The sequence below is a fragment of the Canis aureus genome, chromosome 11, assembly GCF_053574225.1.
Source record: "Canis aureus isolate CA01 chromosome 11, VMU_Caureus_v.1.0, whole genome shotgun sequence".
Classification (NCBI taxonomy): Eukaryota; Metazoa; Chordata; class Mammalia; order Carnivora; family Canidae; genus Canis; species Canis aureus.
In genome coordinates this window covers 9,620,670-9,745,357 of record NC_135621.1, presented here as the reverse complement: position 1 = coordinate 9,745,357, position 124,688 = coordinate 9,620,670, and the positions used below count along the sequence as shown (strand labels likewise).

The following is a 124,688-nucleotide window of genomic DNA, read 5'->3' as shown; positions in this document are numbered from 1 at the left end:
TTTCCTTACCACTGTAGACAGGGCGCTCACTTCCTTTTATTCCCACTGTATCGTGGTAATGCCCATGTAGAGTAGACCCCAAGGAAGAGAGTAAAAGGGAAAAAGGTGACTTTAAAGGCTGAGATGATCTTCAAATTAACACTTGCTCCCTGTAAGTGAAGCTTCACACAACAGATTCTCTCAAACCTACCTTCCTAAGACTATGATGCTCGGCTCCAAGACCTTTAAGAACATCAGAAACAACCCAGGCACCCCAAGTAATGGGTCAACTGAAAATGCTGAGGAGTTTGTTGATGAAGAAGGTAATGCCCCAAACCCTGGAGGGACTAGGGCCGTGTCATAGCCAGGATGAGCTAGACCTTGGATGCTCCAACTCTTCGCAAGGTGATGACCCACATCCATGATACACGCTATTGGTCCCCATGCACGTATTTAATACCTACTACCTCCAGAGTTTAAGTTCACCTTAACCAGCTAAAGATGGAAAATGAAAAGGGATCCTTTGGTCAGACAGATACATTGATGTGCAAAGCCCCAGAAGTGAGCTGGAGAGGAGAAGTCGGCGCAGCCAATCCCAAGAAACTGAGTGGGACCCTTTTTCCCCAACACTTTGATGCCCTGCAAGCGAAATCTTCGGTCGCATACGTGTGGTTGATGTAAGAGGCAGTTATCTAAATCGGTAAGTAGGTGTCTAATAGACAGACAATTAGCTAAATAGAGGAGCTAGAGATCCTCAGGGCAGCAGTTGAGGTAAAAAGGCTCCAATAGCAGAGCAACTATGTTTTCTTCTATGTTCTCTGGGCTGAAAGCGGGGCTCTCTCCACCCCCTTCTATCCACTGAATTTAAATTACGACCATAGCTATCACTTGTTGGGTGGTAGAAACTGGATTAGGTGGTTTACCTATAGTCTCACAATTATTCCTATTTTTCTGATGAGAAAATTGAGACTCAACGAGGCTACTTCATTGGTCTCCCTCCAAAGTCTGCTGCTGCCCTCCAGGCCGTGCTTCAGTGAGCCACGAGTGGGAGCTTCTGTGTGTTCTTTCCAAGAGCAGAGGAGAGGAGAATCTCCTAGGACCCCACAGGACAGTAGGTGCATGAAGCTGAGCCTGGTGCATCTGGAGCATTTTCTGCCCCAGGGGTTGGAGGAGAGGTGAATAAGCTCGTGGAACCAAGACGCATACTACAGTCCCCCAGGACAGCCCGTCACAGCAGAAACATTGCAGTGAGCTATCCCAGATCCACAAAGCTCCAGCTCCAATCCCAATATTAGATATTTTATGCAATTGGTATCACCCCTCCCTACGACAGGCGCAGAGGGAGCATTGTCCTATCGCTTTCTCTGCAAAACTTCCTTTGGCCACTGCCATTCCCTGGTGAGTAACTGGCCCCCTGTTGATTCTGTGTTCATTACATGGAAGTCCTCTTCACAGTCTCTCCTTCATAGTGGCAGTGGGGGGTGACATCTTCGTGGCTCTGGCCATATAGACGTTCTGCTGCCCCAGTTCCTACATTGGATAGAACTTTCCACAGGGACTATAGACCCACTCCTTCTGCACACGTGCTGTGCTCTATGAGTGAGGGGTGTTGGCGTTTCAGTTGCATGTGTGTTGACAGGTGGACAGAACAAGGGATTTCACATAAATGATTCTCTAAATCCCACATTTCAGGGGCACCTGGGTGGCTCTGGTTAAGCATCCGATTCTTAATTTCGGCTCAGGTCATGATCTCAGGGTTGTGAGATGGAGCCCCGTGTCGGTTGGTCTGCTTAAGATTCTCTCTCGCCCTCTGCCCCTCCTCACACCCTAGTCACACTCACTCTCCCTCACTCTCTCTCTCTAAAAATTAATTAATTTAAAAAATTAAAAATAAAATAAAATAAATCCCACACCTCCATGTTGGCCTCCAGGCTCCAGGGTCACAGCCAGGTGGCCTGTGAACCCAAATCAGCCTTGTTCACACCTCACACCGAACTACCTGAACCTGTCTCCTGTTTCTCCCTTCATCAGGAATTCCTGTGACTCTCCCACATATGCCCTCCCATCTTCCCCACCCCTACCTGCATGGTGTGCGGTGGAGTTCAGTGTTTCTCAAACTTGGGAAACATACAGAAAAAATTGGGGGGCGGGAAGGCAGATCCATTCCCCACTTTAAGAGAAAGTGTAAAGCTGTCCCTTCCTGAGACCACTAGTTAGGAACCTAGATGCACATGTGGGCACTAAAACTAAATGACAGCGCTTGGTTCTAAGGTGATTATGACATGATCCAAAATCAGATTAAATTGGTTTTTTTTTAATATTGAGACATTAAATATATTCACCATTAAAATACTGACATTAAAACATCAACATTTAGGGGTTCCTGGTTGGCTCAGTCAGAAGAGCATGTGACTCTTGATCTCAGGGTTGTGAGTTCGAGCTCCACATGGGGTGTAGAGATTACTTAAATAAAAATTAAACTCAAGTAAATAAACACTAAAAATTTTTAAAAATACATATTTAAATTTCTCACTGAACTCATGGATCTCCTGGGAAGTCGTAGCGGGCAGCTTAAGAAATGTCTTTAGAGGGGCTCCTGGCTGGCTCAGTCAGTAGAGCATGTGCCTCTGATCACAGGATTGCAAGTTCAAGCCCCAGGTTGGGCGAAGAGGCTACTTAAAAATGAAATCTTTGAAAAAATATTTAGAGGTGAAGATCACGTTCTCTTTTTCGCAGGTGGGCACAAAGACCCCCACAGATTTTGAATTGGGAGTTGCTGCGTGAATGTTCAGGAAGAAGGAGGGGGCACCATTAACAGTTACCGAGAGCTTGCATTGACCAAGCCTGGGTAAGCCTGTTGTGTGCTTTATCTACTTATCTGGAGCAATCGAGACCCGGGTTAAGCCATTTGACCACGGTCACCCTATTAGCAAGCACAGGAGCCCTGGTCTCTACAGCTAATGCTACGAAGACTGGCTCTGTCTTGTGAGTGTGCACACACACACACACGCACACCTAATGAGACATGGCAGCAGCATCTGCTTTTGTCCTTCCCCCTTTCTGTTCTCACCTCTAGTTGCCTCCGCACTGATTCCGGACATTATACAAAAAGCCTGCTTCAGCATCACTCACAGCTCCAATGCCAGCATCGAGCGTCTGATAAGTGCTTATTAATACCATTGGCTTGTCATGGAGGGACGAAATGCCTTAAACAGTGTGTGTGTGTGTGTGTGTGTGTGTGTGTGTGTGTGCACGTGTGTGACTGTTCGTTTCAATGAAATCCTTATTGTTCTGTTCCCTGTTTTATGGTAATTGAGTACTGACTGGAGCACATCCAAGCAAATTAACTTTCTATTACTGACAGCAGAACAAGGAGACCAAAATCAGGACCATATCCCCTAAATAGGCCCTCACATGCTTTCTCCACCTCCCCCTGAGACCTGCTGCTGGTGTGCGTGAATTCTTGAGGACACAAAGCCCCCTACATGTCTGGACGGGGGTGAGCTTTTGGACAAAGATGATGAGGCCTAACGGCTGAGAGACAGCCTCTGGGGTTTGGGGCGGGTGGGCTCCGTGCCTGACTGGCTCTTTCCTCCATCCTCCTTCGCGATTTCAAACAGGCACCGAAGGACACCGGGGATCTGTCCATTGTCTCCCAGAACAATAGCCCTCGCAGCCCCCCAACCCCCCGCATCATGCAGACGCATGTGGAGAGACTTGATTGAAGAAGCATGTGTTCAGACATGATTAAACTTGCTAACTTAAAGAGGTATTAAAGGCAGGAAATAAAAAAGAGATGAGCCGTATTACTTTACCTTCGGGACCCCAGAGAGTATGTTTATACAATCACCATGAGGTAACAGCGTGGAAAGGCTCCAAAGTTTGGCATGATCGAAACCGCGAGGCTTTTTTCTTGCTTTCCGGTCTAGAATCCTCTCCTTGGGGGGCTGAGTGTTGTCTGGTGCGAAACATTTCCAGTCAGAGACCTTCTCACCTCTCTCTGGAGACAGTCCTCCTCTCTTTCATTTCAACTCACCATCTTGGCTCATGTTTTTTGGGACCAGGCTCGATACATCGTCGCTTTGGTCGTTTACACCTTTCAAATATTTGTTGTCTGTTATCATGTTCCCCGAAGTCCCCACTGGGTCCCCACTCCATGTGTTTGGCTTCTTTAATCTCTCCTCATAAATCGCTCCATTCTTCCATTCCCTTCATTCCCTTCATTGTTTTTACCACTTTTCTCTGAACTCCCCCCAATTTGTCTACATATTTCTAGTGCCAAGTGTCTACAAATAATCTGCTGGATTAAAAGCCAAATTTGGAGGGACCTCATCAATTCATCTCCTGCCCTGCATCCTTTCAAGGGGCCTTAGGTATAGTTCTAAATACCACTGACCCTTTTATCCCATTAATGCCTAATAAATATCCTCTAGAACAACATGATCATGTTGTGAGGCTGCACATCACAAGACTTCCTTAAAGGAGATGTTATTTTTCTTTGGGGTCTTTTAGTTCACAGCATCTAAACCGACATGGAGGGACCCAGTTCACACCCTGGTACACTTTCTAATGAATGATGTTAAAGAAAAACTTGAGGCAACCTGCCACTTATGGAGGAAGGCTATTTCCCACTTGGCCATTTAGGTAAGATACACTTCCCTAGAGAAATTGTGCTGTTTGCAGTTAAAGCCTGACACCAGTCCCCAAAATACACCTAATCAAGCTTTCGAATACTTCATAAACCCCAGCATGGGCAAGAGAGGTGTGAACGAGGTCACTGGTCATACACCAGTAGTGGTTGTACAAATTGGCACAACCTATCTGTTCGGCAATCTGGCAATATGTATCCACAATCTTTACAACATACATGCCCTTCAACCAATGGGTAACCAATGAGGTTACTTCGAGGAAGCTATCCTGAAAAAAATAATTGGAAAGGGGACAGAGATGTATGTACAAAGATGTTTGTTCAAGTATTATTTATAGTCATAGAAAAACATTGGAAATAAGCAAAAATTTTCTTTAAAGAGTATTTGGGTAAATATATCTGAAAAGGGGCACAAAGATGTATACACAAGGATATTTAGCTCAGCGTCATTTATAGTAGTGGGTGAAATTGGAAATAACCTAAAAATCCAATGTGGGATGGTTGGTTAAAAACTGATGGTTCAGGGGCACCTGGTTGTTTCAGCTGATTGAGTGTCTGACTCTTGGTTTTGGCTCAGGTCATGATCTTAGGGTCGTTGAGTTCAAGCCCTGTATCGGGCTCTACACTCAGTATGGAGTCTGCTTGAGATTCTTTCCCCCCACCCTCTCTCCCTCTGCCCCTTCTGTCACTTGCACACACACACTCTCTCTCTCTCAAATAAATAGATTAAAAAAAAATTTTTAAGTGATGATTCAGCTGCATATTTGTTCACACAGAAAGATCCCTATGGCACCCTCAGTCAACAGAGCATCTTACAAAGAAGTCATAGTGTGGTCCCATTTTTATTTAGAAAAAAATCTCTACCTTTATTTTCATATATATGGGAAAAGGTCTGGAGATAAATACCATGAAATAGTCATAATGGTTGTCTCTGAGTGCTGGGCTTTGGTGTGATTTCACTTTTGACATTATTGTCTGATTCCCATCCCAATGAGCCTAGTTACTTGTAAGAGACATCTCTTCAGAACCAGAATCAACTTGGTAGCTGAACAGACTCTGAAGCCTGACTGTCTTTGGACAGCTCCAATGTCTTGGTTCTGGCTGTACAATCTTGGGCAAGTTACTTAACCTCTCTCTCTGCCTTAGTTTCTTCATCTGAAAAAGATATGTGGGTAATAATAGTATTCACCTTAAGAGAATGTCATGAAAATTAAGCTACTAAATATATTGCAGTGCTTATAGAATTGTGCCTAGTACCTAAGAAGAGTCCATGCTTTATTAAACTTTAGCCCTGTGGTGCCTGGATGACTCAGTTGGTTAAGTGTCCGACTCCTGATTTTGGCTCAGGTCATGATCTCAGGGTTCTAGGACCGAGCCCCACCTCAGGCTCCATACTCACCATGAAGTCTGCTTGAGAGTTCTCTCTCTACCTTTCCCTCTACCCCCCTCAACACCTTCTAAAATTAATAAATAAATATTTAAGCTCTGGCATTATTCAATAATAGCGAACATATATCAAGGACCTATTCTATGCCCAGTACTGAGCTCCGTGCTTTACATACATTCTCTCTACCCTCAGGGGCAAGTGGTTTAAACCCTGTTTTCTCTAATAGATAAGGAAACAGACTTGGAGATGTATGTGATGTGACCAAGGCCACAGAGCTCTCCACCTCTGCAAGACAGTGGGACCTCCCCCAAGCTCACTAGAGTCCAAACCTGGTTCTTTCCTCTCTTCCCCAGATGTGAGGAAGGGAGACAACTCAAAGATGGCTCCATGCTTTCTAGTTAGGGACCTGCGTAGATGGTGATACCACAGACTATGGTGAAGAAAAATAAAAGAAGCCTTTCCAAATTTTTCAAGAAAGAAGGACTCTGTCAAATTAATCTAGTTTAACCCACATTATAATTTCAAAATGTCTAAATCCAGAACTTTATCTGTCTCCTCAAAACATGCTGCCTCCAGAGTATCAAATGTACTCTTCATTTAAAACAAATGCTTCCTTCCCAACATTTTGTTGGGCTTGAACTAAAATAAAAAAAAAGTAGTAGTACCAAGAAAAGCCATACATAAAGTTAGATCCTAATTATATAGAATAGTTAATATATGTAATTCATCTGAACATGCATAGAAAACACACTGGAAAAATATTCCAATATGAATAGGTCTTTAGTATAAATATTGTAGCAATAACTTAATATCTCTGGAACACACAGGTATTTAATGTTTGTGCTTTTATTGTCAATGAAGTGGTTAGTCTATGTATCTGACTAGAATTCAGTTGATTTCACTAACAACCTATTAAAACTAAAACAATTAGAAAACCATGACACACAGTTAAAGTCGGGTTCAATCAGACTCTCAGTAAGGAAATGTCCAACGTGGAGTTAAGCAAATAGCATGCGCCTAGCTCTGAATGAGGCACTGAAACCACCTCCTAAAATTCCCAACCCCAGCTTCTTCCTCCCTCACATCCTCACACGTGTCCAACCTTCATCATCACCCTCAGTAAGCTGCTGTGTGTTAACTGAGTGTTGATAAGTTCTTCTCAGTGAAAAGCTGAATCACAGCTGATGTTTCCACCCACTTTCCAGATTCTTGGCTCTAAGACAGAGAACAGTCCACTGAATTCCAGATGCCCAGATGAATGCATCATCCAACACAGGAATGATTTCCTGTTGAGAGATGATTCCTCTCATTCTGTAGATGACCTAGGAAACCAAGGATATTCCTGCATGTGGGCATTCCCTCACACCACACAGGGCTCTGGCTCTTCGGGAAGACTACCGAAAGTCCTTTGCATACTAAGAACTAAGGCTGTGGTTTACCTACCAAGCATTTTGCTGACCTGTCTCCAAAATAATGGTCTTCACCTTGATCAAAGCAAACATTGAAATTCTGAAGCAGCCCAAGAGGGTAAAAACGGAGAAACCACTAGAACTCAAATTGTTACACTCTTCTCCAAATTGTACATGCAAGTTTGGTTAAAACACATGCACTGAAAGGAATCAAAGAAATAATCAACATATGCTAGAAAAAGGATTCTCTTGAATTAAAGGAGAATCAATGTCTACAGTTAGAATGAGCTCAAGAAGTACCAGGAAAGCACGACAATGTGAATGTACTTAATGTCACAGAATTATATATTTTTAAATGGTTAAAATTATAAGTTTTGTTATGTATATTTAACCCAACTAAAAAAAAGGTAGTAGTACCAGGAAAAGCCATACGTAAAGTTAGATCCTGATTATATAGAATAGTTAATATATGTAATTCATCTGAACATGCATAGAAAACACATTGGAAAAATACTCCACAATATGAATAGGTCTTATCACTAGATGTTGGTATTTCTGTTAATTTTTTAATGATTTCCAAATATTTTCCAAAATTTATGACAAGTATGTATTTCTATTATAATCAGAGGGATGCTGTAAAATATATACATACTTCTTAAATATGTCCCTTCTTCATCATTGCCTGTAGCAAGACCCCTGTAATCATGTCTCATACAGACTATTTCCTTAACTCTTGACTAATGAATCAGACCCTCTCCACTTTCTCCTCCATACCACCACCAGAACGAGAAAGAGTTCTTCTGAAGTATAAAGCAGAGGACACATCCCCCATAATACCCCACCCCATTCCTGGTCCTTCACCAAAGCCTCATCCCACCCCTGAGTCCTGAGCCTTGTCCTTCAACTTCCCACATCCCTCTTCCTTCTCTTTGGTTGAGCCCCAGGATGATTGACTTGTCAGTATCCAGGGATGAGAATGAGTTTAAGGGGTGGTTGTGGTGAGGGATGTGGGGTAATGACACCTTCATAAGTGTCTTTAGGAGGAGATTCAGGTAGACATCTACCTGAAATTGCAAAAGTTGTGTTATATATTAGTGTGAGGTAACTTGAGACAGGGGGTGATGGAGATGAAGGGAGTTGGAATCAAGCAGTGTTTGCCTACCAGCATATTGTCTTTACTCTGTGTATTCACTTGGGGTGGTATGAATTAAGATGGATGGAAATCTGGGGCATTCTATTCTCATCGAGCCACCCCCTCGTTTGCCTTCACTTTTTTTTCTGGTTTACCCCCATTTTAGCTTCCTGCTAACTCCTAGGTCTCTCTCATCACTTAGATCAGGCGTCATTTTCTCAAGATCCTGCCCAGACATCCTGGTCTTGACTACATGTTCTTCTGGACTCTTATAACATTTCAGCTATGCTTTGGTATAAGCACTTCCTCCGCCCCACTCTGTCCCTTTCCTTGCCCACCCTGACGCTAGACCGCAGTTCCACCAGCACAAGGAACATCTTTCATTCTGAATCCTGAGCACCAAGCATTATGGTTAAAATACATAGTGCAAGTGACAAATGTTCAGTAATTACTTTTTAATAAATAGTGAGCAGAGAAGAATTAAGGATACGGGTAATTCATCTGAAGAACATAAGAGTTTATGGAGGGCTAAGTGGCTTACTACTTTACACCCCCACAATTCTGATGAATAAGCCAGAAGAAAGGGGCTTTTCATATATAAGTTACAGTGAACTCACATGTGAATCAGTCATTGATGAATTAATGGACTAATGAATCCATCTAAGACAAGGCTCAGGACAAACTTTTAAACAAAAATGTAGGATTATTTGATCCCCTAAAACTGAAGGCAGGTAACAGCAACAGTACCAGAGCCTCAGAATCTAAGAAAGACCAGGATAGGACTTGCCCGTCCCAGTTAGGCCATAGTTATTCTAAGAACAGATTGTGGGAGCATGGATGTTCCTCTCCATGGACCTCTAAATAGCCCCGTCTTCCTCATGTTCCCACTCCAGAACAGCAGCAAAGCCACTGTTATTTTTAGTCACTTGCCAAATATAATTCTAATTTATACAGCTTCCCAAAAGAAATAAGTCTTGAACAATGAGCATGTGTGGGCCAAGCACAGAAAAGCAGACAGGATGATTAGAAAGGTAAAGAACATGAGCACAGGTATGGAGGTGTGAAACTAAATTCTGTGTGTGTGCGCACGTGTGTGTACACGTGGTGCAGCAGATATCAAGAAGGCCAGGACACACTGCAAGGCAGAAAAAGAAAAGAAAAGCAGGATGTGCATAGGTAGGAACTAAGGCCAGGATAATGGTGTATGCTATGCAGGGAGCCTGAATTCTTGTCTTGACTACGACAGGAAGCTATGAAGTTTTCAGGCAGGGGAATGATACAGTCCTTTTAGCGTTTGGAAAGATCCTGGAAGTAGAAAAGGCAGTGAAGGGGAGCAAGCTGGAGTCAGATAAATGGCTGCTGCAATAGTCCAAACGTTCATTGCCCCAAAATTTACCTGCACATTCAAAGTGACACAAAAATAAGTCTGCCCCTAAAACTTAGAGATGAGAGGAAATCTTAGAGAACATAATTGTGAACAATTCATGTAGCCAATTCCAGTTCGTTCTTTCTTTATTCTTTCTTTCTTTCTTTCTTTCTTTCTTTCTTTCTTTCTTTCTTTCTTTCTTTCTTTCTTTCTTTTTCTTTCTTTCTTTTTCTTTCTCTCTCTCTCTTTCTTTCTTTCTTTTCTTTCTTTCTTTCTTCCTTTCTTTCCTTTTCTTTTCTTTTTAAATATTTTATTTATTTATTCATGAGAGACACAAAGAGAGAGGCAGAGACACAGGCAGAGGGAGAAGCAGGATCCCTGTGGGACTCAATCCCAGGACCCTGGGATCACACCCTGAGCCTATTTAAAAGGATATAAAGAATAGAATGTCTTAGAACAGGCTAGTTCAGCTTGGCCCTGGCCATCAGGCCTGCCTGTAACCCATAAAGCCAACACCCAAAATGACGGATTCCCTAGACCTTTGCCTCATTCTTGAGCTGTGTCCTGAATCATTACAATCGGAATCCACCTTGGTCTTGGTTCTGGGGCCCTTGCCTCATTTGCTGGTTGTGGTCCTACAGTTGGTACCCAAACCTACAGTTGGTACTCAGACTCTTACCTCTAGCTGGCCATTGCCCCATTTCTTTGCTGTCTTTACAGCAAAACCTCTCCAAAGACTTTCGAGTACTAATTGTCTCCAATACCCTGCCTTCTATTCTACCTCAAATCCACCCACCACATACACCAAATTATTTTTGTTAAGATCACCAAAGACGTGCCTGTTCCTAAATATAATGATTAATATCCAATTCTCATCTTACTTGACTAATCAGAACCATCGGACACATCTTCTTGATAAACTTGTTTCACTTGGCTTCTAAGATCCACATCTTTAGGTTCTGTCCTACTTGGCTGATTGCCCCTTTTCTGTCTCCTTTGCTGGCTCCTCCTCTTCAACTTTACTTGTTACATGCTGCTGGATAGCCCAGGCTGGGTCCTTGACCTTCTCTTCTCCATCCACACAATGGTTTCTCAACTTTGGCACTATTGACATTTGGAGCCACACAACTCATTGATATTAAGGGGCTATTCTACACATTATAGGATATACAGAAGCATCTTTGACCTCTACCCACTAAATGCTAGTAGCAACCCTTCCCCCTAGTTACGACAATCAAAAATGTTTCTAGACATTGCCAAATATCTCCTGGGTAAAATGGGGAATCATCTCTGGTTGGGAACCACTTCCAGGTCTACAGGGAATGTTCCTTTAAATATTTTAGACTTTAGTGATCTCTCCTAGGCTTTAGGTTTTAAATACTATCTATATGCCAATGGCTCCCAAATTTATATATTCAGTCTAGACCTCACTCATGAACTTTTTTTTAATTTTTATTTTTTTTTAATTTATTTATGATAGTCACAGAGAGAGAGAGAGAGAGGCAGAGACATAGGCAGAGGGAGAAGCAGGCTCCATGCACCGGGAGCCCGATGTGGGATTCGATCCCCGGTCTCCAGGATCGCGCCCTGGAACAAAGGCAGGCGCTAAACCGCTGCGCCACCCAGGGATCCCATGAACTCTTAACTAGAATAGTCCATTTCCCAGTCAAATATTTCACTTTAATATCTAACAGATGCCCCAAACTCAAAATGCATTCCTCCCCATCTCAGTTGAAGTTAATTCCATCATTCCAGTTGCTCAGAGTAACAGTCTTGGCATCATCCTTAACTTTTTCAGTCTGCCAAGAAATCTTACTAACTCTACCTTCAAAATACATCCAGAATTTAAGCACTTTGCTCCATCTCTACCACTTGATCCAAGTCACTACGATCTCACACCTGGTTATATCCTTGTGCCCCTACTACCTATTCTCAGCATTGCTGTCAGATGAGGCTTCTTTTTTAGGGGTAAGGGGAGGTGCAGAGGGAGGAGAGTGAGAATCTTAAGCAGGCTCCATACCCAGCTTGGAGCCCAACATGGTGCTCCATCTCATGACCCAGAGATCATGACCTGAGCCAAAATCAAGAGTTGCACACTCAACCGACTGAGCCACCCAGGTAGCTCTTAATAGTTATTTATTTAAGTAAACTCTACACCCAATGTATGGCTCAAACTCATGACCCTAAGATCAAGAGTCACACGTTCCACTGACTAAGCCACCCAGGCACCCCAGATGAGCCTTTTAAAATATAAATCTGATCATTTCATTCCTGAATGAAACTCCTCCAGTGTCTATGCATCTTACTCAGAGGCAAGTCAAAGTCCTTACTAGTCTAATCCCTTTTTACCTCACTGATCTTATAAAGCACGGCTTTCAGTTATCATCTGAGATGAGAAAGCTGAGGGGAGCAGGTTTGGAAGGTATGACCAGGAGCTCATGTTTGGATGTTCTTATATATCCAGTGGAGATGTTGTATTGCAGTTGACTCTGTAACAGTGAGGGAACTCAGAGGGATTTTGGACTGGAAGTATACTTTGGGAGTTGTTGGTATAATGTTGGGACCTGTTTAAATACAGAGACGGTATTGGAAGACATAAGCCTGGAGCAGGTCACCAAGGGAGTAAAGACAAAGAGGACCAGGGGCTGAGCCTCAGGGCACCCCAATGTTAAGTGAATGGAAAGAAAAGGAGGAACCAACCAGCAAAGGAGACTGAAGCGCAGCAATCAGTGAGGCAGAGGGAAACCAAGAGTGACTTATCCTACAAACTGTCTGAAAACAATCCATCAGTGAACTAAAGTCTGTGAATTGAAGGTTCCTCACTAAACCTAGATTCATCTTAGGGATTTCTCTAGCAAATGTACAATCTACTTGCACAGGGAAATGGAGAGCGTAATGTAAATATTTCTTTCATCACTGTACTTAATTATCCACTAATTCAAAATGTATAGTTCTTGAAGTTCATGGTCTCATCTCCATTTACCATGCATCTGCTTTCCTATTTATGATGCTATCACAGTTTAATTAAATAAGCCGAAAGCCGAGGTGTTACATGGATAGGGCACGTGGAGGTAGAAATACCAAATCAACACAAATGACTAACATCTTAAGTGTATTGTGACATTATCTAATTATTAATCTTATCATTTACCAAAATGAGTACCTAAAAACCAAAACCAGGGTTTCTGAACTCTAAACTTCATCGTAACAAAACCTACTAAACACAAATGCCTAATATTTAATAATCATTCTGCTATTATTCAGACAATATATTAATTGGTCAGTTAATTTCAAGGGTATAAGCCCAACACTTCCTTCACATCTGGCACCACTTCACTTGGCTATTTCTTCCAGTGATAGAGATGAGGATTTATCGGGTGTGTATGACATTCATGAGTTACCATAGCGAGCAAGGCACAAACAGAACCAAAATTGGAACTCAGATCACTGTCTTTGTAAAAAGAAAGGTGCCTAATGTATTTCTAGGTGGCTTCTTAGAAACACTTACTCCCCCATTAAGCAGAGGCTGCCCAATCTTTGCTTCTTTTTTTTTTTTTAAAGTCTTGAATGTTGCAGATATCTTTTTACACATTTTTTTTAATTTTTATTTATTTATGATAGTCACACAGAGAGAGAGAGAGGCACAGAGACACAGGCAGAGGGAGAAGCAGGCTCCATGCACCGGGAGCCCGATGTGGGATTCGATCCTGGGTCTCCAGGATCGCGCCCTGGGCCTAAGGCAGGCGCCAAACCGCTGCGCCACCCAGGGATCCCCCAATCTTTGCTTCTGATCAGCCTTCTAAATCAGAAGCTCAGAGCAAGTGTAGTTATAAAAAGAAAAAAAGGCCTTCAAGGTCATATTTCCTCCAAATAATAATTGAGTTCCAGAAACTAAATATCAATCAGCAATGCTTCACACATGTAAGAAGGCATATGCCTCCGTATGATTTTTGACATATACACTATTGTTCTGTGAGCTCCTTGAACATAATCATGTATCTCTATGCACTAAACTTTACCAAAAAAAAAAAAAAAATGCTGAATTAAGTAACCATTTCAAAAACTTTCAAAACACCAGTTTTAGAACACAATGATAAACAGGGTGCCAAACCCAAGAGAAGTTTCATTCATGTTCCTTGTGGAATCAGATTCCGTAAAAATTAGATCTTTTAAAGTTCCTATAGAACAAATAGGCACATGCAGGCCTGCTTTAGCAATTAGGATGAAGTCAGATCGGGTGTCCGTTTCGAATCTGTGAATGATGCAGCCCTGGGAGGGTCTGTTTCGCTAGATGAAAAAAAAAGGTAGAATAATTGTCGTATCTCTTACCTAAGTGGTATGCAGGACTGTGAGGTGCTCAGTATCCACTAATTGAATGAATGGATGCATAGGGATGAAAACGGGGTTTATAGTGAAAATTTATGTTAAAAAAGCCCAGATGGAAAGAACTGGCTTGACACAGATCCTGAGAAAAGAGCCCTGGGAACTGAAATTCAACTCAAATGCAGATGACCTGGCATTGTTACAATACATAAAAAGTTATATATATATAAAGGTTTTAATATATAAAAATTTTATTGCATGGAAGCTTCCGGATCAAGGGCAGTAATTGTCCCTATACTTGGCATGAATTAGACCTCACCTGGAACAATCTGTTTTGTTCCAGGAAAGACATAACAAGAAGGACCTCAGCAATCCCAATTTTCTCCAGAGGATACCAACCCCCCGCCCCCAATTGCTTAGCACAGGGCCTTGGACCTAAAGCTGTTCAATCAATAAGTGCTGAATTACCCTGAACTGATATAGAAGCGTCTGGAAATCATACGAGAAGTGATTAAAGGAAGCTGAAAGGAGGTGGATTTTAGGTGAGCCCAGAATGCACTGTCTAGCAGAGCAGCCCTGCAATGAAATGAGATGGCCAACGACGTAGGAATCAGGGGAATGCGCATCCACCATGGATGTCACCAAAGAACTGCTTATGCTAAGTGGAAATTGGAATAGATGGCCTCCAGAAACTCTTCCAGTCTGAACCACCTGGACAGGCAGGTGTCAGGGCCGACAGAGGGTCCGTCCCTAAGAACACAGTCCAGCTAGCACTGCCCCCCACCCCCAGGTGAGCCCCTGCCTGCATCCTACCCTTCCAGAGGGCGATGCTGTTGGGCTCCAGGCTGCAACCTTCCATGTGCACAGCCATGGCCAGCCGCCCCGTGGGTCACCTAGTTGTGACAGGGTGACCTCCACCGGACCCTGGGTGGTTCCTGAAGCCCTAAACCAGCCATAGCACTTGCCTTCCCTTACCATGCTTCCCACTCGAACTGTTTCGAAAGGAGGCTGTTTTTGAAGAAATTCTTCAAGAAATAGAGATCTTTGGCTGGGAACGTTGTACCTACTTGCTCCTTACCCAAGAGCCAAGTCTACATACTTTCCAAACTTGATGAGATGAGAGCACCGGGGAGGGGAGGCGCAACTTCTTGCTCCCTTTCCACACACAAGCATCCTTAACACAGTGGAGTGTAACTGCCAGCATGTTCTAGAACCCGGCGGGCTGGTGATGTTTGCACGAAGCAACAGTGGCATCTAGTGGTGACACAGTTACCTACGTGCTTCCTCCGTTCATGTGCGGAAAAACTAAGAAAAACCTAATCCTACTCCCCAACCTCCCTTTGTTCTTATCCAACCAGACCTGAGAGAAGTTGGCTGGGAAATACGAAAAGTCGGTAAAATAGGGAATCATGAAAATGATGTGTGCGGAGCTTACTAAATACTTAATATATCTAACCTTGCATTCATTCAACCAATGCTGTACAAGCCATAATTTCTTTCTAGAATGCCGACCCACTGGTTTGGTGCTAGTCTATGTAGCATAAACCAAACATCACACATCATCTACAGTAGCCAGTTTTTGTTTGTTTAAATAGGCGAGAACTTTAAGACACCTGTGAAGTAAGATTTACTTCACTGGTTTTTATAGAGTTTTGAGGATTTTTTTCTTACAGTTGTCTCTTACTGCTTTTTAGTAATCCCGGCCCTTCAGCTCCAAGCCTAATTTAAAAGGGAAAAGACACCAGTGTGGGTTTTGGTAGTTGGGGATCTCGAAGGCATCCACAGCACCCCTCTCCAGCTACCTCCCAGCTCTGCCCCTCCTTATATCAAATTTTTTACTGGGAGGAGGGAGCTGCACAAGGGCAGGTGGGAGCACAGGCTTCTAGAAGCACTGCCACTGGGTGGTTTAGGGCGTGAGAGCTGGAGCCACACTCCCTGGCTTCAATTCTACCCCTGCCACTTTGACCTCTACCAACTCTATGGTCTTGAGAAAGTTATTTATCCTATCTACGCCCAGGTTCCTGATTGGGAATGTAAGAAAGAACACTAGCCCCTACCCTGAGGGTGGTTATGAGAATTATGTGACGTAATCCATGTATGGCCCTTGGCACAGGGCCTGGTAAACAGGAACCACTCAACCAATCATTAATTACTGGTATTTGTGTTTCTCTTCTTTCGCTATCCCACAGACCTGCAGTTCTCAACCCTTTTCAACTTAGGACCCCTCCACCTAAAATCTTTAAAATTATTTAAAGGTCCCTAAGTTCTTAAATTGATATATATCTTTTTAAATTTACCATTTTTTTGAGTGGGAAATATCAGGGAGAGAGACAGAACATGAGAGACTCCTAACTCTGGGAAACAAACTAGGGGTGGTGGAAGGGGAGGTGGGAGGGGGTTGGGGGTGAATGGGTGACAGGCACTGAGGGGGGCACCTGATGGGATGAGCACTGGGTGTTATTCTGTATGTTGGCAAATTGAACACCAATAAAAAATAAATGTATAAAAAATAAATAATTTACCATATTTTAAAGATAGATTTATTTATTTATTTATTTATTTATTTATTTATTTATTTATTTGAGACAGAGAGCACAAGGAGGATGGGGGAGGGGCAGAGGGAGAAGCAGACTCCTTGCAGAGCAGAGAGCCTGACGCAGGGCTCGAGCTCAGGACCCTGGGATCATGACCTGAGCCGAAGGCAGACACTTAACCGGCTGAGCCACCCAGGTGCCCTGTGATATTTACCATTTTACACATCATTTTAATTCTTTTTAAAAAAGACAATAACAGGGGGATCCCTGGGTGGCTCAGCGGTTTAGCACCTGCCTTTAGCCCAGGGCCTGATCCTGGAGACCCGGGATCCAGTCCCACGTCGGGCTCCCTGCATGGAGCCTGCTTCTCTCTCCTCCTGTGTCTCTGCCTCTCTCTCTCTCTATGTCTATCATAAATAAATAAATAAATAAATAAATAAATAAATAAATAAATAAATAAATCTTTAAAAAAAAAGACAATAACATAAATAACATTTTACAAAAAATAACTACATTCCCTGAAACAAGAATACTTGGTAAGAGAGTGGCATTGCTTTACACTTTTGCAAATCTCTTTCGTGTCAGGTTATTAAGAAGATAGTCTGTTTCTCCCATCTGCTTCTGCATTCAGTCTGTTCTAATGTCACACATCACGTAGTCTCTGAAAAATTCCTTTTACACTCATGAGAAAAGGGGAGTGGAAGAGGCAAATAATGTCTTAGTGTTATTCTGGAAAGAGTCTTGGCCTCCTGGGCTCTACAAGAGGACCTCAGGGACACACTGCGGTGCCCAGGCCACACTTGGCAGTTTGCACCTGTGGCCCATAGATCTCCCGGAGAGCACAGTGACCCCAAGTCAGCTCACTGGCAAAACTGGGAGGATTTGCACAAAGTAGGAGGCCAATGGAACTAGACATAAAAATACACCTGCTGGTGAAAGCTCCAGGCAAACCCTTTACCCCGAGCCTACCATACGCCCTCTGGTTCAGAAACTCCAATTTGGGCCACACAGGTCAGAGTCCTGCCACTCTGCTGTGTGGATGACGCTTGTTTATGATTAATAATACCATTCCTGGAATCCATCCCTTTGTCTGATTGATGGGATATAATTGTTTTCTGTTATTGTTTTTCTTGGTTTCGTTTTTTTAAATTTGCTTTGGAAGAGAGCCAATCCAAGGAAACTAAAACATTCCCTTACAACAAAAAAAATAAAAAATAAATAAAACATTCCCTTAATGTAATTCCTTTCTCAAAAAAAAATTTCTGGTCGGGGGAGCACCTGGGTGGCTCAATTGTTTAAGCATCAGACTCTTATTCTCAGCTCATGTCGTGATCTCAGGGTCATGAGATCAAACCCCGTGTGGGTTCTGTGCCCAGCCTAAAGTCTGCTTGAGATTCTCTCCCTCTCTCTCTGCCCCTTACCCTGCTTGCTCGCTCTCACTCTCGCTCTCTTGCTGTCTCTAAAATAAACAAAATCTTTTTTAAAAACTTTTTAAATTCCAGTTAGTTAACATATGGTGCCATATGAGCTTCAGGAGCAGAATTTAGTGATTCGTCACTTACATGTAACACTCAGTGCTCCTCTCAACGTGTGCTCTCCTTTTTTTTTTTTTTTTTTTTTTTTTTTTTTTTAATTTTATTTATTTATGATAGTCACACAGAGAGAGAGAGAGAGGCAGAGACACAGGCAGAGGGAGAAGCAGGCTCCATGCACCGGGAGCCTGACGTGGGATTCGATCCTGGGTCTCCAGGATCGCGCCCTGGGCCAAAGGCAGGCGCCAAACCGCTGCGCCACCCAGGGATCCCAACGTGTGCTCTCCTTAATGCCCATCACCCAGTTAGCCCATCATCCCCCCACATCTCCCCTCCAGCACCCCTCAGTTTGTTCTCTACAATTAAGAGTCTATTACAGTTTGCATCCCTGTTTGTTTTTTTAATTCTGGAAATCCAAAAGTTGTATGTGACTGAATCGTTACTTATTTCTACATCATTATAGGTTGGATTGGTGGTGGTGTGGGTGACCTCAGGCAACAAGAAGGGAATAAATGGGGAGGGCTTTAGCCCCTCCACCCCAATCTCAACTAGAGCAGCTCTGATATTCCCCAGATTTGGTTTGAAGAGAGGGTTCTTTTTTGGATCTGAAAGTCCAGAAATAAACCCTAAAACACACAGGCATTGAGTGCAGGATAAATAAAGAGAAGATGGATTATTAAATAAATCATGTTTGGACCACTGGGAAACCATTCAGAAAATCGTTAAGATGGAGTCTTAGTGCACATCTTATGCAAAAGTAAATTCCAGATGGATTAAAGATTTAGGCATGGAAAGTGAAACCCACAAAAAGAAAAAAAGAGAATTTTCAAATAATTCCAAAGATATGGGAAAGGTCTTTCTAAATATCATATGAGACCCAAAAGCCATAAAAGGCTGATAAATTTGAATAGATGTTTTTAAATCTATATACATGTCAACAAATTAGCATAAAGTCAGAAGATAACCAGAAAAATGAGAATATTGCAATATTATAGACATTTTTCTTAATGCATAGAGAATTTGTATCAGTAAGAAAAAAGACCAAAAATGAGCAAAGGCTATGAACAAAGGACCTATAAATGATTAAACATATGTTAGCCTCATGCATGTTTTTATTTTTTTAAGATTCTATTTATTCACGAGAGAGAGAGGCAGAGACACAGGCAGAGGGAGAAGCAGGCTCCATGCAGGGAGCCCAATGTGGGACTCGATCCCTGGACTCCAGGATCACGCCCTAGGCTGAAGGCAGTGCTAAACTGCTGAGCCATCCGGGCTGCCCTCTTGCATGTTTTTAAATGGACAATAATACCTGTCCAATCAGAAAAGATTAAAAAGTTTGATAAGATATTGAATCATGCGAGGGTGGGAAGTATTTACATAATATCTGTGGAGAGAAACTTAGCAACATTTTTCAAAATCTAAAATACAGAGGTAGCTGAGTGAAGTAAGTCAGTCAGAGAAGGACAAACATTATATGTTCTCATTCATTTGGGGAATATAAATAATAGTGAAAGGGAATAGAAGGGAAGGGAGAAGAAATGTGTGGGAAATATCAGAAAGGGAGACAGAACGTAAAGACTGCTAACTCTGGGAAACGAACTAGGGGTGGTAGAAGGGGAGGAGGGCGGGGGGTGGGGGTGAATGGGTGACGGGCACTGGGGGTTATTCTGTATGTTGGTAAATTGAACACCAATAAAAAATAAATAAAAATAATAATAAAAATAAAAAAATAAAATACAGAGGTAAAATAATAAAAAAATAATAAAATAAAATAAAATAAAATAAAATAAAATAAAATAAAATAAAATAAAATAAAATAAAATAAAATAAAAAAACAAAACAATACAGAGGTACTTGGGTGGCTCAGTGAGTTAAGCATCTGCCTTCGGCTCAGGTCATGATCCCGGGATCCTGGGATCTGGTCCCTGCTTCTCTCTCTTCACTCCCTCTGCTCTTGTGTGCTCTCCCTTTCTCTTACCCTCTCTAATAAATAAAATCTTTTTTAAAAATCTAAGGTGTACATTGTCGACAAGTAATCCCATATCTAAGATACTATCCTGTAGCTAAACTTGCCCATTTGCAACATAACAACATGTGTGCAAGGACATGCTCATTCCACAGGTATGGAATCGGAAGCCAAAAACTTCTCCAATAATGGACAAGAGGAGGATTTCATTGTGTACGGACCTAGGATGGGAACGAATGCAGCAGTAAAAGAAATGAGGTCTACCCGCACTGTTACGGAAGTCTCCCTGATATATTAAGTGAAAAAAGAGTCAGAAGCTTAGCATGCTATTATTCATGAAAATGTGTGTATGTAGACGTGAATATGCAGAAGATACTTCTGGAAGGATCTGCATGACAGTGCTAACAGTGCTTTCCTGTAGGCAGGGAAATGGGATGGCTCACGGACGAGCTGCAGAGACAGATCTAGTTTTTGCTACACGCTTTTGGGGTACACTTTGAATTTTCACCCTGTGCAAACACTACCTTGTTTAGAGGAGACGTTTAATAAATTCCGTTGCTTAAAAAACATTGAAAACTACTGAGCTACATGATCTCTCCATCTGACATTCCGTGATTTCATTATTCCAATGCGCTTTTATTAAATAATTCCATGCTCTGCAATTTGTTTCCCACTTGAAGAATGCACTAGAAATTCTGGTCCATGGGTCCACACACAAAGAAAATCTTCAAGCTTTTCACCATTTGTTAGGTCTGGCTGCATATACGTTTGTGGAATTTATCATGTAGCAGTTAGATACGACCTGATTTTTCCCAGACATCAGCACCTTTCTGGTCCAAATGGGGTCCCCAGAACATCAGTGACTCAAATTCTATTCTCACAGATAAATTTTGAAACAGTGTCTATAAAGTCTTTCCTTCCCCTTAACACTGGGCAAGGCTTTCTTAACATCCTCAGGGGGTGCCTCTTATGTGTTCCCAAATAGGCATGGTCCCAGCACGTGCCCCCTTGGCTCTGCTAAACACTGTAGGTCCCCATGAGGACCATGCTCACGTCCAGCCCTGCAGCTTCCCTAGGACATGCTGGAGCCTTCTCTGTGAGAAAGCTGCACAGCCACCTGATGAAGGGGGAGGGAACGTGCCTTCTGTTTCTATTATACTCTAGGAGGGGAGTTCCACAACTATGCTGTTTGGGCTCCCACAGCGTGTGTTTTGCTTACAGTCACCCTGCTGTCCACAGGACTCAGCCATGAACGCAGATGGGGCTGGGGCTGTAGGCAAAACTAGCCAAAGATGGTTTTCTAGTCAGAATCACCTCTCCTGGGGCATCTGGGCGGCTCAGTGGTTGAGCATCTGCCTTGGCTCAGGGCATGATCCCGGGGTCCTGGGATCGAGTCCCACATCAGGCTCCCTGCAGGGAGTTTGCTTCTCCCTCTGCCTGTGTCCCTGCCTCTCTCTCTCTCTCTCTCTCTCTCTCTCTCGAATAAGAGTCACCTCTCCCTCTGTGACAAGGAGATATAAGGCCAAAGAAGACTCAAGGACTTGGGGAAAGAACCCTCTTCATAAAATAAGAATTATGCTCCCTGACCGTGTCCCCTCTTTCCACTATTATTATGCTGAAGAGGACAAAGCCAAAAATAACAGAGAGCAGCTCTGGGGAGGCTTGAAGCACTAGACGGATAAAAATATTAACAATTTTTCACTGATGATACAGCCACTGGCTTGCCTTTATAACCTGCAACCTTCATAGCATCCCCACCCCTGTGCCAAATGAGAATTGTTTCATAGGAATGATGGAAAACCTGCTCCAACTGGGCCAAAAGCAAACACTGGAATGTTTGCTGATGTGCTAAAAGGCTGTAGGGAGACAGATTTCAGGTATGACCTGATCACTTGATATGAAAAGGGTCTGGTTTCTGTTCCTCAGCTCTGCTGGCTCAGTGCTGCCTGTTCTCCTCCCGCCCTGGTGGTTACAAGACCATTCCCAGAAGCCACCATGGGCTCCTCCCTCCAGGTGCAAACCCATTAGAAATGAGTGAGTCAGCTGCCACAAGACTTCAAAGCAAGAGCCCAGGAACTGAGTTTCTTTACCCATGAGCTTGTCCGGAGGTCAGACACCATAGCCGGGGGGAAGGAGAATGCCGAGTGGCTTAGCTCAGGCCCTGTGCTCCCGGGGCAGCCACCTCACCAGAACTCAGATGCAAGTGGAAGGAAGGGCAGCTCGCCCAGCAAAATCAGGGTTTTGCTGCAAAGGAAGATAGTTAATTATGGGCAGCAAAAATAGCAGCGTCCGCAACAAATCTTGTGAGGTTGGAATTACTGTTCTCACCGTACAGATGAGAAAATCAAAGGCCCCAGCTGTTAAGTGATTTGCACAAAACTCATAGAACTGGGAAGTGGCATGGATTGGATTTAACCTCAGTTAGGTGTGGGCTAAGGATGAGTGGGTGCTTCTCGGGTAGACTGGAGCAAGGGGGGCGCTCTAGGCAGAGGTTTGGGAAGACACAGTTGCAGGGATGCTTGGAGGGCAAGCAGCTTTCTTTTTTTTTTTTTTTTTTTTTTTGAACCATCCAGGAAAATATTTTTATACAACTTAATCCTGAAGATGCATCATGTTTGGGAATTGGTCAAGAGGAAATCTGAATCTTCAAACCATTTCAGAATGGCTTTACATAGCCCCCACCCCCACCAACACTTTGGTCCCATCATTTATCTGGGAAACGGCCCAAAAGAGATCATTTCCCTTCTGGGGCAGTAGCACCTAGTAGTCAAACTTCCTCACTCCAAGCTGCTTATATTCGGGGGGGGGGTGGTGGTGAGGGAAGTGGGGTTAGGCTCGTGGTCCACTGTTGTAAACTGCAGCTGATCTGAAATGCCAACAACAGCAATGAGACCCTCCTGAGACAGAAGGGGCTTTGGAAGGGAAGGGCAAGCAGCTTTCAAGGAACTTCAAGTCGTTTGCAAAATTGTCAGATGGTGCAGCAAAGAGCTCAGTCTGGTGTCAGAGGGATCGGGACTCTTATTTACCAGCTAGGTGACGGTGGCCAAGGACATAATTGCTTACACCTCACATTCATCATCTGTAATACATGCTTCATGGGGTTCTTGGGAGGAATAAGCCAGAGAACATAATAAAGGGGTGGGGACAGCACCTAGCACACAGTATTGTGCTGATGATAGGTTGGAGAAGGTGATGAATGGGAAAGATGGTAGGAAAATAAGCTCAAAAAATAACCATGGGCCAATCATGCCAAGATACGGATTTTAGAATTTATCCTCCAGAAAATGGGGAATGATGGAAGGATTTTGACCAGAGGGATGGCCTTCTTAGTTTTTCATTTTAGAAGGATCACTCTGGTAGCAATATGTAATTACAGCAGTGGGGGTCTAGGGAAGACTATTAAAATACTTAGATTGACCGGTGGTTGCCGAATCTAGCTCAGTGTTGAAATTACTAGGATTTTTGTTTTAATGCAGATTTCTGGACTCCTCAGGGATGGGGAGACATCTGGGCTGAGGGATCAGCAAGTTTCCACTCAGCCCTGTTGGTCTCTTAAGGAAACTGATCCACCTTCCCAAGAATCAGCATTGCCTAAAGGAGAACTAGGATTACAGCAGGAATGCAAATATTAAGAATAGTCAACTCTCTAGTTTTACCTCCAAGATTCTTGAGACCCCAGGGGGCAGAGTGGGGCCATGGATAAGGAGTGGGGGTGCCGGAAGAGGTGAAAAGGACGGGATGGAGCATGACTTTTTAGGTCATGAGTCTGACCAGAGCTGAGCACCAGGAAAGATGTACTCAGGTTTAGGAGATGCCCCACTGGGAACCTCCTGGAAGCTGATCCAACCCAACATTTGCCCAGTCCCCTATTTGTTTGGCCACAGGTCGCCTTTGTGAAAGAGCTACTGCCTGGCTCTGTCTGCCTACTTTTAGCCTCCATCCAGAAGGGCTTCCCATCCACAGCTGTATCCCAGCGGCTCTATGACTCTAGACTTTGCTGACTTCAAACTGCTTTGTGTGGGCAATAGATAATAGTCATGTCAACGGGCCAAACACTCATGGGCCACTGCATTTCCATCTTATGGATGAGCCATAATTCACCCATTTCCCTTATTCTCAGATGTTTACATTCTTTCCAAATTTCTATTAATAAATTTACTGCAGTGAAAATTTGCCCACAAAACTTTTACTGCTATTACTTCCAACTCTAAAGTATCTAATACTTTTCGAAGAAACCTGGTAATGGTTATTTTTCTCAAGTTTGAGTTCAAATCTCAAACACTACTTTCTTCTAAAAGGTTGCAATTCGAGATCATCTGATAACGTTTGATACAGTTCACCATTGAGCAACTCCAGGGTTAGGGGCACAGTCAAAAATCCACGTATAACTTCTGATTCCCCCAAAACTTAACTCTAATAGCCTGTTGACCAGAAGCTTTGCTAATAGCACAACTAACACATATTTTGTATGTTATATGCATCATATACTGTATTCTTATAATAGAGAAAAGAAAATGTTGGGGGAATCGTAAGAAAAATGTATTTACAGTACTACACTGTATTCATCAAGTGAGTCCACATAAAAGTGGACCTGCAGAGTTCAAATCTCTGTTGTTCAAGGGTCAACTATACCTGTTGATGATTTTTTTAAAAACTCTTAGCGAGCAAAGAATGAAAAGTAAGGGGGATCCCTGGGTGGCTCAGCGGTTGAGCATCTGCCTTTGGCTCAGGGCATGATCTTGGAGACCCAGGGTCGAGTCCCGCATCAGGCTCCCTGCCTGGAGCCTGCCTCTCTCTCTCTCTCTCTCTCTCTGTGTGTGTGTGTCTCATGAATAAATATTTTTTAAAAAAGAATGAAAAGTAATTTCTTTAACCTGATAAATGATACCTACCAGAAACCTCAGCAAACTTAATGGTTCCCTTAAAAGTCAGGAATGAGCTATAAATGCCATCACTGCTCTAAGGGTGGCAATTTGACAACATACAGGACCGAGAAGTGTTCATCCTTTCTGACCCCGTACCACCATCTGGATGAACATACCCCAAGGAAACACGTAAGGCTCTTGGTGAAGACAGAGGTATTAAGACGCGCCCCAAGAACTGCCTGCACACAGGAACCACCTGTTTGACAACAAGGCTCTGGTTCTGTGAATTCTGGCATGAACAGGTGATGGCACCCGAGGCACTGAAAGTGATGCTGTTGTGAGAGCACTGACTAGAAAGACAGCTTAGTCTACCTCCGTGTGTGTGTACACGCGTGCACAGACAAGAGCATACTGGAAAAGCCCATACCAGAATACTGATGATTCCTTATGCTCTCTTCTGCAAATTTTCTTAAAATACATGCTACTTGGGCAGCCCTGGTGGCTCAGCGGTTTAGCCCCACCTTCAGCCCAGGGCCTGATCCTGGAGTCCCAGGATCGAGTCCCACGTCGGGCTCCCTGCATGGAGCCTGCTTCTCCCTCTGCCTGTGTCTCTGCCTCTCTCTTTCTGTGTCTTTCATGAATAAATAAATAAAATCTTTTAAAAAATACATGCTACTTTTTCAATTAGAAAAAAACACATATTTTAAATGCTGCCTCAAAGGATGGCTGTAGGCAGCAAAGAAAGTGGCTCAAAAAGGGTAAAGGGAGACTTTATGAGGGGAGCAGACTGCAGCTGTGCACATGACCCCAACTCCCTGTTAATCCAAAATCCATAAGACCAGGGAGCTAGGCTACATTCTTACTGTTCCACTTTATTAAAACAAGGGTAAATGACTAATCTAAAAGGGGGATCCCTAGGTGCTCAGCGGCTTAGCACCTGCCTTTGGCCCTGGTCATGATCCTGGGGTCCGGGGATCGAGTCCCACGTTGGGCTCCCTGCATGGAGCCTGCTTCTCCCTCTGCCTGGGTCTCTGCCTCTCTGTGTCTCTCATGAATTAAATATTTTTAAAAATCAAAAGGTGAATTTTACACACACGTTCTTCAAGAAACTCTCCGTTTATTCATACTCACGAACCTGCTATTCTGCAAAGTTCCTCAAAGGTCATGAGCCATCCAGTCATCAGGTCGGAGGAGATGGAGCTTATTGGGCTGGTTCCCTGGGTCATGTGACCAAGGTGGGGGTGGGGGGAGTCGAAGGGGAAGGGGAAGGCCAATGTCACAACAGTATCCCCTGCACGCGCTCAGAGAGAAAACGGCACACCAGCTACAACAATGAGAATCTTTATGCACAGGTCTGTAATCAGTACAATTCCTCGGAACAACAATAGAGATCCGGAAAAAAAGGAATACACGGTTTCAAACAGTGACAGCCCAGAGGTCAGCATTACCAACTAGGTGTAAATCATTTGGAGGCTTTTGTAAGAGGATGGAGGTGCAGGAGGTGCAGGAGGTGCAGAAGCGTCGAAGGAGTCCACTCCGTGCACAAGGCCCGACCAGGGACAGGGCTAAAAATAAAGAAACGGCCACTGGCAAGTGCTTCTGGTGCTTGCACCCAGTGTCCAGGGCATGGCGAGGATGATGAGTCCAGGCTGGTCTTCACACATGCTGCGTGCTAGCGGCTACTGCACACGTCCCCGTTTTCTAAAGTAGGCAAGGTTCCAAAATTAACCGATTCACGCTGCGATTACATGGTAGGATGCATGCACGTTATTGGTACATAGAGTGCTTTGATGGAAATCCGTCGGTTTTTAAAATCCTGACAAGGCCATGGTGCCCCCTCAAAGGGCTAGCATCCTTTCATTTCCTCATTCTTTCATTTGGGATCCATACTTACTCCAAAGCATGTGCCATCTCCTTTATCCCTCCTCCAGAAAGACCAACCCCAGGGAATGGGGCAGAGGGGACACGTGCTGCTGAGGCTAAGACACCCTGCAGACAGCAACAGCACCATCCTAAGGACGGTGGCAAGGGGCCTCCACCTCCCTCCCCACCTCCCTGAACCCAGATCCTTGGGGGAGCAGAGAGCTGACTCAAGAGAAGAAGGAACAATAGTCTATTCGAGGCGGACAACCCCCAAAGGGATGAATCTATTCTGACTCACGTGGACGGGGGAGGAGGAAAGAATAGAAGGTGGCATCATTGTTATCTGTAAAGTTTCAGCAGATGGAAGAAAATCATGTCATGTGCTTAACTTTGGAAACTCAGCAGAGGGTCCCACTCCCTGGGGGTGGAATGCAAAGCAAGCCCAACATTCCACCTACGCCCTTCCCAAGACAGAGGTGGTGGGCACGGCTGCTTTTTAAGCAGCGGCATGCTAACTTCAGATGGCACAGAATTCCAGACCGAAACCGCAATGACTTTTTAGTCATATTTTCCATCTTCAGTTCCTTTGGGGGTATAAATACCACAGAAGGGATTAAATGGCTTTTCTCACTGTATGTCATTCTTGTGTTTTCTGTTCAAGAGAGCCCACACAACTGCATTCTCCATTATAAAAATTAATACCTCTCGTAGTAAAAGCCCTCTCTAAAATTATAGCTTTGGTTTCAGGATTGGCAATCCAATTAGCTCAAATTCGCATCGACTGCATCAACAATATGCCTGCAAGCGTGGCCACGGTCTTTCAGAGATGAGGATAAAGACGCTGAGTCTATGCTTCCAATGATAGTAAGAGAAGGGGACTGAGGAGTGAGACTTTGTTCGAACAAATGACAGCTGCACAAAGCATCTTTAAAATGAACTACCTTTTTGGGTCGAAAGGTTAGAGCTGGTTTTGTGAAATGCCATCTCAGGCCTCTATGACATCTGGAGAAAGGTCCTCTGAGTCTGGAGGGAGCGTAGTGAATGGCTTTCCGGGCTTGGTTTTTAGAACCTATGTAGCCAATGCATCTGTGCACAAAGAGCATTCAATCCGCCTATTGCGCCGGGGGACACGTGACTTAAGTCACGCTGAACAACCAGGAGTATTTACCTTGAGTGTCTGAAGTGCTGCTTCACCTCCGTTGTGACTCAGAGCTCCCATCTGCATAGTGGAAAGAACAGGTGCTGTCTCTGACCCGCTGGGACCGGGGGAGAGGTGGGTAAGAGAGAGCTAGAAAGCACTAACGCCTTCTCCAAAGAAAGGCAGTGTTCAAGTAACAAAGTACTCCACAAAGTACTCCAATCAAAGAAGCACAAAATTCAAGTAACAGAGTGGCAGGTGCTGTGTTCTGGCTTTTGAGCAGCAGAGGCCTCACCGCATCTGCCGTGAAGAGCTGGTGGGTAAATGAGCCGCGTGGACCAGCTCCGTGGAGAGGCCACCAAGTCATCCTACCACGGAGGACCATGACTCTTCTGAAGAGGAGAGAATGAACCTTGGGAAAAGCTTAGTGGAATCAGCAAGCTGCTCAGGGCGATTGTTTAATGCATATCCAGTGTGTGTTCTCTGCATAAGATCTTCAAGTTGGTGGGCCAACCTAAATTTCAACAGATAGAGGTTTTCTTCATTTTGCAGGTAGAAATACAAAGAAAGGCTATCTACATTTTTCTCTTGCACTTCAGCATAAGAATTAAAAAAAAAAAAAAATCTTGAAACTGGCTGAAGGGAACTATTAAAAGACAAACTCACACACACAAACATTCCCCCAGTGGGGCAGGAAGAGGAAAACTGGGAAGTTTTTTGTTTTTGCAACTAAGACACTTACTTCCTTTTCACAGTTTCTGTTCTAGCAAGCTAGTGTGTGCATGCTTGAGGATCGGTTAACACCCAGAGAACCAGAAGGTTTGGGGGAGCGGTGTCCCAGGGACCGCGAAGGTTCTCAGAATGGGAAGGAGGAAGAGGAGGGGTCGATAGCCTAGAGACACGATTGTCTAAACAACTCACAATGAAAAATTGGGAAAACTTCACACTTTAAAACTACGGTATTTATTCTGGCCACAAGAATTTGCTGGATCAGTTATGGGTGGGTGGGGAAAACACACCCCGTTCTGGCTCCCCTTAGGAAAGGCCCATTTCCCATGTTTACAGATTGGTGTTCATCTCTGAACCGATCTACTCGTTTCCATTGGACAGCTACGACTGTCTCGGAGCCATTCAGCCGGAACCCCTCCACCACCAGGAGAAGGTGCATCTACGTGGAGCTTGAGGCCCGTCACCGTTTCTTAGTGCTGCTGTTGCCGCCACCAGACTTGCTGAAGCTCCTGCTCATGTGGGGAAAGTGCACGGTTGGGGTTCTTTCCGTAGGACCATATAACCCCAAATTCCTGGCAGTGGCTGACTTGCGCAGTGGTTTGACGCTGGGGAAAGGGCTAAAGAGGGGCGCTTTCGGGTGGCCGCCCTGGGGGGGTCTGCTTGCGGCTTTGTGCTCACCAGGGGCATCGGGCTCTGGGAAGTGCTGCGGGCAGGGCGAGCGTGCCTTGGGCTCGGGGTCTGCAGCAGCATCCCTCTGCTTCAGCTCCAAGGCCTCTAACTTCACCTGGACCGCAGACACATCGGCGTCGGCCTCCCCAAAGGCTGGCTCCGGAGACTGTCCTTCGATCGTCCTCCCGGCGCTGCCTTCAGAGCAGCCGCCGTCTCCTCCTCCAGCTGTGGCTGCACAACTGGACGGACCCTCTGCTGCCCCCGGGCCGCTCGTCTTGCCACCCTCGCTCTGCTCCTCTATCAGCCCGACGGTGTCCCCGCAGCCCAGCTGACTCTTGGTCCTCGTCATGTTCTTTTTGTGGACTCGGATGTGGGTCCTCCAGGGCGAATTGAGCTTTGTCTTGAGGTCTTCATAGGGGACAGGAGACGTCTTGCCTCCCGTGTGACCGGGGATGTGGATGACCGCGTTCTTGGCCGGCCTGTTGGACATTTTCATCTTCTTTCCTAGAAGAAGGTGGTTGATAACTGGAGAGTTGTTTACCTGAGATGGGAGAATGCTGGTCACTGGCCCTTTGTCTGGAAGAAATGGTGAAAGGTTGTGTGAAACGCACTGCAGAGGACCCGGCCGTCGGGGCGCAGGAGTCACGCGGGGCTTGGCCCCCCCAAGCCCACCCAGGTCTTGCCCCAGTTTGGACAGAGTCACGTGACTGAAGGCAACAAACACTGAATTCAATTGTGGAGCCTGGACTACCTAAATCCCTCCTCTTCAAAGAGGAGGACAAAGAGGCCAAGGATACGGAAGGGGCAGGCTCACTGAAGTGCGGACACCCTACTGTTCCTTAGCACGAGTTTTGGTCTCCGAGAAACCACCTCAGAGGTCTTGTTTCTAGAAATGCTTAGAAGGCTTTTTTAAAAATAAGTCAAACTCCATGACCATATGGATTATCAGCTGTTAGCTTCGGAGAGGTAGGAAAAGAACACCCGGTGCATTATGGAGTGAGAGACAGCAGGATGGGAGAAGTGAGAAGAAGGTGGTAAAAACGCAGTGAAATCACTGCTCCCTGGCACCTGGTCCTAAGAGGGGAAAAGCGCTCCGCGTCCTCAATGGACTTTGAAGGCTCAAGCACACATGGCCCCAGAGATGACAGCGGCGGGCAGACGGCCCCACCAGCTCTGTGTGAACGAGCTTCCTCCAGACGTCCGCGTCACCCGGATGAACTCCCTTCTACAGCTTCTCGACTGCTGTCACCTACCTCTGGTCACACTCCAATCCTTGTTGAAAATATTGGCAAGTGTCCCCTCTTCACCCCGTATCTTACTAGTCCCCCCCAGTTACTTTACTGTTTCTCTGACTGACCCAACTCCATCCTAAACCTCGGCACTCGGACCTACTTTTCCTGAATAATCTTTAACTCTCCTATCCTTCTCTTTGACTCTTCTAGCTCTCAGGCTCTCAATATCGCTACCTGTGGTACTAAATCAAAGAGACTTTGGTTCTTCGATCTTTCAAACTTCCCACACATAAGCCCTCGTCTATCTCTGGGTCACCGACGCTCCTACCAGGCTACATGCGTGGCTGGCCACGGGGACTCCTGTCTCAGCAATAACCACACATTCTCAACATCCCTACGCCTTTAGACATAGCAAAATCCCACAACAAATCGTGTTATCTTTCCCCAAAGGGGGGGGTGGTGGAAATCACACAGACATGTGAACAGAAAACTCTCCAGATTCATTAACTCCTATTTCGTTGGGTCCTCAAAGCCACTGAACAATCGTCTCCTTTCCTTCTTCCATCCAATAACTTGCTCAAATCTGTATTATTGTTTCCCCTCTCCCACCTTAGTCCCTTAACTTACTCCCAAGCAAACCACTTTTCCTCCAATAGCTCCATAAAAACAGAAGCTATCAGGTTCAAAGGGCCCGGACTGGGACACTTGGGTGGCTCAGCGGTTGAGCGTCTGCCTTCGGCCCAGGGCATGATCCTGCAGTCCTGGGATCAAGTCCCACATCGGGCTCCTTGCATGGAGCCTGTTTCTCTGTCTGCCTGTGTGTGTGTGTGTGTGTCTCTCATGAATAAATAAATAAAATCTTTAAAAAAAAAAAAAAAAGAAAAAAGGCCAGGACTTCCTGTCCTCCCTACCCTGGGAAGCTGGTCCCTCAACCGCCATCCTCACCACCTTCCTTTACTTCTCAGAAGCTGAGGTCAAGTGCAACCTCTCCCACCAGCACTGCTAATCCTATCATCTACCATCACCTCTAAAAGCTTGCTGCTCAAAGTGTGATCCCCACCCAGCAGCACTGGCATCACCTGGGAGCTTGCTGGAAATGCATAATCTCAGCCCCACCCCAAACCTGCTGACACAGATTCTTCATTTTAACAGATCCCCCAAGTGATTTACATGTGCACTGAAGTTCAGAAGCAATGCTTTAGAACTTTGCCATTGAGCAAGCAATCTCTCCCTAAAAAGAACCAAATAAACTGTGATCTAGACAAGAGTCAGGAAACTTTTCCTATAAAGGACCTGACTGGGGGACGCCTGGGTGGCTCAGAGGTTGAACATCTGCCTTCAGCTCACAGCGTGGACCCCGGGGTCCCGAGTTCCACATCGGGGTCCCTGCATGGAGCCTGCTTCTCCCTCTCCCTATGTCTCTGCCTCTCTCTGTGTGTCTCTCATGAATAAATAAATTTTAAAAATCTTTAAAGTAAAAATAAGTAAATAAAAAAATAAAATACCTGACTATAAATATTTTAGATATTGTAGTGCAAAAGCAGTCAGACAATATGTAAATAAATGGGCATGCCTGGATTCCAATAAAACTTTCTTTACGAAAACAGGCAGCTAGAAGGATTTGGCCTGTGGCACACAGTTTGCTGACCCCTGACTAGAGCACAAGGTATTGAGCTCATTTAATACCCACTGGCAATACCCCTGTTCACCATCCCACCCACAGATGTGTATGATGCAGCTAAAAAAAGGGACTATGCAAAGAATCAGAACACAGGGGTCTAGCCCTGGCCTAGCCACCCACCACAGCCACATGACCCTGCTAATAAGCCTTCCTGAGTCACCATTTCCTCATCTTGTAAAAGGATATAAAAAAAAAATCCATCCTTACCCTCCTTACAGATTTGCTTTAAGGACAAAATGAGGATACATAGGAGCCAACACTTTGAGTGCTATAGTTGTTTCTTTTGTGTTTTCCTTTTTAGTGATTCAGGTTGAAGTACGAATCTTTGGAAGTTGCCAACTCCTCCCTTCTAAGTGGAAGGTAAGTTCAGTTTTTGTGCAAGATCAGTCACATGCTCACAAGCCTCTTAAAAACAGGTCAACTTTCATATTTTGATTAATACCGGGCAGGCATCATTTGCATTAGGATTTCACTTAGCACAAGCCAAACCACTCCCCAAATCAGCATGTATTAAATAATAAAAGCAGACTGTTCACTGGGATTTTCGGAATTTAAAGAGAAAAAGAAAAAGGTGGTTTGACAGTCCTTGGAAAAGAGCATTTCCAACTGTGTTGCAATTACGCTCTTCTCAGCAGACCCCCAAGACGCTTCTAAACCATCAGCGAGGCAGGAATGGGTTTTTCCTTCTTCTCTGACCACAACTATCAGTTGTATTACTACCTACATGACTGGTGGACAGCTTACTTGACTGGCACACAGATGAATATGTGCAGGAGGTAATAGCTCCAAAAATGTCTCAAGTCCAAGGACTGCATGGCTTTTGCAACATTTTAATCATCTGCCAACCCCTCTCCACAAGCACACATAATGAAAATGTGTTTAATACCATCGATTGCCTGGTTCTTGGTACCTGAAAGGAACCCATGGTCTTTTTCTTCTGTAGAGCCTGATAAAATAGAAAATGAGATGCTAAAGACGCTATGAGCTCATGCCAGCTGTGTCTGTGGATGCTGAGCTACAGAGAGCTGCGATTCTGAGGCTATCCTAGGAATACGCATTCTTTTTTTCACAAGGTGACAGAGTTAAAACTGTTTCAAAAAATCACATTACCTAGAAAAAAAAAAAAATCACATTACCTGCCCTGATATACACCTGATGCACCTGCTGCTGCTGCTTCTTCTTAATCCGAGAATACTGCCGCTTTAGTGCGTTGATATCCGTGGTCATGCGTTCCATCATCATGCTGTTAAAAGCTGCATGGTATTCACTTCGGCAGGAATTGATTGCTCCTGGACTCAGCTCCGCGATGTTATTAGCCCGTAGGCTCTGCTCTTCATTCGGTTCTGCACTCAAGGGGACAGACATAAGGACACAGTGTCATGGAGGAGAAAGGCACTAAATGAGAACTGATGACACCAGGCCCTGTGGTAGTATCTTAATTTCCTTGGAATTCTAACCACAAAAAAAAAAAAAAAAAAAAAAAAAAGCTACAATTTGTCTTGTACATGTTTTTTTTCGGCCCTGAAAAAAATTTCTGCATTTTCTTACTAGCCTAACTGTGGGTCTGAAATGAGCTAGGTGGGTTCCCCGTTTGATTTTGTTACCACTTTGTTCATTATAGACACCGAAGATCAACTCTTTCCACATAAAAGTCCCTGCCACTTTCTAAAATTCCCTTAGGAAAACAGAACTCCAAAAGTCTAAAGTCAGTTTAGAGGTTTGCATATAACGGCATGAGGATTTTAGTCTGTGATTAAAAGTGAGTTTTTCTTAAGTTAAAAATAGCAACACATTCTATAAAATTATCAGAACTTGGGATCCCTGCATCTCTAACAATGAATTTTTTTTTCATTCAACAAACATTTCCCACGTCTACTACATGTGTTTTTGTCTGCTGTAGTTTCTGCTTCTGACACCTACAGCTAGGAGATTCGTCCCTTAAATAAAATCGAGCTTACATCTAAGAACCAGAAATAAGCCACTGTGTGAGAGCATACACACATACTGCACAGGCTTTTCTAGCACAGTGTATAATAGTGGCCTGGGAACAAGCTTTTTAAAAATGTTTAATGGGGGATTTTAACTATCCTAACATCTACTAAAAGTGTTATTCAGATAAAGCCTAAACATCAGATAAATTTACTTCCTTTTCTACTGAACACCTTTTTCAAGGAGAAAAAAATTTCAAACATGACCTGCTAATCTTTATTTACTCTAAACTGACAAAAAAGACTAGCTCTAAAACTTAGGAAAAAGTGATCCTATCATCCTGAAGCACGTTACTACACAGACAGAAAACAGAAGGAAAAAAAGGAGGGGGCATATACCTAGACTCCAGAAATGCAGGCGGAAAAATTTTAGAGTTAAAATATGTATTGATTTCATGGCTGCACACCAAAAGCTGAAATTCTGGCAACAAAGAGAAGGGGTGGAGGGCATTACAAAATCAACAGGACTCTTGCTGAGTTTAGATCTTTTAAAAGTCATTTAAAAAGATGAGAGGAGAGTACATAGCAAGGACATACACACAAAACCACGTTTGAACCAAAACCATTTAATACTCAAAACAAGCTGAGGTTTGAGGAAAAGACTACCAAAAACTACTCACAACTGAGCGGGGGTGGGGGGGAGGGGTGGGGGAGGGAAACAGCCAAACAAGCAAAAATAAACCTTCTAAACATAACAAAACTGAGAAGATAGCCCCACGACTCTGAGAAGGTGGTATGAACTTAGTGGAGGGCAGAGAGAACAAAGAAGGACCTGATATCTTCTGTCCTTGTCCTCTTTCACCAAGGAGAATGGTCTTCAAACTAGAAGAAGCAAAGCAGATGTCCTAGAGGAGGAACCGCCACCCCAGATAGGAAAGAACATAGTGGGAGAACCATGAACTGCTTCAAAAGAGTTCATTACATCGATGGTGCCCAGACCACAGGAAGTCCATTCTCCACAAGAAAAGAACAAATGTAGCATAGCATCCAGTTCAAAGCACACATCTTAAGAAGGACACTACCAAACGACAAGGCATTAAAAGGTGAATATACAGGATATTCAAAGTTCTGGAAGTCACATCTTTTGAAAAATCCTCAACTTGGACCACAGAGAAGGATTTGGGGGGACATGATGGCTGTTCTCAAAGATGGGAAGAGACTTCCAATAGAAGAGGGAGTAGATTTGTTCTACTTTGTTCAAATGGACCACTAAAAGAACTGGTAGGTGGAGATTATCTCTTCACAACTAGAAACCATGGGCTACGCAGAAGGACCCAGCCGAATGTCTTATGAGATAATGAGTTTTTAATCACTCAAATACAAGTCAAGGCTATCATAATATTTCAGAGGACATTTCCATAGTGGAAAAGAAGCAAGTCCATATCAATTCAACTCCAACAGAATGTAGGAAGCATCCACTGCATGCCAGGTTCTGAGCTAAAGAACTGAACATACAAAATGGAATCAGATAAACTGGGGCAAAAGATAGCAGAATGAAAAAGAAATACGTATGATGTATGCAGCACCTAACAGAGAGATCCTACTAAATGATAAAGGAGGGGCACCTGGGTGGCTCAGTTGGTTAAGTGACTGACTTTTGATTTCGGCTCAGGTCATGATCTCAGGGTCATGAGATCAAGCCCCGCCTTGGGCTCCACATTCAGCAAGGAGTCTGCTTGGTTTTCTCTCTCCTTCTGCCCCCATATGCGTGCACTTTCTATCTCTCTCTCAATAATAAATTAAATAAATTGTTTTTTAAAAAAGGGTGCCTGGGTGACTCAGTCAGTTAGGCATCTGCCTTCAGCTCAGGTCATGATCCCAATGTCCGGGATCAAGGCCCACATCAGGCTCCCTGCTCAGTGAGGAACCTACTTCTCCCTCTCCTCCTTGCTTGTGCTCTCTCGGTCGCTATCTCCATATCTCTCTCTCTCTCTCTCTCTCTCTCTCTCTCTCAAATAAATAAAATCTTTTCTAAAAATAATGAATTTAATTAAGTTTTTTAAAAAGCTAAAGTAACAGAGAAGACACTTTTAATAAAGACGTTTAATACCGGTAATCAGGTCGGGAAATAATAGGCATTTATGGGACAAAATAATAACACCTTTGCCAGAGTGAATCAATGCACAGAGATCACCTAAATAGAAAGCCACCTCTTTACCTTTAACTTGCTTTTGGTACTTCTGCAGTTCAGGTGCCAGGAGCCCACTGAAAGGTCCAAGACACCCCACTGCATTAGCGATAGTGTCTTCATCGTCTGGGTCATTCTCCTCATCACTGTCTCTGACCCTACCATGTCGTCTTGGAAAACATAAAAGAAGAAAAGGAAATATTCAAAGAAAATAGTAGTGGTTTTTAAACACATAAATGATAGTCACATGGTTTAAATGACATAAACTTACTTTTTACATATAACTGTAAACATAACATATATAGAAAGCCTCTCTCCTATCCCTGTCCAACTTCTGCCCTTGACCCATCTAATTCCCAAAGCTGACCACTGTTACTAATTTCTGATGTGTTCTTCAATTTCTTTATGCACAGGTAAGCAAATATAACTATACAGTCTTATTTTTCTTTTATTGGATAAATAGTAGCATACTGTATACACTCTTCTGCACTCCGCATCTATTTACCTAAAAATCTCCACATTCACACAGAGAGCTGCTTCATCCTGTTTTTATCGCTGCGCTACACTGTATGCATATAACCCATGTTGGAAACCAGGCTGCTAATGATGTACACCTGAGTGGTTTCCACTCATCTGCTATTATAAGCAATGCTGCAATAAATAACCTTATAGATACTGTGTTTTGCAAGTGTACAAATATATTTGTGGGATAAGCCATAAAGGTAAAATGCTGGGTCAAAGGATATATGGACTAGTAATCTGAGGAAATACTGCCAAATTGCCTGCCACAAATATTGTAATAATTAACCTCCAACCAGCAACGTGCAAGAGTGTTTCCCTCTAACTTCATCAACAGAGTGCATATCAACCTTTTGAACTTTTATCAATCTGACAGATAAAAAAAAAGTCTCATATAGTTTTAAGCTACATTTCTCTTGAAATAAGTGATGCTGCCTCTTATGTAAACTATCCATTGCCATTCTTTCATCATTTTTTCAGTTGGGTGGCCATTTTCTTACTGATTTCTAGGAACTTTATGTATGAGAGATTATCAATTACAAATATTTTTTCACGAATATTTTTGTGCCTGCTTGTGGAGGTTTTGTTTTGTTCTGTTCTTAGTCACGCAGAAAATTATTTTTTAAAGTACTTAACTTTTTCCGTAGTGTTTTTGAGTCAGTTATTAAGGCCTTCCCGGTTCCAAAGAACTAAAAATATTCTTCTACATTTTCTTCTGCTAATTTTATTATTTCTTTTTTTTCCACTTAAATACATTTTTCACTATTGATTTGATATTTTGGTACTTCTGCAGTTCAGGTCCCCGGAGCCCAGAACTTGATAAGTTTTCAAACACTAAATTCCTATATATACATATAGGTATATGTGTGTGTGTGTGTGTGTGTATATACACAAATATATATATATATTATATATACTAATAGATATAAAATTTTTATATATTTACATATATTAAATATATATGTATTTGTCAACTTCCATCTTTACATTTTAAAGTAGCTCGTCTGTCTCTTCATGCACCTGTCCTACACTATTTTAATTATTAAAATGTTTAGTATTTGATATTTTTAAATAAGTTGTAGGGTTCCTAAATATTCCTTCAGTTTATGTCCCAATCTGCTTTGGAAAGAACAGTTTTAAAAATCTCTATCTTGAATCTTAATCAAAATTTTGGGGAAAAGAGACATTCAGATTTTAAGTGCCAAAATACTTCGACTATATAGATCTGGGGCTTAACAAATATGAAGTTACAATAACACATTAAAATACTAAGTCTTCTATCATGAAAACAAGAAAGGGGGCGAGGAGGAAAGACCTTACCCAGAAACTGAGGTGGGTTTAACTGTGGCTGGGAATGGTGTAATGTTGTAGGTGTATTTTTCCCTCAACTCTGCCAATTGTGGGAAAGGGAATGGAGCCATAGAATAAACAGTCTGAAAAACAAAAGCAAAAATTCCAAGTCTGAAATGGTGGCTTTAAGCAGCTTTTATCAATCCTGAAAAAACATTAAAGTTTTATGATTTGGATTTGAAGAGGTAGATTCTGCTCCTCACACAGCAGGTGGAGATTCTACTTCAATACCTGCTTTAGACAAAGACAAAAGAATATTGATAAACACAATGCTGAGTCCTCAAATCAATCCAGCTGTGCTGGGCATTCCAGGTGGTGAACATGGGTGGCAGGTGGGGGCAGTCTGACTTCCACCCAGCCCAAGTGACAGGTGGGTTAATTCAGAAATTCACAGTTCCTATTACTTGTTTTGTTTTTGTTTTTGTTTTTGTTTTTGTTTTGTAAGCTGGGCATGGAGCCCAATACAGGGCCCCAAGATCAAGACCTGAGCTGGGATCAAGAGTCAGATGCCTTGATCTGAGATCTAACCATCTGAGCCACTCAGGCGCCCCCTCCCTATTACTTCTTTAACAAAGTACGCATCCATGATCTTCATATGTAGGGCTTATTTGTTTCAAAGCTTTGATGATTTTTATAGACATTTAATGTCAGCCTCTGGACAAAATTAAGTTTAGTGGATGATCTTATGATCACCTGCATGCTTTCTCCAAAGATACCACCTTTTCAAATGTCTGTGAATGAGTTCTAGGTGAAAATTGTTAGCTGTTATTTTTAAAGAAAAAAAAAGTGACAGGGTGTAAAGCATAGGCTGTTAAAAATCTATAAATAAAAATGGGAAAAGCACCTGTGCTTCCTCCAGAATTTCAAAATTATATATCACTTATCAGCAGGAGGAAAGTAATTCAGTGCGTTCTCTTAATTTTACTAACATGTAACTGCTCCGAACATACATCTTCAATGCTTCAACTACTCATTCACCAGAAAATGTATATTAATCAGACTTTATTTCATGTCTCCCAGGAAGCCATTAACCTAAAACTAACAATGTTATAGGTCAACTATACCGTGATAATTTTAAAAAAGAAACCCCTACCATTTGGATCAAGCTTAAAAGAGGAAATTAGTAATGCTAGGAATTGCAAAATTCCTTATAAATGAAGTAAGACGTCTCACTGAAGACAATTAGTAGGATAGCCAGCTAAAGAGTCATTTGTGTTTTATTTTTGCCAGTTTTTATAAAAAGTTACCAAAATATTTCCTTGTCCAGCCTCATGAAGGGTGTGAAGGAATGGGAAGAACATCCTGCGCCTACTTCATCCCATCCTGCCCCAGAGTAATTGGTCCCAGCTCTGCAAGCTCCTTCAAGCTTCCACTCAGCTTCAGACACCTGACCGAAAAGAAAACTGGCCCCATTGGTGCTTTTTTGGTCTTTCTTCCTTTATCCTTTACTTTCAGTTAGTCCTTCAAAGAAGAAATCAGTGCTCCTGAAACCAATGTGTTTATACTACTTTTTCACATATATTCACTCACTTATTCGAAGGTCTTACATCTGAAGGCAAGTTAATGCCAAAGATGTGCATCACACATCACCGCGGTCCTCAGAGCACCTGAGAAGCTCTACTCTAGGTTTCCAACTTCATAAATCAGAGATTTACAACAGATTCCCAGAAAGGTACATTATGAATCACCTGACAGCACTAATTCATCAAACACTATCCTTCTTTTGGACAAGCATCCACATCCTTGTCATTTCCACGCCATCACTGGTGGAAAAAAGTAAAAACGGTCCAAGGGTGCCTGAGTGGCTCAGTCAGTGGAGTGTCCAACTCTTGGTTTCAGCTAGGTCAGGACCTCAGGGGTCCTGGGATCGAGCCCCGTGCCAGGCTCTGTGCTCAGCAAGCAGTTTGCTTGGGATTCTCTCTTTCCCTCTCCCTCTGCCCCTCCCCACCACCACATACCCTCTCTCTCTCAAATAAATAAATAAATACATCTTTAAATTTAAAAAAAAAAAAAAAGGTGAGTAGTCCAAGGGCAGATCCTACATCATGGCACAGGAGCGCTCTCCCCCCACCCCCACCCAGGTAACAATCATTACTGACGAGCACTTCAGGGTAGGTTTCCCCAGCACCTACAAACCCTTCTAACAGCAGCACCCCAGTTTTCTATTGCCCTCAAGGAAGTCATGAGAGACTGTCAAACGTCTTACTGAAATCTCTATACATGATTTCACCCGCAACCTCCCAAACTCTTCCAGACCATTTCAATTTTTTTAAAGCAGCCACTGCTAATTTTAAAAAAAAGAGGGGGGGGATGTGATTTACAGAAGGAAAAAACCCAGATTATTTTGTGTGTGGCACAGAACTGAAAGAACTGGGGAAGACCACCAGGAAGACAGACTCCTTCCACGTCTTCAGGCTCAAAGATGAAGACCTTACGTGCAGCCCACATTTTTCATCTGGAGCCATTTCACGTTTGCTGACAGATTTATGGCCCACCATAATTGGATCCCAGCCACTGAATTAATTTTTTTTTTAAAGTGAATACAGGAAAGAGAGTGCCTTGAAATGACATTCACCATTTCTCTCCATAACATTCTATGATGCCAAGGAAAACCGGCAAGTCAATTTACGATCCAAACTACCAACGTACGCTTAGACAGACATTTATATTTAGGTACTGCTGGGAAAAAAAAAATTCCATTTCTCTTTTCATTAGTGACACGCTTTACAAAAAAAAACATAAGCTGAACAAAATTAGGCTTAGTTCATCTCCACCCAGATGTTTCCCTCAGCAGAAGAAAAGCCACTGAAATGGCATCTAATCAATCAAACCGCAGCCTGCGTTTTCCCCTCTAGGATTCTCTTACAGCAGGGAAACAAGGTGGTTCTCTTTTCTCCTAATATCCAAGACTGGAAATGTCTATAGGACAAAGATGGTGTGTGTCAACATCTCTCATTTGTTCTGGCAACGTTTAAGTGAAATAAAATGTTGCTTTATTTTTCTGAAGGGGATTTCAGCTTTGAGAGAGGCATGTTTTGAGTAAGGTGGACGCTGTGTATGGGGCGGTAGGGGGAAAGCACCAGGCCGGGAGTAGCGGACTGGCTCCCAGTCCTGGGTCTGCTCCTAGACAATCGAAGAAACGCCACACACTCACCCTCTGTCAAGTGATAGAATTGGGTTGATCTTTAAGCTTCTTTTATTTTTTTAAAAAGATCTTATTTATTTATTTGAGAGAGAGAGAGAGAACGAGCAGGGGAGGGGCAGAGGGAGAGGGAGAAGCAGACTCCCCACTGAGCAGGGAGCCCGAGGCAGGGCTCAACCTAGGACCCTGACATCATGACCTGAGCCTCAGGCAGACACCTTACCTGAGCCCCCCAGGTGCCCCTTTAAGCTTCTTTTAAGCCAGTGTTTCCCTAAGTGTTGTTTAAAAAACCACCTGCATCTGAACCACCCCTGGGCTAAATGTCTGCATTCTACCACACTCCTGGGAGGTTTCCTCAGGTTTGAAAACCACTGCCTTGAGTTCTCCTATTCTATGAGTCCGTGTATTCACTGAGCAAAGGTGTGTTCTTCATAGCACTCTAGGTGTTATGAGGATGCTGAGTAGAATGAGGCCCCTGTCATTAGGGAACTTACCACTTCATTAGACAATTAAGATTAACATACTTGAAAAAATACCAAATAATGTAAAACTGTCTACAATTAGCATTGTGTCAGTTGTTGAAATTCTGGATCGCAGAAGGAACACAGAGGAGGCCTCGCTGAGGGCTGAGACGAAGGAGGTTGCGGGGGGGATGGGGGAGGGAAGGGACAGCCCATGGGTGACCCATGCTGGAGGTTCCAGCTGTGTGGTGGTGGGGAACATCTTGGAGAGGTGACACACAGGGCGGCCAGAATGTATCTCCAATGCAACCTGTCTCCATACGAACCCATCTCCCTCCCCCCCGTGAACTCAGCTCTCCTTCCTAAGCCAGAGACTTGTCGGTTGCCTTTGTCTCCCCATTTCTTTCTCCTTTCTTCTTCCCCCGTATCTATTCCCATGCCCACATCCTATTGATTTCACCTTCTAAATATCGTCTCTGTTCCAACCTTTCTACCCTTCACGGCCTCTCCCGGGCTCCTGCTGTCAGACTTGCCCCCTTCACAGAGCTGCCCCTGCCTGTATCTGACAGCAGCCACAACTCAGATCATCTTCCCTCTCTCCTTAGGACCATTCGGGTCTTCTTTTCCCCTTTCCACAGGCTCCACAGCCTCCACAGCCTCCCTAGAATTCCAGCAAGCACGATTTCCCAACCACTAACCTGAAAGGTCAAGTACGATCCTTACCATGGGTTGTGGTCTTCCCCACCCACCCCAGATACCAAGCTCCTTGTAGGTTCCTTCACACACCCCAAAGTTTTCCACTGCTGGGCCTTTGCTCATGGACTCCCTCAACCACGAACCCCTTCCTGCTCTGCACCACTGCCTCCAACATACACAATCTCACATGTGCATGTATCCACACACATCACACACACCCACACAGAGCCCGACCAATGCCACCCTTAAAGGTAAAACCAGATGTTATTTTCCTCAAGGAAGCCTTCTGACAGATAGAAATGCTCAAGAATATTTGGAGAAGTTAATATAAGGCCTAGAAAACTAGGATGAAGCATTTTAGTTAGTGCAGTTATTAACAAGGAAGCACTGAAGGCGTGCCGAGGAACAAGGAGATGACCCACCCAGTGTGGACCATCACTCTGACAGCAAAATGCCGATCACATTAGCCCAGAGGGAATCTAGAAGGAGGGCCACCATCTGTGAGTGTCATTTAATTCAGCAAACATTTATTGAAAAAGAGAAATAGGGAACTAATTGCAGACTCCCAACAAGTGTTTGCTTAATAAAGTAATAAATTTATTGAGCAGCTCTAGCAAAAGGCAAAGTGCTAAGTATGTATGAGCAAAGCACAGTCCCTGTCCTCAAGGAGCTTGTTATTCTGTATGTTAGTAAATTGAACACCAATAAAAAAAAATAAATAAAGTAAAAAAAAAAAAAATATATCACTATGGAAATAAGATGGTCTTCAGTCAAGTAGAATGTGATGAAGGCTCACGAGAGATGTACAAAGACAATGCCCCGGTGATTCAGAGAAATGGGAGATGACTTTAGTTGAGACTCTCAGATTATGTTCCACAAAGATGACATCTGAACTGGAACTTTCCAGGAGGTGGCAGGCTGTAAACATGTGAAGGAAGAAGGAAAAGACTGAGCAAAGGGGACACAGGTGTGGAGGGGGCACAGGTGTGAAGGGGGCACTGGTGTGGAGGGGGCACTGGTGTGGAGGAGGCACAGGGACAGAAGGGGCACAGGTGCAGCGGAGGCACAGGTGCAGAGGGGGGCACTGGTGTGGAGGAGGCACAGGGACAGAAGGGGCACAGGTGCAGCAGAGGCACAGGTGCGGAGGAGGCATAGGTGCAGAGAAGGCATATGCCTAGGGATTTCTGGGAGCCCTGAAGACAGCTTGAGTTGACTAGAATTAAGTCAAGGGTACAAAAGGAAGCAACCATGGCTGAAAAGATAGGTTAGCACCAGACAGTCAAGAGCACTGGATGCTAAACTGAGGAATCCATGCTTCGTTTTGTAGGCAGTGGGTAGCCATTGAAGTTTCGTGAGGGAGGGAGAAGGGACAATACCTAGACCCTGAGTCCTGCCTTGGGCATATGAATCTGCCAGTTCTGCGGGATGTAAAGGATCTCATACGTGGAATATGCCAAGCATGGACATCGCTCACAGAGCCATGTTCAATTAAAGATACTTCCCTCCGAACCCTTCCTCCTCTCAGACAGGAAAGAAGGAAGAAGAGATGAGAATGTAAAGAAAAGTTAAAAATTACAAATGTTCAGGGAAGTTCTATCAGGTGGTCAGCATTCTCAGTAAGTCAGGCAGCTGTCTGCTAAAAAATAAGGGATTCTGAGAAGGAGCTGGAGGCTCCAGGAAATGAGCAAAGGACTAGAGGGTCCCGGCTTCTCAAGCCCTATGTCAGGGTCTGAGTTCTCATTTTCCAATCTGTTGACTGGACCCAAGCATGACCTCATGCATGGAACCCAATATAAGGGTAAAAGCTGAAACTGGCAAAAGGGGAGAGAAATCACACAGAAAGACATATGGCCCAAAGCCGACCTTAGACAAGACCTACAGCTAGTTGGTGGGCAAGAGGAGCAACCAGGAAGGGAAGCAGTAGTGAGAAGCATCAGAGGGAAATAAGGGTAAAATCATATTACAGAACCTCATGGGAGAAAAAATGTTTACAAATTTGCTATCTTTCCTATACTCACTATCAATTTTAATGCCTCTGTGAATATGAAATTGAGATACAATAACCAGCCAGAAAATGACAAAACCCTTCAAGTCTTTCATATTGAAACTTATGATTAATACACAATAACATGAGTAGGAAATATGGGTAAAACAAATAAACCAAATGCTGATTGAAATAACTTCCTTTAATCCTCAATAATTTCTCCCTCAAAATAATGATGTTACCTCACAAATATCCCTTGACAAAGGTTAAAAATCAAATTCAGTGGTGCCTGAGTGGCTCAGTTGGTTGAAGGTCCAACTCTGGATTTCAGCTCAAGTTCTATCTCAGGGTCCTGGGATGAAGACCTGAGTCGGGCTCCCTGCTCAGCGGGGAGTCTACTTGAGGATTCTCACCCTCTGTCCCTCCTCTGCCTCCTCATTCATTCTCTCTCCTCTTTCTCTCTCTCAAATAAATAGATCTTTTTTTTTTTCAAATAAATAAATCTTAAAAAAAAATCAGATTCAGAAGAAGTACCTGGTAACATGGGGTGGGGGGTGGGGAGTTTGGAGGTTGGACTTTAAAGCAACACAGCTTGAATGGAAGCATAACAAACATCCATTACCCATTTATTTTTTCTTTCCTCCTGTGATATAGTGAGATTCTGATCAAATTATACATAGGTTCTTGGTCAAGTGAAAAACTAAATCTGAGAGCTGGCCAAACATACTTCCCTGGGTTCCCTGAAGTGAGGCCAAGCTGCCCACTAACCTGCATGAGTTCATGGCTTTCCAGAAGGTCATTCTCTAGCATCTCCTGGGTAAGGCGCCCCATGGTGCTGTAGAATTCATCTGCTGTCTCACAGCATTCTATCTGCCTAGACAAAGAAAGGACAGAAGAAAATGTTTACAACCTCCATGCTGTTTATCAGGTATAGACCGCAGGTGCAACAGATGTGTTGCCTCTTGCCATCCTATCGATTGAGTTAGCAATCAACAAAAATCACAATCCTAGGAATTGCCCATGGCTTTGTCATAGTTTGCATGTCCTGGCTTACAATTCTCTGCTATTCCCAAATAAACCCATCTTGCTAACTTTTTTTTTTTTAAACCACAATCCTGGTACACAGTCTGGAAAAAAAAAAAAAAAAAAAAACACCAAAGTCAACTTAGAGGTACTTATTACAGGATGTGTTCTCGTCTTTCCCATCTGCCCCCCAGCTTCATAGCTCCACCTGCAGCATCTTTATTATTTTCATGTGACACAGTCTACACATCAGAATGCCCACCTCTGATCAGAACTAATAACCACAAAATTGGGTACTGAAGAACAATTACCCCCTGTAGGGAATCTGGGGCTCTTAATCTGCAAATGGTGATCTTATTGGTAGACTAGGACCAAATCACAGGAGAAGTGAAAGATAAAAAATACAAGAACAAGAACTTTTCTGCATATTTCATCATCCACAGGATGTTTTCACAGGCAGAAAATTTTCAGTTCTTCTCGGGGCACTGCAGCCAGCTGGAGATAACGCCCTGCTTCTTGCATTTGGTTCTGCATGTAAATAAAGAATCTGTCACCTGGCAACCTATAAGGCAGGTTAGACTTTCATCCTTCTTCTAGAGGGGGGAAAAAGGGGAATAATCTAAAGCAAAGAGGACCGTGGGCAGCTCTTTCTGCCCACAGGTCCTGCCCCTGTGCTTTAATAAAACGTTTTTTGCACGGAAAAATGAAAAAAGAAAAGAAAAGAAAGAAAAGAAAAGAAAAGAAAAGAAAGAAAAAGAAAGAAAGAAAGAAAAAAGAAAGAAAAGAAAGAAAGAAAGAAAGAAAGAAAGAAAGAAAGAAAGAAAGAAAGAAAGAAAGAAAGAAAAGCGCTGTGTATTGGTTTTACCTATTACAACAGTCTTTGTAAAGTGGGATAATTGTATTTGCCCCCCCCCAACCATAAGACCAACATTTTGACATACACTAATGTTGGGGAATTTCCAAAGGGCCATCCAAAACAAATACGATGATGGAAAAACTTCAGGTTCTGGAGTGCTCTTCAGTCCCAGTGCCATTAAATGAAATAGACTGCTGAAGTGTTATTACAAAATTATGGAGTAGCATGCGGGCATAATTGAAAAAGTGGTTAAGTTTACCCTGGAGGGCGAGGAAGGGAAATAATGCTTCAGAGGAGTTCTGAAAAATATTCTCCGGGTTGACAAGGAAGAAAAAGCTTTCCAAAGACATGGATGCAGGAGACGGCAGGCCCTTCCCAGGCCCTGCAAGGAGCTCCACACAACCAAAGCTGCCCAGGAGGCCTGCATGGCCAAGGGCAACAGCGAGCACTGAGGGTGCTGAGCTGCAGACAGATGCCAACGGGTCCTGTGCCACCTGAGCCTCTTCCGGGCAAGAGTCACCGAAAGGCACTTAACAAGGAGCGTGGGAACAGATGTGCCCTCGGCAAGGCTGGCCAGGGGTAGCGTGGGGAGCGCAGGGTATGATGGGGAGACCAGGGAAGAAATACTGCATGAGACCAGGATGAGGAACAAGGGAGCAAGCCAAAGGCCAGCACCAGAGAGGAACGGAAACCTAAGAGACGCCAGTGAAGCTGAGCTGAGAGTCCACGGCTCACGTACTCCCAAAGCACCCTGGGTGAGTGAGAAGAAGAAATGCCAGGTTGCAGGAGTTAAGGGTGAACGGAGAGGTCCCATGGAGCTGTGGTTTATGATTTTTCCAGTGGAAAGTTTGTGGGGAAGCATACAGGCACTGGAGTCCCAAAGTTCAGGATTAAGTCCCAGCTCTGCAACTAATGAGCTATGTGACCATGAACTAGTTAATTAACTCTCCTGGGGGAGCTTTCTCACTTGAAAAGGCAGGGAGAATAATCCTACCTACTTCCCAGGCTTATGCAGAGACCTGAATGAGACCATGTGTTTAAGCTGCCTGACATAATGACGGCACTGTAGGCACCTGCCTTTCGCTTAACAAGTGGCATGCCCCCAAAATGTACAAGTACACTGAGCAAGGACTCGGAAACATTTAAAATCCTACCAAGTGTGACTCCTATATCCCCTGAACTTCATAAATACATACTTAGTACCAGGAGATTCACATTATTAAAAGTGCAGATTCTAGGGGCGCCTGGCTGGCTCAGACTGTAGAGCACGTGGCTCTGAATCTCGGGATTGTGAGTTCAAGCCTCATGTTAGTTGTGGAGATTACTTAAAAATCTTAAATTAAAAAAAAAAAAGGGACGCCTGGGTGGCTCAGCAGTTGAGCATCTGCCTTCAGCTCAGGGTGTGATCCTGGGATCTGTATCCAGCTCCCTTTGAGGAGCCTGCTTCTCCCTCTGCCTCTGTCTGTGCCTCTTTCTGTGTGTCTCTCATGAATAAATAACTAAATCTTTTTTGTAAAATAAAAATAAATAAAATTAAAAGTACAGATTCCAGAGCTAGGATTCCTGGGTTCAAAATCAGGCCCCTCCACATACTTACTGAGTGACATTGGGCAATTCACTTAACTTCTCTGTGGCTCAGTTCCCACATCTGTAAAATGGGGATGAGAACAGTACCGACATAACATGATGCCGGATAAGGACTAAATGAATTAGTTTCACATCTCGAGTGCTGAGAGCTACGCTGGTTCACAGTGAGGAATCTCAGAAAAGACCAGACGGATAAATCCTGATCCTACACATACTGGATAGGTGGGAGTAAAACCAGAATCTCTTCTGTTCCTCCTGCCCCGTAACTAAGCACTAACACAAAGGTGACTATAACTAACTCAGCCCACAGTAAAGTGCTACACTTAAATCCCATGAACTAGTTATACCGGTAACTGGACTCTCCCACCCAGAGAAACTATCAAAGTTCAAAGAGCGTCAGGCATAGAATAGGTTGGAAATACAGGGCTGCAGAAAGATATAGATATTGGGGAGAAATGAAAAGATAAGTAAACGGTGCACCAAATCCCCAGCGGACTCACTTATTTGCCCAGCTGAAAAGCAGTGTACCATAAAACAAAAGCAAAGGAGACAGCTATGTGATGTTTAAAAACACTTATACACAATAATGATCTTTCTAAATCCCTAAATCGAGAGTTGGTGGATCTTGGAAAAAAAAAAAAAAGTATGAAATGTGGCAAATCTCCCAGGAAACAACTTATCATAAATAAAAAGGCTACTTAAAAGGTTTTTGAAACAAAACACTGGCAGAGATTTATTGGTTTTCTGACATGTTGTCTATGAGTACCCACTCAAGTCATTTATAGCTCTAGGAAAGAAACGTTAAAAACTTCTCTGCGTCTCAACTCTAACAATTTCATCCTAATATTCCTTCCATTACCCAGAACGTAGAATTTTAACATAACAGTCATAATAAATTAGAGATGGGTGAAAATACGCTCCTTTTCACAGTCCTGCTACCAGTAACAAACGTAAGGAACATCTATACGGTAATACGTTTGGGGGTAACAGATTTCATCACAGAATTAATTCTTGGTGAAAGGAAAGAAGTTCCATGTGTTCTTTTTTTTTTTTTTTTTTTTAAGTAGGCTCCACATCCAAAGAGGGGCTTGAACTCACGACCCTGACCTCAAAAGTCGCAGGTTCCAGGGACTGAGCCAGTCGGGTGCCCCCTATGTGTTCTGCTATTGACTATGTACTAAGTACCACAGAGATACCTTATACATATTATCTCATTTCATTTTATCATGACCCTGAAGAGTAGAACTAAATAAATACTAAAGATTCAAAAATCATCCGAATTGTGAATGTTAACCAACAAACCCAACTACCCCTCTCCCAATCTTCCTCTTCTAAGTTTCTCTCCCTGCCCCTCTTCCCAATTAGAGTCCAGGGAGAGGCTGCAAAGAGTAAACCAGCCAGGACACTAGCACGGGGGAGGAGATCTACAGCCATGGAAAAGCCAGCCCCCTTCCCCAACAGAGATTCTATTGCCCCCTCCCCCAGCCATCAAGAATCAGCCAACTGAGATTTCAGGAAGCTAGAGCAATTCAACAAAGTTCCCAACTTTCTCTTTTGCTCATGCTTAAATATAGATGCTTTCCACATTAGAGCACAACATGGCTTAAGGCCCCCCATACCTCAAAACAGAAAAAAATGGGGAAATCACTTACTCTCCCAATTTTGCCCAGATGGCCAGCGACACTCTTAAGATGATTTCCGAACCTTCAAAAAAGACTGAATCCCAGATCTTTAAGACTGTATGGTTAGGGAGGCAGGTGGCAAAGAGAGTCAGAAACCACTGCATCGTGAAGACGTTCGTAAGTGGGGGCTCGTATCCACCTGAAATAAAACAAACACTCTGTGCTTTGCAATATATAAAAATACCCTTGGGATCCCTGGGTGGCGCAGCGGTTTGGCGCCTGCCTTTGGCCCAGGGCGCGATCTTGGAGACCCAGGATCAAATCCCACGTCGGGCTCTCAGTGCATGGAGCCTGCTTCTCCCTCTGCCTATGTTTCTGCCTCTCTTTCTCTCTCTCTCTCTCTCTCTCTCTCTATCATAAGTAAATAAAAATTTAAAAAAATCATTAAAAAAAAAAATACCCTTGTTCAATTTTCCATGTCCACCAAATACACTTCCTGACTTATTTCTTTATATCTTTAAAGTCTGGTTCTTCCCCCTACCCCCCACCCCTTTGCTCCTTCCTCTTTTTGGAAGGACAAAGGTATGTTTGATAAGATCTCAATAAGATGACCTTCACAAATTCTTTATGGTTATTTCAGGAATTTTTTTGAAGATTCTATTTATTTGACACACAGAGAGACAAAGAGAGCACAAGCAGCAGACATGGCAGAGAGAGAGGGAGAAGCAGGCTCCATTCCAGGAGTCCCTGGGATCATGACCTGACCCAAAAGCAGACGCTTAACTGACTGAGCCACCCAGGTGCCCTGATATTTCAGAAATCTTATCCTAGAACTTAATTAGGCTCTACCTATTGTGGAGTATTGAAAATTAAGGAGAATGTTCTCACCAAAAAAGGGAGAAAAAGAAAGGATTTTAGCCTCTTAAAAGCAGAATTCAATTTTCAAAACCCCGGAAAGCCTACTTCATTCAAATGCCGCTGATAAAAACATTGCTCATTAAGAGATTACTTGTCTGCTTCTTAAATTATGCACAGCTCTCAGACCACAGTGGAATTAAACTAGACATCAGTAACAGAAAGAGAGCTGGAAAATCCCAAAGTATGTGGAGACTAAGCAACATGAAATTTTAAAATATTTTGAAATAAACTATATATACAGCTCACACTGAGGTTTCCGAATTCACGGTAAACACGGAGCTCTCTCCTTCTTCCTATGATGGCATTAAGTATGTATTCTATGAAACATAAAAATGGAGATATTTAAACTGATCCTTCCTCCAAGTTTGTCAGGCTATGCATTTACCCATGGATAAGCAAAAAGAGATCTATTATTCTCCTGCACTCGTTCTCTCTTCTTACCCGAGAACAAAGGAGCATCTTTGCTCAGAGACTTAGAATCTGTGGGCAGTGCTGATAGGCAAGTGCAGGAAGTTTGGAGGAAAACATGGAGCCCAGGAAAGGACGTCTGACATGGGACAGGCAAGGCAGTCTATCTGGAAGCATTATGAAATCCACGCAGGTGCATAATTATACTCTGCAGCCAAATTACATGAGATTATTCAAATGGCTCAGAAGGAAATGCTGAGAGACTCCCAGGTGTCACTAGAATTTCCAGTGTACCATAATCACAGATTAGGTCCTCAAATCCTTTCATATTTTCCCAGATTGAAATGCATGGGTGGGGAGCTGGCAACCGTTCTACAGGAAACACAACAAACTTCTAATTATTCTTCCTGGGAAGTGCAGACAGTGGGTATAATCACAGCCGCTAGCTCGGCGCTTCGGCAAGCTGGGTGATGCCCAGCAGACAGCAGCGACTCAGAGCTGCTTGCAGAGCAGAGTCTCCAACCCCAACCTCAACCCAGTGCCTTCCCTCAGCATTCAGATTCTACCTGGGGGTCCCGGGAAGCCCTTCTCCAGAAAGAGCTGGCCCATTCACTGAAATACCCTTATGATGGATAGATAAAAGAAGCATTAAACATTTCAATCCAAAAAGACTTGATTTAGCGCCTAAAACTTAATGAAAATACATGTTCCTCTCTACATAGCCTCCATGGTTCAGGCAAAACTACAGTCTGTGAAACTGTACTGGAATTCAGTTTTTAAAAACTCCTATGGATGGATGCCAGCATAGAGCAGTTTAACTAGATGGTAAGGCATGGACACCAGTGTTCTTCTAGAGGCAATATATCATTTTAGGTGTTGATCTGATACTAGTAAAGTATTAGGTTCTTGACTGACTTGGCCATTTGACCATGGCCCTATGATTTTTTTCAGCTGTTTCTTTTTTTTTTTTTTTTTAATTTATTTTTTATTGGTGTTCAATTTACTAACATACAGAATAACCCCCAGTGCCCGTCACCCATTCACTCCCACCCCCCGCCCTCCTCCCCTTCCACCACCCCTAGTTCGTTTCCCAGAGTTAGCAGTCTTTACGTTCTGTCTCCCTTTCTGATATTTCCCACACATTTCTTCCCCCTTCCCTTATATTCCCTTTCACTATTATTTATATTCCCCAAATGAATGAGAACATATAATGTTTGTCCTTCTCCGACTGGCTTACTTCACTCAGCATAATACCCTCCAGTTCCATCCACGTTGAAGCAAATGGTGGGTATTTGTCATTTCTAATAGCTGAGTAATATTCCATTGTATACATAAACCACATCTTCTTTATCCATTCATCTTTCGATGGACACCGAGGCTCCTTCCACAGTTTGGCTATCGTGGCCATTGCTGCTATAAACATCGGGGTGCAGGTGTCCCGGCGTTTCATTGCATTTGTATCTTTGGGGTAAATCCCCAACAGTGCAATTGCTGGGTCGTAGGGCAGGTATATTTTTAACTGTTTGAGGATTTTCAGCTGTTTCTGTTCTCTACCAATCTATTTCATTGTACCAAACGCTCACAGAAATACCTGAAAACAAGTATTTCTGCTCAAGGTTTAGGCTCAGATGTACAGTGGAATCAAGGAAGTAAAATATTTTCAAAGGTATAATGGCACTGAGTCATCACTACCTCCACTTTCCTTGTTTGCAGTTCTCTGAAGAGTATCCAGGTGCTGAGATAATTCAGGGAGCTTCAGTCTCAAGAGATCTCTGAAGACCGCCATATCCACAGACAAAGCCCGGAGATTATTAACAAAATAGCTTTCAGGAAGTACCTTATCAATAAGGTAAATCATGATCTGAAGAAAAAGATAAAAAAATAAGATTGCTTCCTAAAGACTGGGATCCCAACATGCCCTAAATAGAAGGGACATATTCAAAAATGCAGTTAGCCAAGCACACCATCCTTCAAAACATGTCAATATCAAATGTTCTGGATTTTCAAGGCTCATCTCCATGCTGGGCAAGGAGCGAGTGGCATAATTATTAAAGTATTATTAAAGTAACTCAGACCCACAGGCCACTGCTTTCGAAAGTTTCTAGATAAGCCACTAGACCTGAGTTCACCCCATAAGTAGCTGTGCTTGCACAACCCTCAGCCTTACTCAGAAGTCATGGAGCACATGCTCCACCAGCGGCCAGCAGGAATCTCAATACTAGCTCCCTGATGTGAGCACAGTTTCACAACCTTTATATGAAAACCAAGAGCTGAACCATCATAAAACACCCCCAACTAAAGCCAGTCTAAAGATTCACTTAGCCTCAACCTGGTTATTAAAACTAAGAGTGGCTTTGGGTCCACTTTCCTCTCCCAGGAGAATACAACAAGGCTTTGTTTGAACAAATGGTACTTTGAAAATCTGGCTTTCTTTCATAAGATGGTCTCATAAATTCTTCAAATTACTATTTTCACTCTTACTTTTCTATTTGTGTTACCTTTGCAAAGATGTCAAGAACCACTAGAATGATCCAGCAAAACACAAGAGTTCTATATGTCAATCTCTGACCCTTTCCCTGTCAGCCTGTATACCCTGCTATGCTGTCCTCCCTAGAAGGCCACTCACTCCCCAGAGCACAGGGAACAAAATTAAGAATCAAGTCAGAGCCAGCCCCATAGGGTAGTCTCATAGTTTAATTTTCAATCTAACACAAAACTCTATACTCTAAGAAAATTATCTCCCAGACCAGACAAAGGCCCATTTCTCCCTCATCCCTGGCTTGCAATTTCTACTTTTTTAGGGTCAGAGTTTTGACTAAGTTGATAAGGGTTGTGCCATACTCTTGAGAAGGTCCCTCTGAGACCTTTAATACAAGAGCGGGCAGGTGGAGCTTAGCAATGAAGGGAGTATAGAATATTCCATCTGTGGAGGGAAGAAGGACCTAGAGAGATTGATGCCAGTTGATGGGGAGTGCAGATCTCCAGCAGAGCAGGGTGCCCTAGTGGGGACCTTGTACTTTATGAGTAAAGAGAAGAGGGATTTACAGGATGACACAGGCACAATTTAAAGGTAATAGTCTATTATTGCACTTTTTATCTAAGGATTTAATACTGAGAGAGATACTTAAGCTTCTCTGAAGAAATCATGATCTCCCAAAATTACACAAATTTTCAATTATCATAGTAATTCTTGTGACACAATGAAATTCTCTGTCCAAAGGCATCGCAAAGTCTGACAGGACATCAGAGACAGCTGGGTGGAATGTTAGGTATGTAACTCCACCCACTAATATATTTCAAAAGCCCCACATTAGATCTTAAAAAAAAAAAAAAAAAAAAAGGATAAATAATGGCAATAGAGCAAAAACAGTCTCTTCAATAAATGGTGCTGGAACAAATGGATATCCACATGGCAAAAAATAAATCTAGACACAAAACTTACACCTTTCACAACAAATTGACTCAAAATCGATGGCAGACCTAAATGCAAAATGCAAAACTATAAATCTCTTAGGAGGTAGCATAGCCCAGAGCCCTTGGGTATGGTGATGATGACCTTTCAGGTACAACAGCAAGGACACGATCCATGAAAGAAATCATTGGCAAGCTAGATTTCTTTAAAATTAAAAACTCTGGTTTTGGGAAAGACAATGTCAAGAGAATAAGAGGACAAGCCACAGCCTGGGAGAAAATATTTGCAAAAGACATATCTGATTAAAGACTGTTATCCAAAATATACAAAGAACTCTTAAGACTCAAAATAATGACTAAAAATGAACCAAAAACTTTAAGAGATGCCTTGCCAAAGATGTATTCAGTGGCAAATAAGCATATGAAAAGATGCTTCACATCATCCATCATCAAAGCAACCCAAATTCAAACGAGGTAACACCGCACACCTATTAGAACCGTCAAAATCTGGAATGCTCACAGCACCAAATGCTGACAAGGATGTGGGGCAATAGGAATTCTTATACATTGCTGGAAGGAATGCAAAACTGGATAGTCACTTTGGAAGACACATTGGCGGCTTCTTACAAAACTAAATATACTCTTATCATACGATCCGGCAATCACACCCATTGGTATTTACCCAAAGGAGCTGAAAACTCATGTCCACACAAAAACCTGCACACAGATGCTTACAGCAGCTATATTCATATTTGCCAAAACTTGGAAGCAACAGAGATGTCCTTCAACAGGTGAATGGATAAACAAACTATGAACATGCAGACAATGGAACATTATTCAGCACTAAAAATAAATGAGCCACCAAGCCATGAAAAGACATGAAGGAAGCTAAATGCATCTTACTAAGTGAAAGAAACCAATCTGAAAAGGCTACATATTGTATGATTCCAACTATATGACATTCTGGAAAAGGCAAGACTGTAGAGACAGTAAAAATATCAGTGGTTGCCAGGGGTAAGGGCAGGGAAGAGGAATAAGCAGAGCACAGGGGATTATTAGGGCAGTGAACACACTCTCTATGAATATTATAATGATGAATACATGGCATTAAACATTTGTCTAACCCACAGAACGTACAACACTAAGGGTGAATCGTAAACTATGCACTTTAGGTGATTACAACATGTCGATATAGGTTCATGGGCTGTAACAAATGTACCTCTGGTGGGGGATGTGTGGGGGCAGGGGGCATACGGAAAATCTCTGTATGTTCCTCTCAATTTTGCTATGAACCTCAAACTGCTCTAAAAAATTATGTATTTTTTAAAAAGTAAATAATGAAGGAGCTTCAAAGTTTTACGTAGTTAAAAAGTTACCAAGACAAAAACAGTAAGTGCTGAAAAGCATGCAAAATGGTTTACCTACTTCTCAAATAAACTATATATTTGCCTAATAATTAAAATTTGCAGAGGACAAAATAGCTGCTGAAAAACACTGATGTCCAATATTTTCCTTTGCCTCTGAAGTGACTCTTCATGAATCCAATCTTCCTCTGCATATTCAATGTCTAACCACAAGATTCTGAAATGATGATGATGTCATTTCATTTCATGGAGATCATTTTCTTAGAGGCAGAAATATAAATATTCAGTTCCTCAGCTTTATCTCATCCATATTTTGTGTGTGCAGTTTTAGTTTCTCAAGGAGTTTCTTTTATGATTTGATTGGCATGTATATCCCTTCGCCCAGACCTTTCTACTTCACCTCCTAGCCTGAATTATTTATTCCAACTCTTCAACAGAAGAGTTCTCATTTTATAGTCACAGAAATTACATCTGAAAAGAAAAAATCAACTAAAGCTGATAGACTGAGTAAATAAAAGGCTTAATAAAAAATGTTTTAAACTTATATATTTGATTTATCACTGGCTCTCCACTCCCCCACTTATTTGATGAACAAGTAGTCTCAGAGCTTTTTCCTTAAATACAGGGACGGAAAAAGTGAAAGGGTGAATACAGATTGAGATTAGGTCAGACTGGGTTTATAGTTAATTCCACCATGATGCATATACAACTAGGAAGAACATTTGTTTGTTTTTCCATAGGACATTAGTCAGTGACTGGGAATATCACTAAGGTATTGACCATAATCAAACACAAAACTGGGGTTGGGGAGGCTCTTGAATACAAAGACTAAGTATCCATCCCATCCATCACAAAGCATTGCAATCAATAGCAGTTTGAGGGTTCAGATAAGAATTAGCAATCCCATATTGCCCCAAGCTAATAAGGGAATAGCCATCCTGTGCATGTGTAATGCTTCATTTCTCATAAAGATTATTTCCGGTGACTAACAGACTCATATTCCAATTTATAAGCTTAAATTGCTTGTGAACCATCTCAAAATGTTTCTAGAATTTTTTTTACTAATAATAGTTGCAGGCATTGAAGGTTAAAAGATAATAAAAGATAATAAAGATAATAAAATTTGCTTCCATAACCTATCTCCATGCAAATACCTTCCATCATATATACTCACTCTCAGCCTAACCTCCTCCATAGCTTGCCCCATAGATGAAATGGTAAAGGAACCCAATAAGAAGATCCAACCAACCAGAATTACACATAACTTGTGTAGTAGGCAATTTCTAACATGACACCCCATGACCTCTGCCTCTTAGTAGTCATATCCTTATACAAGCCCTTCCCCTTGAATAAGAGCTGGACCTAGTGACTGGCTTCTAATGAATAGAATATGGCAAAAATGACAGAATACAACATCTGCAACTTAATCTCTCCTACCTTGCTCATTCCCTTTTACTCTCTTTCTCACTCTGAGGGATGCCAGTCACCTTGTTGTGAGATGGAGACATGGCAAAGGACTAAAAAAGGTCTCCAGCCAACAGGCAGCCAGGAACATAGGCCCTCAATCCAGCCGCTTGTGAGGGATTAAATGTTACCAACAACCACATGGACTTGGAAGTGAATGCTGTCCCCAACTGAGCCTTCAGATGAGGCTGCAGACACAGCCAACAGTTTGGATGCCACAACAATAGGACTTTGAGCCAGCTAAGTCACACCCAGATTCCTGACTCAAAGAAACTGTGAGGTAAATCATGTTTGCTACTTTAAGCAGCTAAATCGTGACACAGCTATGAAGAATAATTAATATGATTAGTATTCAGCTTGCTTTAAAAATGTGTTTTACAAGTGGGACAAAAAACATAATCATTCTTCTCACAACTGGCAGCTACATGAGTTGGTCACTTGACCTGGCTTTAATATGGAAGAAATGGTGATTATGGATCATTACAAAAGTGTAGAAAACACCCTGGAAGGAGGTGGGACATCAGGGACGAGGAATTATAGTTCCAATACTTCACTCTCAGAAGAATTTCAATTGCCCTCTCCAGAGCCTCATACTCACTTTCAGTGCATCCCCTTCATTGCCTTCCACTACTTCCAGAATTAGAGCAGCCAAGATGTTAAAGCCTTGGCAATACCCAACATTCTTGTTCCACCGGGCGTAGGCCAACAGGACCCGTTTTAACACAACCCTGTCCTGCTCAGCCTCCTGGCCACAGTAAGAACTGCAGCCCGTGCGGTGAAGATCCTGAAGAAGGCAAACAAAAGTTTTTAAAATGGTTCTTCATATTCTCTCCAAAAAAAAAATACCTTTAGTTATAACTTTGCCTCAGCATTAAATAGAATCAGATTATCAACCTGAATTTTAGTTTTTGAAATTGTTTATGGGGGCAGCCCCGGTGGCACAGCAGTTTAGCGCCGCCTGCAGCATGGGGACCCGGGATCGAGTCCCACATCGGGCTTCCTGCATGGAGCCTGCTTCTCCCTCCGCCTGTGTCTCTGCCTCTCTCTTCGCTCTCTCTGAATGAATGAATAAATAAATCTTTAAAAACAAAAAATAAAAAATAAATAAAAATAAATAAAAATAAAAATGTTTATGAGCCAAAGCAATTTTTTAAATTTTCTTTTTCTAATGTTTTCTATTTTGCTAAGATACATTCCCCCCCCCCCCCCCCCCCAGTTTTATTGAGATGTAGTTAACTAAAGGACATTTTCAAGAGGAATTTCGGACAGGCAAATTTTCTAACTTATAATTTTGGGCAGCCCCAGTGGCACAGTGGTTTAGCGCCACCTGCAGCCCAGGGCGTGATCCTGGAGACCTGGGATCGAGTCCCACGTCAGGCTCCAGCATGGAGCCTGCTTCTCCCTCTGCCTGTGTCTGCCTCTCTCTCTCTCTCTCTCTCTCTCTCTCTTTCTCTGTCTCTCATGAATAAATAAAAATCTTAAAAGAAAAAAGAAGTTTTGTCCTACCTTTATAATTTTCTGCCAAAATTTAAAATGTTTCCAGAATTAATACCAAAGGGACACAGTATTAACAAAAATTACATTATAATTCCATACAAATTGACAGTTTCTTTTAATACTATGTCTCAGATAAAACAAAAGTCATTTCAACACATGACTACATTTCAACACATTTCAACACATGACTTCAACACATGATAGACGCTAACATTACTCCTTTCTCTGAAACACAATATAATATTTAGCTATCAAAACTCAAAATAATATGAAGGAGCAAAACTAAAATAGCAAAAAATGCAATCTGTACTACAGAGAGACAGAAAAATCATTCTGTTCAAGACAGAAGAATCTATCCAAACTGTTTTAAAATTTGTATAAAAAATACAGAAACATTTGTTGTGCTTTAATATTTAATTAGGGCAATACATGTAATTTAATAACTAAGCAGAGACTACAATTTTCAGGAGCTAATGTCATTTTACTGACACAGCATTCACTTCAATGAGGAAAATGAAAGATCCTCTTAATAACATGATTGTTATAAAATGTATATTACCTTAACTCACAATTTAAACAGAAAATATTTCAAACATGGACTACTTCATCACTGAGAAACACTCCTGAAATTCCAAATAAACAGTTGAAATATGGATAGTGCACAAGCCTTTAAAACATACAAAATAAATTTCCTAATTGTTTTTAACATGTGTCTGAAACAGACCAAGTTAGATCACAAAGTAGCTCCTTTCCATTAGTACTCCTCATAAAAAAAAAGTATCCTCAAATCTGTCAAAACCTTAGCCAAACTCTGGTGGCCAAAATTTATAGGAGACAATGTTCCTTTTAAAACCCCAGCTTAGGGATCCCTGGGTGGCGCAGCGGTTTGGCGCCTGCCTTTGGCCCAGGGCGTGATCTGGATACCTGGGATCGAATCCCACGTCGGGCTCCCGGTGCATGGAGCCTGCTTCTCCCTCTGCCTATGTCTCTGCCTCTCTCTCTCTCTCTCTCTGTGACTATCATAAATAAATAAAAAAATTAAAAAAAAAAAAGCTTAGCCTTACGTTGTAATAAACTCATATAAAATCAAAAGCCAATCTTAAAAAAAAAAAAAAAGTGGGCACCTGAGTGGATCACCCAGTTAAGTGACTGACTCTTCGTGTCAGCTCCAGTCGTGACCTCAGAGTCATGGGATCGAGCCCTGAATCGAGCTAAGCACAGAGCCCACTTGGGACTCACTCTCCCTCTCCCTCTTCCCTTCTTCCCTGCTCTCTCTTCTTCTCCCTCAAATAAATAAACAAATCTTTAAAAAAATCAAATCAAATCAATTAAAACCCATGTGCTGGAAACTTATGTAAGAGAACAATAGTGGGACTGAATTGAATCAGCAACCTTGGCTGTTGGCAACAGGCTCTAATCAATTGTAATAATCCCAGTAGGCAAACCACAGCTGCCTCCACAGCTGGCTTGAACCCCTGACCATCTGGTTTTAAGTAGATTCATTAGTCAATCTATCTTCATAAATTGGCAGTTAAGAAATTATCAGAGACCCCAACAAGAACCCAATTATTCTAATATGATATATACTTAACTTTAAATTTCCCAATCTGTAACGTTTATGTAAAAATCTAGCTAAGGGCAGCCCCGGTGGCGCAGCGGTTTAGCGCCGCCTGCAGCCCAGGGTGTGATCCTGGAGATCCGGGATCGAGTCCCACATCAGGCTCCCTGCATGGTGCCTGCTTCTCCCTCTGCCTGTGTCTCTGCCTCTCTCTCTCTAGCTGTGTCTCTATGAGTAAATAAATAAAATCTTAAAAAAATATATTATTGAAAAAAAAAAATCTAGCTAAGAGGGCAGCCCAGGTGGCGCAGCGGTTTAGCGCCGCATGCAGCCCAGGGCGTGATCCTGGAGATCCGGGATCGAGTCCCACGTCGGGCTCCCTGCATGGAGCCTGCTTCTCCCCCTAACTGTGTCTCTGCCTCTCTCTCTCTAGCTGTGTCTCTATGAATAAATAAATAAAATCTTTTAAAACAAAATCTAGCTAAGAGCAATGACCCATGCTAAAGAAAAAGAAATTTCAATCTCCTATCAAGTGAACAGGAGAAGATGAATAGAAACATTTTCTTCTTACTGCCAACATATAAATTTATGAAAACAAGACATAGTCAAAGTTCCCATTAAGAGGCTGTTAACTAACAGAATAAGAAAGCAGGAAATATATGGACATTCAGACCATAAGCTTTGATCCTCTGTCCAGGGAACATCTGGCTCTTAGAAACCTCCTTCTAAGTCAGGACAACAGGCCAAACTCAGGGGCCTTACCTTGACTATTTGAATTCCCATTGAGTCATCATCAGGATTACTCCTTTCATTGAAAGTGAAGCGCATGGTTTTGTCCCAGTCAATAGCTATACTGTGCAAATAATGATCTGCCAAGGTCAACCAAACCTGAAATATTAATAAAAAATACCAAAGTAAAATATATAGTTTCACTTTTATTAAAAAATAATTATTGCATGTGATGAAAAATGAGAGCTGATCCTAGACCAAATATAGCCCACTATTCATTTCAACTTTCATTGACATGTTTGCTAATTGCACCACTTAAGGCCTTTCATTTATTCTTTCCATTAACATTTGTTGAGCTTCTACTATGCACCAAGCAATGATCCAGCCATTAGAAATCCTGTTAAGAAAACAAAAAAAATCTTCAACTCCTATTTGAGTTCACTGATTAGCTATATCATCTTCTGAGCTTGCTATAGTTGACTTTGAATTCTCTCCGTACTTGTACAAGAGCTACCTGGTCATTCATGGAGAATGGGTCTTCTTTCACCACGGAGTGGCCTGTGCCTTTAAATCATCCCTCAATCTCTCTCTCACAACACACAGGTGGGGCCCCATAATGACTAACTTTTTTTAAAAGAGTCACTGGGCATTTTTATTCTGTTGATCACTTTATCCTGAAAAGCTGTTTCTGTAAGATTTTTCATGTATATTTTGAAGAACTGCCAATGTTCAAACACAAGGGGCATGAATTTATGAAGGTTCATAAATGAATATACCAAGGAAGCACGTCAAGTTTTAGCATCTGAACATACTTCAGCAGGATTAACACTGATCAATATCTCCAGCCAGAATTTTATCCCAAGCATCAGAATTATATACCTTATATTCATAACAGGAATCCATGTCAACTCAGCCTTCAGAATAAATTGAGAATCTGATCCCTTTTCTCCATCTCCATCACTGCAACCCTGATCCACATCTTGCCTGAATTATCTCAAGTCTCCCATTGATCTCTCTGCTTCTGCCCTTGTCCCTCCTATTATTAAGCCGGAGAGGTCCATTTAAAATATAAGTGTTATCATGTTACTCCCCAGCTCAAAACTTACCAATGCTTCTCTCTCTTCCTATCTCAGACTGGGTAAAGGTCCTACTATGGCCCATAAGGTCTCCATGATCTGTCATCCCCCTCTCTCCATCACATTTACCTCTACTACTCTCTCTCCAATAGCTTTCCCCTGTGTTCACTGAGCCACCCTGACCTCTTGCTTTTGCTTGCATACCCCTGAGATGCCCTTACCTGAGGGTGTTTCCTCTGTTTGAGGTGCTCTTCCCCCAGGTAGCTGCCTCCTCCGGGCTCACTTCCACATCTAGGCCCTATTCAAATGTCACCTTGCTATTTAAAATTCCACCTCCTTACCTCCATTCCTCCACTCTGCTCTCATTTCTTTCTCTGCTTTATTTTTATGCATGGCACTTATCACCATCTCACATACTTTATATTGAATTCATTGTAAGCTCCATGAGGACAAAAACTTTGGTTTTATCCTCCCATTCCTGTATCCTCAGTACCTGGAACAGTACCTTGGCACAGAATACATAATCAATAAATGCTTATTAAATGAATAAATAATGAAAAGAGACGCTTTTGAATTACTAAATCTAGAATATTCTTTTGGACATTTCAGACATTTTAAAGAGGAACAGAATGCTGATCTTTTGTATTTTAGCCCTAGGAATCCTTCTCACCTTTCTCCTCCATTCCTTTGGTATGCCTGTTGATAGCCTGGCAACTGCCTTGAGAGCATCATACCACTAGGAACACAGAAGAAACATTGGCAAAGTTAGAATATTGACCTGGATAAGCACTTTCAAACCTTTTTCCCATTTCGACATCCAGAGAGTATGATAAAACTTGTACAGCACACGGAGGTAAACAGAGCTTCTTTCAGCCAGGCTCCAAGTCCTACGCACTCCCCACCTTAGGTACTCTTAACACACCTATGACCCATGTGCACAAACAAGGGTTGGGGAGCTAGTTCAGAAACAAAAACATGTATTATGGATTCAAAATCATAGATATTCGGTTCTTATAATTTTTTCACAACTTGCACCATTAATAGAAAGTACAAAATTTTTCATTGCAGATATAAACCCAGGCCACTTGCAGGCTCATAATTTATCTGTAATTTTAAAAACTGACTCACCTAACATGTATCAAAGTACATGCTAATTTTCCTACTTTGAGGACGTATCTCAGTGTATCTTGTATATATACCCCCAAATGAGAGTATTTTCAAAACCAAAAATAAAGTTACCTGCTGAAAACCATTTTGACCTAAAGATGGCTCAAGAGTGAACTTCAACTTTGTGTCAACTCCTAGAAGAAAAATACATAACTGTTATTTTGGAAAAAAATAACAAGTTAGATCAAAAATAAAAATAAAAATTAACCTGATTCTACTGAGTCATAAAATTTTTAAAACATATTTTTATTAAATTTTAGTCCATTTTGTTAAATAGATTCTTTAAATAGAAAAATAGCCTATGGCCATTAGGATGGTGGCTTCCACAGTTGTCTGAAATAGTGTTAAAAAAAAAAAATGACACCACAGGTTTGGAGTCACTCAGATCCCCACTCCACTTTGGTTCCTAGTGTCAAATTATTTAATTTGTCTCAGTCTCAAAAAAAATTTTTTTTGAGAGAAAGAGAACACATTCATGCATGTGTACATGGGAGGTGGGGGCAGAAAGAGAGGGAGAGAGAAAGAATCTTTTAAGATTTTATTTATTTATTCATGAGAAATAGAAATAGAAAGAGAGAGAGAGAGAGAGAGAGAGACACGTAGAGACCCCGGCAGAGGAAGAAGCAGGCTCATGCAGGAAGCCCGACGTGGGACTCGATCCCAGGTCTCCAGGATCATGCCCTGGGCCAAAGGCGCCACTAAACCACTGAGCCACCCAGGCTGTCCCATGAGAAAGAATCTTAAGCAGGCTCCACACCTAGAGCAGTGTCCAGGCAGGGCCAGATCTCAGGACTGTGAGATCAAGACCTGAGCCGAAACCAAGAGTTGGTCTCTTAATTGACCGAGCCACCCAGGTGCCCCTCAATTCATCTTTAAAGTGTGGGTAATAATATCTTTCTCAGTGGATTGTTATTTATGAAACTTAGGAAGAGAGATATCTCCTTACAGAATTTGTTTTCTAAGACATGTGCATGGACTAAGTCTACGAAAGAAACTTCTGTGAAATGTTAAAAGTTATCAAAACAACGTCACCACCTTCTCACTTGTGGAATAATCCACCTCAACAATCTTATTTGGAGATTTTCATGTATCTTAAAATTCTGTCATGATACACTTGCTCATTGGTGATAAAAACATTTGGTATTTTTAATCATAGACTACAAGCTAAAAATGTAACTGATCTCTAATTCCAAGTTATCTATGACTTTAAATAAACTTCTTTGATTCCAATCCCAAATGTATGGGAGAAGAAAATAAATAGAATATATCAAGACAATGTGTTTATAATATACAAAGACTATATGCTATATTCATATTGAGCTTTTATTCAGAATTCCATGTTAGAAGTATGTGCTGTTGTTCTTGAAGTGAAATTAATGACAGTTTTTATTCCCATGTAAGTTTTATTTAGAATAATATAATCAAATCTGAAAAACTTATGTTTTTTCTACAATTTCAAAATCAATTAAATCATATTTCAAGTCACTTTTTTCTCTTTCCCAATTCACTTTTAAAAAAAACTTATTACTTAAAAGTTCAAAGATCAAGATATACCAAACATTAATAGCATTCAGTTTTACAATTTATGATTGTCATTCATGACAATAGTTTTGCTTCTAAGATGTTGATTGCAGATTAGGCATACTGATAGCCTCCCCACAACCTCCACTACTTAGGAGTTGGTATGGAGATAGAAACGATCTTCAGAATTTAAAATTACAATAATAAAGTAGATTTGTCCTTTTATATATATATATATATATAGAGAGAGAGAGAGAGAGAGTGTGTGTGTGTGTGTGTGTGTGAATGTGTCAAGCTGGAAAGAGATGTATATGATTTGCCCAAGCCCACCACAGTACGCAGAATCCCTTCTTGGGAGTCCCGGGAGAGTACTGTGAATACAAGATTTCTAAAGTCAAGCTGTGGTACAGAACCCCAGGCATCCAATCAATGCCCTGATAGGTCTTTTCAAAGCTTCAGGCCACTAGCTTATTCTGCCTAAATAGATAAGATCTCCTTCTCCAAGGGTGTATCAAGTACCCCCGCAAATTCTCATCTGTCTGAGATGGTTTCAATGAAGTCCTGCTTCAGTGCACAGCAATGACACAAGGACCACAAGAGTGCCTCCAGCTGGAGCCAAGGATTCAGGGCACCAGGAGAAACACGCCCCGCTCTCCGGTTGCTGTCCAGATGCCCGGTGCTGAACGGAGGAGCAGATAGTCATGACTTCTGCTCTGTTGGAACAACGGCAAGAGAACAAGTCCCGCGCTGACTTATTTCAACCGAAATAAGCTAAAAAGCTTATTAAAGCTTTTTTATTAAAGCTTAAGCTAAAAGCTCCGAACTCCCTGTATGTATGATCAAATACGCTCCCTCTGCTTTTTTTTTTTTTTTTTTTAAGAACACCTGCTGGGCATCAGGTGCTGAAAACCGACTGGGGTTAGTCTAAACCACAACTATTTTCTCATGATCTAAAATGAGTCACAGGATTTAACTGGAATTGATCATTCACCACCTGCACGCGCTCACTGAAATCAGGTCATTTTCTCCCCTTTTCTTCTAAACTGAGTAAGGGAGGGGGAGAAGGTTTATGTTTCATCTGATAGCCAAGGGCTGTTCCGGATTCAGAAACACAAAACACTTTTAACGTAGGAAGGAGTTTCCTTTTTTCTTTTTTTTTTTTTCTTAAGGGTAAAGGAAACGGTGAATAAATACTACAGTCTCTGCAATCAGACACTTCCTTGCGGAGAAGAAAAAACAAAACAAAACAAAGAAACCACCAGGCAGTCACGCGTTCCACCCTTTGGGGTTGCGCGCCTCGTCAGGTTCTCCCCAGCAGCCTGGGGATGAGCCGGTCCCCGATGGCGCAGGGAGGCAGGGGTCGGGGGTGGGGGGGCAAGCCTGGAACCCCCTGCGGGTGTCACCCTGGGGACCGGCGAGCGCTGAGCACCGCGGAGAAAACAGCCGGCTCCCTCTGCGGCCACGCCGTTGCCAGAAAGCTCTGTGCCCATCAGACCCCAGGGAGGGATGCCGGGCGGTGCAGCAGGCGCGGAGCTGCGCAGCCTAGAGGAGCCGGGACGCGGAAACCCCGCCGAGCAGCATAAAGGGCCCGGCCTAGCACGCACCGCGCGCCCCGGGCTCCGGCTACAAGAGAGGGGGTCTCCACTTGCAGGAGGGTTTCCTACCCACCCCCACGCGGGCCCGCGGACCAGACGCTCCGGGCGCTCCCGCCGCGCACACCCTCAGGGAAATGCACCCGGTGCTCCCTTCGCGGCCGCTGCCTTCTCCTCCAGCCCCGAGCATCCAACCGGCGCCTCCCTCCTCCTCCCACGCGGCTTCCTGCGAGCCCGGAGCACAGCGGGCTGCGCGGCCTCGGGTGGCCCGGGGAGCCGCCGCCGCCCCCCAACCCCGGCCGGGCGAGCAGGGCCGAGCGCAGCCCCAGCCGGGGCCGGGGCCGGGGCCGGAGCCGGAGCCGGAGCCCGAGCGCGCACAGGCCGCGGGGTCGGGACCGGGAGCAGCGGGGCCTCCCGGCCTTGGGAGGTCGCTGCCCGCGCGCAGGCCTCGGTCCGCGCTCTTCCCTCCCAGGCCGACCCCGCCCGCCGGCGCGGAGCCCCGGTAGCCCGCACCCGGGAGGGGATGGAGAGGGGGGGGGGGGCGGGATGGAGGCGGGGTGGAGAGGGGGTGGAGGATGGAGAGGAGGTGGAGGGGCTGGAGAGGGAGTGCACGGGGGTGGACGGGGCGTGGAGGGGTAGGGGGGTGCGGCGCCGGGGCGCCCCGCCACTCTCCAGCGCCCCGTCGGCAGCCCCGGGTCCTCACCCGGCTCCAGGGTGCAGAGCAGCCGGGGCGCGGTCCGGGAAATGCAGCTGCGCTTTTTGAGCACATTGCTGAGGATGGTGCCCACGCCGCCGCCGCCCTGCCGCTTCAGGCATCTCCCTCCGCGCCTCAGGGAGCCGCTCAGCTTGTCCTGCCGCATCCGGGAGCGCCCCGGGCTCGGGCGCGGCCGCGGGCCGCCTGGGGTCCCGCCGGCCTCGGCGAGTCGGCTCCGGCGAGGGGCGCGCGGGGCGCGGGGGGCGCGGGGAGCCGCGGGCGCCGCCGGAGGAGCGGAGCGCGGGGCGGCGGGCGGGCATCTGCAGTGCGGAGCCCGCGCGGCTGGGGCGGGGAAGGGGGCGGGGGCGGAGGCGGCGCGCCCGCCCCCAAGCCCCGCATCACTGCGCGCGGGCGGGGCGGCCTGGCGCCGCGGGGTTCCGAGCGCAGCCGGCTGAGCACCTGCGCCCCGGGCCGCCAGCAGCGGCGGCAGCAGCAGCAGGGGGCAGGTCCCTGTGCCTTCCCAGACCTGGGCCGGGCTGCGGGGGGCGCACAGCAACCCGGAGGGGCAAGTGCCCACCTCGCCCAGCAGCGCCGGAGAGGGCAGGTGCGGCCCGAGGCGGGGAGGCCGGCGCTCGGGGAAGCGCGAGCTTCACCCCCTCCGTGCCCGGCCCTTTCCTGGCGGCCCAGAGAGGCGTGGAAGGCATGGAAAACAAAAATACTGGTTGTTTCCCTTGGAAGGATAGGCTTCAACAAAAGAATCTATACAGGTGTTCACATATAAAAAGTGTTCTTTGTTTTTTTAAGGGCTTCCTAAAAAATAGAAAAATAAAAATTAAAAAAAGGGGGGGGGAGGCTTGCTAGTCTCTCCAGCCGGAGACGTCGGTAGTGTAGAACTATTCACTATCATTAACTGTTCAAAACCGAACAACAAACAAAAAGTCATTCTTAAGCTAGGATATTAACTAATGGAATATGAATCATTAAAAAATGGACGAGGAAATAAGGAAGGAAGGGATATGGAAGGGAATACAGAGACATGTGTATTTGCTATGTTTGGAAAAGGAACACTACATGGGTAAGTGTTTACTGATACAAAAAGTATTTACATGAGAAGGAACCGTGTGGAAGAAAGAGACATGGAAAACTGAGGTTTTCTGGATGTTCCTTGTATACGGTTTGGACTCTGGAATAACATATTTTTAAAAAAATGAAAATGAGTGGAAATAAATGAACCTAACTGAAAAGCATGTTGATGGCACAAGAATACAGAAAAAAAAAAAACTTGTAAGTTGCTTTAGAATACAGTATTATGACTGTACATCCATGGTGGTATATATTCCAAGGGCAAATAAAACTGCAAAGACACCTTAACTGTCAACAAGTAGCATTACTGTAATCTGTGATATTGATGCTGTTTTTTAATTCCTACGTACACTACAGAATAAAGGAAATAATTATGTTAATGTCAAAAGGAACCAAAATCTTTTCAGGGTGACAAAATATTTTTTAAGATTTTATTTATTTATTCATGAGAGACACAGAGAGAGAGAGTCAGAGACACAGGCAGAGGGAGAAGCAGGCACAGGGAGAAGCAGGCTCCATGCTGGGAGCCTGATGTGGGACTTGATCCCAGGACTCCAGGATCACGCCCTGGGCGGAAGGCAGGTGCTAAACTACTGAGCCACCCAGGGATCCCCAGAGTGACAAAATATAAGTATACAAAGAAATTAAGGTTTTTTTAAATCCTACAATATTTTTTAAATCCTACAATATTATATTTAAATTGGAAATATCAGTATAAACTCATCTCTTTTTTTATTTCAAAAATACATACACAGTTGATCCTTGAACAAGGAACAATGAGAGAGTTAGAGGTGCAAATCTTCTCCCTTCCCCTCCCATAGGAGAAAATCTGCAAATAAATTTTGACCTTCCAAAAACCTTACTAACAGCTTGCTATTCACCAGAACCCTTACCAATAACATAAACAGTCAATTACTGCATATTTGGATGGGGCACCTGGCTGGCTCAGTTGGGAGAGCATATGACTCTTGATCTCAGGGTTGTGAGTTCAAGCCCCATATTGTATGTGGATATTACTTAAAATTTTTTTAAAAAATCTTAAAAACCACATATTTGGCATGGTCTGTGTATTACATATGTATTCTTAGAATAAAGTAAGTTAGAGAAAAAAATTAAGCAAATCATACAGAAGAGAAAATGCATTTACAGTACTTCTCCAAAAAAATCTGCTTATAAAAGAAGCCATGCAGTCCATGTAGTTCAAACCCATGTTGTTCAAGGGTCAACCATATATCCACTAAGTAGGTTTAGAACTAAGGACAACTCAGCAGCAGTGAATACCCGCAGTGCCCAGGTTGTGGTCTCTAAAAAAGCATCCCCCACTAAAAAGAACCAGGGCTCCTTTGAAGTGTGACTGATTCTAGGTCTGAGCCAGCAAAAAGTACAAGATGAGCCTGAACCATTTTGATGAGCTAAGGAAGTGCTCCAAGACTAATGGGGTCATGTCAAAAGGACCTAAGAGCCACATGAATAGGCCACTGTTGGTCAAAGACGGAAATTTTTGAGCATCAAAAACAATGGCTGCTATTGATCGAAAGGTATTGAGTATTTTTAAAAAGCATTCCTAATGATACTCTGAAAGAGCTGGAAAAGAAGTCATTCTTACGACTCTGGCATACTTATTGGGAATCAGTACATCCTGGGCTTTGTGAAGTAGCCCCAGAATTTGAGGACGATGTCAGAAATAATACTACTCTACGCATGAAGTATACATTTTATGTGTAAGAATCCGTTAAAATGAGATTGTTAATCTGTGAAAGTAAACCCGGCTCAGACGCAACATACAAGCTACTCAGGTATGCCAGCCCCACCAGAGGGAAAGTGCTTTGAAAAGGCAAGACCCTGCCTCATCCCTTGAGAAGATGAAGTCATTGTTTCACTCGGTCATGATTAACTGTTTGGTTTAGATTTCCCAACATTTTATACCCAGCTCGGGTACAAAAATGTATCCTTCATCAGCCTGATGATTTCATAGTTTCAGTACTTGTTCATTTCTTTAGCTTTCTCTTAATTTTAACAAGATGTCCATTGACTATTCCAGCCTGTTATTGCTGAGAACAATAACACAAAGAGAACTGATGTTTGGCTCTGGCCAATTTTTTAGAGGGCACCACAGGCCCCTGGGGGTGCAGATGGTGATTAACGGCCAGTGTCAAAGGAAGAGACCTGGAAGAAGACGGAAAATCCAAGAAAACAAGCTGGTATCTGCATGCACAATCTCGTCTTCCAGAGCTCTCATCTGCTCAAACCTTAGAGGGTTTTGTGTTCTCTTTCAACAAGAGAAGCTATTCACACTCCGTTTCCAGCACTGGGCCAGCAGGAAAGACTGCCTCAGCAGCCAAGAGGACGAGCAATGAACTCTGCTCTAAGATACTGCCTCTGAAGTAGAAAGGACATGGAGCTCCCACAGCTGGTGGACATGTGCCACTCAGACCATCATCCCCCCTCCCTTTGGCTCAGACTCCATGCTCACCAAGCAAACAGTGAGTGTCATCTGACTTCCCCATAGATTTTGCTGCAAAGGAGAAAATGTACTGACCTGTTAGCACTGCAGTCAATACTCCTGAATTCACTCAACTCTCAGTGAGCTGAAAAAAAATCAAACTTCTGAACTGCCTAAACTGAATCTAGACCCTAGATTGCCAAGCCACCTAGATCTGTCATGGCTGACCAAAAGCCCTCTCCTTGAAGCTCTTCTTCAGTTGCAATACTTTTTTTTTGCTATCAGTCACAGGGGCTTGTTGATAAAAATTCCATTTCATCTCAGATTTATTCGAAGGAAAAACTGACTCTTAAAAAAAAAAAAAAAAGTTTCTGGGCACCTGAGTGGCTCAGTCAGTTAAGTGTCTGACTCTTGATCTCCAGCCTAGGTCTTGATCTCTACTTGAAAGGAAGAAAGAAAAGAAAGGAGAAAAGAAAAGAAAGAAGAGAAGAGAAGAGAAGAGAAGAGAAGAGAAGAGAAGAGAAGAGAAAAGAAAAGAAAAGAAAAGAAAAGAAAAGAAAAGAAAAGAAAAGAAAAGAAAAGTTTCCTTAAAAACTTCCCATTCTAGGGATCCCTGGGTGGCGCAGCAGTTTGGTGCCTGCCTTTGGCCCAGGGCGCGATCCTGGAGACCCGGGATCGAATCCGACATCAGGCTTCCGGTGCATGGAGCCTGCTTCTCCCTCTGCCTGTGTCTCTGCCTCTGCCTCTCTCTCTCTCTGTGACTATCATAAATAAATTTAAAAATTTAAAAAAAAATAAAATAAAAACTTCCCATTCTAAAGTACATGGAAATTGAAAACAGAAAAAAAAGGGGGGGGGGGCTTGAAAGGTTCTACTATTATACCAATAAATAGCAAGGGAATTAAATAACATAATTCTGTTTACATTGGCGAGGAAAGCCAAGATTGCCAACTTTTATAGCAAACAGATAATTAAACAAGCACTAAAATACAATGGTCCAAACGCAGTCATGGCACAAGCCTAGTATTACACTTATTATGACTCATAGTTTCTTATTCATGTCTGGAATATTGTTTTCTAGAAGCAAGAGATGTCACCTGAAGTCAACTTGCAGTGGAAACAATGCCAGCATAGACTTTGCTTGAAGCTCTCAGGTGGTAATATTTCCAGCCAAGGCCAACTGCACATGCCTCTTTTCTAATCGAGTGATCTTTATGAAACATATAAAATCAGTGAATTCACATTTGGGCACATCGTATCTTGGCACAGTCTGGAGAAATTACAATTTAAGCTGAATTTGGGGAAAGGAAGGCTCAGTGAAAACCTCACACTGGCTGAGAATCTTACTTGGATTGCCAAAGGAACAGCCTGCATGCCTCACACGGTCGGATCCCCGTGGGACATCCCCAGAGATGGAAGTTCCCAGGCTGACCCAAGAAGTAGGAGTCGTTTGGCTACCTCTACACCTCAGGCCTATGAGCTGGGAGTGAGGCTTCCTTGAGAGCAAACTATTCCTTTAATGGGAGAAGGACGAAAAGGTCAGAAGGAACAAAAAGCCCCACTTCGGGAATAAAAGCTCTGTCCCAAGGGGCTTCCAGACAGAAATCAGGTCTGTGACTTCTGTGGTTTCCTAACACTGCTATTTTTGTTTAACAGTAAAATCTTAAAATAAAAAGGGGCTACGTGCTTATCTTCAGGGACTGAACAGAACAAGGAGTGACAATTACCAAGAGAAAAAGCCCTGGGAGCCTGCTTTGAGGAGAGAGAAGAACCACAGGGAGCTGGCTTGCTCAGGGGGGAAATGGCCCTGGAACTCATCCTGACAGCTGGCAGGTGTTCAGGAGCGTACAAGTCTCTGAGGGTCAGTAGAGATCTTACCAGAGAGCAGGTCTAGTGTGTCTCCCACTGCGCAGACCTGGGGGTGGGGGTATATCTTTGCAACCCCGCTAATGAGAAAGGTAAGGGTCTGGTGGCCTCAAGCCACTCTTCTCTCCCCACAACTTTTGGAGGCCTGTGAGCAAATCCTGAATAGTAAAAATAACATCTCCCCTAAAGGGACAGTAACTGTGGCCAGAGCTCTAGGAAGCTGATACTCTGCTCAGACTTACCTAAAAGTACGGCCTTAATAAGTAGTTCCCGCTGCCCATTATCCAGGACGAGAAGCCCACACACTATGAGCTCATGGTGATGGGCTTAATAATCATTTTCCCCTCGTGAAAGAGGCACAGAGGCAGGGCAGCAGGAAGATACTGAGGGGGAAGAAAAACCTGACAATTATCTGACACGTCACCTTACATACTGGGAACATTTTATTTTCTCTTTTGTATGATTTTCTCCCTTTAGTCATAAAAACTGATTTCTCTATTTAAATACAGGCATCCTGGGGCGCCTGGGGGGCTCAGTCAGTTAGGCATCTGCCTTCAGCTCAGGTCATGATCCCAGGGTCCTGGGATTGAGCCCCACATCAGGCTCCCTGCTCAATGGAGAGTCTGCTTCTCCCTCTGCCTCTGTCCCTCCTCCTGCTCATGCTTTCTCTGTCTCTCTGTCTCTCTCTCTCTCTCAAATAAATATGAATAAATAAATACAGGCATCCTTGAAGACCATTGGGGTAGCTTTTGTATTTTGTTTACTTTAGACAAAGGATTCCACCAAACACAAAACAGAAAGCTTCTAAATCCCAATACCAAGTCAACTCAGCACTGCCTCCTACCCCATGAGAGTCCCTGTCGATGCTTTCCCAGGACCATTCCTTTTAATTGGATATTTTCAAGAACAAAACCACTCCTAACATTTCCCCCCGTCCTGAACACATTCAAATATCTTGAATGAAGTATTTTCAGAATAACCAGTTTTATCTACAGATCAGAAATTTTTAAATTAAAAACTGATATAATAATTTAATTCACAAGGAGAGTGGAAGTCCCATTTCAGGTTACCAGACTGGAAATGTACTTAAAATCCTACAGCCAGGCAGGTCCACATAACCTCAGATACACAGCTAACCCCAAGTTTTAGAAATCCTCCTATTATTCCTCTTGGCCTGTTATTTTCTGTGAAGTGATTTCTTGCCTCAAAATAATTGATACTTACTTAATACTACTTAAGGTAGGTTTACTTCACCATATAAAGACCTTATATTTCTTTTGTTCATTTATTTTTTTAAAGATTTTATTTATTCATTTATGAGAGAGACACAGAGAGAGGCAGAGACACGGGCAGAGGGAGAAGCAGGCTCCATGCAGGGAGCCTGATGCGGGACTCGATCCCAGGACTCCGGGATTATGCTCTGGGCCGAAGGCGGTGCTAAACCGCTGAGCCACCCAGGCTGCCCTCTTTTGTTCATTTATTCACTCATGAAATAAACATTCATTTGTCAACTGCTTTTGGAAAGGCATTGTGCTATGGTCTGTGGGAAATAAAAGTATGAATTTAGTACATTCCCTAACCTCAAGGAACTTACAGTTTACTGAAGGAGAGACAAAGTGAGTAGGCATGGAGTCTGCTTGGGATTCTCTCTCTCCCTCTGCCCCTCCCCTGCATTCTCTCTCTCTCTCTCTCTCTCTCTCTCTCTCTCTCTCTCTCTCATAAAATATTCTGTATTTATTTAAGATTTTATTTATTTGACACAGAGAGCCCAAGCAGGGGAAGTGGCAGGCAGAGGGAGAGGGAGAAGCAGGCTCCCCACTGAGTAGGGAGCCCAACGTGGGAGGACCCCCGGGGATCATGACCTGAGCCAAAGGCAGATGCTTAACCGACTGAGCCACCCAGGTGCCCCACTCTGTGAGTATTTAAACTACTATGTGAGTACTTGGAGGGATAGCATGATCTTTACCTCTTCCAGGACTTTATTTCATTGAGCTATTACGTTTCAAGAAGCCAAGGACAAAGTTCATCTCTGCTCTTACAATTGTGGTATTTGGCTCTCTGTCTCTCCATCAAGGTGGACACAAAGACTTAGACCATTACTTTAGAAGATGAAATCATTGTTCAACCTAGTCATGACTAACTACTTAGCTTAGCCTTCCCAACCTTTTGTGCCAAACCAGCCTAAGATTCCTTTGGCCCAGTCAAGGGATATGAAAGGAGAGGGTTTCTGCTACCTCTTGATGCAAATTAATGTAGCTTAGAAATATATGTTCATAGAGAAGGGAAGGGTCATGACTTTCAAAAGAATGCACTAAATTTTGATGGCGAGAAGAGAGAAGTAGCAGAAGGAGAGATGAGAATGGCATTAAGTTTGGCTTGGCTGGCCTGGGAGCCTCAGATCACTCAGAGAGAAGCAGCAGAAAGCGCAGACTAGGGATTTACCCCAAAGATACAGATGCAATGAAACGCCAGGACACCTGCACCCCGATGTTTATAGCAGCAATGTCCACAATAGCCAAACTGTGGAAGGAGCCTTGGCGTCCATCGAAAGATGATGGATAAAGAAGATGTGGTTTATGTATACAATGGAATATTCCTCAGCCATTAGAAACGACAAATACCCACCATTTGCTTCAATGTGGAGGGACCTGGAGGGTATTATGTTGAGTGAAATAAGTCAATCGGAGAAGGACAAACATTATATGGTCTCGTTCATTTGGGGAATATAAAAATTAGTGAAAGGGAATAAAGGGGAAAGGAGAGAAAATGAGTAGGAAAAATCAGAGAGGGTGACAAAACATGAGAGACTCCTAACTCTGGGAAAAGAACTAGGAGTGGTGGGAGGGGAGGTGGGTGGGAGGTGGGGGTGACTGGGTGACGGGCACTGAGGGGGGCATTTGGCGGATGAGCACTGCATGTTATGCTATATGTTGTAAAATTGAACTCCAATAAAAAAATTAATAAATTTTTTTAAAAAGACATGGAAAAAAATTCTAATGCCCAGACTCACTAGCTCAATGTCCTTGGGCAAGTTTCTTAATTCCTGGGTTTCAGTTTCCTCACCCTTATGATCAATGATACTTATTTGTATCCTTGTGAAAATGAAATGGCATAACAAGTCAAGAATCCAGAAATTTAAGAAAAAAAATATTCTTTTGGCTTCAATCCTAAGAATACTTTTAAAATATATTATACTGGGGCAGCCCCGGTGGCCCAGCGGTTTAGCGCCGCCTGCAGCCCATGGTGTGATCCTGGAGACCTGGGATCGAGTCCCACATCGGGCTCCCTGTGAGGAACCTGCTTCTCCCTCTGTGTCTCTGCCTCTCTCTCTCGCTCTATATCTCTCGTGAGTAAATAAAATAAAATTAAAAAATAAATAAATAAAATAAAATATATTATACTTTCTTGACCTAAAAAGAATATTCTGAACAAACTGAATTTTTATGTATTTATTAAGAATCTTACATTATCAGGCAACTGGGAGGCTCTGCCTTCACCTCAGGTCATGATCCCAGGGTCCTAGGATAGATCCCCACATCACCTTGGGCTCCCTGCTCAGAGGGCTCCTGGCTCAGCAGGGAGCCTGCTTCTCCCTCTTCCTCTGTCCCTCCCCACTGCTCATTTTCTCCCTCTTTCTCTCTCTCAAATAAATAAATAAAATCATTATTTTTTAAAATCTTACATTATCTTTAGATCATTATTATATAAGAGTCCAAGACAGTATTAGAAAGAAATTGAAAATCATATTAGGAATCACATTAAAAGGAATTGCATATCCCCTGAATTACACGGATGACAGATACTTAGGAGTAAGAAGAATTTTGTGGTATATCAATCAACACAGTCTTCAGTGTAGCATATCTGGTGATTTACATTCACTTTTACCTCTATCTTCATAAAGATTTAGGAATCTACCAGTGTATCCTTGGAAATGGTCATATGTGTTCTAGCTTTTGAAAGTCAACCTAATGTTTTGGTAGTACAGAAAGCCTCTTAACGAAGCAGACAGCTCTTAATAAATAAATTTTCTCTGTGTTCCTTCTCTGGAAGCAATACAAATGTGGCCTGTTATACTCATGTACTTGATAGAGCAGTGTGCTGGCACCTTTAATTACAATTGTCTTTAGTCCCAGCGTGCCGCACAGTGTCACTTGGCAGTATGTCAGTCTAGCCTAATGCCAGAATCAATCAGATATACCAGCCCCTACAGAGGAAATAGATTAGGTCTAAAAAAAGAAAACTTACCTCTGGTCTCCCTAAATTTTAAACCTTCCTTATACTTGAAAACTAAGTACCACAATGTACATTAGAAAAATTCTAGGGGGGATCCCTGGGTGGCGCAGCGGTTTAGCGCCTGCCTTTGGCCCGGGGCATGATCCTGGAGACCCAGGATCGAATCCCACGTCGGGCTCCCGGTGCATGGAGCCTGCTTCTCCCTCTGCCTATGTCTCTGCCTCTCTCTCTCTCTCTATCATAAATAAATTTTAAAAATTAAAAAAAAAAGAAAAATTCTAGGGAAATAAATAAATAGATAGATATATAGAAAGAAAAGAAAAGAAAGAAAAGAAAAAAGAAAGAAAGAAGAAAGAAAGAAAAAGAAAGAAAGAAAGAAAGAAAGAAAGGAAGGAAGGAAGGAAGGAAGGAAGGAAGGAAGGAAGGAAGGAAGGAAGGAAGGAAGGAAGGAAGGAAAAAAGAAAAATTCTAGGGACACCTGGGTGGCTCATCGGTTGGGTGTCTGCCTTTGACTTAGGGTGTGGTCCCGGGGTCCGGGATCGAGTCCTACATCAGCCTCCTGCAGAGACCCTGCTTCTCCCTCTGCCTCTCTCTCCCTGTCTCTCATGAATAAATACATTTTTAAAAAATAAAATAAAAATTCTAAATAAATTTCCAGCACAGGGCCTGATACACCAGAGCCATTCAGTAAATGTTGTGGGGTTTTTTTTAATTGCCTCTATGACACACAAGAACTGTCAGATTGTGATCCTGGATTAAACTTTTAAAAATGGTACCTGCATGAGGACCTGAATAGACATTTTTTCAAAGAAGGCATGGCCTTCTTTGATGGCCAGATGGCCATCAGATGGCCAGCAGACACATGAAAAGATGCTCTATATCACTCATCATCAGGGAAATGCAAATCAAAACCACAGTGAAATACCACCACACACCTGTCAGAATGGCTAAAATCAAAATGACAAGAAATCACAAGCGCTGGCAGGAATGTGGAGAAAAGGGAATCCTCATGCACTTTTGATAGGAATGTAAATTGGTGGAGCCATTGTGGAAAACACTATGGAGTTTCCTTTAAAAATCAAAACTAGAAATACCATACAATCCAGTAATTCTACTACTAGGAATTTACCCAAAGAAAACAAAAACACTAATTCAAAAAGATATAGGCACCTCTATGTTTACTCCACCATTATTTACAATAGCCAAGATATGGAAATAATTTAAGTGCCATTGATAGACGAATTAAGAAAATGTGGCATAAATACACACTGGTCTATTACACAGGCATAAAAAAAGTATGAGATCTTGCCATTTGTGACAACATGGATGGACCTAGAGGGTATTACACCAAATGAGAGAAGCCAGGCAGAGAAAGACAAACACCATATGATTTCACTCATACGTAGAATCTAAAACTCAAAATAAATGAACAAACAAAAAAGCAAAACAGCCATAGAGAACTGATGCTTGCCAGAGGGAAGGGGGTCGGGGGTATGGACAAAATGGATGAAGGAGAGTGAAAGATACACTTTTCCAGTCATGGAAATAAAAGGCTCAGCATAGGGCATATAGTCAATGATATTGTAATAGCATTATATGGTGATAGATTATGTATCGAGAAGTTGAATCACTATGTTGTACATCTGAAACTGATATAACATTGTGTGCCAACTATACTCAAATAAAAATTTTTAATGATAAAACAAAAAAATAAAAATGGTACCTGCATATTGTGGTAATCACTTCACAATACATACAAATATCAAATCATTATGTTGCACACCTAAAACTAATACATTGTTATATGTCAATTATTTCTCAATAAAAATATTTTTTTACAAATGGTACCTCCCTAAACACCTATATGCCATGTGACACACTTCTCTCACCCCCACGGCTGATTCATCTATGCCTCTGAATTATTTATAGGCAGATCTTTTCCTCTCAATAGATCATATACTCCTTTGAGCAAAGGGACTAAGTCTTATTCATTGTTGTATCTCTCCCCTCCCCTGCCTACAGCTAGCATGGAACTCGGTACACATTTGACACTCGGTACATGAATGTTAAAAATAAATAACATCATAAATTCATCATGTTAAGAAGAGAGCCATACCTTCCCACTCATTGAAAAAAGAGCTTTTTATTCAATTACAAGAGAAATAAGCAGATGTGTTTATAAACAGTTATCTTGACTGACATTTATACAATGTACCAAAAAATCCACAAACACTATTCTTAGTCTCCCTGACAAGTTTCCAAAATATGTGACGCTCAAATGTCACAAATTTGCTCTACTTATTAGGTGAAAGATGCTCTTGAAATGCTAGGTAGAATGGCAGTCAGCATAATAGGATAGCTAAAAAGCAGAGACTCTAAAACCAGATGCCTGGATTTGAAACCCAGCTCTATCACTCAGTACCTACGTAACATGGGTAAATTGTCTGTTTCCTCATCCACAAAATGGAACAATTAAAGTACGTACTTCACAGGAGTTATTCTAATGAGCCAATGATACAGGTAAAGCACTTACTATACCATCTGGCCCATGGTAAGTACAGCCTATTATGTCATTAATATATAGTACAATTGGAGCACCTGGGTGGCTCAGTCGGTTGAGCCTCAGACTCTTGATTTTGGCTCAGGTCACAATCTCTGGGTGGTATGATCAAGCCTCACATTGGGCTTCCTGCTCAAGGGGAATCTACTTCTTTCCTTCTTCCTCTCTCTCTGCCCTTCCGCCTGTTCATGCACACGTGCTTGCTCGCTCTCTCTAAAATAAATAAATAAATATTTAAATATGAATATAAATATATAGTATAAGAGGCACTTAGACTATCTTTTTTTAAAGATTTTATTTATTTATCTATTTGAGAGAGAGAGAGAGAGAGCAGGGGGAGGAGGAGAGGAAGAGGGACAAGTAGACTCTGTGCTGAGCGTGGAGCCTGACTGGGGGGCTCAGTCCCACCACCCTGAGACCACAACTTGAGCCAAAATCAAGACTCACTTACTCAATTGAATAAGCCACCCAGGCGCCCCTAGACTATCTTTTAAAGGAAAGACATTTTAAACTAATACATCAATATTGTTATAGATTACAAACGATGCCACCAGGTCACCCTAGCTTCTTTGCTCTTTAATTATGTTACCACCCATTTTGGAATATAGATTTTTAGTGCAAAACTAGTCTAGGAAGCCCATAAAAAGGAACATTCATTTAAATTGATAAATTGCTCACATTTTTCATCATCCTGATTTTTTTAACATATTGAGAATTCACTTCAATGCAGACAAGCTAATCCTTCCCTGCTCTTCATAAATTAATAAAGCCCAAGCATTAATTACCCAGCAGCCACTTGCTTTGCAAGATCACTACAAGCAGAAAATCAATCTTTCACAGCACAGTTTAAGTAAGCAATTTTCTTCCCAATCTTTCCATTCTACCAATATTATAATTTTTTAAATAATGCATACAAGCTTCTAAAATTTGGTTCAATCATTTTATTTTACAGGGTTTCCCAAATGTAGGCCATTATTTATTAAAATTTTCTGGTCTTTCAGTAAATTTTGATTTGCAATATAAGTAAATTTTATGGTGTAGCCCACATTCTTACATGTATTAACATTAATTCCTTGAGTTGAGGGTAAGGAAAGACATAGGAGGAGGAGGAGAAATAGTTTGTCCAAAAAAAAAAAAAAAAAAACCACATCATTTTTATAAGCCTGTCAGTTTCCCAGGACTATATTTTCTAAGGCAGATGCACAAAGAAAGAAGCAAGGATAAAAGGAGAACAACTAGTAACAACCACCACGACGTACCAATTGTCTTATATGAGTCAGCACTAAGCTAAGTGCCTTAATTAACTCATTTTAACCCAAGAAGGTAGATAATATCTCCCAAGAAATGAGGAGAAAGGAAGTGTATGCATATATTATAAGGGTAATTTTTTGCTAAGCATAGGAAACAAATGCCTGAAACAAAAATACAATCCAATACAGTTAATTCTGGGTGGTGGGAATATTTTCTACTTTTCTGACTTTTTTTATTCCCTAAGAAGGAACCAAGAAGGAAAGAAAAATGGAACAAACAAACCAAGAGAGGAAATAACTTTTTAATCATATAAATAATAAACAGTGGAGCTGGGATTTAAACCCAGGTCTGTTTCTCTCTAAAGCCATTAAAACATAACCAGATATTTTTTATCAGAGCAGGATCAAAAACATTTTGGAAGTTCTGAAAGACTTTTTTTTAAGATTTTATTTATTTATTCATGAGAGACACAAAGAGACAGAGACAGAGACATAAGCAGAGGGAGAAGCAGGCTCCCAGCAGGAAGCCGGATGTGGGACTGGATCCAGGGACCCCAGGATCACGCCCTGAGCCACCCAGGCATCCCAGTTCTGAAAGACTTGCTCACAGCCCCATTTATATTACCAAAAGGTGAATAAAATATGCATCATTTCCCCAAACTCCCCATATTCTATTAACCTACTAAAACAAAGTATTGGTAGAGGTAACAAAGGAGCTTTTCAACAAGGCCAGCTTAGCCCAGCTAGTGAAGAGAGAAAAAAAAAAAGAAAAATCCCATGATGCCAGAGCAAACGAGGGAAGTTCTTAGGCTAGGATTACAGAAAACCAGCTGTATCTTTTATGACAACGTGATGGGTCATGCAGGAGTTAATTAGTGCCCTCAGAGAGTAGGCTTGGTGGAGACCCCATGGGGCATGCCTTTCTGCATCAACTCACCCCATAACTCATCCAAGGAAAATCTGGGCCACCTTGAAGTTCCCCCAAGAAGCTGCAGATATGATTTATCTCTAAAAATAACTTGCCAAATGTGAAACAGGAAACAGGAAGCTGGCTTAATTAGCTGAGAAAGCAACAAACCAAAGACCCTCTCCATAGAGAGCAAATGGTAAATGATGCGGACTCAGGGTATAATCAGTCTTGAATGATGCTCTGGCCATTGTTGCGTTCCATCATGTGCAAGGAGCAGCTGTTGTAATTACTACATCTCAGAGTTAGGATACCATTTGAGATGATTCAAACCAAATTGCCCAGACTTTTAAGAACGTGTTTGAAAACTCTTGCACAATATCACACACGGTAGCAAAATCTCATTAACTACTTACTGATGCTGAAGCTTTGAAGCAGTGAGTCAACACTTCAGATGCTGCCTTGCCATATGTCCAACATTTGCATTACAAAATTTGATGTATAACTCGATTCAAAATGTCAAAGAGAAGTGTTTAGGATGCTCCCACCAGCCCACCTGACCTCATCCAGGTGAGTTGGAGCCACACAGAGGGATGCTATTGGCAGCAAAATTCCTCTATGACTGGCTCTTCTGGGGGGGGGGGGGGGTGTTAGATTAGGCCAGTGATGTGAATTCACCTTCCACCTCCTAGAACCTTCTGGCTTCCTTACAGTAAGGAAAGTTGAGCTCTAAAATAGATTACTAGGGCCTGACAGAAATGACTGTCAGAAATTTTCAGGGGACGAAGTCCAAAGAACACTTAAGAACAATATTGTCTCAGACTTAATTCAAGAGCCAGCCATTTCTTGGGTCCTTTCATGTGTGTTGTAGCTTTCTTCTGCATTAGCCTGGAACCTTCAGGTAAGTGTATTACTCACAACCAGCCTCATGCCAGTGGTACTTTGGGGAATGAGAAAGGAGGAACAGGTTGAGAGGAAAGTGAAGGAATGAGGAGAAAAGATACACTGTAGGGGCGGGAGCACATAGCAATGTAGAGGTCAGGTGGCTGAATCGGAATAGATGTGAAACACACTGCTGCACCTGCCCAGATCCACCAACAAGTGCTGTTGGGAGCAGGGGCTATATTTTGCTATTGGTTGTCTCTAGTCCAGGAGATCACTGTTCTTTTTTCTCCAAGGCTTTGCAATCATGGAAGATGTGGGGATGGGAAGCAGCAGGAATGAAGGGTAAGGAAGGGGTACTTCACAGCTGAACAGGTCATGGGAGAGCTGTTGCCAGAGAATCCTCCTTTCTTTCATGAGAATAGCTGGGAAAAGCAGAAGGTAAAGATGTGGAGGGAAGGAGAAAGTACAGGAGGAAGAGGAAGGGGAAGACATTCTATTAGGAGATCCCATAGAAGCAAGTGGTATAGTATAGTAGTAAGCTTTCAGACTGGACCTGTAGCATTACTGATCCAAAACCACAAACAAGTGGGTGGGTATGAATCACAGATGCAGAGGGAAGCCGCAGAAGCAATTTTAAGTGATGAAAAACAAGTCATAAGATCAAAGCTAGGGAGGCTGGAATGGAACAGAAAGGAGATGGATGGAGAAAGATGGTTTGGGATGAAGGCTATAAAGAATTCAGGGTAGGGGCACCTGGGTGGCTCAGCATCAAGCATCAAACTTGATTTCAGCTCAGGTTGTGGTCTCGGGATCCTGAGATCAAGCCCAGTTGGCTCCACGCTCAGCACAAAGTCTGCTTGGGATTCCCTCTTCTTCTCCCCTACCCTTTACCCCCTGTACTCACTCAGGCGTGCTTGCTCTCTCTCTCTCTCTCTCTCTAAAATAAGTAAATAAATAAAATCTTTTAAAAAAAGATTAAAAGAGAATTCAAGGTATGAAAGGTGTACTTTTGATGTAGTGCTGTATGAATAGCACAAGAACAGACTTGCTGTGTTTATCAAGTCAGAGCTACTTTGGAGCACCATTATTCACAATAGCCCCGGGGCAAGAACAAGCCAAGTGTCCATCGACACTTGAATGAATAAACAAAATGTGGCATATACATGCAGTGGAACATTATTCAGCCTTTAAAAGGAAGGAAAGGGATCCCTGGGTGGCACAGCGGTTTTGCGCCTGCCTTTGGCCCAGGGCGCGATCCTGGAGACCCGGGATCAAATCCCACGTCAGGCTCCCTGCATGGAGCCTGCTTCTCCCTCTGCCTGTGTCTCTGCCTCTCTCTCTCTGTCTGTCTCTGTGACTATCACAAATAAATAAAATTTAAAAAGAAAGAAATAAAAGGAAGGAAATTCTGACAAATGCTACGACATGGATGAACCTTGACAACATTATATTAAGTGAAATAAGCCAGTTCACAAAAAGACAAATACTGAATGCTGGTTGACATGGGCTGGGGAGAGGGAGAAACGGGAAGTTGTTGCTTAGTGGTCATGGTTCTGCAAGATGAAAAGAGATCCGGAGACAGATGGTGGTGATGGTTGTACAATATAAAGGTAACTTAATACCACTGACCTAAACCCTTAAAAGCAATTAAGATGGTAAAGCTTACGTTATGTGTATTTTACCACAGTAAAAAAAATGAGAGATGCCCTTTAAAAAAAAACCAGAGAGTTGCAGATCAGCACTTGGTGTCAGGCAGTTTTGAATATGTGTCCCTTACAGCAGCATCTTCCAAGATACAGGTCATCTTTGGCAAACATTTTCCAGCATCTACCATATATAAGCAGTGCGCTAGATACTGGAAACATCAAGTCCAATGTGAGACACAGACCAGGAAATAACGTGTGGTAATTCCATGTGGCCAGGATGACCCTGAAAAGAGTGAGCACCTAATTCAGACTATGTAGTCAAAAGTACTCTGCAGGAGAGCTGATGGCTCAGCTGGACCCTAAAAACAGAAGTTGCCATATAGAGAAAAGAGTAGCAGGCATGGGAGGGAGTTGTGGCTGGAGAGACTAGGTGAGTTTTAAGCACTGCCTTGTAACTCGTCCTGCCTGGAGCTCAGAATGGGAAGTGATTTGAAGAAGAGGAAGGGAGAGAGCCAAACAGCATCCACACACCAACGATGAACATTATTTTTCTGGACGGTGATAAACCAATTGAAGAAAGGATGCTTTAGCTTCTGATCCATTAGTAATTTTGCAGGGAATAAAATGCCATGGATGCATATTAGGACAAGCACACAATAGGAGGGGAGAGGAGATACAGCACCAACTACCCATGGGCCCACAAGCATCTTTGTGTGTGTGTTTGTGCATTAAAACATACATAACAGGGACACCTGGATGGCTTGGTGGTTGAGCGTCTGTCTTCAGCTCAGGTCGTGGTCCTGGGGTCCCGGGATCGAGTCCCACATCGGGCTCCCTGCATGGAGCCTGCTTCTCCCTCTGCCTATGTCTCTGCCTCTCTCTGTGTCTCTCATTAATAAATAAATACATTAAAAAAATACATACCAGATTTACCACATTAACCATTTTAAGTCTACAGTTCTCACACTGTTGTACAACCATCTCCTGAACTCTTTTTATCTTCCCAAACTAAAACTCTATACCCATTAAATAATATCTCCCTATTCCCAGTCCCTGGCAACCACCATTCTACTTATGTCTCTATAATTCTGATTATTCTAGGTACCTCATGGCAGTGGAATCATATAGGATTTGCCTTTTTGTGATTGCATTATTTCATTTAGCATAACGTCTTCAAGGTTCACCCATGTTGTGACCTGTGTCAGAAAGGCTGAATTATGTTTCATAATGTGGTATGTATATGGCACATTTTGTTTATCTGTTCTTCCATTAATGGCCACATGAGTTGCTTCCACCTTTTGGCTATTATGAATAATGTTGCTATGAACATGGGTGTATAAATGACCCAGCTTTCAATTCTTTGGGGTATATACCCAGAAGTGAAATAGCTGGATCATATGATAATTCTATTTTTAATTTTTTAAGGAGCTGTCATACTGTTTTCCACAGCAGCAACACCATTTTACTTTCTCACCAAAGGTGTGCAAGGGTTTCGATTTTTTCCACATTCTTGCCAATACTTCTTTTTTTTTTTTTAAGATTTTATTTATTCATGAGAGAGAGAGAGAGAGGCAGAGACACAGGCAGAGACAGAAGCAGGCTCCCTGCAGGGAGCCTGACGTAAGACTCGATCCCAGGTCTCTAGGATGCTACCCCGGGCCGAAGGCGGCGCTAAGCCACTAAGCCACCCAAGCTGCCCCAATGCTTGTTATTTTCTATTGTTGTTGTTGTTGTTATAGGAGCCTTCCTAATAGGTGTAAGATGGTTGTAAGCATCTTGTTTAGCCCCCTCTGAGCCTTCAATTTCATCATTTGTAAAATAAGTACATTGGATTAAATGATCCCCAAGGATCTCAAATTTCATCAGTCTATGAATCGAGGGGAGAATTGAGTTGACTTCCTGGGAAAAACTCAGGTCATTTAATTACTCTGAGACTCACATTCCCTAACTATATTCACAGCAGTGACACACACTCTGGTTGTGGTTTCAAGTAAAACACAGACCGAAATTCAAGTGCAGGGAGCATGTACTTAATAGGAAGGTTTAAGAGAGCCACCCAGCCACCTACAGAGAAGGTGTAGATACAGCTGGATACTGAAGTTGATTGGTCCACAAAGCCGGAGCAAACTTTACAGCCCTACTCCCCCCCCACACACACACAGGTGGGGTTGATTGTTAGCAATGACTGTACTAGAGAGATGCCTTCTACTCATCCTTCAACATTCACTTATAGATAGAACTTATAGATAGAATTGCAACTAGATTAAAAAAAAAATGGCCAGGGTGGGATGGCAGAGAGAAAAGGTCATTACTCTCAAGAAATGTGATGTTTTCTGGTGTAGGGTGAATGCCCCCCACTCCCAAATACAGCAAGTAAAACTTTGAAAGCAGAAACATATTTTCTCAAGGAGACACCTTGAGGAAGAGTCACCAGTAAGGCCCCTGGAAGAACACTGTGCTTACAAACAGGTAAACAAAGGCAAACTGGATAATCTACGAAAAAAAAAACACAGAAATATCAAAAACAGGATCCAGGACTCCTGAACACATAGCCCAATAGAGTTCTCAAAGTGAGCTCCTCCTCTAAAAGGGATGATTATTATTATCACATCTTTCCAAGAACAGCAAAAAAAAAAAAGAATATGGATGTATACAGACTGTTAGGTCCATAAAAGTCCAGGTCTTTTGTAGGACTGCCAAAGCATTGAGGCCCTTGGTGAGGGAATCAGACATGAGAGCCTCTTTAATGTTCTATTAAAAGTCATTATCTAACACCTGAAAACCCGTAAGGGTCAAAGATTGAGTACCTTAAACTTTCTGTGGCTGATCTTGGGAGAATTAGGGCAGAAAAAAACTCAACAAAGGCCACCAACACAGGCCGAAAGGGATCTGCCCCCCAAAGAGTCACAATGTATGGAGAAAACAAAGAATTGACTTTTGTGTCTTTTTTCCAATCATTTTTAATTATATCACATGCTAATTCTGGAAACTGTGTGAACTGACAAATCAGAAAACTGCTGGATATGAGAAAGACGTGCAGGAAGGGTGGGGAGAGGAGCAAGCCTCCCCTCTACTGGCCAGCCTGCATGGTGGCAGCGAGATCTGCCAATGAGACTCGTGCTGCTGGAGGATCCAGACACACAAAAACCAAAGCGCTCATCTACAAGTTTCATACATATCAGAAACCTTATGGGAGGGATCACAGGCCAAATAGCAAACTCTGATGTTGCCTTAGTGGAACCCCTTTTTGCAAATGGTGTTGAGAAGGTAATGCTAAATGAGACCAAAAAACAGCTCTGTCTAGAGGTGCCTGGGTGGCTCAGTCGGCAGACTCTTGGTTTGGGCTCAGGTCACATCTCAGGGTAGAGGCACTCAGCGAGGAGTCTTCTTGAGAGCCCCTTCCTCTCCCTCTGCCCCTCCCCCTGCTTGCACTCTTTCTCTCTCAAATAAAATAAATAACTAAAATCTTAAAAAAAAAATCTGGTCTAAAGGCTAGGCATGGGCTATGATGTGCATTCATTAATTCATTAATTCATTAGAAGCTATTTTTTCCAACATAGATATCAAAATATATTTCTGGGGCACCTGGGTGGCTTCTTCAGCTCAGTGTCTGTCTTCAGCTCAGATCATGATGCCAGGGTCCTAGGATTGAGCCCTGCAACTATGGGCTCTCTGTTCAACTGGCAATCTGCCTCTCTTTCTCCCTCTGCCCCTCTTCCCGCTCCTACTCTTGCTCTCTCTCACACATACAAATAAAATAAATAAAATTTTAAAAATATATGTATGTTTATATACATATATATTTCTACAGAGTCTGTTGCTAACACCCACCTATTCATGCCCTTACCAGGAAAAAAAAAATGATGTTGCATTACTATTTAATGTTATATAATCCGGGAGGCCTGGGTAGCTCAGCAGTTTGGTGTCTGTCTTCAGTCCAAGGCCTGACCCTGGAGACCCCGGATCGAGTCCTGCATCAGGCCCCCTGCATGGTGCCTGCTTCTCCCTCTCTCTCCCTGTATCTCTCATGCATAAATGAATAAAATCTTTTTTAAAAAAGTTATATAATCCACCAAAAGTTAAAATCAAACCCAAAACACCAAAAAGCAGATGAGGGAAAAACTCTGACATCCGGAGAAGGGAGATAGAGTCAGATGCATATTTAGAATTGGGTAAGTAAACTTTTATAATGCTGTTAAGGAGATAAAGACAATATAGCTGAATTATCTGTATTTGCTATTGTCCTGCCATCTGATACATGAGTTTTCAAACACTTTTTCAGACCTTCTATCTAACTAGATTGATAGAACCTAATTTTTCTCTACTCCTTCCTCACACAGAGCTAAGACTGCATTAACATCATCAATTAATATACATGTACTTGCCAAACAGCCAAACTCTCAAATAGCTTTCAATCTAGCTAGGAAGACAGTTCACATACTCTAATGTCCTGTGTTCAATAACAGTGACACTGATTAATTCTGAGGTCCTCTGTAGCTCCAAAATTCTAATGTGTCGTAATTTCACAAGATTTCTGCACATTGACTAGCTAAAAAGTTCCAATCTCGGCCATCCTGATACTGCTCCTTCCTAATCAGTGCCTTTCCCATTTATCAAAGTGACAACTCCAAATGTGCGCTGTTGTCCACAATCTCCGAGCCTCCTCTGTCTCTCTTCCATCACCAAGTCACCTGCCTCACATGTGTACAGTAACTTTGATCCAATATTTCAATGTATCCACACCCCCCTAGCTATCCATCCAGCCGTCCAACAGACCTTCAGTCAACTCCGCCGTAATGCCAAGCATTGAACAGATGCTGAGGATAAAAAGGTGAATGAAATAGCCTCTCCCCCAGGAGACCTATGTCTAATGATAGGGGAAAGGAAATAAATAAATGTATAAAGAAACAAATTACCACCATAAAATATAGATACAGATATATGTCTATGTTATTGGTGTTTAATAGAATGAAGGATAAGGAATAGTGGGGTTAAGAGGAGGAAAAGGTTAATCAATAATAACCAATGAGGGCACGGAAAAGGCTCTATACAAGGAAGTCAGGACAAGTCTAGTTCGCAACCCATCACATTACATCACTTTGGAAAGAATTATAACACCAGGGGCACCTGGGTGGCTCTGATTGAGTGTCTGTTTTTGGCTCAGGTCATGATCCTGGGGTCCTGGGATCGAGTCCCGCATCAGGATCCACACAGGGAGCCTGCTTCTCCCTCTGCCTATGTCTCTGCCTCTCTCTGTGTGTCTCTTATTAATAAATAATCTTTAAAAAAAAAAAAAAGAGTAAAAAAAAAAAAAAAAGAGTGTAACACCCTTGTTACATACCTTGGTATACTCCCAAGTGTAATGTGGCTTCTGTCTCCACCATTCAACTGAAATAGAAACACCTCTCTGACATTTTAAAAAGGCAAAATCCAATGCCCTTTCCAATCACCTTCCTATTTGATTTCTTTGTATTAATTATATGTACAGCCACATGTGCTTGATAATAGTTCTTGAGAACTGTTCTGTAGAAGCTAGAACTGCATGTCCTTGAAACTCTGTCCTCCAACAGGGCTGTCCACACCGCTCTCCTCTGTGGGCTCTTCTGCATCCCGGGTCCTGCGCTCTGGCCATGCCACACTCCTCCCCAGCGGCCCCACATGGTGCCCCTCTGGCATCTCAGCTGTAAGCCCATACCAATGCCTCCCACCCCTTGCCCAAACCCAAAGTCCCCAGATTCCTCCTGTTCCCATACCATCCTCCCAGTCCTAAATATCTCACCGCCTCTTCCCCATTCCCAGCGCTCCTTCTCCCGGGGCCCACCAGTGCTACTGCTCTAGTGCGCCGGTCTCCCCCACACTCCTCATGTCCACTCACCCTCTCCAAGCCTGTCCTCCTTGCTCATGCCAAAGTGACCCTTGACACAAAAATCCAATCACATCACTCCTGGCCTCTGCAGTGTTGCTACAGGACACAATGTAAACTCCAGCCTCCAGTTTTAATCCAGTAACACTAGAGTATGAAAAGTACATCCCAAATACTTGATGCTCTCACAGCCCCTGCACCATCATCTCAGCCTGAAATGTCTCCCCAGCCCTCCTGTGAGTCCACTGGGCACATGTCTCTCATTTTTCTAATCTGAGTTCTTTGAGATGTTTCAAGGAGGATGTTGGGTGGTTCTCATCTTTGCTCCTATTGCAGACAGGCAGTTGCCTACTAATAGGTTAAATATTCCCAATTAAGTTAATCAAAAAACAAGCATAATACTTTAAAATCAGATAGGACATGTGTCCCAAAAACATGTTTATATATTCTCTTACCAGCTGAAACACATAAAAGAGGAGCCATCTTCTTGCATCTTATTGGAAACGAGAAAGCGCTCCTCTCCCAAAAAGCTTTAAAGTTTACAAAACTTTAATGATGACTATTTGATATCTCCTCCTCCAATAACCCCATCCCATTGGGATTTTTTCAAACTTTGTTTATTTATTTGAGGGGGGGGCATGAGTGAGGGAGGGGAAGAGAGAGAGGGAGAAGCAAGCTCAACCCCAGGATCACTCCCTGAGCCCAGGGGCATGACCTGAGCTGAAGGCAGCCCTTAATCGACTGAGCCACCCAGGTGCACCCCCCATCAGTTTCTTTTAAAATATAAGGATCCTTAGCAACCTTCACAGTTGCCTTAAAAAAGGCAAGTATCCAAACGCTGATGGAAAAGGTGGCCTCTAAACCTTCCCACAGTCATGGAAATAATAGTAAATAATATAGTCAACACTATTCTAACAATCTTACATACTTTAACTCACTTAATTCTCATAATGACCCTCTAAAGTAGGTATTATCACCATCCCCTATTTCCTGATGAGAAAACTGAAGCACAGGGGGGTTAAGAAACTCGCATGAGATTGCACATCTAGTCAGAGGCAGAACTGGGATTCAAGCCCCCACCACACAGAAGTTCCCCCTTATCTGTGGTCTCACTTTCCATCATCCACTGTCAGCCGTGGTCCAGAAGCAAATAATGTTCCTGACACATCATATCCCGACTTCATTTCATCCTACAGACATCGTATCATCTCTTTTCACAGGAAGGGTGAGTACAACACAATCAGATATATTGGGAGAGAAAGAGATAGACCACACTCACATAACTTTTATTATAGTATATTGTTATAACTGTTCAATTTTATTACTATTGTTGTTAATCTCTTACTGTGCCTAATTCATAAATTAAACTTTATCCTAGCATGAATGTATAGGAAAAAATATAGTATACAGAGGGTTCAGTACTATCCACAGTTTCAGGCATCTACTGCTTGTGGATAAGGGAGGTCTGCTGTACAGAGAACACAAATTTAACGGTGCTCTCAAGAAAGTTTAAAAGAGGGAGCCTGGGTGGCTCAGTGGTTGAGCATCCGCCTTTGGCTCAGATAGTGATCCCGGGGTCCTGGGATGGAGTCCTGCATTGGGCTCCTGGCAGGAAGCCTGTTTTTCCCTCTGCCTGTGTCTCTCATGAATAAATAAATAAAACCTTAAAAAAAAAAAAAAAAAAAGAAAGAGAAAGAAAGGAAGTTTAAAAGAGAAGAACACCCCCTGCTGGCTGTATATATATCTTTCTTTTGTCCTAACCGATAACAAAAACACCAACTGGGGAAGCCCTGAGTCACCAACCAGCTGAGTGAGTTTTAGCAAAACTCTCAACTCCCCAACACCTCATCTAACTCAACCATAAGGTTGGGAGTAGGCAGAATTAAAGTTTAAGTTCTTTTCTGGCTCTAAATGATTCTGAGATTCAGATTTCTTTTTTTTTAAAAGCCCGTTCTCTTTGTAAAAGCTCAGAAGAAACATCTACTGTTTTTTCAAAGCCACCAGAATCTCTCGAAAGTCAGAGGTTCAAAAGCTATTACTGTTCCAAATATTATACAAACTTGCAGTATGTGTAAGAATAAGCAAATTAGGACAAAACAGAAAAAAATAATCCTTAGCTGCAAGACATTAAAGAGTTTAAAGAAAATGAGAGGCTGTGCTAAAAATACTATAAGCAGTTATAATCCTGTTTCTTTCATCTTGTCAAATTCTTACTAAGTTACTTCAAGGCAGATCAAGCTGCTAATTATATATCAAAACATATCTAAATCTGTTATCAATATTAACAACATTGTGCTAAAATTCACAATTCCACCACAAAGTTCCAAATGTAAGGCAAATTGACCTTAATTTATTTTATTTTTTTAAATCTACCTTAATTTAAATGCTAACTTCCTTCAATGTCTCAGTAAAACTAGGGGAAAAAACACACTAATTTCTTTTCAGCTATCAAAACAAATGAGCTCATCAAAAAAATGTGCAGGGCAGCCCGGGTGGCTCAGCCATTTAGTGCTGCCTTCGGCCCAGGGCGTGATCCTGGAGACCTGGGATCGGGGATCGTGTCCGCATAGGGCCTGCTTCTCCCTCTGCCTGTGTCTCTGCCTGTCTCAATAATGAATAAATAAAGTCTTTAAAAAAAAAAAAAGAATGTGCACATCTGGGTTAAGAAGAAAGACGGGAAAAAAATCGCACGTAATTTTGATCCCCACCAAAACCACATTAAAAATACAGTATAGGGATTTCTATCATAACAGGGAAAAAAAGAACAGAGACAACAACAGAATTTTGAAGCTGAAAAGACATAGGACAAGTAGAAATTGACTTAGCAGAGCCTATGAAGCCAAATCCCAGTTGACAGGACAAAGCTTTATGACACCACATATTCCACAAAACACTCAAGGATAGGCGGCCAGCTCCTGAGGAAGCTTAATAAGGAGAGTGTGGAGGAAGCTGTTGAGAAACAATTGCATCCCTAGATCCTCTCCTCTACTTCAGGAGGTTGGGCAATTACTCCTCTCTCATCCCTACAAAGGTTTGAAGGTTTCATTTCTGAAGAGGGTTCAAACAGGGAATCACTGGAGAGCCAGCTGAGGGTGAGTGCCTTACCTAAAACAGAGGGATTCAGTGACCACCTACAGGCTGACTGCTGAATGCAGGGACCCCAGCTCTTACCCCACAGACCTTCCCTGTCCAAACAGGAGCTCTTCCCTGAGGAATCTGAGCAGCCCCAAAAGAAAGACCTGAACATATGCACCTGGGGGCCATCCAGGTGACTCCTCAATGAAGCTCAAAATCAGTAAGCCTTACTCAACACCTCAGAGTTCAAGTCCACTACTTTAGACTCCCACACTTAATTATGAGCAGACAGCCAAGGACTGCCACAAATCTGAGAAAAGACTCTAAATATAATAACAGGTATTTTTTAAGATTTTATTTATTTATTCATGAAAGAGAACGGGGGGGGGGGGGGCGGGCAGAGACACAGGCAGAGAGAGAAGCAGGCTCCCTGCAGGGAGCCCGATGTGGGACTCGATCCCAGGTCTCCAAGATCATGCCCTGGGTGGAAGGCAGGTGCTAAACCACTGAGCCACCTGGGCTACCCCAATAATAGTTTTTTTTATTTCAAGTTTTGATATCTATTATTTACTATTTCTATTTGGCCTTTAAAGTATAATAAATAACCATAATAACAGTTTTGAAAGGTTCTTTATTCCTTGTTTTCTATTTGTCTTAGTGTCTATCATTAATATCTTTGGGGTTTTTTAAGATTTTATTTATTCATGAGAGACACACAGAGAGAGGCAGAGACACAGGCAGAGGGAGAAGCAGGCTCCCTCTGGGGAGCCTGATGTGGGACTCGATCCTGGACCCCAGGATCACACCCTGAGCCAAAGGCAGGCACTCAACCACTGAGCAACCCAGGTGTCCCTCATTAATATCTTTGAAACAATGAGAAAATATATGAATCTGTGAAACAAGAGTAGGATACAGAAAATGAGCATTCAAGTAATGACCCCCCAAAAAGAGGTCTCAGTAACAGGACTGAAAAATAAAGTTGAGATAGTCTCCAAGACAGTAAAGCGAAAAACCAACACAAAAACAAGGAGTGCTTGAGTGGTGCAGTTGGTTAAGTGTCCAACTCTTGGTTTGGCTCAGGTCATGATCTCAGGGTCGTGAAATGGAGCCCCCCCCATCGGGCTTCACACTGAGTTCGGAGTCTGCTTAAGATTTTTGCTCCCGGGGATCCCTGGGCGGCTCAGTAGTTTGGCGCCTGCCTTTGGCCCAGGGCGCCATCCTGGAGTCCCAGGATCAAGTCCTGCGTCGGGCTCCCGGCATGAAGCCTGCTTCTCCCTCTGCCTGTGTCTCTGCCTCTCTCTCTCTCTCTCTCTTTCTCTCTCTCTGTCTCTTTCTATGTCTATCATGAATAAATAAAAAATAAAATCTTAAAAAAAAAAGGATTTTCGCTCCCTCTCCCTCTGACCCTTGCACTAGTGCATGTGTGCACTCTCTCTCTCTCTCTCCCCCCTCTCAAAATAATAAATCTTTAAGAAAAAACAAAAGAAAAAAAAACACCAAAAATAGAGAGATGGAAAATAAAAAAAAACAAAAAATATTACAAAACTAGTCCAGAAGTTCCAACAGCCAAAAAATAGAATTCCAGAAAGAGGAAAAAAAGAAAAGGAGAGAGGAAAAGCACCAAAGAAATATTCACATAAATTTTCCAGAAGTGAAGGATGTAAGTTGCCTGACCGAGTCTATCTAGGCCCAGCACAGTGGGTGAAAACAGACCCACACCAAGCAACATAATCATGAACATGATGATTTCAGAACACCAAGAACCAAGAGAAGATCCCACAAGCTTTCAAAAAGGAAAGGAAAAAAAGAAGAAAAAAATCCAGGACAAAGGATGAGGAATCAGAAAGGCTTCAGACTTCTCCAGAGCAAAAATGGAAGCGAGAAGTCAACAGAGCAGGTACAAATTGTCAAAGTGAAGATCTAATAAAGACATTTGCATTCCTGCACAATTTCCAAAATTCTACCTCACAAGCACTCTTGCTCAAGGGCATATGGGCACAGCTATAGAAAGAATAATCAGGAAAGAAGAAAACATGGGACAAGAGAACAAAAGATCCAACACTGGAGAGGGCCAAAGAGACAGAAGGGAAATCCCAAGGTAACAGACCGAGCACCGCTAGTCCAGACCATAGCACTGTGGCTCAAGTGACAGTTGTGTTGATGGAGGTCAACATAAGATCCTTCCTGCTACTGGGCAATCTTTCTAACTCGAGGACAGAATGCCTAGGAGAGCAGTTGTTTATCTCACAATGTGCTGACAAAGTGCTCACTCTCTCCTCCCTTCCCTCCATGCTCACAAAAGTGTTCTGCTTTGACCTACTTCTGAGAGCAAGAGCAAGGCCATCGTCAAAAATAAAAAGCAGGCCACTCCCCCAACTTTGCGGATCACTCAGCAAGAGATACCACAGGACTTATTTATAGCCTAGCCCCCTAGATCCCCCAGAAGGGGGTCCTGTGCATTCTCAGGGGAACCTAACACCAGACTGTGACCCAGAGACTGGTTTATCTTTGGGGAGCTTTTATCTAACAGAGGCAACATTAATTACCCTTTCCCTGTACAACTAGGCTTGAGCTTGCTACTCAGTTTCTGAAAACTTTACATTGTTGAGGAAAGAATGCAGAGGATAGAAAAACTATAAAGTAAGGAAATGATCAACACAAATGTGGGGAAGAAAGGAAATTTCACAGGGAGGAGCACTCGGGCTTCTAATGTGCTAGTAATTATTACTAAGTCTTGGTTAGGTAGGTATCCACTTACATAGAACTTTATTTTTTTAATATATTTCTAATACATATATGATGTTACATTCTATATAAAATATATTTTAAGTAAACTCCTGTTTACATCAGTGAAATTGTTTTAATATCTTGAAACACCGAAGGAACTCTAAAAATAGTCTTTAAAATTCTCTGCCTATAAATGGGATAAGTTATGTGAAATGGGCAAATTCTATATAATGTACCAAAGCTGATGCAAGAAGAAATAGAAAATGTAAATAAGTTTATAAGTATTTTTTTAGGTTGAATCTGTAAGTTAAAATCTCCCGGGATCCCTGGGTGGCGCAGCGGTTTAGCGCCTGCCTTTGGCCCAGGGCGCGATCCTGGAGACCCGGGATCGAATCCCACGTCGGGCTCCCAGTGCATGGAGCCTGCTTCTCCCTCTGCCTGTGTCTCTGCCTCTCCCTCTGCCTGTGTCTCTGCCTCTCTCTCTCTCTCTGTGACTATCATAAATAAATTTAAAAATAATTTAAAAAAATTAAAAAATTAAAAATAAAAAAAATAAAAAATAAATAAAATCTCCCTACAGGGGCAGCTGGGTGGCTCGGTGGTTGAACATCTCCCTCTGGCTCAGGTCATGATCCTGTGGTCCTGGGATGGAGTCCCTCATCGGGCTCCCCACAGAGAGCCTGCTTCTCCCTCTGCCTGTGTCTCTGCCTCTCTCTCTGTGTCTCTCATGAATAAGTAAATAAAATCTTTAATTAACTAATTAAAATATTTTTTTAATTTTTTTTTATTTATTTATGATAGTCACACAGAGAGAGAGAGAGAGAGGCAGAGACACAGGCAGAGGGAGAAGCAGGCTCCATGCACCGGGAGCCCGACGTGGGATTCGATCCCGGGTCTCCAGGATCGCGCCCTGGGCCACCACTACGCCACCCAGGGATCCCTAATTAATTAAAATAAAATCTCCCTACAAAGAAGGCTTCAGACCCAAATATTTTACCAGCAAATAATATCAAACATGAAAGAAATAATTCCAGTTTCATATAACCTCTTCCAAAGTACAGAAAAAGTGACCATACTCTGGAACTTCTTTTTTTACCATACTTCAGTATGGTACTGGCACAAAAAAAGACACACAGATCTAGAAAACCCAGAAATTAACCCACCTGTCTATGGTCAACTCATCTTCAACAAAGCAGGAAAGAATATCCAATGGAAAAGAGACAAGTCTCTTCAACAAATGGTGTTGGGAAAACTGGACAGCCACATGCAGAAGATGAAACTGGACTACTTTCTTACATCATACACAAAAATAAATTCAAGATGGATAAAAGACCTAAATATGAGAGAGGAAGCCATCAAAATCCTAGAGGAGAACACAGGCAGCAACCTCTTTGACCTCAAGCACAGCAACTTCTTACTGGACATGTCTCTCGAGGGAAGGGAAACAAAAGCAAAAATGAACTATTGGGACTTCATCAAGATAAAAAGCTTCTGCACAGCAAAGAAGACAATGGACAAAACTAAAAGGTCACTGAGAGGCATCTGGGTGGTTCAGTGGTTGAGCATCTGACTTTGGCTCAGGTAATGATCCTGGGGTCCTGGGATTGAGTCCCATACTGGGCTTCCCACAGGGAGCCTGCTTCTCCCTTTGCCTGTGTCTCTGCCTTTCTCTGTGTGTCTCTCGTGAATAAATAAATAAAATCTATTAAAAATATAAAAAAATAAAAGGCCAGTGACAGAATGGGAGAAGATATTTGCAAATGACATATCGAATAAAGGGCCAGTATCTAGAATCCATAAAGAACTCATCAAAATCAACACCCCAAAAATAAATAATCCAGTTAAGAAATGGGCAGAAGACATGAACAGACATTTCTCCAAAGAAGACGTACAAATGGCTAACAGACACATGAAAAAATGTTCCACATCACTCATGATCAGGGAAACACAAATCAAAACCACAATGAGATACCACCTCACACCTGTCAGAATGGCTAAAATCAACAACTCAGGAAACAGTAGATATTGGTGAAGATGTGGAGAAAGGGGAACGAACCCTCTTGCATTGTTAGTAGGAATGCAAACTGGTGCAGTCACTCTGGAAAACAATGTGGAGGTTCCTCAAGAAGTTAAAAATAGAGCTACCCTATGACCCAGCAATTGCACTACTAGGTACTTATCCAAAGGATACAAAGGTACTGACTCACAGGGGGCACATGCACCCCAATGTTTATATGTTTACAAACGCACTATCAACAATAGCCAAATTATGGAAAGAACTCAAACTTCCACCAACTGATGAATGGATAAAGAGGATGTGAGATATATAGATATGGATAATGGAATATTACTTGGACAGCAAGAAGAATGAAATCCTGTCATTTGCAACAACACGTCTGGAACTAGAAGCTATAATGTTAAGCAAAATAAGTCAGTCAGAGAGAGATAAATATATGATTTCATTCATATATTTAAGAAACAAAACAGACGAACATAGGAGAAGAGAAGGAAAAATAAGATAAAAAGAGAGGGCGGCAAACCAAGAGACTCTTAACTATAAAGAACAATGAGAGTTGCTGGAAGGGAGGCGGGGAGGGGATGGGCTAAATGGGTGATGGCATTAAGGAGGGCACTTGGTGGGATGAGCACTAGGTGTTATACCTAAGTGATCAATCACTAAGTTCTACTCCTGAAACCAATACTATACTCTATGTTAACTAACTTGACTTTAAATTTTTAAAAAACTGTAAAATATTATTTAAATAATTTTTAAAATACTATTTTTATGGATTGAAAGACCCAACATTTTAAAGATGTCATTCTCCTCAAAGAGCCAAGAAGAACCAAAATAATCTTGAAGAATGAGGTGTAAGAACCTACACTATCACATAGTAAGAGTTATTATAAAATGCAATAATTTCTCACTGTTGAAGCAAAATGAACTGTTTTGTTGTTTTATTTGTCTATTCTTGAACCAATACAACAGAGACACTGCCTGTGTCTCTGCCTTTCTCTGTGTTCTATTGGTTCAAGAATAGACAAATAAAACAACAAAACAGTTTTTGCTTTTGTTTCCCTTCCCTCAAGAGCCCCAAAACAGATCCACACACATACAGACACCTAATTTTATGCAAAAATATCACCTCAGAACAGTGATTAAAGGGATGGTCTCTTCAATAAACAGGGCTGAGTCAATCAGACATCCATATGGACAAAAATGAAATTTGACTCCTATTTCATATCGCACAAGCAAAATGAATCCATTCTAGGTGGATCTAGATGTAGAGATCAAAACAAAATAATATAAAAAAAAAAAAACAAAATAATAAAGCTTCTAGAAAATAATACAGGAGAGTATCTTCATGAGTTTGATATTAAAAAAAGATTTCTTAAGCAAAGTGAAAAGGCACCAGCCATAAAGGCAGGACTGGCTACATAATTTGTGGAACCCCTTGCTCTGCAATAGCAAAGCATTAAACCAGGTGTGGGTCCCTATTGACCATAGGGCCCTGTGTGACTACACAGGTCACATGCCCATGAAGCCAGCCCCTCAAAACGCTAAAAGACTAATAAATTGTACTTTTTAAAAACTAAGAACTCTTGGGGCACCTGGGTGGCTCAGTCAATTATGTGCCGACTCTTGTTTTCAGCTCAGGTCATGATCTCAGGGTCATGAGATCGAGCCAGGTGTTGGACTTCACACTGGGCATGGATTCTGCTTGAGATTGTCTCTCTCCCTCTCCCTCTGCCCCTCCCCAATGTGTGTGTGCTCTCGCTCGCTCTCTCTCTCCCTCTAAAAAATAAATAAAAATGAAAAACTAAGAACCTTTAGTCATGAGGTGACTATAGTTAACAATACTGTGTTGATGGTTGAAGTTGCTAAGAAAATAGATTATAAAAGTTCTCATCACAAGAAAAAAAATTCTGTAACTGTACGGTGATGGATCTCAACTAGACTTAACTGTGGTCATCATTTCACCATATACGCAAATATTGAACCACTATGTTGTATACCTGTAACAAGTATCATGCCATATATCATTTCTACCTCAACAACAATTAAAAAAAAAAAAAAAAAACCCAAGACCTCTCATTCATTAAATGACACTCTTAAGAGAGTGAAAATGTCAGCCAAAAAGGTGGAAGAAGGTATTTGCAATGCACGTATCCGACTAAACCTCACATATAGGACACTTTAGAAACTCCTGCAGAGCTATAAGAAAAAGTAGACAATCCTTTTCTTCAGAGATAAATAGCTAATAAACATATGAAGAGGTGCTGAACCGCATTAGTAATCAGAAAGATGAAAACAAAAATCCACATCAAATAAACACTCACTAGAATAGTTAAAATTTAAAAGACTGGCAGCACCAGTACCAGTTTGTTTTATTTCCTACAGTACTTATCACTTTACCACCTCCTTACACACATAAATACTTATTCTTGTGAGCAGGTGACCCAGCTGAATTACAGAACTTTCTGGAACTATGGAGAAAGAGATCTGTTCTTTCAGGTAAGATTGCTTAATTGGAGCTGCTATATTGCCCATTTTGGTGTTAGTGCAGAGGAAAGCACAGATAAGAGATGAAATCATAGCCTTAAAGATGCTATTTGAGCAGTGGTATCTGATTTAGTTGCACCTGAAGCCACATCCCTGGCGTCCTAATTATGTAAGCCAATCAATTTCCCTTTTCACTTAAATCATTTTGTGTTTCTGTACTCATGACTGAAAGATTTTTAACTATTACAATGTTGTAACAAAACAAAATGGTAGACTGAAAAGCAGTGCATCAATCCTTCGAACTTATATTTACAGATAACTTACGGCAATGGCATATGAGGTTACATGAAAAAGACAAGATACAGAAATGTTATATAGTACATTGATTTTGGAAAAACTTTGTGTAAAAAATGACTTGTGGGGCACCTGGGTGGCTCAGTCAGTGAAAGTGCCCAACTTTTGATTTTAGCTCAGGTCATGATCTCAGGATCCTGGGATCAAGTCCTATATCAGGCTCCCTGCTCAGCAGGAAGTCTACTTGTCTCCCTCTCCTCCCTCCCATTCATGCTCCTTCTCTCTCTCTCTCTCAAAATAAAATAAATAAATCTTTTTTAAAAACCACACTTAGGGGCACCTGGGTGGCTTGGTAATTGAGCATCTGTCTGTGGCTCAGGGTGTGATCCTGGGGTCCCGGGATCAAGTCCTACATCAGGCTCCCCACCGGGAGCCTTGCTTCTCCCTCTGCCTATGTCTCTGCCTCTCTGTGTCTCTCATGAAAAAATAAATAATAAATAAATAATGAATTTAAAAACACACTTGAATAAATATTCAGAATTATAAAAAGATTGTCTTTCGAAAATTATTTTTCCTCTTTTTATAACTTTGCATTTTCGAAAGTTTCCATAAGCAGTGTATTATATTTTTAACACCTTTTATTGAGATACAATTCACACACCATAAAATTCACCCTTTTAAATTGTACATTTAGCAATATCTAGTATGCCCACAAAATTGTGTAACCATCACCACTACCTAATTACAGAACATTTTCATCACCCCAATGAAAAAAACCTATAGTATTAGTAGTCACTCCACATTCTCTCTACCTGAGCCCCTGACAACCACTAATCAACTTTCTATTTCTATGGATTTACCTCTTCTGGACATCTCAAATAGAAGCACACAACACGTGGACTTCTGCGTCTTGCTTCTTTCACTTAGTATAATGTTTTCAAGAATCATCCATGTTTTAACATGAATCAGTACTGCATTCCTGTTCATGACTGAATGTTATTCCACTATATGGATATGCCACTTCTGTTAATCCATTCATCCATTGATAGACATGTGAGTTGTTTCCATTTTGGGGCTATTTTGAATAATGCCACTATGAGCATTCATGTACAAGTTTTTGTGGGGACATACATCTTCAGTTTTCTAGGAGTGGAATGGCTGGTTGAGTGCATTTACTTTGTTTTTGTTGCATTTACTTTTATAATTTGTTTAAAAAACACAGAGAACTATTTCCTAGTGGAATATGTTGAATGTCAGTGCCACCAAACTCAGAGCCACACTGATTCCTTCTCCTGCCACAGAGAACAAGTTACTATTTTAGAGAAGACAACCATAGGAAAAGAACAAGGACCACTCACTATTTGACAAGTACCCGTGTCTGCCAGGCATTTATAATAGATAGCAAGCTTTAATCACATTATTATCAAGATGCCAGAGTACACACATCAGTCAAATGAGACTATAAGCTATTTAAAATTCCTGTACTCATTGACAAGGCTAAAATAAAGACAATATTTCTATGAATGTTTACATTTTTCCCACCCTTTTTTCTTACCATATTTTCTCAATGACAGCTCGATTTTACCACTTGATTTATAATATCATTTCACAAACTCAACCAGCATAACTTAAATATTTACTACATTGATGCAGAAAATTATAAAATTAGGAAATGCTGATAATTAAGAGGGCCTCCCTCTGCCTTCAGTGTTTTCAGTTAAATCATAAGATAAACAAACCACTTAAAAATCTTAACATCAGAATCAAACTCCTGGCCAAATATTCATCTTACTCTTCTCATTGTCTTGAAGCCTTGAGGTGGATTTTCCTGCACACCTCCATGTTCCTAATGAATAGTGACAGCTGCTACCATTCTATCGTTAATTTTATTATTAATACTAAATTGGTTGTACCGTGCTTGCTTCGGCAGCACATATACTAAATTGGTTGTACCATGGTTACCGTCTGATACACAGTTAAATATAGGGAGAAAAATATACTCTTCTACAAGGCAAATAGTGATCCTGTTCTTCTTATTCCCAACTCTGTTTTAAAATAAAAAAGATTGTAAAGACACCTTGGGTGGCTCAGTGGTTGAGTCTGCCTTCAGCTCCAGGGCATGGTCCTGGGGTTCCTGCAGGGAGCCCACTTCTCCCTCTGCCTGTGTCTCTGCCTCTCTGTGTCTCTCATGAATAAATAAATAAAATCTTTTTAAAATAAATAAATAAATAAATAAATATAAAAGGATTCTATGTAAGACTTAGTGTAGGAAACCATAAAATCCAGGCAGTTACATCATATGTGTTCAAAATAAAAATGATCTAGTCATTTTGGTTCATAATCCATACTTATTTATGGAATCATTATATCCCCTTTGGTGTATCAACAGGAAATGACCTATTTTAATCAAAGATTAAAATTGTTTTCTATTATAACATGTTATAGAAGGGGGAATATCACTTAGGAAAAGAATTGTCAGCACTGGATCCATATATAGAGGGGAAAATAGGGGTTATCTGAACTTTTGTATGTTAAATACAAAGAACTCAACATGCATGTTGTATTTAAATGCATCACTGCCAATCACCACTAAAATGAAAGCTTAGTTATTGAATGTAAAATAGTGAAATCTAAATTCCTTAGAATTCTAATCAAATGTATCTATTAGTTGACTTTCAGGAAAGAGGCAAAATGTGCAATTATGGGAATAAGACATTTAGTCACAAAACATCTAACCCCTGGAGAAATAACAATTTAGTCAAATTTCGAACAATGTCTACATCATAATATAATATCATAAGAATGATAATTTTGATCCACTATCCTTTCTTAATTCAACAAAATACTTTCTGTTCCATTTAGTTGAGCCTTATTACCAAAGTGATAATTGAATTCCCAAGGTTAAGAGGCATTAACCCCATACTCTGAAATACAAAACTGTCTAGACTTAAAGAGACAAACTCTAAAATATATAGGAAAGCTGCATTCACAAATTCACAAATTGAATTAGGTGCTTGTGAACATGTTTTTCTTAAAAGACACAAATGCCAGTCCTTTTCTCAGTCAAATAAATCCAAACTTTAAATAATTATCAGCCCCTGTTAATTAATTACCAACCCATGACCCTGTGCCAGCCAGACATTCTGCTCTGTCTCCTTACACTGATTCCTCCCCGCTCTACTTTCCCACACATCCAAACTCCATGCATTTACCGCTTTGTGCTTTTCACTTCTGGTACAAACAATAATAATGGGTAGTTGAAAACACAGTTGAAAAGAGAAAAATCACGGTATTTCAAAATAAAAATGGGAAAATAACAGCATTTTTACTTGTAAATCAATCAGAATCCATGGAAAAATATCAAATATAACACATGCCAACTTATTGTAGATAGCTAAACATACATAAATGTACATCTATGTGTATGTATACCTATGTCTGTATTCCCCTTTTCTAGCTATTTCAGACAAGTATCTGGCTCTGGGGAAAACCCTATTCAAAACCAGTCTCTTTAAGGACACCCCAGCTTTCTGTATGGACTATTGTATCATTATGATAATTAAGCAACATTCTTTTTTTTTTTTTTTAATTAAGCAACATTCTGCTTAATATATATATTAGGTTGAAATCTTCTTTAGTAAACAGCAAGAATAATAATTTGAGGATTGTAAGCAGTGATATAATAAAACAGGAGGAAGAAAATGTGGTATTTACTTTTGAAAATAAACATAAGAATCAATGTAAGCCATTGATTTTATTATCTGAAACTAACCAAGCCCTGAACATTGTATTTTATAAAAACAAACATCTTAATTTGGAATTTTTTTAAAAACTGCAAAAGATATCACTTTATATATAAAATGTGACAGCGTAAAGAAACAAAGTAAGGCAACTTTCACATGCACCTAAAAAGTTCTTACAGGCATTTTATTGAAACATCATTGGTGCCTCTATTTGCCATACCTGAACATACTGTTTTGCCATGCTGCATGTTAATAAAGAATACAAAACAAAAATAAGGAAATGTTAGCAGAATAAAACATAAAACTACCACATGGAGAACTTAAAAATTAAGTCACAAGTCTTTATATCTAGAATTTAACATGGGTCAGTGATTTAACATTTTCAACTCAAGTAACAAACCACACAGCCCTTAGCTGTGAATGGATGACCCATGAGATGGATTTAATTTGTTAAAACATTTTGTCCCTCTTAGATTTCAAAGCAAGTTGAACGATCCTGTTACAAAAGTGTCCTTTTAAGTCAATTTTTAATCCACTTATTAGAGTGACACCAAATAAGAGGACAAAGATAGTTGCCTTTCAGGTTGTGCCTATTTGATGCAATTCTAAAAATAAAGATTTTAGTCATTCTTTAGCATCAGGTAAAAATAACCACTGTCAAAATGCAGTACCACTTCAAATCCAGGATGAAAAAAACAAATTTTGTAACATCAGACATGTACCATACATTGTAACCAAAAAAAAAAAAAAAAAAAAGGAAACTGGGTTGTTCCTGGTTCTTAGTTCCCACGCTATAAGCTTCTATTTAAAACTTTGCAATATATTCAAGTCTGACTACTGGCTCAGCTCCACTAACATTTCAGACACATGCAGCAAAAGGGCTGCCCCGAAGCCCAGTACTTACTTCTCTTCTGTGACACAGCCTGCAAGCACGCAGTCACAATATCGCAGTTTCTCTGTACTTTGTGCAGCAGCCTGTCTTTTTGCTTCAGCTGCCGAAGTAGCTTTGCCGACTGAATGCCAATTCTGTGCTTTAGCTCTTGAAGGATTGTCTTCAGTTCATTAGTGTCTATCAGCAAAGAAAAATAAGAAAATAAATACCCAGAGAGGAATACAAATCCCAATATAATACTAATCATGGGATACACATCTAGAACACCCATTTAAACCAGGTAATTCTGGGTTCTCACTCAGGAGTACCTATACGAATTCAGCCAAGATATTTTGTTCAAATAAGTCACTCATCTATTTCCTGCCTGTGAAACAAATACTGTAAGATAAATTTTATCCGTGAGGCCACTTGCAACATGTAAGCAAAGACTCTTAATATTTAGCTCTGGTTAAAAATTTACCTTTGGTTGCGTGAAAATTGGCATTTGTATTTTTTTTTAATTTATGATAGTCACAGAGAGAGAGTGAGAGAGGCAAAGACATAGGCAGAGGGAGAAGCAGGCTCCATGCACCAGGAACCCGACGTGGGATTCAATCCCGGGTCTCCAGGATCGTGCCCTGGGCCAAAGGCAGGCGCCAAACCGCTGCACCACCCAGGGATCCCTGGCATTTGTATTTTGTATGATTAACGTGCTCAGATGGCAAGCTTACAAGAAAAGAATCCTTTTGAGTCTGTCCCATCAATGACAAACCTAACAGCTGATGGCAAATGTTTTCAAAAGCACTCACCTTTGTAAATGATCAGTTAAAAGTAAATAATATAACCACATTTTCTGATGTAGATGAATATACCAATATTGATTTTGTTTTAAATATATAGTCTTCCAATAGCTTGACTATTAGGTACAGTAGTCATTTTAGAAACTCAGCAAATTTTCAGATATGATAGAAAATACATTCCTTTAAACAGATAAGTGAAGGATAATTCTACAATCATAAAAATAATATTTCTAACAGCTGTTTTTCTACAAACAAAAAAGATTTGGGAATCAAAAGTATGGACAATCTCTATATAAGTAATCATTACAATCTGGGAGTTCTGTTTGTCACACTTGGTTTGTGTTTTCTGATTTTAAGATTTTATTTATTTATTTGAAAGAGAGAGACAGAGACAGAGGGCCCAAGTGGGGGTAGGGGCAGGAGGAGAAGGAGAAGCAGGCTCCTCACAGAACTGGGAGGCTCTATCCCAGGACTCTGGGAACATGACCTGAGCCAAATGCAGAGGCTTAACCGACTGAGCCACCCAGGAACCCATTTGTCACATGATATTACCATTAGTCACTAGAGTGTGACCTGCCAGTCAGGGAAGAAGCTTCCACTCAATTTAGCATTGACTAGGCCCTCATTAGAGATCTTGTGCAGGATTTGGATCCATTCATTTTTAAACAGATTTGGAGAAATTAGCAAGGATCCATAAGAGAACAAAAGAAGTGTTCAAAAGTAAAAAAAATTTTTAAAAAGTTCCAGAGAGTCAAAGAAAATGAACTTTGGGGCTCTGCATAACAGAAATGAAAGGAGGGTCCTTTGACAGAGTCATATTTGACCACATCATGGAAAATGCATTTGACCTTGAGAAGAATTCCCTTTGGACACCTGGGTGGCTCAGTCAGTTAAGCATCTGCCTTAGACTTAGGTAATGACTCCAGGGTCCTGGAATGGAGCCTTGTAGTGGGGAGTCTGCTTCTCCCTCTGCCCCTCCCCCTCTGCTCAAGCTCACTCTCTCATGTTCTCTCTCTCTCTCTCAAATAAGTAAATAAAATCTTAAAAAAAAAACAAACTCACTTTGGATCAACCAACTACCTTTGTGATCTTAGGCAAGGCAGTGTTCTGAGTCTCAAATTCTGCTTAGCCTATGAGTTTATGCTGAGAAACAAATGTGAATGGTCTGTATTAACATCAATATAAGTAGCACTAAAATAAGAATAAGGGATAATAGTAATGTAGAAGAGAACAGAGACCAGTTATTCCTCTTACCTTGAGTTAAAACATGGTGATATATAACGGGGAGCAAGAGCGCATTTAGGTTAAATGATCATGTTTGTGCCCTAAGGACAATTAAGTATGGAAACAAGCTATAAGAGGAGATCAGAGGGCTCTTCTTTCCTAGATTCCTTCCATAGAACCTCTGTTCTTTCTTTGAATGTTCAAAATTTTTCCTTTCAGAAAGAAAAAAGGGCAGGAATATCAACATCTTGCATTTACATTACAGATTTCTTCCAATAAACAGTCCTTTTTAGTGACCCTTAAGGTACCTACAGCTCTGTGATTCTCTGAATTATATGTATTGTCCAATATGGGAAAAATCATCATAGCTGAGTTTAAAAATGTCTTCTACAGCAATATCTACTGGTATATAAGCATCTCGAAGACAGAAGTAAGGTTTCCTTTATTTTTATATGCCCCACTGAATCAGCCACTCTTCCTGTTAAATGAGGTTAAATAAATGAGCAGAAGTGAGATCATCAACTGACAAGCAGTGGACAACCTCCCCTCTGAGGCATTCTGGCATATATGATAATAACAAAAATAGTATCTAACGTTTGTTGAGCATTTTATATACATTAACTTAAGTAATTATCTCCACAGTCCTCTCTCAGGTTAGGTGTTATTACTATCTGCATCCGTAAGCGAGGAAAATGAGACACAGAAAGGTTAAAAAGCTTGCCCGAGGGACACCTGGGGGGCTCAGCAGTTGAGCATCTGCCTTCGGCTCAGGTCATGATCCCTGGGTCCTGGGTTTGAGTCCCGCATCGGGCTCCCTGCAGGGAGTCTGCTTCTCCCTCTGCCTGTGTCTCTGTCTCTGCCTCTCTCTGTCTCTCTCTCTCTCATGAATAAATAAAGTCTTAAAAAAATAAAAAAAAGCTTGCCCAAGGTCCCAGAGCTAGTAATGAACACTGGCAAGATACCAACTCCTGCCTTCTGACCTCAAAGTCCACTTCCTTTATGAAAACACTGAGAAGAGAGCCAAGATTTCCTGAGAAACCATTTTTGATGCCTCCTGTAAATGAAGGACCTATCCATGCTAAACATCTAAATAGGTGCTACGGCAAAATTCCGAATAGAGAGAAGAGTGAATTAACACACGAGTTATCTGCAGTATATGAGATTCTTACTAAGCATTATGTTAGGAGGGACGTTTTTGACCCTGAAAAAAAGTCAAGTAATTTAATAAACCATAAAATTATTTATGCAGACAGCTGTTTCCAGGTGCTTCTACCAGCTTCTTTATTCTTAGTATTCTAATGATGTTCATTAAAAAAAAAAAAAAAAAAAAGCGAGGGGTGTCTGTCTGTAAGAGTACTAGCATATGGCACTTCCGTTCATCCTAACAGGGTTGATTTAAAGGAAAGAAAGGTTAGCAGGCAAGTAGCCATGCAACAAGGCAGACCTGGAAAGAATAGACTCTTACAGGTCTTAGGAATTAATAGAGTGGTTACTGGCTTGAAATCCTCTTGTAAAGCTGTACTGTTACCTCTTCTTTACGCTGTAGCTTGCCAAATTTCCTCCTCCAAAAGGAAATTACCAATCCCCAAAATGTGCTCAGTAATGAAAAGTGAACAGCTTTGTAAAAACAGAAAGCCAAATCATAATTCTTCAAAATTGACTTTGTTGGATTCTGAAAGAACTATTGCCCTATGTAACTCTTGGCATAAACAGGCACCCCGAGAACAGCCAAATAACTGTATTAAATGAAATGGCACTATTCCAGTCAAAGTCCCAGGCAGGGGGAGGAAGGTGGAAGTCATTTGTAACAATCATCTGGGGGGGGGGGGGGACTTTTTTTTTTTTTTTTTTTTGCTAGGAAGCCAAAAGAGGAAGTTGAAAGCTGTTTACACAGATTTGGGAAGGCAGACAGATTTATTCCTTTTCTGATGTGTGTGTTTTCCTCCCCGCTGACACCAGCTAGACTGATTACAATGAGGAGATGGGAGGCCATAGGACAGTGTTCTCTCCTTCCTCCCTCTCCTGGTAATTTAGCAGGAGGACAATAATTCAAGAAATGTTATGGTGACTTAGCGTCTGTTTCCACATCCCACTTCATTTGGTAAATTGAAGTCTTGATACACCTATAAAAAAAGACAACTGCAATTACTGTGTTAGTGCCTGAAAAGCAAACTATTATGACTGGTTGAGGGAGGGGAAAAAAAATTCATTAGAACGTGAGCATCAGAGTCTGATAACAAAAAAAAAAAACACCACATTAGCCTCTCCCCGCCCAAAACAAGGCCATTTTCGGATGGACCCTTGCAACTGCAGGTAGCAGTAGTCGCACACAGTAGGGCCCTCCGCTAATCCTCCACCGAGGGGGTTAAAAAAAAATCCACCTCGTGAGCTTTCTGAAACCAGACAGGCTGGCAGAAATGGAATTCATGCGCTCTGCTTAGAAACTGCATTATCGAATTATTCCGCCCCGCTGGTGCAGCACTATCCTAGCGCCCTGGCCCGCGAGGGCGGATTAGGGGAAGAAGGGGGTGGGGGGGAATCAGGCGCAGGAGTCGCCTCTCTTCTCCCGGCGCCCTCTAGGCGACTTGGGTAACCGAATCAGAAACTCCAAAGCTGTCCTACAGCTGTGCAGGTGAAATCAGAAGGTGGGCTGCGTCTCCCTTTGGGCCTCCACAAACACCTGGCGGGGCAAGGGGTGAGGAGCCGCCGCCGCCGCCAACTGCGGTTCCCCTTCAGCGCTCTGGAGGGCAGGGAGGTGGGGGTACAGTGAGGACGAGGTGTGGTCACCAATCGGTGACACTGTGGGCACTCGCAGCAGGTCGAAGGAGACTCAGCCCCAAACCTGAGATCTGAGCGCTTGGCGGCCCCCGGCAGGTGTGCCCAGGTGAGCGGTGGCCCCCGCAGTGTGCCCGGGTGAGCGGCGGCCCCCGTAGGTGTGCCCGGGTGAGCGGCGGGGTCCAGTAGGTGTGCCCGGGTGAGCGGCGGCCCCGGCAGGTGTGCCCGGGTGAGAGGTGGCTTCTGTAGGTGTGCCCAGGTGAGCGACGGCCCCCGCAGGTGTGCCCGGGTGAGCCGCGGCCCCCGCAGGTGTGCCCAGGTGGGCGACGGGGTCCGGCAGGCGTGCCCAGGTGAGCGGCAGGGTCCGGCCCCCCGCCCCTCCCCCCTCCCCCTCCCCGGGGCTCACCTTTCCGCCGCAGGTACTGCAGCTGGTGCCGCTGGCTCGGCCGCTCCTGCAGCTCCTGCAGCACCCGGGAGTCGCCGGCGCCGCCGCGGCCGCCCAGGAACACGTCGGAGCCCGAAGCCTCGGTGGAGCTGTCGAGGCTGTCGCGGCGCGGCGGGCGCCCCCCCGGCCCGCGGCCCCCGCCCGCCGCCTCCTCGTCGTCGGCGCAGCGGTACAGCTCGGTGAGCAGCCCGCTCACCAGGGACGCCAGCCCGCCCGGCCCCGGCTCCGCGCCCCGCTCCTCCGCCGCCCCCGCCCCCGCGCCCCGGGCGCCCCGCGAGCCCCCAGGCCGCTGCGCCGCGCCCTGCCCGCCCGCCCCGGGCTCCCCGCGCCCCCGCCCGGCCCCGCGCGCGGGAACCCGCTCCATGCCCGCCCGGCCCCGCGGCCCCGCGCCCGCCGCTCCTCCCGCCCAGTTCCGGGAGCAGGCGCGGCCTCCCCGGCCCCCCCCCGGCACCCTGCGGCGCCCGCAGCGCCGCCGACGGCCACGCCTCCGCCTACCGGGGCGCCCGGGCACCTGCGGCACCTGCGGCACCTGCGGCAGCGCCGGGCCAGCGCGTCGGGGCGGAGGACGTGGCCAGAGCGCGGCCCGACGAGGCCCCGGGGGGAGGGCGCCCGGGCCGCGCCGCCTTCCCAACGCCCCGGGCGACTCTGGCGCCCGCTCAGCCCCCGCCACGCCCGCGGGGAGCCCTCGACGCCCCGCAGGAGGCGCAGGAGGCCGCCGCCTGGAGCCCCCCCCCACACCCCCACCTCCCACCTCACCCCACCTCACCCCCACCCCCCCACCTCCCCACCTGCCCCACCTCACCCCAACCTCCCCACCCCCCACTTCTCCACCCCCACACCACACCTCACCTCTCCACCTCCCCCCACCTCACCTCCCCACCCCCACTCCTCACCTCCCCACACCCACCTCACTCCCCCTCTCCCTCTTCCCCCTCCCCCTCTCCCCCCTCCCCCTCTCCCTCTCCCCCCTCCCCTCCCCTTCCCCCTCCCACCTCACTTCCCCACCTCCTCCCCACCTCACCTCCCCACACCCACCTCACTCCCCCCACCCCCTCCCACCCCTCCACCCTCCCACCTCACCTCCCCACCTCCCCATCCCCCCTTCCCACCCCCAACCCCACTTCCCCACCCCCACTTCCTCCGCACCTCACTTCCCCACCCCCCACCTCCTCCCCACTCCACCCCCCACCCGATCTGGGCTCCTTTTAAGGTGCTCTTAGCCTCTGACCATAACCTTTCCGAAGACTTGGCATATATACACTTGAGACTTTTTTTTTAAGATTTTGTTTATTTATTCATGAGACAGGGAGAGAGAGAGGCAGAGGCAGAGGGAGAAGCGGGCTCCCTGCGGGGAGCCCCATGCAGACTGGATCCCGGATCCCAGGACTCCGGGTTCACAGCCTCAGCCCTGGCAGAGGCTCAACCGCTGAGCCCCAGGCGGCCCGGCATATACTTGAGCCTTAATAAAGCTGTGAACTTTTATCCTTCAGTGAAAAATAAAGTGCTAGATTAAGATCACCTAATTCCCAGGCACAAGACCTAACAGAGATGAGGGTTTTAGTAAATGTCCTTGAAATGGCCAAACCAATAAGCTGACATGCCTGATTCTGGCAGTAAAATCAAAGGTTCCCGTGCTATCCTGAGATGTATCCTACAGGAGGTCTCAAGGGAAGAACTCTGAGAGGCCCCTCCACTGCATATTTTGTGAATTAAATAACAATTTTCCATTTTTGAGTGCTTTTTGTACACCAGATACTGTTCTTCATCCCCTGTACAAATTATCCCACTTAATTCTCACTTCTACCCTATAAAGCAGGTAAATAGTATTTTTTTTATTGAGGTATAATTGACATATCACTAAGTTTTGGGTGTGCAACGTAACACTTTGATATTTATTTCCAAATGATCACCTGGATAAGTCTAACATTCTTTACTACACATAGTAGCAAAGGTAAGCGCTATTTTATCCTCACTTTTCAGATGAGATACCTGAGGCACAGAGAGGCTAAATAACTGCCCATTACAAAGAATAAAGTGAATTTTTCTTAAAGTGTCTGGCTTTCATTATGGATGACTACATATTCCATTATGGGTGAATATGTATTTGTCTATCTCCTAGTGCCATTAAATATTTGCCATATTTCTAAAAGGAACCACAATGCACCTAGTGAACAATGGTAGTGCTTTGTGTGTGTTCAGCACACTTTTTACTTTTCAAGGCACTTTCATAATGGAGCCTGACCCGACAGGTAGAAACCTGAGGTCTTTTGGCATCACCACCACAATACTTGTAAACAGAGTGAGAACAATAGGACCCTTCTTGAAACTGGAGTTAATTTTAAGAAAAGCAAAATGTTAATAACTTTTTCCTTAGGTATCCAGAATTTGAAATTATACTAGAAATAACTATTTTATGGTTTTGTAAACTGTATTAACTCCTACTATATCCATTTAATTTTAAAATGTACAAAATAGAAAAAATAAAATTATTATTATTATTATTTTTTTTTTTTACCATTGTTCCCAACATTGAATAGAGTCTCAGGAGCCTTCTTTCATACGCCAAACTTTGCAGCAAACAGCACTTTCATAAAGGGAAAAAGTGAAATTGGATCTCTTTTCTTGTTTGACTTCATGGCCCTTTATCTCCATCCAGTAAGAGATGTGATTACTAATCTTCAGCACCTCATGTTGGGTACCTCTATCAGGACCTATGGACAAAGAAATTCAAAAGTAAGCTGAAGGGGATGGTGAAAAAGACCAGTAAACACAATCTGTCATTGACAGTCAACATTTTTAAATTAATCAGAACTTCAAAATTATTTTTCATTTCCTACCAGTACCAAATCACACAAGACAAAATTGACAAAGTAAAAGATAACAAGGAAAGCAGATTCAAGATCCTTGCATTTGTTGGAATGATCATCTCCCAGATATGCACATGATTCTTAGTCACCAGGGTCAAGTCTCCACTTAAATGTCATCTTCTCAGTTGGTCTAACCACCCTATTTTTTTTTTCTTTTTTCAAAGATTTTACTTATTCATAAGAGACACACAGAAAGAGGCAGAGACACAAGGAGAGGGAGAAGCAGGATCCCTGCAGGGAGCCCGATGCTGGACTCGATCCAGGGTCTCCAAGATCATGCCTTGGGCTGAAGGCGGCACTAAACCGCTGAGCCACCGGGGCCGTCCAAACCACCCCACTTTAAACTGTGGTTCCCTATCCTCCCTAATTCCCCTTCCTTGTTCTCTTTTTTCCATAATACACTCCACTTTCCAATATACTACACCATCTCCCGATTTATTATGTCTTCTGTCAGTGAAATGTAGGCTCGGTAAGGCAGGAATTTTTGTCGGTTTTGTTCACTGGTGTATGCCCCTAAAACTAGACAAAAGAACAACCAACTCTCTGCTTTCCTAAGAAAAGAGAGTCTCATTAAAAAGAATCTTAGAAGTGGTGTTAGCAAAGAGCAGCCCATTTTTGGACTTTACATTACTGCTGCTTGGTGACTGGAAGGCCCCAAGCAAGTTCCCTGAAGCTCTGAACCAATTAGTTGGATATAAGAGAGAACTATTGGTCTCACAGAATATGATTTCAATCTGAGAGTGACTAAAGGTAATAGCTAAAATTAAATTTACCATGGTTAATTATGCTACTGATAATAATCAGTATTTTAACTTATTTGGAACCTTAGTTTTAATGTTTAAATAATCATACTAATTATTTCATACCAGATACAAGTTCTAGTGCTGCATTATAAGGAGCCAAGGCGCATCATCTCTAAGTTGAGTACAATTCACTAAAATCTACAGAATGCAATTTATGTGAATTTAGTGCACAAGCTACAGGCTCTTAACATTTAAATTATTTCCAAACAGGTATCAAGGTCTTGTCAATAACCTTCAGATACCCATCATTTAAAATTACATAACAAAAAATAAAATGAATTAAGGCTTGTAAAAACAACAACAACAAAAACCTACCTTAACAAGACTCTCAACATTTTTGATCATCTGATAGTTTTTTTCAGCATGTTCAGACACACAAACACTGAACTGCTCTGATGAAAGCTTTGATTATGCTTGGAATGGCTGATTTCTAAAATCTAGCATTTAATCTTTCATTCTAATCCTTCAGGGATTACTCATTCTCAAGCATAAGAGAAATTCAAAAGGTCATTGCTGGGTTTCAGTTTCTGCTCATAGAAGCTCATGCTTGCTCTTTATTTTTGCTGATTACAATTTATTTATATGCTTGGACAACAATAAAATCTCTATTCTCATCTTAATAACTATACATGAAGACGACTCTTTTTTTATAATAAATTTATTTTTATTGATGTCCAATTTGCCAACATACAGAATAACACCCAGTGCTCATCCCGTTAAGTGCCCCCCTTAGTGCCCGTCACCCAATCACTCCCACCCCCCGCCCTCCTCCCCTTCCACCACCCCTAATTCGTTTCCCAGAGTTAGGAGTCTGTATGTTCTGTCTCCCTTTCTGATATTTCCCACACATTTCTTCTCCCTTCCCTTCTATTCCCTTTCACTATTATTTATATTCCCCAAATGAATGAGAACATTAATGTTTGTCCTTCTCTGATTGACTTTTCAATCCAGAAAGTTGGGATGCCGGGCAAAAAAAGGGATGTTAGTACTTTCAAAAACCATCAAGCCTTAGACCTTAGGAAATACATAGCAATAACATAGTAGGCAGTCCATAAATAAAGGCTATTAATGATAAATGATTTTTAAGTCACAAAATTTGAGTGCTTAGAGGAATTTTGGACATCTAACCTGACTACTGCTTAATTAATTGTTGTTACACTAGATTTCCAAGTAACAGAATATAACCTTTTCTTTGCAATAGTAAAAAAAACTGTGATTGCTCAATGCCTATCCGCTGGGAGCCAGACTTCTGCTAGCCCACCTGTACTCACGTGACATTCTTTGTGAGGTGCCTACCGTGCCAGCATTTTGGTAGCGACTGGCAAAGTGTGGCTAACCTAAACTAAGCTAATTTGTCTAACCTGTTGTTTAGTGCCCCTTCCATGGTGAATGCTTTCTGGTGAGCATAAAGAAGTCACACAATGATCTTCACGCTTTGTGCCTATTCTTGTATGTCCATCCTTTTGCCTCTACCTCAGACCTCCCTATCTCCAGTCTTCTAGTTGTTTTCCTTCTATGCTCATGAGGGCCAGCCAAGGCCATTCACCACTACCAATGAATGCATTTTTATGCTAACCTCAGACCACTTCCCTTACCTCACAACTGGATGGTCAGGTACATCAACCAAAGCCTTGTCCATTAGGATGGTTCTCTTACCACTGTCGTTCAAGGCCAGCCCTGAGTGGGGCTATAATGCAATCCACCATCCATTTCCATCTTCCACCAATAAACCAAGCTGTTCTGTCCGTAAACCAAGCTCGGCCTTTCTCCTCCTCCTTTGGCTGGTCATACCCCAGGTGTGAACTGGGAGGGGGTACTCCGGTAACCATGATGAGTGATAGGGGAGTCTGTGCTACCTATGCATGCACTTGTTCATGCCCTCTGATCTCGCTCATGCTTGGTTCCAGATGTAACAGTTCATCTCACGTAAAATTACTGTTGATTCTGACCAACTTTGACTTGGTAGGTCCAAGGGGACCCCACTCATGATGGACAATACAGGAAGCACGGTCATTTGGTGTCTCATGATCACGAGTTCCATCTCTATCAGGGCTCATATTCAGGAATATATATAATTCCTGCTGTAGATAACATTACTCCAAAATCCCAGGGGTCCTCATTGTTAACTTTGCTACTGGGACTTGTTCCACATTGCATTTTTTTCTCATCACTGACACCTGAATATCATAGGTCTGCCAGAGTGTATGGCCCAGGCAAAAGGGTTACTTGTGTCATAGGCTGGACCTGCAACCAGGACAGACTTCAGGATGTAAACCCTGTAGTTGTACAAAGCCTCACTCTCAGAAGGTCCCCACTCTCGGCTTATGCTTTTGTGGTCACCATCTTGAAATTATTAACAATTTTATCTTTGAACTTGTGTTTTGACAATAAAGTCCAATGGGACATGCGCACGAGCAGAAGAGATAAACCAGGACAAGGAGTACAGAATGCAGCAGCTGTGCCCCAAGCAACTGTCACATGCTCAAGCCTCAGGATAGTCCAGGGAGTCTCAGGGCCCCAAGGAAGTCAGAAAAAGACCAGAGCCCAGACTGGGCTATTGCAGAAAGAACACTGGAGAAGCAGCAGTAGTGGCAACAGGAATCAGAAGGGAAAGGGGCTCTACACAAGGCCAGTGCAGGGACCTGTTGTGGGGGGCCCCATCTGCTCCCCAAATCCCAACTTTGTGATATTTGTACAAGTCTTTGAGGGCTAGGATCAGAAGTGCTGGCTTTCAAGGCAATACACTTCATCAGTAAATTAATACAAAATAAAAGCACACATGAGAACATTGAAATAAACCAAATCAGAGAATTCTCTGAGTTATTAGAATTTAGAATACTCCAAAGAGTTTAGAAAACTTATGCAACATGGCAAATCAAATATCCACAAGCCTATAAATAGAAAATAACCCCCATTTTCATGTGAAACTCCAGACAACCAATTTTTTTTTCAGACAACCAATTATTAATGATGAAAACAATTTAAAATTAATTTTCCTTGTAACTGAAGATGCAGTGATAGAATGGACAGGCACTTTGAATTACTATAAATTAAAGCGTGAAGCCACTTGAGATTTCTTGTGCAAGTTACAGGAAATGTCAAAAGAAACATCACAATATAATACTAGTGACAACTCTGCAATTGCAAAATTACAATAACTTAAGATTTACATTTAAAATTAAATTAAGGGGATCCCTGGGTGGCGCAGCGGTTTAGCGCCTGCCTTTGGCCCAGGGCGCCATCCTGGAGACCCGGGATCGAGTCCCGCATCGGGCTCCCGGTGCATGGAGCCTGCTTCTCCCTCTGCCTATGTCTCTGCCTCTCTCTCTCTCAAAAATTAAAATAAATAAATAAATAAAAATAAATTGATATCTAAGTAAAACTGATCTATAGGAAGATTTACATGTATTTATTTTATTTTTATTTTTATTTTTAAGTAGGTTCCACACCCAGCATGGAGCCCAGTGCGGGGCTTGAACTCATGATCTTGAGATCAAGGCTTGAGCTAAGGATCAAGACTGAGCCACTCGGGCACCCCAAGATTTACATGTTTTCGGAAAAGTTATTCCACAAGAATCATCAGTTCCACCACGTGCTAACATTTCTATTTGGAAATAATCTATCAAAAATTGATCCTTTTGTTATACATCCCATAAAGTACTTACTAGTTCCAGTAATAGGATCTTTCCAGAAGAAAGATCTTCCTTGGGGATCCCTGGGTGGCTCAGTGGTTTAGTGCCGCCTTCAGCCCAGGGTGTGATCCTGGAGACCTGGAATCAAGTCCTGCATTGGGCTCCCTGCATGGAGCCTGCTTCTCCCTCTGCCTGTGTCTCTGCCTCTCTCTCTTTCTCTCATGAATAAATAAGACCAAAAAAAAAAACTTTAAAAATAAAAAAAGTAAAAAATAAAAAAAGAAAGATCCCCCTTAAAAATTAACAAATTTGGATCCTCCACTGTGGGGATCAGGTGTCATTGAAGGCCTGGAGCCCCCTCTCCCCTCCCATAGGAAGTCTGAGTGGCTTCATGGACACCGCATGTGGGTGTAGGCTGTTTTTTAAATAACCAAAGTAGCTCAAAAGTTAGCAACCATCTTACAAGCTTGAGGTAAAGGTAACTGGGACTTTAAGCATAGGATCCTGTTGGGGCTGCTGGAAGCCTGGAGGCATCTCACATTGCCATTCTTGGGAAGGTTTGGTTTCCCTGTTATCTCAGAGGAGCACTGACCTCTGCATGTTAGTGCGCTCCACAAGTCAGATTAAATCCCAGGCCCCTCAAATGTTGTGAGTGTTGCTGGTGGTCATTACCAAGATCAGAAACCGGGTATCCCATTGTTGACAGAGCACAAGTGTAGGGCAGTCACTCTGTGATAGAGAGTCTGTGCCCTAGCCTGGGGGAGGGAGAGCCAGCTGCTTGCCAGCACTCAGCAGAGGGTGAGCTCCTGGCTGACTGGGTGGCAGAGGCCTCTGACCCAGAGGACCTGCAGCTGCCAGTCACCTGACTCCTCTTAGAGGACTCAGGATGGGAGAGTAATTGGGCTCATTTCAGACTTTCCTCTTCTCCATCTTTACCCTGTGAATAAACACCTGGGGACAAACCATCAAAAAAAGTTATAATTAGTATGCATTATATCAAATGAAAATGAAGTTGCTAAAAGTATACATCTTGATGGTCTAAGAAATGAATTTGCAGGAAAGCGAGTCAAAAATATATATGTATTAGCAATCAAAATACCACATTAATAAAGTATCAATGCTAATTAGATATATAACACCAAAAATACTAGTTGCAATTTGTAAGATAGACTGTTACCTACGTATCACTATCATCTCCATTGCATTTAGTCAGTAATACAATGTTTTAATTAATTTATTTTTTATTTTTTAATTAAAATATTTTTTAACAGGATTTATACTTTAGTATCTTTAGTGATACTTTTCCCCCCACATTTTTATTTTACACTAGGCCCCACAGATCCCGGAGCTAGCCCTGTCTGCTCTAGTGTGCTTTCCTGCTCCAGATCCCACTCAAAGCTGGCAGCCTTTCATGCTCAGTACACAGGCTGCGGCTGTATTCCCAGGGCAAATGAGTTGCACACAGAACACAAAAATGTCAAATAAACACTGTGCTTCCTTCTTGTAATAAGAAAAGCAAGGTGCAACAATTTGTTTTTACATTGGAGGCAATGACCTGGTAAAACTCCTGGGCCCGTACCATCCTTTACTGAAGTGCCAAGTCCCCGAATGCTCATAGGCCTACCTCCCATTCTCCAGAGCATGTATCATATAAAGGTTGCAGTATGTTAGCTGCCTGTGTTCATCCTGCCTGATGAGCATGTCACCAATGCAATGGATGGATAAGGAATTCAGCAGGTGCCCAGATCGTCTAAACCTGTTTAGACTATGACATCTCTAAGAGGTGTTTTAAAAATCCCTGACCTGTTGGGGTGCCTGGGTGGCTCAGTTGGTTGAGTGTCTCCCTTCTGCGCAGGTTGTGATCCCAGGGTCCTGGGATCAAGCCCCATCCTGGGCTCCTGGCTTGGCAGGGAGCCTGCTTATCCCTCTGCTGTTGCCCTTGCTTGTGAGCTCTCTCTCTCTCTCAAGTAAATAAATAAATAAATCTGGAAACAAAACAAAACAAACAAACAAAAACCCCACTATAACCTGTTCATTCCTTCATCTGTGTCATTTATTATGTTTCTATTGCCTGAGTTTTCCCTGGTGATGGGTCACATTTCCTATTTGATATCCTGGGTATTCCTGTGAATTTCATACTGTTGAGCAGCTAGATGCTGTAGTTTTTCTTTGAAGAGAGTGGGTCCTTGTTCTCACAGGCAAGTTTCTTGCAGATGAGCTTGACATTCTGAGACTTGTATTTAAATTTTGTCCTTGCAGGGGCACCTGGGTGCCTCAGTTGGTTAAGTGTCTGACTCTTGATTTTAGCTCAGATCAAGACCTCCATCGGGCTCTGTGCTCAGTGGAGGGGTCTCCTTCAGATTCTTTGTCCCTCTGCCCCTCCACCTCCCTCTAAAATAATAATAATCTTTAAAAAAATAAATAAACTTTGTCATTGTAGGTAGATGATACTTTTCAGTCAGGGTAATTTAGCCCTACTACTAAGGTCTGACCTTTTTGGGTTCTCTACTGAGTACCCCTGCTGATCAAGGAAGACTCTCTCCTGGCTAGTTAGATTTCATATATCTCCTCTGAGAATTCTTACATCTCTTTGATTATTCATTCCTTACCGTATGTATGATGCTTACACCCTCTATGCTCATCTCAGTGTCCAACAAAATCTCAAAAGGGTATCTGTGCAGATTTATGGGGCTTTTCCTTCTCTTTGGAACCTGCCTCACAACTTCCAGCTACCTCAGCCTCCCCCAAACTTAATCTCTGTCCCCTTAATTCCCTGTCCCCACATAGGACCCTCTTTCTGGCTCCTGGGTTAAGAATGTGTCTACTGGCCAAAGTGGCAACAATTAGTGCCTTTTTACACATGGATCATAGTCCTGCACTGACTGTTGTCTTTTGTGTGAAACATATTTTGTCCTGTTTTCTGGTTGTTTATAGCAATAAGGTTAGTCTGGCCCTAATACTCCACCACGGTCAGAGATGAAGGTCTTAAGATTATTAAATATTTAAGTGAAAGATATTTTTACTTTAATTTTTTATTTATTTATGATAGCCACACACACACACACACAGAGAGAGAGAGAGAGAGGCAGAGACATAGGCAGAGGGAGAAGCAGGCTCCATGCACCGGGAGCCTGATGTGGGATTCGATCCCGGGTCTCCAGGATCGCGCCCTGGGCCAAAGGCAGGCACCAAACCGCTGTGCCACCCAGGGATCCCGATATTTTTACTTTAAAGGTCACAGTAAAAAATAGTGTTGTACCCGTAATGGAAATTTCATAGGAATTTTTCAACTAATAGCTGGGTTTAATCCATTTTTACTTAAGGCATGGGAAAAAATTGAGGTAAAAAATTCATAAATAGGAAATCAAAGTGATAAAGATGAGTGAGAAAAATCAAAAGATATTATCCAAACATTGAAAAGTAAATAATAATTTTTTTTCACATCTTAACAAAAACAGTAATTGTTTAAAAGGAAGAGATGAATTGCCAATGAAGGTGATAAACAGGGGCACCTGGGTGGCTCAGTGGTTGAGCGTCTGCCTTTGGCTCAGGTTGTTGATCCAGGAGTCCTGGGATTAAGTCCTGCATTGTGCTCCCTGCACGGAGCCTGCTTCTCCCTCTGCCTGTATCTCTGCCTCTCTCTGTCTCTCATGAATAAATAAAAAGATCTTTTTCTTTTAAAAAAAAGAAAGGAATAAATAGGCTCTTGAATTGTTTGATAATCTGCAAAGAAGGTAAATCATATAAACTCATTAAAAAATACTAAAGTGTCTGATTTAAATTCAAACTGACACCAACGAAGAGGACATAAACCCATAATACACGATTACAATAAGTATGGGTGTGTGTATAACCAATAATGAACTGAGGATGAAAAAAAATTATGAACTATCAATAATAAAAAATGAATACTGATCAACTATGCTACAGAAAAGGCTAAATTATCTTCCTATTCTCCCTACAGAGCATATTACAAAGCCACTGTCACATGAAGAGGCGATTGAAGTACACATAGCCATAAAATGTGGTGGGGGGGGTGGAAGCATGGACAGGTGTATCTGGCAGTTCACTAATAAAGACATTACATTTTAAAATTTCACATTTGTAATTTATAATATTTTTCAACTTTGGCATGGTGTACAGTGCCATGGTTATTTATACTATACTATGGTTATTTCTTCTTAGTCTATTCATTTTACACTTAATTTTGTATTTATAATTATTACTCTTTTTCTTCAGGAGCCACCACCCTTGTCAAATTGTATATATATAAGCTTCATGACCCACAAAATCTGGATTTGGGGCAGTCCTGGTGGTGCAGCGGTTTAGCGCCGCCTTCAGCCCGGGCATGATCCTGGAGACCCAGGATCAAGTCCCACATCAGGCTCCCTCCTTGGAGCCTGCTTCTCCCTCTGCCTGGATCTCTGACTCTCTCTGTATTTCTGTGTCTCTCATGAATAAATAAATAAAAATCTTTTTAAAAAATCTGGATTTGTTCTCTTATTATCATCCCTCTCCACCTAATGTACCTTTACTCATCCTAGTCCTCTACAAATCTGTACACCACGCCACAGCATAAAGGACCTTATAAAAATTCATTTTATTTCTCCCCTACTCTTCCAGTGATTTCCCATTAGCCTTAGGATGAAGACCAAAATCCTCAACATAGGATCTGGGCCCTGTCTATATTTCCCCCTCCCTCTCTCCCTCTGCTCCAACTCCACTGGCATCTTTTTGTTCTTTGAATGCCCTACAAGCCCTTTACACACGCTGTACTCTGTGCCTAGGAGACATTCTATCTCCCCACTATCCCATTAACGAATTACCTCTTATTTAAACCTTCCATGGTCACTGGAAGTTCGCTTCCTCAGTGAATCTTTAAATCTGGCCAGCCCCTTCCCCTCCTTAAACCTTCACTGCTCTCTTTACTTTTACTTCATAGCAGGTCTTCCTCTTTGTAATCCTACACTTCTGTGATTATCAGATGGTACATCTCTCTCGCAATCAGACTGCAAATTCCATGAAAAAAGGAACGGTGTCTCTTCAGCGTTAGTCTAGCATCTGGAATAAAGCTGGCACTTAATTACACCCTCTCTCCATCACATACTTGAACTAAGAATGGTGATACAATCTTACAGTCTGGGGCACCACAACAGGTTCATGTGTGTGCCCGTGCTCCGGGAGTCTTCCTGGACATCTCGATTTTCTTGGAGTTATTCCACCAAGTTGCAACATGAGCCTCACCTGAGGCTGTAACCCAGCACCATGGCCATCTGCGAATTACTCTAACCAGATTCCTAGGATGCATCTTCTGGCAGTGGACCTTTACTTCATTTTGCAAAGATTCTCTTGCCTTCTGTGAACCTATTTCTTTTTTTCGGGGGGGGGGAAGGGGGGGAGCAACACTTCCTTTTGCATAAGCCTTGTAGTTGTATATACAACATTTCAAAGTACTTCCACAGTCATTCTTACCTCCTCATAGAATAGTGCTTTCCTGAATCTTAAAACACCTTTCATGGCAGATGGTCTAGTTTAGAGAAAATACACTTTGTAAGGAGCCAGGAGGTACAGGTGGTTGCTCTGAGTTGGGAATAAGGCTTGACCCTTCCCCTCGCCAGGAATCGTTCTGTTTCCATAGAGGGAGAGGCGAGCAGGGGGTCGATAGCTCTGTTCTAGAGCTACCACAGATATATTTGGAGCCCTCGTTCATGAAGGTTTTTCCCCTAAAGATTACTTAATGTTGGGGATGCCCGGGTGGCTCAGTGGTTCAAGTGCCGCCTTCAGCCCAGGGCCTGATCCTGGGGACCCGGGATCAAGTCCCACATTGGGTTCCCTGCATGGAGCCTGCTTCTCCCTCTCCCTCTCATAAATGAATGAATAAAATCTTAAAAAAAAAAAAAAAAAAAGATTACCTAATGTGGTCGGGTAACCACGTTTCACCGGCTCTATTTGTTCAGCGTGCGTGTCCTTCAGCATTGTCTAACAGGGCTTTCAAAATTCCACCGAGGAGTATTAGGGGGAATATTCAAGAACTCCCCAGGTCGTATTTAAGACTGTGAGGATGTCCCTGAATCATCTGTTTGTTTGAAACCACGTTATCAGCTGAGGCTAGGAATCAAGAAAGCTGAATTGGAAACCAACTTTAAACTTAACAGGTGCGTCGTAGAGAAAAATCAGAAAAATTTAAATACAAGGGCCCTTCTTTTTTTTTGTTTTTAAGATTTTATTTATGAGAGACAGAGAGAGGGGCAGAGACATAGGCTGAGGGAGAAGCGGACAGAAGTGGGCAGGGGGAGGAGAAGGGGGCAGAGGGGTAGGGGGAGAAGCGGGCAGGGGAGAAGCAGGCAGGGGTAGGAAGGGGCGGGGGCAGAGGGAGGAGGGGTGGGGGGAGAAGGGGGCAGGGGGAGGAAGGAGCAAGGGGAGGAGGGGGCAAGGGGAGAGGCGGGCAGGGGAGGAGGGGGCAGGGGGAGGAGCGGGCAGGGGGAGAGGCGGGCAGGGGAGGAAGGGGCAAGGGGAGGAGGGGGCAAGGGGAGAGGCGGGCAGGGGAGGAGGGGGCAGGGGGAGGAGCGGGCAGGGGGAGAGGCGGGCAGGGGGAGGAGGGGGCAAGGGGAGAGGCGGGCGCAGGGAGAAGCCGGGTCCCCGCAGGAGCCAACGCGGCACTCGATCCCGGGTCCCCAGGGTCGCGGCCCGGGCGGAGGGCGGCGCTGAACCCGAGCCCCCGGGGTCCCCACCGGGCCCTGCAGGCGTCCGCTGCCTCGGGGATAAAATCCGGAGGGGAGCTTCGCCCGCAGCCGACGTCGCGATCCGGCGGGCACAAGGTCGGCCGGCGCCCCCGCTTGCGGAGAACCGACCCTTCCAGGCCACCCGGACGCGGGGCCGGCCGCCGGCGCACAGCCCCGCCCCCGCCGCCCCCGCCGCCCCCGCCCGGCGCCCACTTCCGGCTTCCGGCCGGCCGCCCCGGCCTCCCTCCCTTTCCGCCCGCAGCCC

General features: G+C 42.8%; 1 protein-coding gene across 9 annotated transcripts; it reads right to left on the bottom strand.

Moving 5' to 3' along the window:
- Nucleotides 1–26,466: 26,466 nt before the first annotated feature.
- TBC1D30 (TBC1 domain family member 30) lies at nt 26,467–110,517 on the bottom strand. 9 transcript variants are annotated; one of them, XM_077913710.1, is made up of 14 exons: nt 110,361–110,517; nt 105,189–105,353; nt 63,474–63,535; nt 62,905–62,970; nt 61,192–61,317; nt 57,973–58,158; nt 52,828–52,996; nt 49,840–50,008; nt 45,490–45,595; nt 38,409–38,521; nt 36,600–36,739; nt 33,590–33,796; nt 33,340–33,399; nt 26,467–30,116 (listed from the first exon to the last, which is right to left on the bottom strand). In XM_077913710.1, exons 5-14 carry the CDS (start codon nt 61,255–61,257, stop codon nt 29,332–29,334), a joined length of 2,001 nt encoding a protein of 666 aa, XP_077769836.1. In that variant the 5' UTR covers nt 61,258–61,317; nt 62,905–62,970; nt 63,474–63,535; nt 105,189–105,353; nt 110,361–110,517; the 3' UTR covers nt 26,467–29,331. The 9 variants fall into 9 exon arrangements, with proteins under 9 accessions (XP_077769836.1, XP_077769830.1, XP_077769828.1 ...); XM_077913704.1 differs by lacking the exon at nt 110,361–110,517 and having other exon boundaries at nt 26,467–30,044; nt 105,189–105,668; XM_077913702.1 differs by lacking the exon at nt 110,361–110,517 and having other exon boundaries at nt 105,189–105,667.
- Nucleotides 110,518–124,688: the final 14,171 nt, after the last annotated feature.

Excerpts from the sequence above, each read along its gene's own strand:
- TBC1D30 (XM_077913702.1), bottom strand. The coding sequence starts at position 105,447 with ATGGGTGTTCTAGATGTGTATCCCATGATTAGTATTATATTGGGATTT. Across the intron at positions 38,522-45,489 it reads AAAGCCATGAACTCATGCAG|ACTGTTTATTCTATGGCTCC; the intron begins GTTAGTGGGCAG and ends TTTGTTTTTCAG. Across the intron at positions 30,117-33,339 it reads CAAGAACCAGGCAATCGATG|ACAAAGGGCCAGTGACCAGC; the intron begins GTATTAAACACA and ends CATTTCTTCCAG.